Raw genomic sequence first — 144,179 nt, forward strand, 5'->3', positions numbered from 1 at the left:
CAGTTGTGCCATACTTTTTCCATTTTTGAATGATGGATTGAACAGTGCTTCTTGAGATGTTCAGAGCTTGGGTATTTTTTTATAACCTAACCCTGCTTTAAACTTCTCCAGAACTTTATCCCTGACCTGTCTGGTGAGTTCTTTGGTCTTCATGATGCTGTTTGTTCTTCAGTGTTCTCTAACAAACCACTGAGGCCTTCACAGAACAAGTGTATTTATGCTGAGAGTAAATTACACACAGTAGGACTCTATTAACTAATTAGACGACTTCTGAAGGCAATTGATTGCACTGGATTGTATTTAGAGGTATCAGAGTACAGGGGGCTGAATACTAATGCACACCACATTTTTCAGATTTTTATTTGTTTAAAATTTTGAAGACCATTTATCATTTTTGTTTCACTTCACAATTATGTGCTACTCTGTGTTGGTCTATCACATAAAATCTCAATAAAAATCTTTTAAGTTCGTGGTTGTAAGGTGGAAAAATGTGAAAAAGTTCAAGGGGTATGAATACTTTTTCAAGGCACTGTATTTATTGATGTGGTGATGTTTTCACGAATGGTATTTTTTTTAACACCTATGGAAGGAGTTTCCAGTGTCAACACTTCAAGACAGAGGACTTGACACGACAAGCGGCAATTTTCAAGAGAATTTAATACGTCGGAATGACTGATGTGATAACGGGAAATGATTTCATGTATGTTCAGCAACAATTATAGGAAACTATAAATGGATAAAATGTACACTACATCAATTTACTTATTTTCCATAACTCTGTAGCCTTGTAAGACTTTGTCTCCTTGTAATTTGATGAGTCTTGCTTGCTGCTTTGACCCCCCCGCAAAAAAAAATCAATCAATGAACAAACAAACAAACAAACAAACAAACAAAAATAAATAAATCCATTAATCAAAAATGGATGTATGAATAAACAAAAACACAATTATCCTTCCCTCATGGATGGATAAACAAACAAACAAACAAACAAACAAACAAACAAACAAACAAACAAACAAGCAACTAAATAAATAACATTTATCATCTCCTCAAACACAAACAAACCTCAATTTGAACTGTGTTTTTGTCAGTATGACGAAAGAGTTTACAAACAGAGAATGTGGCAGATGTATAAACCGTAAACATTATATTCTGCTTCCTGTGTGTGTGTGTGTGTGTGTGTGTGTGGTGTTTAAAAGACAATAACCCTTGAGCCAGGTCTGATATCGATTGCAACATTTATTTTGATTGTGATAAATGCTCATAAATGCTCATACTGTATCGTATTCAAGTGCTGATTAACAGTTTCCATGTCTTTTACTCAAATCAGTTTGATGCTAATCAGTATTTTTCCCCATCAACACAATGCTTATATGATTTTTTTCCTTTTCTTCTTTTTCCCAGAAATAACAGAGAAAGGTTTGTCTGTTTCCAATCACTGTTCATTTAGCTCAATGCAGACTGGCGGAAATCAGTGGGAAAAAGAAAAATAAATAAACAGTGTTAAAATAAAGGCTCGTCTGTCCACTCGGGTTTACAGCAAATATTTGTTTAAAGGTCTGGAAATATGCAGCATATAAAAATGTTGCTTATATGTTCATAAAAATGTTCAGAAGGCACTTTACTAGGTTAGAGAAAAATCACAGTTGGGGAGACTGCTGATCGAGAAATGACTGTCTGCATAGCATGAACCGAAGGGTCGTGCCGCTACAGCATCTTCCAAACCCTCCGTAATATCCTTACAAAAATTCTTTCTTGCTGTGTGTCAACATTAGAAACATATGCTATATACATATTTTCTGTGCAATTGTCTCTGGGCAGCATACAGTCCGATAAACTTCAGACTGCACACGAAGGGTTTGTCCACTTAGCTGGATGAGGTCCATCCTCCCATGTGCAAGACAATAGCGCCGTCTGGACGGGACAGCCTTGCCTGACCAGTGATGCTGGAGTATCTGTGTCTAGTAGAGCCGTATAGTCTCTTTTTAATGACTGTGTGTCAGTGCTACCTGGCCTTCAGGCTCTGTAACACGCTGTAAACGTCCTGCTCTCTGCTCAGACCCTCAAACAGAGGCAGCAAGTCCAGCAGTTCTGTATCTGTCATGTCATCAAACCATGACTGCACTGGGACCTAAAACAAACACAAGAGTCAGGATAAAACTTTAAGGATGTAAGGAATGGGAGACCAACAAAACCTTCTACTGCTACTACAAACTACACCACTGTAGAATAATTTATACGGTGAAACTTTCTGTCAGGAGACATTTGTATGTTTATGGAAGAAGTCTCCAGTGTCAGTGCTTTTTTAGCAGTAGGTTTTCCACTACATGAAAATCTTCAGGATAAAGAACTTTGATTTTTCCGTAACATGACAAAGCTTGAGTTTTTTTTTTTAACTTCAAGATAAAAGAGAAGAGACAGTGGTGAGGAAACGATTGTTTATAGCTGCTGGAATGCAAGTCATAACAGGAACTAACTTGTTTCATGGACGTTCCATGACGTTAAATATAATTATAAAATGGTTAAAATGTGTGATGCTAAAAAATTAATTAAAATAGGTACTGTACACAAATGTTTTTGAGCTGTAAACTAAAAATGATATGATTGCACTGTGATAAAACACATCAATGTGGTGTTGATATTGAATTTATTCCCTTTTTTTTTTTTTTTTTTAAATTGGCATTCCGTGGGTTGAAAACGGCCCACCATCATCTACTGTTTAAAATCATCCCAAACCTTCAAGGCTGATGCTGACATGAAGTCAATTGTTTGGAACTGAACTACATCATGAAATTGATATAAAAAATGTTAACGCCCCTTTAATCAGAGGTGGGCGGCCCACTTGCCTGAACCCCATGCTTGAGTAAGACAGCCAGCACTCATTTTTAAATATATGCTCATAGAGACCAGTCTTGTAGTCGAGTCACTAAACCTCGAGTCCGAGTCCAGTCTTGAGTCCCCAGTGTTCAAGTCCGAGTCACATCCAAGTCATTTAAAAAAAAAACTGAGTCAAGTCCACTATTGAGCCGAGTTGAGTCCAAGACTCCAACTGCACCATTTGACGGTGGCTGTTTTAGCACCATTAACATTAGTTTGTTCCTGAACATGATGTATAAACAGATGAATGTGCATTCGCTTTGTCAGGGAGTGTGAAGTATTCTGTCAGAGATGGTTGGGAGAAGGATGCAAGCGCAGAAGGTGTGTTTATTAATACAAGTGAAGATGGATAAACAGTCCAGAACGGCAGGCAAAATCGTAAAACGGTGAAACAGGCAATAGGTCGAGTGAGGCACAAACAGGCTATTGTAGACTCGGCAGAATCAAAGACGAGAAACAGGAAATCAGCAAGCAGGAAACCAAACAAGGAAATAAGGCTCAGTAATGCATCAGCAACGCAACTCAATACTTCGCAAAGTAAGTGTGCTTTCACAGTTTTTATACAGGTGCGCTGATTGCGCCTTAATCCTGTGCAGGTGCAAGTTGTTTACGGTGCGTGCGCGAGAGTCCGCTTGGCGTGCACGCTGTCTGGAGTGCGTCTGAGTGTCTATCTGATGCACGCGCCAAGGTGCACAGGTGTGACAATCTTGCACGACATTAGTACAAAATGAACGTAGATATAAATATCTTATGCCAAATTATTATGGCATGTTACAAAAAATAAAGAAAAAATCTGAGTCCTCGTTTCCAACTTACAAGTCTGAATGCAGTTAATACATGAGTCCGAGTCCAAGTCATCAGTGCTCGAGTCCAAGTTGAGTCACGAGTCCTTAAAATTAGGGCGCGAGTTGGACTCGAGTACTACAAGCCTGATAGAGACACAAATTCACATATCCCTCCCCCACTTCACCTCCTCCTCCCCACTCCCTTCATAGCCTCTTGCTCACTTTTTGGCAGTTTTCACAAAACTATGCAGTGGATGGAGTTAGACTCAGAGCCGGGGAAAAAGTACACTTTAATAAATTGAAATTGTTGGAAAATCCCTGTGGTATAAGAGGAATAAAACACTTCTGGACATGCTGTTATTGGAAAATAATCAGCGTCAAGATATTAACTTTAACTTCGCTTTGCACTGCGCTACGTCACACCATCCCGTCGTCAATTATTTTCATATATAACATATACGTAATATATGGTAACAGCAAGACCTGTTGTATGTTATTCCTGACCAAACAGTTACATTTGTATGGTTATATGGATTGAGTATATAGCTAGTCAAGTACTCTTACTCAAATCATCTTTACTTTATAAAGCTCAGACTCTCACAGCACCTGTATATTCTTCTGTGCAAAAGCACTGAAGAGTGAGAGCGACCTTGACATGGCCTTCACACACCCTGCTGTGATTTATAAATAATAAACCCTCAAAATTACTTCATGTTCCTCCACTAAGCTACAGCGCTGTCAATGGTTCTCGATTATGTGATGAAGGCTGTGTGGGTGGGTGAGTGAAAGATCTTCACTGGGAGTGAGAGTTTGGAGGCATCAGGAGATTTAAATACCGACTTAAAGATTCTGAAAGTCTGAATGTACTTATTCCATCATTTACTATAAAATAATACTGAATCAGTTTATACTTGTTATTTAAAGCGAAATGGTCTTTCAATTTCATAAAATCGGTGAAATTTAGTTCCCTCTGAAACGTGGTCGTTGTGATGTGTTTATTTCTGTAATATCTCACAAAATATCAGGCCATTCTGTGGCTGGGAAATTATTTCATTTGAGGGGATTCCCTCAATACCTTGTGCGAACAGGGAAAGCCCACCACGTGATGCATGATGTAGTATCTTGAATTGGGTCATGGTGAAGCAGGAAAAAACAGCGGAGAATTTAGGGCCATGTGGCTCGAAATTCATTAATTATCCTATTAAATAAAAACGAATAAAACTGGAAGTCTGTGATTCGAACTCAGTAGCTTTCGGTCCACTAAACAGAAATAACTGGGTGTCGGGGAAAATTCGTTTTATGACCTAAACTTGAAAAATCTGAAAGGCAGTCTAGCTTTAAGAAAGTATTATTTAATACTGGTATTCATATGAAGTATATTAAAGGTCTTTGGATGAGACTTTAAACAGCAACAAATGCAGATATTGCAAAATAAATAAAAGTTTCTTAAAATCACAAAATAATGATCTTATATTTATGCCAGACTATTTTGCATACATCAAATCAGGATCCGAGTATTTTAGTCTCATCTATGTGTAGATTTTTATTTAGATTTTTACATAATTATTTTCATAATTTTATTTATATTATTTATTTTATTTAAAAAGGAATTATTACTTCCAAAAAAAGGTAACTATTATTTTTTTCATTTATTTTTTTTTACTGAGAAATAAAATATGACAAATCCCAGTCCCAGGTGTTTTTTGGACTGCACTCATTGAATACAGATGATCTGTCTGGTTGTGAGGATTCAGGCTGATACGTACAGCGTTCTCCGGGTGGAAGATGTACGAGGCGGGCGAGTTGTCCACTATGATCACTTTGCTGAGTTGTCGGCCCAGCCGGCTGAGGTCTTTAACGTAGTTCCCTCGGTGGAACACGCAGGATTCCCTGAAGAGGCGCGCACGAAACACACCCCACTGATCAAGCAGATCTGCCACAGGGTCAGCATACTGCGCACGCGTGCAAAAACACACACACACACACACACTTAGCAACAAGTGACTGGTTTTTAAAGAAACCTTGTAGTTAATACACACAAAAACCACAATACTTAAAATACCAAAATTAGGCAAATTGAATTTGTTTTTATGGTAATGTGTCCCATTTCTTATGCTACCTGCACTCCATATAATAAAACCTGCTGTCTATAATATGCTTCCACACAGTACTTTTTCTTGGTCAAATCAGATCAGTGCCATCTCTAATTTGAATAACTTTGTATTTAACATGCATTCTATGCTCACTAATATGAACTATGTTCACTAAAATTATTGGCACCCCTCAGCCCACCAAACTCATTATGTCTCAAACTCGGGAATTCACCCTGAGGAGAATTAATTGCACTAAGAAATATTTTAGACTTGTTTTCACATCGCATCAAGCCAAATACTGTACCATAAACGACATTCTTTTAATCAGACCACTTTATGAAGTGCTTATTTCAAAAGACTTATGTGAGAAAACTAGAAAGGACATTTAAAGGCAGATTTCTGGTTGTAAACATGTAAATACCACACAGGTTCAAAGTTTGCTTTTGCGACAAGTGATTTTTTTTTTGCACAATTTTTTCATATCCAGCCAAAGAGAGTGAAATCCGAGTCATATTTTCCGAATCAGTTTGGTGCTTAACGTAACAAATAGTTGAATTCTTATGTGCATCACTAGTAGCAAAGAAATCACACCGACTACATTCTTTATTTTGTATGACCTCTCCTGAGGGGTGGGTGTGTGTGTGTGTGTGTGTGTGTGTGTGTGTGTGTGTGTGTTAATGACTAATGTCTAACCTTAGCTAAGCTGGCTGTGAAGAGCACACATTCGAACAGTTCACCCATCTTCTGCAGAAACTCGTCCACATGAGGTCTCTTTAACACATAGACCTGCAACACAACCAGAACATTCAACACAACCGCTGTTCAGCAACGCACCGCTGTTTTACCTTTCAGCCTCATACACTCCGATACTCTTCTTTCCTCTTGTGTACAAGATGTTTAGTCACTGCAACCCAGTACAAGTAATCAAGAACAGGCCGACCCCGATACACAGAGCCTATCCTGGATTACTTGAACCAGGTAACAGCCATAAACATGACCCTGATGAGACGTGGTGCAGGAGGTGGTACTGGTGCAGTGCTCTTCACTCTTATTAAATTCTCATTTTCAAGGCAGACTGACCGAAAGCAAACTGTCTGAATCTGCCGACACTTCTTTATAACGCCTCTTCTTCTTCCTCCTACGTGCTAGTCCATTCGATATACAGTAAAGTAAATCCAACAGCAGTATAGAAATCAAAACTTTAAAATAGCACATATACTCATAGTACATGTTTGTCTTAATATGATTAATAACAACAACCCAGTGTACTACAGCAGCAGCTACAATTATGGATACCTTAACAATATTTTGGCTATTGCAAAAGTAGAAAAGACTTCCAATACGCAAATTGTACAACCCCGATTCCAAAAAAGTTGGGACAAAGTACAAATTGTAAATAAAAACGGAATGCAATGATGTGGAAGTTTCAAAATTCCATATTTTATTCAGAATAGAACATAGATGACATATCACATGTTTAAACTGAGAAAATGTATCATTTAAAGAGAAAAATTAGGTGATTTTAAATTTGATGACAACAACACATCTCAAAAAAGTTGGGACAAGGCCATGTTTACCACTGTGAGACATCCCCTTTTCTCTTTACAACAGTCTGTAAACGTCTGGGGACTGAGGAGACAAGTTGCTCAAGTTTAGGGATAGGAATGTTAACCCATTCTTGTCTAATGTAGGATTCTAGTTGCTCAACTGTCTTAGGTCTTTTTTGTCGTATCTTCCGTTTTATGATGCGCCAAATGTTTTCTATGGGTGAAAGATCTGGACTGCAGGCTGCCCAGTTCAGTACCCGGACCCTTCTTCTATGCAGCCATGATGCTGTAATTGATGCAGTATGTGGTTTGGCATTGTCATGTTGGAAAATGCAAGGTCTTCCCTGAAAGAGACGTCATCTGGATGGGAGCATATGTTGCTCTAGAACCTGGATATACCTTTCAGCATTGATGGTGTCTTTCCAGATGTGTAAGCTGCCCATGCCACACGCACTAATGCAACCCCATACCATCAGAGATGCAGGCTTCTGAACTGAGCGCTGATAACAACTTGGGTCGTCCTTCTCCTCTTTAGTCCGAATGACACGGCGTCCCTGATTTCCATAAAGAACTTCAAATTTTGATTCATCTGACCACAGAACAGTTTTCCACTTTGCCACAGTCCATTTTAAATGAGCCTTGGCCCAGAGAAGACGTCTGCGCTTCTGGATCATGTTTAGATACGGCTTCTTCTTTGAACTATAGAGTTTTAGCTGGCAACGGCGGATGGCACGGTGAATTGTGTTCACAGATATTATGCACTGTAGATGATGATATGCTCAAACTCTTTGCAATTTTACACTGTCGAACTCCTTTCTGATATTGCTCCACTATTTGTCAGTGCAGAATTAGGGGGATTGGTGATCCTCTTCCCATCTTTACTTCTGAGAGCCGCTGCCACTCCAAGATGCTCTTTTTATACCCAGTCATGTTAATGACCTATTGCCAATTGACCTAATGAGTTGCAATTTGGTCCTCCAGCTGTTCCTTTTTTGTACCTTTAACTTTTCCAGCCTCTTATTGCCCCTGTCCCAACTTTTTTGAGATGTGTTGCTGTCATGAAATTTCAAATGAGCCAATATTTGGCATGACATTTCAGAATGTCTCACTTTCAACATTTGATATGTTGTCTATGTTCAATTGTGAATACAATATCAGTTTTTGAGATTTGTAAATTATTGCATTCCGTTTTTATTTACAATTTGTACTTTGTCCCAACTTTTTTGGAATCGGGGTTGTACATGAATAATTACTGAAACTTCCACTGGAAAAAAAAAATGAGTTGATTCCCGATTACTTAGCGTATCAGATCACATGACACCGTTCCACAATTCTCGACATCCAGATTTATTTAAAAAAAAAATTATAATAATAATCAGTATGTGGTATTAACAAACCATAGCTTTTATTTAAAATTTGTTTTACACAGACTTATATTTAGTACAAAATATCTTTTATATAAATATATGGATGTCAGTGTTTACATAAATGAGGAAGTAATTCTAATGTTTGTAAATAAATGAACTGATAATGTTGAACCTGCGTCAGAAAATCTTTTTGTTCCACTCTCTACCCACTTGAAGTATTTTCGTAGATCACATTTTATTAATCATTCGTTGTTGTTTGCATTAATTTCTAGTTTCGTAGTTTACCAATAAATGTCAACAGGCAACTGACATCATAACCACATGAAAATCCAGGTCAAAGGTCGCATGTCATCCCTCGAACCAAAACTTTATTTTTACACGTGAAAATATAAAATGTCGACTGATATTGTAATATATGCTAGATATTTACAAACAAACTGCAAAAATATATTTCTGAATGGAATAGAAAAATCTGAATATTTCAAGCATGTAATTTTTTTAATATACTAGGAATTTAATTCTGGTTTAATTCTATTTATTGCAGTAGGATTCCAAATACTCTATAAACATTCCATTCTGTTATGAATCAGAAAAAAAAGTATTATAAAATCACAGCACTTTTTTATTTTTTTTTAAAAAGTACTTCATCTACTTCAACAATGTTACACAAAGATCGATCCATAACAGTTGTAAACGTCACTTATGCCATGTACACACGTAGCTGGGTATTTTTAAAACTGAACATTTTCCCCCCCTCCGTTTATAAAAATGTTTTATCCACACCACCTCGTCTTCGAAAAAAATCCCTTCCACACATAACCGAACATCTGCGTTTTCAATCACATTCATAAGCATTCCAAACCTGTAGATGGCTATTTCCCCAAATCCTACCCCCTAATCACATCGCCTGTGCTCTTGGAGCAGTAGTTGGGCTCCTAAAATTAAACATGTAAATAGCACCTGCACAATAATTAACGCTTTCAAGGCACTACTCCGATCCATTACTCTTTAGCTAGCCGCACACTACACCGATTTTCAGCGTACCGAGCCAACTGAAGTCGCGAGTCAGGCGTAAAGACTAGTTTTTGATGGTCCCGACTCATCTCACAGCCGATTCAAAAAACTAATCGGGAGCCAGACTGATCGGCGAGAGTCGCTAGCAATAGCCAATCATATCTTTCGCATATAACACGTGACATCATTAAACACAATTTCTAGCGCGAGAAATACGTGTTGGTAGCACCTAATGCAGGTATATACTGTAATTCCATAGACTGAAGCTTTATCCATAGACACAGTGGGCTGGAAAGCCACTCTGCTCAAGTTGTGTGGCTGAATTCCAAATCGCTTTAACTCCCCTATATAAGTGCACTATTTAAGGTTGGAAATAATAGCTCATGCAGCCTAGATAGTGCGCTACGTATTCCATGTTGTGTCATTTGTAATTCAGCCTGTAGCATCTTCAAGTGTTGGATTTAACAGTAACTATATCCAATAGCCAATCACAAAGCTATTAAGTTGTCACGTGTCGCTTCAATCGCGACTGCACTCGTCAACAGTCGGGGGATATGTGCGTGCCCTGTCGGGAGTCGGCTCTGAAATGGGTCGGTTCGGTACCGCGTGGATCGCCGTGGTGTGCGGCTAGCTTAAGTCCATGCTTAATCTGGCTTCTGCAGTAAACAAAGGTCGCACGTTTGACGTCAGGGCAGATTTGTTGTAATTTTTTTGGCGCAGATTGTGACATTCTAAAACGCAAACCTCCGGTTATCTCTGTCCACACGAAAAGGCATACACGGAGTTTTCAAAAATCTTCACTTTGCCCGGAGTTTTTTTAAATATTCGTTTTTGATGTGTTTTCATGTGGATGACAGGCCAAAACGTAGAAAAATATCTTCGATTTAGCAGATACCCGGCTACGTGTGGACGGGGTCTTAATTCCACAGGGTGTCGATAATGGTGGACACCGGTGAAGATGATCACTATTATCGACACCTCACGTGACTTCTCAACCGCGCGTTTAGATACAAAATGGCGACTGTCAAATGAAAGAGTGAGAAACAAAGTAGGTTTCGACAAGGAGATCATGAAATATCTGTAAATTTGATCAGTAAGAACATGTCCATGATCTTTCCACCATGCTTAGCTGCGATGATAATGTCCGGGTTTTTCTCAAATTGCTGATCATGCTAAAAAATTTCCATCTCAAGTAACGAGCTGTGTCATCAGACGAAAAGATCAAAGGGCAAGGCGGGTCTTCCGGTTGATTAGTTAACCAATAATAACTGTTGTAACTGAAACTCACCTTGGTAAAATTGTTTTTTATTGGTAAATCTGAAAAGGTGTCGATAATTATGGACTGTCGATAATTGTAGCCGCTGCTCTAGTAAATAGTATAGCAAACTATTAGCAAAGATGTTAGTAACCACAACATTGTACATTTAAACCATTTGAAATATTTAATGTAGAAACAATTGTTTCAAGCATTTTTTTTTAATGGTAAAGGATATTCATTCAAATGCCAGGACGCAGAAATATGTAATATATGCTAATTTAAATGCCACATCCTCTCCGAGATCCTTAGTCTAGTCAGCTAGTTAACTGTTAGCTAGTAAGCTAGCTCATATTTGTCATATATGAACATGAGACTTGATTTAATAGCCATATTCTAAGCAATTTATTTATTAATAGCCCAACCTAAATAAGATATACATACCACCAAAATCATCACCAATGTTAGCTAGCTAGATTAGCTTATAGGTTCTGTGCCTAAAGCCTGGACTGGAGGAGTACCATGGACTTCACATTTTGTAGTTGAATCGGGTAATTTATCATAAGGAAGTATTTCACATGCTGGTTTTTACTTCTGAACATTACTAGGTTTAATGTTATTATTCAAAATGAAGCACTAATTCAATTCTCGAATTCAGTTCAGTACCATGTAAAGGCACCTTCAGGTACTCTATACGACACTGCATTACAATCAATAACCACAGGATCATTCTTGACATTTTCTGGTGTCCGCACTGATACACTCCACATTACCTGATGGACTGTTCCATCGATTTCCACAGGAACGATGAAATCTGCATTGCTGATGGGCTGCACAGGGAGAACACAGAGGTTCAGATTAAAATCACGAACCGAACAAGCAGAGAAGCAGACATCACCGTAACGACATCCTGAAACACTGGGTCTATATTAGATTATGTTTGCACGTTGTATGCCGTTAATGACGGTTATGTTAAAACCATGCACAAATGCCGGGTGCGATTTGTCAAAAAACCAGAAGGGGGGATGTTTTTTTTTTTAATCATGAAACGTCACAAAATTAAAGGTAACAATAGGCTAACAGCTCAATAACATCCGATGATATCAAATGAATAACACTAAATGAAAACGAACACTAAACCAGAGATAGTAAATTCATCTTCCTATCTCTCTGACTAAATACACGAACACTAACACACAACAAAGTTCGCATTGCTTGTCGCGTTGCTGTGATGTTTCTCTCCCTCCGGATTAAATGGACAGTGACTCGAAAATCACTAAAATACATGAATACTAAATGAACAGTTTGCTCTGATGGCGCAGTTCATGTGGCCTTTTCTGCTTTCCCGTCGGTGCGCTATCCACTGCGTTTCGCCCTTCTTTAATCCACATTTCTGCGAATTTCTCAGCAGGGAAGGAACGCACGTCTGGCCCACTGACAGCGAGGAAAAGAAGGCTGTTCAGTGTGGATACATTCATTCTGTTGCGCTCATCAGTAAGGATGTAATTCATGGCGCTAAATCCACGTTCACACTCTGGATATTGTTATTATCTACAGTGTATCTATTTGCTGGGGACGTTCGTGAACATCAAAGCTGACACTTCGGGTCATTTTGAAAGTGAGTGCAATGTAGACCATAGAAAACTGTGTCACAACATGCCTGTCATGTCAACTTTTTTTTTGGTTTGTTTGTTTTATTGACGGGGTTGTCCCCGAGGATTTTTTTCAGCAGAGATAAAAACCAGAGGGGGGGGATGATCCCCACCATCCCCCCCAGCAAATCGCACCCAGCACAAATGACAACCGACATGAGTCGGTACACACAGTTCGAATATTAGTATCGTATCAAAATGGAAAATGCATGCAAAATTATAACATGTAAACATCTATAAACAGCACCATTGATGTATGGAATCGAATAATTTTAGTGTCGAGTAACCTGTTTCACACGACATTTCACACTGCAGTGAAACTTGTGAAAGTGATGTAATTACGAGAGAGGATTTTAAGTTTGGGTGTGCAAGGGGCCACATTAGTAGAGATAGTGCTCAGTGTGATGCTCGCTCAGGCTTCGTGCAAATATGGTCAAACTACAACAACAACAACAACATGTGAGATGACACAATGTCCAGTAGGGGGCATATGCGCTCCACACAGCAAGGACTTTCTGAAATTTCACCTTCCAAGAAATTACAGCCTAAAAACAGGACGTTCCTCATTTCTGGATGTTGTTTGCCAATCATCAAATCGCAAGTTTGTGTCAAGGATTGGCTTAAACTATCCTGCAAAAAATATGCTGTATATATCAGCAGTATTTTTAAATTGAATGACGATCACGAAGCCAAGAAGCTCTGGCTAGTCAATCATTCAGCCTGTGACTGACTACAATACAAAAACAGTCAGTCAAGTATTTTTGGATTATTTCTGACATTTGGTCAACTGCACTGGCTGAACACGCGCTCCAATTAATCCATTTTCTTACAGGCTTCTCCATAATCTCTGCATTGATTTCTCTCTCAACTGCATGTTGCAGTTTCATTTGACCTTCAAGTGAACAGGCACAAAATCAACTCAATATGTGGCCCTCAACAGGCAATTAGTCAGCAAGACCAGACCCCATCTTGCACACTTCAGCTGATGAAAAAAAAAAAACAACCCAAAAAAACATGGTTTTTGTGGGGACATGGGTGTGTATATATATTAAATATGCCCTCACGTGGCTGTGCATTACAGTACGCCTCAGGGACACGCCCTTGGGTACAGTCCTCTGTATTCTTTCATGTAGTGTGTGTGGGTGGCAGAATGGGTGTATTTGTACATGTGGTGTGTGTGTGTGAGGGCGCGAGTAAGCATGTGTGCGCGCACAAAGGCATGCATCCCTTTTCTCCTTCCCTTTCTCTGGGCCTCTCTCTTTTAGCCAGCGCCTCCCTTCTCTTTCCTCAGCAACAAGACGGGCTGCCAGGCGGACATTTTAAAGGACACATTACTGTTCGGGAAAGAACTTTACTTTCACTCACATTCTCTCAATAGTCAGGATAAACAGTACTACTGAACAGCACATCTGTGTGGCCGTCTGTATAATGTGTTTCAGTGAGGCGTGTGTGCGTGCGTGTGGGTGTTTATATGCATCTGCATGGATGTGAATATTTGTGTGCATGCTTGAACTCAAACATGAGACACTTGTGCCTACTTCTTGCTTTCAGCCAAGTAAGTGCAGACATACAGTATGTAGCTCTCTCTCTCTCTCACACTTGTACTACATACCGGCCAATTTAATAGAAACACCTGTAAATCTGCTCATGCACTTATCCAATCAGCCAATCATGTGACAGCAGTGCAAAGCATGAAATCATGCTGATACAGGTCAACAGCTTCAGTTCGTTTATATATACACATATATACACACACGGGCGGCACGGTGGTGTAGTGGTTAGCGCTGCCGCCTCACAGTAAGAAGGTCCGGGTTCGAGCCCCGTGGCCGGCGAGGGCCTTTCTGTGCGGAGTTTGCATGTTCTCCCCGTGTCCGCGTGGGTTTCCTCCGGGTGCTCCGGTTTCCCCCACAGTCCAAAGACATGCAGGTTAGGTTAACTGGTGACTCTAAATTGACCGTAGGTGTGAATGTGAGTGTGAATGGTTGTCTGTGTCTATGTGTCAGCCCTGTGATGACCTGGCGACTTGTCCAGGGTGTACCCCGCCTTTCACCCGTAGTCAGCTGGGATAGGCTCCAGCTTGCCTGCGACCCTGTACAGGATAAAGCGGCTAGAGATAATGAGATGAGATGAGATGAGATGAGATACACACACACACACACACACACACATATACGTATGTATGTGTAATAAATAGGTCACTGGGGTGAGCAGGTGCGTCCTGAGGGGAACCTTTTTTAAAGCCCCAGACTAGCAGTAAATCTCAGCAGAGGATTTCATTCAGCTGGGAGTTTTAATCCCAAGCTGAGCGCTAAACACACACCATCTTCTGCGGCTGAGCCTCAGAGCACTCTATGGATTACGAGTGATTGTGAAATACTTTACTGTAGCTCGGTGATGAGCTCATAGCTTGCATTCCATATCAAATACATCTGAGTACAAGAGTTTGCATCCCCCATGTTTCCTGGGTGATGCAAAGAGAAATGGATCTTTGTTTTACAATTTATAATACATAATAAATCCCTGAGATTTATCTTTCTCCATATCTATTTTGTGATATTAGGGAATTCATTTGACTTTTTTTTTTTTTAATTATTATTACCATCCAAGAATACACTGTGGTTGTATTTTTGTTATTTATGATCATGAAGGAATGTTAAAGTGCACTAAAGTTCTTAGTTTAAAAAAAAAAAAAAAGCTATTTTGTCCTGAGGGGATACAAACTTCTGCACTTGATTTGCTGTAATGCATGGTTTTGTAATAATGTGTGATCAGCGATTATGATGATGGTCAAAAAAGATTATGCAAGCTCCTTGTGGAAGAACATTTTGTATTGTTGGTTGTGTAGAGTCCTTTCATAACATAACATTCAGAAGGAACTGAAGGCAACGTAAAAAAAAAAAAAAAAAACGCATAATGTGGTTAAACAGAAAAGTATGGCCAAACTGGAATGACACCAGGAGTGGACTGACAAACTGGTTAGTATCGTAGTATCTCAGTACTACAGAGAGTTATGACTGTTAGAGCTGTTATAGCCCAAAGAAAATAAATAAAAATAAAAAAATAAAAATGCAAACTAGCCTACTGTCTTTAGCTAGCCATCTACAATAGAATGGACGGAACAAAAATCACCACATCTGGTCGCTTCTGATGAGTGTATTTTTATCACCTTATTTGGGCGATTACCTCCGTAGATATCGTTCTATCATTTCTGCATTTTATTCATCACTTTGCTGAAAGCATTCAAACAAATCTAACAAAACAAATATCTCATTCGTGAGACCTCGAACCAGATTAAAACAGCAACAACAACTACACAGCTCCGTGACGATACAACTAGACACAAACAGTATCGGCTGACAATCATCAATCAATCATCGATGATTCACTTACTTCCCACCGGATTAGAGAACAAATAAATGTCAGACCTGTTCTACAAGAAAAATATTAAAACAGCATAATTCCTTGGCTTTTAATCAAACTTGGATGTCTTTCGTGGATAAAATGAAGGTCATAACAACAACAAATGTTTCCTAACTCTTTTTAAAAAAGTCGTCACATTCTGGTCACCTTGCGGCCACTTCGTATTACTCATCAAATCTGAGCTGGCTGTTTAGGGTAAAAAGGATTAAATGTGAAATATTTAGAAGCAATACTGATCCATGATGAGGTAAAGAAGGTGTGGTGTACCTTAAAGGAGCTGTGGACCAGGGTCTCGTCGAGGTCGATCACCACACAGTTCTTGCCGTAGTCCGTGATGCTGATTTCAGGTAGGAGGTATTTGGCTGGAGACTGAGGAGGGGAAACGGAGCATACAGGACCCAGAGGACAGCGTAATGAAAAGGACAAGAAGACAGAAGAGGAGAAAGAAAAAAAAACAAATGTGATTTGTGGGCAAGAAGGAATCAGAGTTAGTGTCATTACTGTAGGAGATCTGAGTGCAGTTCAAATTGAAGGCTGTCTGCCGTACAAACCATGACAGCTTTATAGCTTTAATTTCAGGCCCAGGTCGCTCGTGACATTGGCCTGCTGTTACCTGCTGTGATTTTTTTCCTGTGGCTCGTGTTAAAAAAAGGAGGAGCTCCTGAGGCTCTCGGGTACGGGCTAATCAAGAGGATTATGATAATAGCGTTCCCCCAATGTTTGCCTCCTTTGCCAAGTCATGGTGATTAAGCACAATCTGGATGTATAATTAAGAAGGATAGTGGACATGGGAGTGTGTGTGTGTGTGTGTGTGTGTGTGTGTGTGTGTGTGTGTGTGTGTGAGAGAGACATGACACCTAGCACTAATGTGAGGATGTCCTCTGGTATGAAAAGCACACAGATGGCTTCACCTGAGGGGGTGAACACACACACACACACACACACACACACACACGTTCTCTCAGTCTAATAGCAGGGATGGAAAGTAACGAACTACGTGTACTCTCCTTACAGAACTTTACTACGTGGTTCTCTGCACAGGTAGATTTTTGAGTATAATTCAAAAATCATACACGAGTTGTTTTTGTTGTCGTTTTTTAATAAAATACTCAACCACACTTCACTACATTTTTTTTAAATCAACAATCCAGAGATTAAAAAAAAAAGTATAAGACAATGGGCCTCATTTCATCATTGATATACAGTAAGTTGTTTGCGTAAGACTAACTGAACTAAAAAAAAATTTCCACCACAACGTTTTGCAAATGTTTCGGAACGGCTGGTTTTCTTCCTACTCACGTGTGCCTTTTTAATCACCAGTAAACTGCATTCCTTACACAGCTCATTTGCATTTAGTGACACCTGCAAAACTCCATAAAAGGTAAAGTGCACAAATTGCTCATTTCGTGATCCAAGCTATCAGGGTCAAGTCTGTAAAACCGAAGTGGATGTTATTTTGACCAGCCCTCTGGTTATGCAGCGCCGTTTCTTTTGCCATAACTGAATGATCAGTTTAATTCATCTTAATTTATAGGTTTGTGTTGCTTGCTTCCTTTCTTTTTTTATTAATTTTATTTTACAGCATTAACATAAAGCACGATTTTCACAAAAAAATGTACTTTATGGTGTTTTTAGTCCTGGACCATGAACTAGTATGAGGATGTGTTTCTGATAGAGACTCCAAAGCTCTTCTATAAGTTGAAGGACTTTTCACTAAATATTGTCAATGTAATTTAAAAAAAAAAAAAAAAAAGAAAGAAATTTAAACTCAATGGGATATTCCATATGTAAGAGTGCAGTAATTCATGCAAATTATGTAATCTGAAGCTGCTCAGTGTGAAGTTTATATTAGTGAGTCTTATTATGCATAAATTCACACTCTCAGGAGCACGAGTAGGATACGAACGATTTTCCGAACTTACAGGATTTTCACGAACACAAAATGCCTCGTGTAAACACTTGTACGAATTATTTACGTATAAATATGTTTGTGCCAAGTTTGATAAATGATAAATTATTTAAGTTGTTCAGTTTCAGGTCCCAATCAAAATACAGCAGAAATACAGTCCTGCGGAACGTCGACACCAAGTCAAGCTCCAAATGGTTAGTAGTAGCGACGTCCGAGACAGGAGAGACAGGTAAGCATCCCTCACCCAATTTATCTTTAGTATTAAAAAGGTAAAGTTTTGTGCAAGTCTCAGCGTTATACGGCTCGACATACAAACTAGTAAAACACGTGCAGGTGAGCGATTAGCAGATCTCATCTCATCTCATTATCTCTAGCCGCTTTATCCTGTTCTACAGGGTCGCGGGCAAGCTGGAGCCTATCCCAGCTGACTACGGGCGAAAGGCGGGGTACACCCTGGACAAGTCACCAGGTCATCACAGGGCTGACACATAGACACAGACAACCATTCACACTCACATTCACACCTACGGTCAATTTAGAGTCACCAGTTAACCTAACCTGCATGTCTTTGGACTGTGGGGGAAACCGGAGCACCCGGAGGAAACCCACGCGGACACGGGGAGAACATGCAAACTCCGCACAGAAAGGCCCTCGCCGGCCACGGGGCTCGAACCCGGACCTTCTTGCTGTGAGGCGACAGCGCTAACCACTACACCACCGTGCCGCCCCGATTAGCAGATATACATCACAAATATTTTCAGATTTGCTGGATCAACAGGTAGATGTGTTGTTTTTTTTTTTTTAAAGCCATTAGTTAAGGAATTTCTTGAGTAGCTTTTCACCATTTGATTTTTTAACATTTTCAGGATTAGTTCTATTCATTAAATTCATTACTACTAGCAGCATTTTTACTCCAACAGTGAGCCCAATGTACACTACCGTTCAAAAGTTTGGGGTCACCCAGACAATTTTGTGTTTTCCATGAAAAGTCACACTTTTATTTCCCACCATAAGTTGTAAAATGAATAGAAAATATAGTCAAGACATTTTTCTGGCCATTTTGAGCATTTAATCGACCCCACAAATGTGATGCTCCAGAAACTCAATCTGCTCAAAGGAAGGTCAGTTTTATAGCTTCTCTAAAGAGCTCAACTGTTTTCAGCTGTGCTAACATGATTGTACAAGGGTTTTCTAATCATCCATTAGCCTTCTGAGGCAATGAGCAAACACATTGTACCATTAGAACACTGGAGTGAGAGTTGCTGGAAATGGGCCTCTATACACCTATGGAGATATTGCACCAAAAACCACACATTTGCAGCTAGAATAGTCATTTAGCACATTAGCAATGTATAGAGTGCATTTCTGATTAGTTTAAAGTGATCTTCATTGAAAAGAACAGTGCTTTTCTTTCAAAAATAAGGACATTTCAAAGTGACCCCAAACTTTTGAACGGTAGTGTATACAGTTATGATTGCATTATTGTGTACATTGTATAGAGACGTTGCAGCCCTTTATGCAGTATGTGGGTATTATGGGAGATGCCTGACGTGTGGCTCTGCGTGTCTCTATTTGTATACAGAAGTACATCATGGTGTGTAAGAAGCAAAGGCAATGAAGGACGAACTGCGTGCTGTGTGATGTATCGGTGCCAGCGATGCTGACCATGGGGGGTCCTTATTCACCACATTCAGTAATTAGCATACCAGTTTTAGCTTAGGACATGTGAAAGCCTGATAGCTACACCAAATGTATTTATATCAAATGCTGTCAACACTCCTGGATCAATCAGGAATCCCAATCAATTCACTCTTATCCTGCGTCTACGAAGTTCTCCGAGTGAACACCATTGTTTCTATGACTTTTTAAATCCTCTAAGATTGAAAAACCTTGTGATTAGGTTACAACCGGTTTCATCTTCACATATCCGTAAATCTAACATTTAGCATCGAACGCACCTGAGCCTTCTTATCCCTGTAACTAAACTCCGCGTGACCTTGGCATTTACTGCAGCACCAGTAAACAGACGTGCATTAAAGCGTTCGCCTAAACGATGTTAATATGACGTTTATCCGGTCGTGTTTTCCCTTGCACATTCCGTACAGAATACAGATGGAGGATTGCATAAATAGCAGGCAATTGTCCTTATTTGATAGCAAACTGCTACATCATTATTTTGTCAAGCATCATTAGCTATAACTACAAAATATGACAAACATCTGTTTGGCATTTATCTCTTGTTAGTACATAAGCGCTTAGTTTCTTTTTCCTTGGGCAAGAGAGTGATTTGAGGAAATCTGCTGTCCAAATTCCTTTTCATTTCTGCATTACAAAAAGCAGAGATCATGCAAATCAAACCAATAACATGGCTTCAACAGGATGGCAGACGAAAAACAAATGAAGAGTAAAACAAAGCTGAGCTGCTGCTTAGACTCGAGATGTGAGAATAGAGTATGAGATACGTAATTAATGTATACCCAAAGAAAAGCCCCAAAACACTGTGCTGCTTATATGATTGGTCAGAGAAATGAAATTCTCAAGATTTAGTATTCCGCTCTTCTCATCTTTTATAATAACTGATTATTATTTCTACGACATTTATAGCCTGGAAACAGAGCTTCTTTAAATTTTCGATGCGCCAGAAGGGTTCCTCATTCACCAGAGACGCTTTCAGGACATCCCCCCACCCCTCCCCCATGGTGACGAATTTTAAAATGAATTACAAGCTAAAATTATAAACTAACAGTGCGTTTTAAGGTTAAATCATAGAATAAGACAGAGTGATCTCTTTTTTTGAGACAAGGGGAAGAAGAAAAGGTCACTCGTGTCACTTGTAGTTTGCCTCTTGCCATTGCTTGTTTTTTAGTTCCGAGGAGAAACAGCAGTAGGTTCTAAAGCGAACCCAAGTTAAAATAATGCATGCGTTACAGGTGATTTTTGAAAATCAGGTGAATCTGGATTCACCTCGGTGATTCTAGATTGACCTAGGTGAATTAGGAGTTAGGGTTGGGTAATCTAGTGGAATCACAGGCGATTGCTCTAAGACAACGAGGGAGGCTCAGCCTCCTCTAAAAATGACGAACATCGTGTAGGATGAATTGCGCTAGGCTTATGTTATAGCCGACCTTATAACATTGCTATTTCAGATCCAGAATCATAGAAATATATGTGCTCAACCCAACTACAGTGCGAAATCATTCCGTTATAACTTTCCCCAGTTCGCCTAATGTGTGCGTGAGTTTTTCCCCCTCGTGACAGCGCGATGCAGCCCAGCCTCAGTGGACTTCAATGGCATTTGGGAGCTATGCGCTTTTCAATCTCAAAATGCAAAACGATTATTGGACAAATACTGCGAAAACGCCCGCCCACGGAGTCTCACGGACTCCCAGCCTCAGTGGACTTCAATGGCATTTGGGAGCTATGCGCTTTTCAATCTCAAAATGCAAGACGGTTATTGGACAAATACTGCGAAAATGCCCGCCTACGGACTCCGAGCCTCACAGTGGGAGGGACATGGCAGTTTCCGTGAGGAGACTGGTGATTGGTGAAAGCGGCCGGATATTTTCTTTGATTGACAGCTCGTTTCAAATATAGACAGGCAGCGGTGAATCTCAGTTCAGTCCCATGCGGATTCGCAAGTGCTGTGGTGTATTGTAAGAGATCAGCTTACATTTCGATTTCATTCATTACATACGGTTTCTACCAGCTTTTTTAGTTTGTATATATTTTCATTGTAAATAAAGTGTAAATATAGTGTTGTCAAGTTTGCTATCTTAGTTCCAGAAATTTCGTTTATTTGAGTGACTGAACTTGAACTTGAGGGGGCTAGTCAGCTAGCAAGAAAGCTGCGCACGGATGCCAAGCACTGCTGATTTAATTTTGGCGAAGCCATTTGCCAGTCTTCCTTTCAAGGAAAAAAATTAAAATTAAAGAGCAGGGTAGACCAACGCCTCAAATTGACTTGGTGAAAAAGGTAGGGAATAATACTCGTTCCTTTCAGCTCTCCTGGTACGAGAAAGTGAATTGGCTAACAGCAAGTGACCCACATCAACAATAGTAAATAGGCTACTTTAGTAATATGTCATGGATGGACCAAAAATATAGAATCTATTTAAAATGTTTATGCTGAGTATATTATATTGGAATATACATTTTTTCTGGATATGAATTAAACACAGCTACAATTTGGAAAACATTTTTAAACAAAAACACAGCCGAGAACATTTCACACTACAGACCTGGATTAAAAGTGAAGGGTTATCAAAATTGTCAATAAAACATTTCTCAGTCAAAATAAGTAAAATATAGGGAAAGTGTCATTGAATGAAATGTGTGGCACCCAGCTCTATGTTTGGCTCCCCAAGGTCAGTGCTTGTGCCTATTCCAGAACACTCTGCTGTTACTGCTGAGGTTCCTGACAAAGAGCTGCTTTCAATAATGATCAATTTTTAAACAAACATGCCACAATTTTAAAATATAAAATGTTAAAATATACCCCTCCCCCCCAACACCACCATCATGTATATTGGACAGTAGGCTAATGGGCCAAAAGAACCTGTTATTTCACAGTTTGTGACCCTGCCAACAATCAGCCAGATCAGAGGCAAGAGTATGGGCAAAATTGATGTGTTTTCTTTTAAAATCTGGAAATATCGTAACCGACCAGCCTCCCCTGTTTGAAAGACTACCAGCCGCCACTGAGTGGAATGTTTAATTTCTTTGCTGTAACTGAATTGTCTGTGGTGTAGTGTTGGACTTCAAAGCAGAAGGTCCTGAGTTCGATTCCCATCAAAGACAGTAAAAGTGGAGGGGGAAAAAAAAGCAAATAAAAAAAAATGCAGGTATATAAATGTAATTCTGGGTAGAGCGGTATTAGAGGATGTAAGATATAAAGTGGCTGGAATGAGTGAGAAATGAGGAAAAGTGAATAGAGATAGAGAGTGGTTGTTGAAGTGTTTTAATTCTTTTATGAACCCCCTAAAAATCCAAGGCCCTTTTTTTTAAATGAGTCCCCCCCCCCCCAAAAAAAAAAAAATCCCTTTTAAGAATGTCGTTCTAATTCACCCAGATAAATCTAGAATCACCTGATCTTAAAAAAAAAAAAAACACACACACACCTGCCACACATGCATTAGTCTGCAAGCTGGCTGTCCCGATTTACACTGCAGGCTAGACTTTGTACTTGGCTGAATAGGAGATTCGCAGTGATCTCTGCCATGTACGGTATATGATTCCTAGCTATATTCTTCTTTGTAATCCCTCTAGATACATTTAATAAGAAGTTTTACTGTATATGACAGGATAAGATGAAAGCACATGCTTCGAACAAACAATTAATGGCAATTTGGAACAAATAGAAACTAAAGTTGTGAAAGAAAGGTCGGACTGCACCACACCCAGCACAGGAATAGGAGTCAGAGGAATCGTCAAGCCAGTCGTTTGGATTTGTCACTTTACCACCTTATATGTCTCATCTCATCTCATTATCTGTAGCCGCTTTATCCTGTTCTACAGGGTCGCAGGCAAGCTGGAGCCTATCCCAGCTGACTACGGGCGAAAGGCGGGGTACACCCTGGACAAGTCGCCAGGTCATCACAGGGCTGACACAGAGACGCAGACAACCATTCACACTCACATTCACACCTACGGTCAATTTAGAGTCACCAGTTAACCTAACCTGCATGTCTTTGGACTGTGGGGGAAACCGGAGCACCCGGAGGAAACCCACGCGGACACAGGGAGAACATGCAAACTCCGCACAGAAAGGCCCTCGCCAGCCACGGGGCTTGAACCCGGACCTTCTTGCTGTGAGGCAACAGCGCTAACCACTACACCACCGTGCCGCCCCACCTTATATGTAATTTATGCAAAATTTAGAATGACAGGTCACTTAGTCACTTGCTAGTGCACACCTTAAATTGCCATGGTATATCCGGCTAAAGGTGCTGGGTAGATGTTTGGGTATGCTAAATGAAAAATAAATATCTGATAAGAACATAAAAATCTTCTACTAGGAAGAACACTAACGGGCTCCCAAGTGGTGCAACAGAAAAGCATTTGCCAATATGTGCATTTGGCAAACTCTCTCTCTCTCCTGTCAATCACAGTAACACCTGCCATTCATGGGCGTCTGTGAGCTCATGTATGTGGAAGAGGGCAGAGAGCGCTTTCCAATGAGTGTCTTACGCTGCATCGTGCAGCAGTTTGAAAAGATGGAAAGAAGCAAGTGTTAACCTTCAGACTTCTTGGTTGGTAGCTGCCATATGACAATATTAAAACATTTAAACAAAAGCTATTTGGGAAACTGGATTTTTAACCATTAAGTGATTATCTATAGATGGGAAATATCGATTTATTGATTTGATACCAGGCAGCACAGTGGTGTAGTCGTTAGCACTGTCGCTTCACAGCAAGAAGGTTCTGGGTTCGAGCCCAGTGGCCGGCGAGGGCCTTCTGTGCGGAGTTTGCATGTTCTCCCCGTGTCCGCGTGGGTTTCCTCCGGGTGCTCCGGTTTCCCCCACAGTCCAAAGACATGCAGGTTAGGTTAACTGGTGGCTCTAAATTGAGCGTAGGTGTGAATGTGAGTATGAATGGTTGTCTGTGTCTATGTGTCAGCCCTGTGATGACCTGGTGACTTGTCCAGGGTGTACCCCGCCTCTCGCCCGTAGTCAGCTGGGATAGGCTCCAGCTTGCCTGAGACCCTGTACAGGATAAAGCGGCTACAGATAATGGATGGATGGATTTGATACCAATTTAAGCAAGACTCTATCGACTCATTTCTCTGCTGCACGGCTCAAGATGTAATCCCGTTTATATAATAAGGTTGCGAGATTCATTTCAATTTCATTTCACCAGCAATAAAATAGAAAACAACTTCATTTTATGTTCCAGCAGCTTGAAAAAAAAATGCACTGACCATGCAATAGAACAGACATGGAGAATTTCCAAGAACTACATTTTCTAGTAAAGCAGCTCAGCCACTGCAAGCGATTTGGCTCCCATCAACATGCACACCAACTTTTCCTCCTGTTACAGGGCACCGTTACTTTTGTCAATGGAATGATTTGTCTTATCTGCCTAAATTTATAGATTTGCTCTGGATTGCCTTCTTTTAAGGTCATTAATATGAAGCTTCATTAAAAAAAAAAAATCATTAAGTTCCTATGTGCAACTGAAATAACTGAGTGATTTAACGTTTACATTAATGAGATTCTTGATATGTAATTCCTTGTACACAGACTCACTCAAACACGTTTAGCTCTTTACCCCTTAAAGCAGTTGCTACAGCCACCCTTGTATATGTATATACTGTTCACCCTGAGAACATATTTACAAGAAAAAAAGTCTAAAGACAAGGTTTTGACAAGGCATCATATGTTGTCATTATGGGATATACACGGGGTTGTCATATGTCGTCATTAAGGGGTAAAGAGTTAAGAAGTTATTAGACTTTCACGAATACCCCGTTTCTCATGCAAATACTCCTGTGAACATTTTACGAATCAAATTTGATGAATGAGGCGCGTTGTGTGTTCAGGTCTCAAACGAATTGTCTTGAAAGGTGTCAATAATTCTGGAGTTAGGAGCATGATGTCACTAGAAACTAGGGTTTCTCATGTCATAATAACTAATTAAAAATGCAGAGAATGGGTTCGGAATAGATTGGCATGTGATGAAGAAATGATTAAAAAAGGTGTAGGACAGACACAAAAAGCAAAGCTTCACATCAGACGCAGGCACAAGGAGGCAGGCATAGTGAGTAAGATATCCATACACTGGGGATAGGGATAACCTGGACCTGATCACACTGAGAAACAAAAAAAGAGAGAGAGAGAGAGAGAGAGAGAGAGAGAGAGAGAAAACATCAACATAAACACTTGGAGAATGTAAGCATTAAGCTGCTTATACTGTAGCTACAGCTAGGCCATGAACAGGCGCCCTGTACTGGAGTGTAAACTGATTCCCTCTGTTTCAAGGTTCACCAAGTTCGCATGAATTTATGCGCTCCTTTTAAAGAGAAGGTGGTCTGAAACAAGGTTAGCTCAGAGCGTGTGCACTTGTAAATTGGTGGGACATTCCGCTGCAGAACGCGAGGCTTTTGGGAGTAAACACCACTCGGTAACGTGATCTCACTCGCGCCCATTTATAGCCGTGTGTACCTGCCTTGGCAGCATACGTGCATGTTTGTGGAGGACTTGGTAGCGTACCCTGCGTGTGTGTGTGTGTGTGTGTGTGTGTGTGTGTAGTGGGACAGAAGAGAAGAGGGAAGGATACACACACACACACACACACACACAAAAAAAAAAAAAGTAAGGGGGCACTGAGCAATCCATCATCTGAGACACAAGGGCCATTTTATGGGGACTAGAGAAGTGGAAGAGTGTGTGTGTGTGTGTGTGTGTGTGTGTGTGTGTGTGTGTGTGTGTAAGGGTGCGTGTGTGGGCGGATATTGAAGAATGTGTGTGTGGGGAAGCATGCCCATCATTTCTGAAGCTGGATGGTAAACATCAGGGTGAGTTCACTGGGTTCGGAACAGCTGGAACACTTTGCGGTGAGGATGGAGAGGCTGAGCGCACGGAGTGTACACAAGCGAGGGGTGAGGCGAGACGACAAACAAATCTTTAGCTGAGACGGTGGTAATAAAACCCTTTTTTTCCCTTTTTTTTTTAAAATAGATCCGATGGTCTGGTGGTCAATTAAACACTTTTTTTTTTAATAGATCCAATGCATGCATTAAGCACAAACACACATACGTAAGTGTTTACCTTAGGAGAGCCGCTGTTCTCCGCGGCAGGTGGAGGCAGTGAACACGTCTTGTTGTTCTGAAGTGGCGGGTCCACATTGTAGTTGCGGAAGCAGCAGAAGAAAGGGCTGAAGATGCTCCTGCTCCTGTGTTTCTTTAAGCTGCTGTTCGATTGCGAGACTGCAACGAAGAAAAACAATCACTGCAACATCTGTACATTCACCTTCTCTGCCCTGTAGCTCAGAACACTGTTGCCTCACATCTATCTTGCTTACTCGAAGGAGGTCGGAGCAAAGAGAGGGGGAGAAAAAAAAAAAACTGGAAAAGTTGTCTGTTAGTCAGAGCGGCTGCCACAGAGGGCAAACAGGACCTCCTGTATTAACATATACACAACACGTTTCCATGGCATCCATGTTACCTTTGCCCCATTCACTCGTATGCGTTCGGTCTGAGCTCCGGCTCATACATGCATGTCATTATTCAACAGTAATGTGTTCGGAGAAAAAAGTAGTTACGCAACTCGCGGAGAAGCAAAAAATAAATAAATAAATAAATAAAATGACTACTCCCCAAACCCTCCTCTAAAATGGACACTGTGCAGATACAGCTGATACATAGCAAAAAAAAAAAAATTAATATATACATTTTTTCTGCAATGTAATTTTTTTAAACAGTACATTACATTACTAAAACATTTGCCAGAGTGACAGTTATGTCAAACTGTAGTGTATGTCATAAATTTGGATTTTTGCCCATGTACTGTCTGTGTTTTGAATTCCGCAGGCTAGATTTGCTTTTAAAACACAATACAAAATGACTGATCTTCAAAAATCAGAGATTTGAATACAAATCTCAAATTCAAATATCATAAATATAGATCTTACGTAAATTCAGCCAAAACCAGCATTCCCAGAGTAAAGGCTTTCTGAGCAGCAGACCTCTGAATTTAGCCAATCGCAGTAATCTGTCATGATCAGAGACGTGAGGTGATGTGAACACGCATGGAGTAGAGTTAAGTGCAGGATTTAAAACAAAAACAAACAAACAAAAAAACCCCGTTGTACTGAAATTCCGATTAAGAAGCTAACATTTACTCACAATCTAATCTTAGCATAGCTGAACTAGCTACAACACTAATTAAATAGCTGCGCTGGGCAAATACCAAGCATCAAATGTTTCACATCAGTGTAGAAAACTAGCTTTTTCAGTAGAATATAAAATTTTGCCTCATATTTGGACTAATGTATATAAAATCAATTTTAGAGATTGAAATTTTCGAGTTTTGAATTTTAGACATTTGAATTTAGCCCCATGATGGATTGGCGACCTGCCCAGGGTGTATCCCACCTCTTGGTTGATCATGATGCATAAAAGGTACAGATAATGAATGGATGGATGGATGGACAGATGGATACTGTAGAATTCTTTGAGATTTTAATTTATTAAATTTTGTATTTTTTTGATGTTTGAATTTTTCAGATTTGATTATTTGTTTTTAGTTTTGAATGTTTAAGAATTTAATTTTTGCTACTTGAATTGGGGTTTTGAATTTTTGAGACTTGAAATTTTTTTTTTAAATTTGAATTTTGGAGATTTGAACTTAGTTTTTAATTTTTTGACATTTGAATTTTTGAGATTTGAATTTATTTTAGTTTTGAATGTTTAAGAATTTTAATTTTTTGACATCTGAATTGGGGTTTTAGATTTTTGCGATTTCTATTTATTTATTTTTTTCGATTTGATTTTTTAAGTTTTGAATGTTTAGGAATGTAATTTTTGATATTTGAATTGAGGTTCTGAATTTTTGAGATTTGGATTTAGGTTTTTGATAAACAACAAAACATAACCCATAATTTCGAATTCTATATTTTTAAAGGCAAATCTTAACCCTAAGGGCGGCACGGTGGTGTAGTGGTTAGCGCTGTCGCCTCACAGCAAGAAGGTCCGGGGTTCGAGCCCCGGGGCCGGCGAGGGCCTTTCTGTGTGGAGTTTGCATGTTCTTCCCGTGTCCGCGTGGGTTTCCTCCGGGTGCTCCGGTTTCCCCCACAGTCCAAAGACATGCAGGTTAGGTTAACTGGTGACTCTAAATTGACCGTAGGTGTGAATGTGAGTGTGAATGGTTGTCTGTGTCTATGTGTCAGCCCTGTGATGACCTGGCGACTTGTCCAGGGTGTACCCCGCCTTTCGCCCGTAGTCAGCTGGGATAGGCTCCAGCTTGCCTGCGACCCTGTAGAAGGATAAAGCGGCTACAGATAATGAGATGAGATGAGATGAGATCTTAACCCTAGCAAATTAAAAAAAAAAAAAAAACAATGGCAAAATGTAAAATGTATAAAATTCACCGGGGGGAAACCAACCTTTATTTAAATGCAATGTACACTGTCATTAATGTACATAACGACATTCAAATTTGAAAAAAAAGCCTCATTTATATTCAGTTGACTTGCTTTGTCAGTTTCTAAGCGCCATAGTGACGTTTCATGCATTTTTGCACTTTAATAAAATATCCATTGCCCAAAAATATTTTAAAATGTGGAGCAAGCTGATGTCAACAGCACCTAATCCACATTTCCCAACTCAACATGAGTCATCTCCCAGTCGGCAAAAATCTCCACATCCTTCCATCTGACAGCATAAATCACGTTATCATCATCTACAGGAAAAATATTATGCAATGATTCCCAGGATGAAATAAGTGCATTTCTAATTACTCTGCCACATATTACAGTGGAGGGTGTGAGCAGGGCGAAATGTCGGAAATACTTCCATTACTGCGTTATGCCGTTTCACTGCAGACTGTCAGAGAAAAAGAGGAGATAGTAATATGGGGACTGCTCTGTATGTATTGACACATTGTGAGAGAATCAATAACAAAGTGATGTTTTTTCTCATGCATCAGCATTAATAACTGTTTCATTACTTTTTTTTTGTTACAATAAAGCTGCTTTTAGATATTTTGTGTGTTAGAAAGCTGCCTGCTTTTGCCGAGTTGAACAGACTGCTGCATGAGAACATCTTGGTAAAGTACTCATGAACACACTTAAGGGCTTTAAGGGCTAATGTGGTATATTTTCCCATCATTACAGACAGACAGAGACAGACAAACAGAGCAATTCACAGACCAAGAGACAGACTGACATATTGGAAGACAGACAGACTGACAACCAAATTAGCTGAATGACAGATAGGTCAACAGACAACCAGACAGACAGACTGAAAGACAGACAGACAAACAAATAGACTATTAGACAGGCTGACAGACAAACTGTAAGACAGACATACTAATTTGTTTTTGTCTACAATGTATGATACAAAAAAAAAAACCCACCAAAACACTAAGACGTTAATGTAGAATTATCAGAAATCACAGACAGACAGATCTGCAGACAGACAGGCAGGCCAGCAGACAGACGAATGGACAGACAGAGGTGGAACTGACAGATCAATAGACAGGTAGATGAGCAGACTGAAAAACAATCTGACAGACAGACAAAAAAATAGAAAGAAACTCACGTCTATTATAAATATTGGACAGATGTGACAACATACTTTCACTGTAACGCCACTTAGAAACACTGGCTTGCTCATCAAAAGAGCCATGTTTCAGCACAGTTTTATGGCCATGTCATATTATACGCCAGAACCAGCTGCCAGATCCAATATCATTAAAATTAGGGAAATACTGCAAAATTTCTCATCTTTAAACCTTTTTTGGAATATTTTAAATTCCATTTCGTCCTGGTAGTCGTACACCATACCAAACACATATGGCTTGAGGACACTTTCCCAGATGTCAGTCATGACCTTTAAAATTTAATTCCGATATTCCTCTTTTTCTCAGCCAACCATCCAAACGACTACAACACAGGCTTTCACCACATTCAGCTACACGCAGAGGGTTGAGTTCACTTCCTGCGGATTGTGTTACAGATTGTGTTGACAACCAAACACTCGATGGCCAGTCGATAACAAGGTCAGGTTTTAATGAGACACAAGTAATCAACTCATTACCTGCACCGCTATCCAGGTTTATAAAATACAGACTTTTACAAGGTGCTTGCATATTTATGATAACTTCATTGATTTTGTTATTACAGCACAGATCAGAAGCATTGCTATGAATAGTATAGTTCCAATAGTTATGAATCAGTAATAGTTTTCATATCTAGGGTTTTTTATATATATTACACACACTTTTTTTTTTTTAAATGTGAGCATTTTTTTAAGAGTTGGAAAGTTTTTGCTTATTTGAGAAAAGAAGAAGAAGGTCAACAATAAAGGAGTATTCTTTACCTATTTGCACAGTGCTGCATATAATAATGCATTAATGGAAGCAGATCCTCTATTCAAACACAATTATCCAGACCTGGTTCCAAAGCTACACATTGAAGCATAATGAAATCTCATCAAGTCAACTGAATCACTCAATAAAGGATGCTTTTCCAAAGCTGATATACTGCAATCAAGCCCTAATATCGGACAGCTTAGAGCAGCTTTCCACAGAATTACATGTAAAACAAGCCACTGAAGTTGGGAAAAATGCCAAGCTGCTTCAAATACCTCTAACCTGCTTCTCTGAACATGACCTGTATCAGGCTCTGGCTTTAAACTGGCTATATCCTTCAACCAGAAGAAGCGTTTTGATGTAAAAAGATGACTTTTGAGCAAGTACATCGCAGAGTTGCAGGTCATGCGCTGTGGTGTACATGAATTTCCAAACTCCAAACCTCCGCTTCAATGTTCCGAGACCTCACCCTATCAATCATTTGTCCAAATACTGGTCACATGGTTGCTTGCATCAGTCAGTGCGTTTACATGCACATAGAGAAAGTCGAATTTCTGCCGTTGCTCGACTGAAATCGAAGTTCTAAATGCCATGGAAACACCTTAGCTCGGCTGAAATCGAACCGAACTGGATTTCTCGTAATCGAGCTACGCGACCTAGATTATGCGATTTTAGCCGAGCTACTTAGTGCATGTATACCCTATCGAGCTACGTAGTCGAGCTACTTACTTCAGCACTGCCCCTTCCGGAAGTGACGAGTGACGAGACCACAAGCGGGAAACACAACAGCCTCGGTCGTCATGACAACGAATCATGACAACGGCATGAATCTTTTCTTTTTGTGGCATTGTTTGCACTGTTAAAATTTAGCTCACTTACTGTATCACCAAATACATCTGCACAGCTGTTGCATAGCTGTGAATTGTGTACATAAACAAGTCATTGTATTTGTGTGTGTGTGTGTGTGTGTGTGTGTGTATATATATGTCCAACATCTGAAGAATGTCAATAAAAACAAAACAATTGAACTTTGTGTGTTTATTGACATAAGTTAAATTGTAAACAAAAAATAATAATTTTTGTAAGCAAAAAATGGACTTTAGAAAAATATACAACTGTGCAAAATAAGTTGTCTTACAAAACAGTGGTCTGCGCAGGACAGTTTGTAGCCATACAGTCTGTTAGAGCAAGCCTAACAGCTTGAGCACGGAACTTGTGAACACGGAACTGCCGGTGTTGCCAGATTGGGCGGTTTTAAGTGCATTTTGGCGGATTTGAACATGTTTTGGGCTGGAAAACGTCAGCAGTATCTGGCAACACTGCGATAACTTTGTTTATACTCTTGAATACCTCTTCTTCATGACGACAACTGGAAGTGTACCAACACGATGGGGCGTGTAGCGCCACCTGTGGCTCGGGTGCACAATGTACCTCACACAATAGCTCGATTTCCTTGTGTGCATGTAGGATTGGATTTCTCTGGCACCCCTGCTGGGACCCTTAGCTCGATTACCGACAGTAGCTCGATTTGGAGGTGCATGTAAACGCACGGACTGCTGTTTTATTCCCAGTTTGTGCGTTTGCTAGTTGTTTTAGAAGTAGCAGCATTAACACTGCAACCAAATCTGAGACAAGCTCGATAATCAAAATAACCCATGCACTGGTTTGAAGGTCTTGGCTGTAAACACTATCTTGATAAGGGTCAGGGTGGATCACAGGAAGACTGTGCATGAGATGGGAATGAATTGTTAATGGGACGCAGGACGCAGGGCGTCCCCCTCTACCCACACCTAAAGTTGCCAATTCACCATTTGGAGAGGAAACTGGAGAACCCAGAAGAAACCCAGACCAACCCATGTTGAGCTCAGGATCAAACCAGAGACTCTGGTGCTTGTATTATTATGCACGTTAAGCCTAGGTCACAACCGGACGTACGATTTTTTTGGCCATGCGATTTTTGGCGTTTCCCAAATCGCTGCATTTTTTTTTTTTTGTTCGTGGAGAAAGACGCACATTGGCCTTAAGTTTGTCTTGCAACCTGAAAAAAACATAAGCGCCCATAGAGTTTGTTGGACATGACAAAGAACCTCTGCGGCCGGTCTACGGCTCGAAAATCAGCACGTCACACGCGCGCCCTCCGTGCGTTTCTTGCGTTTTTTGCATGTAGACCGGCCATAGGAGCACGTACGGCCGGTTGTGACCGAGGCTTTAAGAAAATGAGAAACTCAATTAATCTAAAAACAGCATAATACATTCGCAGAGTAACGTACAGATCTACTTTTGAGACATTCAGTTCTTTTACCAGTTTTTTTTTTTTTTTTTGAGAAGCTCAAAAAAGCACAGCATTGTGATATTTGTGGAATTTGACTATATAGCATCTGAAGCTGCTTTAGAAATGAAAACATTATGAGCTCCAGATTTTTGGACAATGTTTAGACCGTTATTTTTTGGCACGCTGGCTCTGGCTTATTTATCTTACATCTTGGACATTAGCCATAGTTCATACTGCATTTTACTTGCCCAACCTCTATCTCGTCTTCCAAAATGAAGAAATCTGTACAGTGCTGTTCTCCTGCTCCGAAACTGATATTTAATACTAAATGAGTGTATGGAAGTGGGAGGGAACGAGGAGGAAGGAGGCGGGGAGCAGAGCAGCCAGTGTGGAAAAGCTTCGTCTGAAGCCTGCCTCCTAACCACAGCATACAAACCGTGCTTTCTCCTTGTCACAAACAACATTGCAGAGAGTTTGAGGCTGCCAGACACACACACACACACACACACACACACACACACACACGCGCGCCTAAAAACATATTCTCTGGCTGCCCACAGGAATGCATCTGGAGTCAGCCTGCATGGCGATGCCATTCTCCGCTCCCTGTCTAATCTAGAAGATTATGCCTCATTGCTAAATGTTAAACTGCAACGTTTTCCATTAAAGCCGCACGCCGCTGAACAAACAAGTTAACGCAGTAGTAACAGCAACACTGGCAACATGGAGTTGTTTATCAAGTGAAACACACATTGACATTTTGCATGTTGTTGAGTAGCTACGTACTTTTATCTAAAGTGAGGCCAAATCCAATTTAAGCACAAAGTGCTACAAGAGACCAAGAGTTTTTAACTTGACAATGAAGTGCAAGACAGTTGCAGAAAAATGCAAGGAGAGCTATTAAGCCTAATGGAAGTGCTAATGCTAAGAAGTGACACACTGGTCACAAACTAGTCACTTCAAACTACAAAAAGATATAAATCTTGCAAGTCCAAGAAAATGAACTTCAATAATAATCAATCAATCAGAAATGCAAATAATGAACAGACTTATGAATAACTGTAAGGACCATGTCATTAATCACCTCTCTCTGTAATACCTTTGCAAATGAGTGCACAACAAGATCAACTGTGAGCTACCGCTCACTTACATATCCCCCTGCTCTCACTTATATCAGAATGCAAGCAATCGAAGGAATAGGACACTTATTATGAATGTTGACGTCAACAAATAATGAACCCTGAAACAAGTAAGTAAAGAGCAGTGTCTCTCCCCAGGGATTTCAAACAGCACCCTGGTAAACTGTCATTTTGAAATAGCATTTTGCTTCTTGAATTAGCGTGAAAATCCATGCTACATGTTTCGTAAATACATTCAGTCGGTAAACAGGAAGTCGATGTGCGACAGACCTGAAAACGGTATACACGGTATAGAACCCCAAGCTGAAGCTTGGTACCAAATACCAAGCAGTTGTGATTTGTAGTTGCTGAGAAAAGTATGACGAAAATTTTGTAAATCCACCCTATATGTTTCGTAAATACATTCAGTAAGTAAACAGGAAGTTGATGTGTGACAGACCTGAAAATGGTATACACGGTATAGAACCCCAAGCTGAAGTTTGGTACCACGTACCAAGTGGCTATGATTTGTGATTGCTGAGAAAAAGGGTGTTTCAGACAGACAGAGATACTGACGGACAGAGGTAAACCAGTATCCCCCCCCCCGGAGCGGGGGTATAACTAAATATATAGAGTGTTAATTATATCAATGACAGATGTAAGCGAATATGAATACATTATTTGGAGCGAACAAATAATGCATTCGAAACAAATACAATTAAAGATTCAAGTATTAGTAGCACTTTTGCCAGAAAGGTCCATGAGGTACCCTCTGATTTTCTCCCTAATTTAGTCATGGCAAATTCCCATCCACCAGACGATTCTCCCCTATCATACAACAGCTACCAACCAGGGGATGTTAGGGCTATGACGCCGGCCAACAGCATCTTTTTGAACTAGGGGCGGTGTAACACACCCAAAGAAAAGCGCTATCCATCCCCTTCCGTATGCATGAACTCATAGGTGCCCATGATTGACTCGTGTTGCTGTAGTTAACAGGGGGGCAGCACGGTGGTGTACTGATTAGCACTCTCACCTCACAGCAAGAAGGTTCTGGGTTCAAGCCCAGTGGCTGACGGGGGCCTTTCTGCATGGAGTTTGCATGTTCTCCCCGTGCCTGCATGGGTTTCCTCCGGGTGCTCCAGTTTCCCCCATAGTCCAAAGTGGTTAGCTTAACTGGCTACTCTAAATTATTCATGTGAAGGGTTGAGAGGAGAAAACCTCTATAATAATCCAGTAGAAGACAATGGGAAATCACTACTATAAATGTTCCCTAGAAACTCTGATGGATGTCAGAGCTGGACCTGCCATCAGGCAGAACGCTCTTGAGCTCCTGGCTACGGATGGCTGTGGCATCATTGGGATTCAAACTAGCGATCTCCGGATGACAGGGCGAATGCTTTTCTGTTGCCTCGTTCAGGAGCCCTGTCCACGGGGCATCTAATTGAGACTAGGACGAGGAACTCACAGGCACGTGAGCGGTCAGATATAAAGCTGGTGAGACAAAGTCCCCATTCATTAACATGAACAAATGGCAGTGCATGATGCATTTACAACATCCTTAGTAACTGCCTGGCCAGGGTCATGCTGGTTTAAATTAGGCTACAACCTGGTTTATTCTATCCACTTTCAATGGATATGAGCAATCGCATGTTCTGATTGGCTACTCTAGTACTAGGCTGTCAGCTCATATACCATGGGTAGAGAAAAACAAAATGGCGGCACGTGTTGCAGAACCAACCGAGGACAAAATAAAAGACTCTACTCAAAAACAAAGCCCCAAAAATACAAAAACAGCAACAAAATATGGAATAAAAGTATTTGATAGTAAGAATATATCTTTTTTAGTTTTTCAATAATAATAATAATTTATTATTATTATTATTATTATTATTATTATTATTATTATAGCATTTTTCACAAATTCCTACTGTCATTTCATGGGTTTGTTTACATTCTAAGCTGAAATGATTTTGTCAGACGTTTTGTATAAAGTTTTTATTTATCAAATTTGCAAAAAATACAAATAAAAATGCTCCGTTTCTCAAAATCCAGTGAACATGGATAGAATAAAACAGTTATTCCACTCAATCTCGTCGTACATATACTTATAGTCAAGTCGGTGCGACACGTCTCGTCGGCTATCAGCTCATGTATGACTTGATTTCGTGGAATAACTGTTAATTACATTTTGAGAAATAGAACCAAACTATTACTTCATTCAGAATATTGAACTAACCAATTTGTTGAAAGATGTGGGAGGTTGAAGAACTGTGAAAACCAGAATCGACACACCATGCTGACAGCGCTGTCATTTCCGCCTCATATTTGTATTTCCAGTGTTTCCAGGGAGATTGATTTTATATACAGTGCATACAGTGGTGCTTGAAAGTTTGTGAACCCTTTAGAATTTTCTATATTTCTGCGTAAATATGACCTAAAACATCATCAGATTTTCACACAAGTCCTAAAAGTAGATAAAGAGAACCCAGTTAAACAAATGAGACAAAAATATTATACTTGGTCATTTATTTATTGAGGAAAATGATCCAATATTACATATCTGTCAGTGGCAAAAGTATGTAGACCTTTGCTTTCAGTATCTGGTGTGACCCCCTTGTGCAGCAATAACTGCAACTAAATGTTTACGGTAACTGTTGATCAGTCCTGCACACCGGCTTGGAGGGATTTTAGCCCATTCCTCTGTACAGAACAGCTTCAACTCTGAGATGCTGGTGGGTTTCCTCACATGAACTGCTCACTTCAGGTCCTTCCACAACATTTCGATTAGATTAAGGTCAGGATTTTGACTTGGCCATTCCAAACATTAGCTTTATTCTTCTTTAACCATTCTTTGGTAGAACGACTTGTGTGCTTAGGGTCGTTGTCTTGCTGCGTGACCCACCTTCTCTTGAGATTCAGTTCATGGACAGATGTCCTGACATTTTCCTTTAGAATCCGCTGGTATAATTCAGAATTCATTGTTCCATCAATGACGGCAAGCCGTCCTGGCCCAGATGCAGCAAAACAGGCCCAAACCATGATACTACCACCACCATGTTTCACAGATAAGATAAGGTTCTTCTGCTGGAATGCAGTGTTTTCCTTTCTCCAAACATAACGCTTCTCATTTAAACCAAAAAGTTCTATTTTGGTCTCATCCATCCAAAAAACATTTTTCCAATAGCCTTCTGGCTTGTCCACATGATCTTTAGCAAACTGCAGATGAGCAGCAATGTTCTTTTTAGAGAGCAGCGGCTTTCTCCTTGCAACCCTGCCATGCACACCATTGTTGTTCAGTGTTCTCCTGATGGTGGACTCATGAACATTAACATTAGCCAATGTGAGAAAGGCCTTCAGTTGCTTAGAAGTTACCCTGGGGTCCTTTGTGACCTCGCTGACTATTACACGCCTTGCTCTTGGAGTGATCTTTGTTGGTCGACCACTCCTGGGGAGGGTAACAATGGTCTTAAATTTCTTCCACTTGTACACAATCTGTCTGACTGTGGATTGGTGGAGTCCAAACTCTTTAGAGATGGTTCTGTAACCTTTTCCAACCTGATGAGCATCAACAACGCTTTTTCTGAGGTCCTCAGAAATCTCCTTTGTTCATGCGATACACTTCCACAAACGTGTTGTGAAGATCAGACTTTGATAGATCCCTGTTCTTTAAATAAAACAGGGTGCCGACTCACACCTGATTGTCATCCCATTGATTGAAAACACCTGACTCTAATTTCACCTTCAAATTAACTGCTAATCCGAGAGGTTCACATACTTTTGCCACTCACAGATATGTAATATTGGATCATTTTCCTCAATAAATAAATGACCAAGTATAATATTTTTGCCTCATTTGTTTAACTGGGTTCTCTTTATCTACTTTTAGGACTTGTGAGAAAATCTGATGATGTTTTAGGTCATATTTATGCAGAAATATAGAAAATTCTAAAGGGTTCACAAACTTTCAAACACCACTGTATGTGTATATAACACCCACTTTGGGTTTAAATCAAGACTCTAGATACAGACATGAATATTTGGAGCTCTAAAGAAATATCTGGGTAACCCTTTACTCAGAGACACTGGGTCAACGTGTAGGGAAATGGCATTGTGTTACACCTTTAGTATCAAGTGCTCTCAAATCTAAAGGTCAAATCTATTAGTTTGTCCCTCCAGGGGAACTCTTAAAGGTTTTATGTAGAACCCTATACCAGAGTGTTTCCTTGTCAGGAATGGTTTCCAACTAGAAGCCTTTTAAAGACTCTTAACTCTACAAAAACCTGCTGGAGAACCCTGAAAGAATCCTACAAATGTACAGCCTTGACTTGCCAAAGTGGACATCAGGTATCATGAATCATCTGTGACTGAGTGTCGTACTTTTGTAACGTCGTATTTTTCTGGGCTGTGTCCCACACAATTACTGTATATAAGGGTGGAAGCTAAAGTCTTCTGATTGGCTGTTCAGAGAAGTAAAGTTTGAAGTGCCACTTCTTAAGATCACATCAGGAACAGAAACATAGGGATGATTCCAAGGGCCTTAAGTACCTTTGGAAATGGGACAGAAGTTCTCATCTCATTATCTCTAGCCGCTTTATCCTGTCCTACAGGGTCGCAGGCAAGCTGGAGCCTATCCCAGCTGACTACGGGCAAAAGGCGGGGTACACCCTGGACAAGTCACCAGGTCATCACAGGGCTGACACATAGACACGGACAACCATTCACACTCACATTCACACCTACGGTCAATTTAGAGTCACCAGTTAACCTAACCTGCATGTCTTTGGACTGTGGGGGAAACCGGAGTACCTGGAGGAAACCCACGCGGACACGGGGAGAACATGCAAACTCCACACAGAAAAGCCCTCGCCGGCCACGGGGCTCGAACCCGGACCTTCTTGCTGTGAGGTGACAGCGCTAACCACTACACCACCGTGCCGCTGGGACAGAAGTTGTTAAGAATTTTTTTTTTTTGCCTGCAATTAATGGCTGAGCAGGACAAGCGTTCCAATAGTGTAGAAATGGAAAAACTACCGAGAAGAGTTTGTTTGGCTACATCCCAAACCACAAAAGTATGGCACTAAAGACAATGATGCTGGTTTAAGAGTAATTTAGGACAGAAGGATGTGATTTAGGGTACTGGCTTTGTCTTTCTGCCAAATTGGACATCTGTATGGACAGTTATTTCCTTTTCACATGGTACTGATTCTGGTATGTGTGTGTCGTTTTGACCAAATATTCAGTATGTGATTTGAGACCTTGGAAGGGTTGGTTTTTTTTTTTGCAAATCCAGATTACTGCCCCCTTTTGGTGTGGAGAGTTATTTCCTTTTCAAGCAACCATACAACACCTTGCACAAGATAATTATTTAAAATTTGTTGATGAGTACAGACTGCCGCCCCTTCCTGGTGTCGAGATTTCTTCTTTCTTGCACAGACACCGAACATATGTGCATGTCAAGCATCAGCTGCTGTAACTGCAGCGTGTGCAAAAGCAGCGAGGATGTGATTCTTATTCAGTGCTAGTTCTTTAAAATCAGCTTGACATGTTGAAGTGTTGTGTGTTATGGCATTTCTTGAAGGCTGGAAATGAAATGAATTGGTGGAGTGAAGGAAGCTGGGCAATTTATTTCCATCAATTCATACCACAGTGGAGAAGCAGAGCTACTATAGACCACCACTATGGCGAGAGAAAACACTGCGCAGCTATTAGAAAGACATGTTGAAAATGTGTTAACAAGCTACACTTGGCTGACAGTTACATATTAATGACCAAGAAAAACATCATGTTATTTCTGAGTTTTCTTTCTTTTTTTTTTTCAGTCCCAGTAGTTTGATGGAAACATTTAAACGTGTCATGTTCACGAAAGGGAACGTTTCCCACACTGTGGAACGCTGAGGTGATGCAATGATGGGCTGTCACATGCATGGACGGGGCCTCTCTGAGGGCCAGAAAGAGAGGAAACGCAGGAAATTCTCCACATTCCTGACAGGAAGAGATAATAAGCTTCCGAGCAACAGTGGAGGAAAAACAGCCATCAGAAACGAAGCAGGGCTTCTGAGACAGGAGTAACTGTGCGTTCATGGACAATTGCGTGGACGCAAACAGAGATTGAGAGACAGGTGAAGGGACAAGAATTGTAGGAGAAACAGAAAGAGAGGCAGAGAAATGCTAGGTGGTGCTAAAGGTGTGAGGAAAAGTGCAGGCTCTGCTGCAATTCCGATGGGAACACCACTGGTCCTGTGTAAACACCAGCAGAGCTTAATGCTAAGAAGGTCATCTACTGCATCAGAGCTGAGGCTGTACAGTAAACGCTCGCAAATCAGTCTTCCATGTTTAGATAAGCCTGTTGCAAACACCAGGAGGTATGGGGGGGGAACAATCCCCAAACTCCTTAGCCTTCCTAACAAGCCAGTCCAAAAGCTATGCTAATTAAATTTTACCAAAATTAATTTGATTGCACATCCACTTGAAAGACCATTTTATGCCCTCAAGACTGATATACTGTAATCGGTTATAATGACCGCATTGCTTCATTCTAACATATTCCACGATATATGAGAAAACACCGAGCAGCTGACACATTAGTGAATGGCGTAAGGTAGAAAATATCACCGAATTGAGCCAGCTGTCTTTCATTTCATGTCCCTTGTTTATCATTTTCATGCTAGAATATATATTTCCCTGCATCGCGATGTCGAGGAAGCACTTGTCTGAAGCACATTTATCAGCAGAAGAGCTCTGGAGATAACACTTTTGGCTTTAATAGCATGCAGCATGACATTAATCGAGAGCATGGAGACGTTTTCTTGTCTCAACAGAGCTTCACAAACAAGGCAACCGGGGCGTTTCACACGCTCGCAATAACATCTGAGTGGAGACAAGCGAGACGCAAACCTATAATTCAACATTCCAGCTTCACCGCTGCGTGCGTGAACCTTCACTTTAATAACAGCGTCAAGAGGAAAGGAAAGGTTTCGGGCACAACATTGGGGTGCCAGTTTATTAGGTATTGGGATGTTAAAATCTAATTCCTGTGAAAATAGTGAGACGCTGAAATTAAAGTTCGTGGCATGCTTCAACAAAAAACAAGGGGGAAAAAAGTGTAAGATTTGTCATATTATTACTACTATAGTGATATTATTTTATTACTATTATTACTATTGATATATTACGCTCTTAAATAAATCAAATTGTTTATTATTATTATTATTATTATTATTATTATTTATCTAGCTTTTTAAACAACTTCCTTATATCATTTTATGCATCTGTCTATAGAGTGCAAGTCCATCCCACTTTTCTATATAAAGCAGCAGACTGACAGTCTCAGGTTCGAAGCAGTTTGTATCAGGAGCATGATGTTACATAAGCATCTTAGCATTATTTCCATTTGCTTCATACATGTCAACTCAAAGAAGTCTGGAGGCTGAACACGAGTGCAGCCATAAACACACTGCGAGCTCAATGGATAGATGGAGCCTGTATCTTTCTTTTCATTCTTTGCTAGTGTACAGAGATCTTGGCGCCCCAAGGCCACACAACCACAGCTCCAGAGTGTGGCAGGATGAAAGATGGGCACGACGGGATTGAGTGCCGAGAGTTCGGCCAACAACGATGTGAGAGAAGTGACTAGCGAGGCTTGTTATGCAACACAGCAGCAACAGCGGCCCACATTGTTTGGAGGGGAGGAGGTTTGCAGAGCGAATGGAGAAAGAAAGAGAGAGAGGGAGGATGAACAGATAATAGAAAGGGACTAGCAGAAGATCCAGCACATACAGTTTAAAGCAAATAAATGTCACACACAATTAGTCTTGCTCTGGATTCACTTTTACATTAGCATAGGTGAAATCCAGGCATAACCTCCTGAAGTAAAATGTGTTGATTAGAATTTAGAAACGATTTCAACAAGTAGGAATGCACTGCTGGAAAAAAAAAAAAAAAACACACCCACACTGCCAACAATTTCATTTATCAGTAACAGTACAGTTTAATTCTATAAAACACTAAAAGGTAAAGTAAAAAATATATATTTCCCAAAAGCACCACATTCAGCTGTTTTATCATTAATTTAGTTCCAACGTACTGTTATTAATTAGTATTAATACAGACGTGATTATAGAAAGTCATGCACACTGATTAGTCGAGAAATTCAGACTATTTCTCGATCATCACCTCGAGCGACTCGGCAAAATGGTGGCCGATAGCTTCGTCACCGTACGTGAGGAAGAATTACAAATGAAAGAAAATGCTGTTCCTAAAAGCACTAAAGATGCTACGAAGTTTGGTCTAAAACTATTCAAAGGTAAGGTGGAATTGTGATTTATTTTATCGATTTCAAAACAAAGTATTTTATATGACTCGGCGTAGATGAGCGATACAAGTCTGTGCTGCACCTTTATTACATTTGCATGGCACTTCTGAAGTTTGAAATATATTTTTGTTAATACGATTTTTAAAAATAACCACCTGTGTATTTACACAAACAGTTATCCGCCTCAGGCTCAGTGAATATCAGTGAATAATAAACTCAACTTCATCTCTGTTATTATTCACTGTTGTTCTTTAGTAATATGAGCTACATGAGCTTATAGTTAAATTATTATTATTTTTACATTTCAGATTTCTGTTCGCATTTTGATTTTGATTCAGGACCTGGTTTGTTGAATCACACAGAACAGATCAATGTGAACTTGAGGAAATATTTACACTATGTCGGAACACTAAAACACGAAGAGTAACATGAAAGAACAAGTTGCAACACGGCTGAAACCTTACAGCCCCCATCAGCCAAGTCACAACTTAACAGCATTACACAGTACTACAACTTTTAAGCACGCAGTAAATAGGGTGCACTGTTAAAACACCATTATTTTTTTCACGGTGCTGTTTTCATCAAATCCTGCGCTCTGATTGGCTGGCGAGCGGGTCCGTATCCTACGGTACGGACCCCAGTTACGGACCTCTGGCGACTCGCTCGTTCACAACAACAACAAACATAGTAGCAATTTTTGTCAACGTTTATCTTTTTTTATAAAGATTTATTTATAAGATTATTATCAAAAATCTTCTACATTTTTGCCGGCATTTCTCAGCATAATAGCATTAATTTTACATCATGGATAGCGATAACGACAGTGTTCACAGCGAAAGCGAGTTTTACTACCCTGAGGAAGAAGAAATTAAAGAAAACATTTCAGGAGAAAGCTAAAAACCTGTAACTTGCTAACGCCGAGCAAAAACATGGCTGAATCCTGAATGACTCAATTTTGTATAAATAGGGGACTACATAGGTGGCAAAATGTAGTTTTTCCCCTGCCATGGAAGTGCACTTGTATACCGAGGAGGAAGCAATTTGCTTTACAGCCGTGAATGAGGATTCAAAATGGCAGCTTGCCTCGGCTCAGTTTTCCCTTTCGGGCGCTCTCATTTTCTGTTAGAATTTGGTAAAGAAAAAAATAAATATATTATTTACCAGCTTAAGGTCGGTCCGTATGGTGAAATACCATGACCTCGGCCTTGAATACTGACCTCGGCCCAGATGGCCTCGCTCATTACTTTCAAGACCTCGGTCACGTTATTTCACGATACGGACTTCCCAGCTGGTAAATAACATTATATATTACTCAGACATCCATAATAAAAGAGCCAGGCTATGAATGGTTTGTTGAGCCAAAAAGCTAATTAAATGACCCAGGACTGCAATGACAACTGTTGGAGTATGTTATTTTACTCCTACTTACTGCATTTTACTAACAATTCACTTATAATACAGTTTCCTTTGCCTTCCATGATCCAATTTGCGTTTTCGATCCCTCTCTCTATTCTCACTCTTGTCAAAACATCTCTCGTGTGTAACTGTCCACAAATATAACTACAGTGCCTTGAAAAAGTATTCATACCCCTTGAACTTTTTCACATTTTTCCACCTTACAACCACAAACTTAAAAGTTTTTTTATTGAGATTTTATGTGATAGACCAACACAGAGTAGCACATGATTGTGAAGTGAAATGAAAATGATAAATGGTCTTCAAAATTTTAAACAAATAAAAATCTGAAAAATGCAGTGTGCATTAGTATTCAGCCCCCTGTCCTCTGATACCTCTAAATACAATCCAGTGCAATCAATTGCCTTCAGAAGTCGTCTAATTAGTTAATAGAGTCCTACTGTGTGTAATTTACTCTCAGCATAAATGCACTTGTTCTGTGAAGGCCTCAGTGGTTTGTTAGAGAACACTGAAGAACAAACAGCATCATGAAGACCAAAGAACTCACCAGACAGGTCAGGGATAAAGTCCTGGAGAAGTTTAAAGCAGGGTTAGGTTATAAAAAAATATCCCAAGCTCTGAACATCTCAAGAAGCACTGTTCAATCCATCATTCAAAAATGGAAAAAAGTATGGCACAACTGCAAACCTACCAAGACATGGCCGTCCACCTAAACTGACAGAGCGAGCAAGGAGAGCACTGGTCAGAGAAGCAGCCAAGAGGCCCATGATCACTCTGGAGGAGCTGCAGAAATCCACAGCTCAGGTGGGAGAATCTGTGCACAGGACAACTATAAGTCGTACACGCCACAAATCTGGCCTTTTTGGAAGAGTGGCAAGAAGAAAGCCATTGTTGAAAGACAGGCATAAGAAGCCATGTAGGGGACACAGCAAACATGTGGAAGAAGGTGCTTTGGTCAGATGAGACCAAAGTTGAACTTTTTGGCCTAAATGCAAAGCACTATGTGTGACGGAAAACTAACACTGCTCATCACCCTGCACACACCATCCCCACTGTGAAACATGGTGGTGGCAGCATCATGCTATGGGGATGCTTTTCTTCAGCAGGGACAGGGAAGCTGGTCAGAGTTGATGGGAAGATGGATGGAGCTAAATACAGGGCAATCCTGGAAGAAAACCTGTTGGAGGCTGCAAAAGACTTGAGACTGGGAAGGAGATTCACCTTCCAGCAAGACAATGACCCTAAACATACAGCCAGAGCTACAATGGAATGGTTTAGATCAGAGAATATTCATGTGTTAGAATGGCCCAGTCAAAGTCCAGACCTAAATCCCATTGAGCATCTGTGGCAAGACTTGAAAATTGCTGTTCACAGACGCTCTCCATCCAATCTGGCTGAGCTTGAGCTATTTTGCAAAGAAGAATGGGCAAAAATTTCAGTGTCTAGATGTGCAAAGCTGGTAGAGACATACCACAAAAGACTTGCAGCTGTAATCGCAGCAAAAGGTGGCTCTACAAAGTATTGACGCAGGGGGGCTGAATACTAATGCACATCACATTTTTCAGATTTTTATTTGTTTAAAATTTTGAAGACCATTTATCATTTTCATTTCACTTCACAATTATGTGCTACTCTGTGTTGGTCTATCACACAAAATCTCAATAAAAAAACTTTTAAGTTCGTGGTTGTAAGGTGGAAAAATGTGAAAAAGTTCAAGGGGTATGAATACTTTTGCAAGGCCCTGTATACATTGAAATATAACCACATTGTACCTTCTCTACTTTGAATATAGGGTGTATTGTGTGTAGAGCACATTTATCCTGGCTCATTCCTGTACTGGTTACACATGACGAATGGATTAAAAATGTACTCATATTTAAATGTAATAAGTCTAAAAGGTTGGAATAAGCAGCTATGTATAGTTGGAGGGAAAATACTGATTCAAATGTCTGGCAGGAGCTCAGCGCTGGCACGTGTGCTTTTTTTTTTTTATAAAGCATTTAAAAAAAAAAAAAATACAGGCTCCAGGCAATAAGAAAATGCTGATATATTTCTGGGGTAAAACTATTGGCCCTTTTCCACTACCGTTTTTCAGCTCACTTCAGCTCGCTTCAGCCCGACACGGCTCACGTTTCGACTACCAAAAACCAGCACGACTCAGCTCGCTTCAGTCCTGCTTAGCCCCTAAAACTCGCACCGTTTTGGAGTGGGGCTGAAGCGAGCCAAACTGAGCCGAGTGGGGCTGGGGGCGTGAGCAGACACTCCCCTGTGCACTGATTGGTGAGGAGGAGTGTCCTCACATGCCCACACACGCCCCGCGAGCACGCTGGGATCTGTAAACACCGCAAACCCGGAAGAAGAAGAATTACGAATTACGAGAATTTCTGAAGCCTTATGCGCCTCGCCTCATCTATACGCTCTTGCCAGTATCTGTTGGCGTTGTCGGTAACAACAAGCCACAGCACCAAGACCAGCAACACTAACGACTCCATGTCCTCCATGCTTATTGTTTACTATCCGGGTCGTGAGACTACCGCTTAAAAGCTCACTGATGTCACTGTTTGCGCTGCTTAACGACATCACGTGACGTCCACCCACTTTCGCTAACTCCACCCAATGTGTCCACCCGCTTCCAGCCAGCACGGTTCAGCGCGGTTGTAGTCGAAATGCAACTCCAACAGCCCCGCTCAGCCCGACTCAGCCCAACTCAGCACGGCACGGCTCAGCCCGACTCAGCCGCGTTTGTAGTGGAAAAGCGGCATATGGCTACAACATATATCATCATCAGTATCCTATACAGATATGCCACTATCTTACCATTAATTCTAAAGATGTAGGATACTTAATTTTTTTTAAAGTTATTAAAAGCTACTTGCAGAAGAAATACACATTCAAAGAGAATTTCGTCGTACGAAACTCTCAAACTGCATAATGCACTCTAAACAGTACACCTGTATAATAACTACTAACGTTAGCGAATAGTGTAATGATGTACTATTTAACGTACGATTTAAAATTTAGCATGAGACACAGTTCAAGTATTCACGAGCTGATTGTTTAATATTAAAGAGAATAAACTTTTTTTAAAGTCATTGTGTAAGCTCATTCTGCTATGTTAACAATATGTAGATATATTAAATTTGTTGATATTTGTGATAAATGGGCTGAACGCGCTAGAATATGGTAAAAAGTAACAGATGCAGCGCTGTCACTACCCACTATGTCTTCAGTAGTGTATTTAATTTTACACAGAAATACATGCCTATGTGCGCTTATGTTATTATGTATACAGTATACATCATGTGTCAATGATTTAAAAAGTAAAATACGTGCCAAATCTTTGATAAAATCACATCAGCCTAAATATCAATTTAATTAATTTGCCACCAATATGCACACAGGGCATTTTATCCTGCAATTAGGTTAAGCACGATAGAAGAACTCTCTTCACATCTTCATGGTAAATATACACTACCGTTCAAAAGTTTGGGGTCACCCAGACAATTTTGTGTTTTCCATGAAAAGTCACACTTTTATTTACCACCATAAGTTGTAAAATGAATAGAAAATATAGTCAAGACATTTTTCTGGCCATTTTGAGCATTTAATCGACCCTACAAATGTGATGCTCCAGAAACTCAATCTGCTCAAAGGAAGGTCAGTTTTATAGCTTCTCTAAAGAGCTCAACTGTTTTCAGCTGTGCTAACATGATTGTACAAGGGTTTTCTAATCATCCATTAGCCTTCTGAGGCAATGAGCAAACACATTGTACCATTAGAACACTGGAGTGAGAGTTGCTGGAAATGGGCCTCTATACACCTATGGAGATATTGCACCAAAAACCAGACATTTGCAGCTAGATTTTCAAAGCGACCCCAAACTTTTGAATGGTAGTGTACTGTATGTTACACCATCTAAAAAAAAAACAAACAAAAAATGTAGGGCTATACTAGAAACGCCTCTGCAAACACCTTGTCTGGAATTGTATAGCTGCAGGTTGATAAATTACAGAGTACTTACTGTATGTCAAGTGGCACACATGGTCTTACTATGAGAACAGAGTGTTATTATAATAGTGTTTCCACCAGATGGTCTGGCAATATATGATGCGATAACAAACTGCACTTTTTGTCACCATTTCCATTGCCAAGAGAGCCAAACCGACCAAGTACTTGGGCTGGTACACTGTCAGAATTAGGAATACAGTAGGAGCTCATTCCTATCCCCCAAGATACAATGTACACTACTGTACCCCCAAGGGCTCATTATTGGACTTCAAGGTAAATGTGTACCCTTGTCGGGACAAAAAGATACCTACATCTTCCCAAGCAGTGTATCAAGGGTACAAATAAGTACCTTAGCAGGTACTGCTCCAGTGACAAGCCGTTGTACCTGTAAAAGGTACAATAAATGGAGGATATTACACGGTTGTGCAAGGATATGAAGTTTATCTTTTGAGTGGTGAACATATTCATGAGTGAGTGAAGCGAACAAGTGAAAATATTTTCAACACGAGAAGATAAACTTCATATCTTTGCGCCACCGTGTAATGTTCTTTATACAGGGTGTTTCAAAAAATTTTGATATCATTTCACAATCTAATAACTTTGCCGATTCTTGTTCAACTGACCTCAAATTTTAACAGCATGTGTAGAAACAGGTCAAAATTTGATGTTTAATGTTTTTTTGTTTTTATCTATTTAGGTATAGAAATGTGAAAAGGCGTTCTGTGTGTTAGAGTGCCGTGTCTCAGGCGGTGCGCATATTGAAAATTTGTGAAATTGTTCATGGAATCCACATACCTTTGAATTTCTCATTCAAATTTTGAGCAATAAATCTTATATTGCTCAACATTAAGCCTGTTCAGTTTCATTTGCCTGGACTATGTAGTTTCTGGGACATTTACCTCTCAATTTTTTTTGTGAAACACCCTGTCTTTTTATATATAAAATGTGCAAGCTACTCAAAAGAATCTTAATTTTAAATCCGATTCGCCATTTTCACAACGCACGTCCAGTCAGTGGGGAAACACTGTGAGCGACGTCAACGGAGTGAAATATGTCACTCAGATCCGTGATGTATTTTGTATGAAAAATGTGAGTTTTTCAACACGAGAAGATAAACTTCATATCTTCAAGCCAACATTTGGTTTTCTTTTTATTATATCGACACATTCACAAACAGAAAGTACCCAAATTCATCAAAACAATTCATTGATATCCTCACGAGTGACATATAGAGGGCTACTGCATGACGTCACCGCGCCGCGAGATTTTGTTAGGCGCCATATTGGAAGACCAAGTACATGCACTCACAATATAAAACAAAGTACGAGCGAGAGTAAAGTGACACGATGGATGATAATTCGGGTTATGTGAGTACATTACCAGCTGCAGAAAGGGCACGGTATGTGGAGAAACTGGCTGTGATTGATGGGTTTGACCCATATGATAAGACTCGCAGCAAGGGAGAATGGAAACATAAGGAGGACCGGACACCAATTCTGCCATCTGTTTGCTACCCAGACATTGTAAACTATTTGTTGTTTACACCCAGTGCCTACACTGCTGATGACTTGAAGGCCTACAAAGGGCTACAGGCTTACAATTATGTTGTTAGTGGCTTGGTTCGTGATATTACAGCTGTTATTAAGAATAACCCACACATAGTTATGGCCAAGGTAATCTTGTTGATATTTATCTTTTAATAATATATCTTTTCAGTTGAAAAATTAATACTTTTTGTTACTATTAAGGTATCCATAATTTAGGTTAATTTATCCAAATTATACATATGTATTTATGATATATGCCTACACAACAACTATGCTTTATTTATATAATAAGAGGGAGAGCAAGCCCCAAACCATCCTAAATTATTATTATTATTATTATTATTATTATTATTATTAAATTGTAGAAGTCTGGGAGGCTTGCTCCTCATACAGTTATCAACTTGAGGCCAATTTAGCATGTTTTAAATCTGAATTTCTTGCGTTTGCTTACCTCAAAGTGTCCACAGATCATGCACAGACTTATCCATTATATCCACAGTTTTTTGCCAAGTCTCACACAGGTTTCTTTCAAGTCTACTGTTGGGCCAATAAATCATAAATAAAACAGCTCAGATTTGTTTGTTTAAGTCGTTTGCCACTTCACTTTATTCTCGTGGGTTCACATACTGTATTGGTGCCGTTATTTCCCCCTAATCACGAGTTTGTTGGTCTTCCAAAATGGCGCAGGGTCTGTTTACTTCCGGTTTCGGGTGACGTCAGTGAAATCCCTCTATAGAGATTTGTCACGGTTTTCATTCTCCATGTCTTGGACTAGGGCTGGGCGATATGAGAAAAAATTATATCACGATATATTTTTTCAAAATTTTCGATAACGATATATATCACGATATAAATCAAATCACCATTTTTGTATTTTCTTTAATTTTCTGCTCAAAATATGAACATTACAAATTAGTAGTTCCTTCCTAATTAACAAAAATAGCTTAACAAGCCTTCAAGTTTCACAGAACCAAAACAAACTGGATGCACATTCTTTTGTTCTTTTTGTTCAAATGAATAAACTGAAACTGAAAAATAAAAACTATATACCATTGTTAATCATTTGTGCAAATTCTAGCAGCTTTCAAATAAACATAAAAGACATATTGACGTGTAAACCTTATGCTGCAAGGAGAAAAAAAGTGCAATCCTGTACGTCAGTGTGTTTAAGGTTTTGTGTAACACTTTGTTGTATGTCCGATTTTAAATATCCAAAATACCTCCACACAACCGAAGATCTCTGGCCCTTCTTTTCAACGATGTCCTCCAGGGCAGTGCTCTGACTTTCCTGTTCAGAACTCCGGTCAGTCGGCTTCTCGCTCATTTTTATAATCGCTTTGTTTCACGCTTTGTTGGAGAAATGCCGCGCTCCTGCAAACTTCACCACAGCCATGCTGTGCGTTGCTGCTACACGCGTGTGTGTTTTTGTGTGTGCACGCAACCTAACTTGACGTGGCTCTCTTTCAACTGATTGGTTACGTGCGGTACTGTTTAGTTATGATTGGCTATTCGCGTGTCTGTCAAAACTTCGGATGAAGTAATTTTATTGAAGGCGTAGGCTTATCGTAGGCATATCGTACGTGTCTAATTTCTAATCGTAGAGATTTTATATCGTGAATAACATCGTAATCGTAAAATCGCCCAGCCCTATCTTAGACGTAGCTCGTCTGAAAAATACGAGTGGTGTATTTCCCAGTAAAACAGTGGTGTCCGTATAATATTGTACTTTATTTACTGAGAGCGTACAGGCTCTAGATCCAGGACAAAGGAACCAAAATGAAGTAGTTACGGAAGATGAATGAATGAATAATGGGCACTACATTAGTCGACTACTTGCCAACATCCACCAACCTGAAGACAATTACTCCTGCTTTTATGGGTGCTGTTATGTGATGTGACATAGACACAGGTACTCAACCAGAATACGGATAGCTCTGGATTCAGATTAGCAACTGCACTGTGTCGTGCCATGAAAACTAATTTGAGACACTCTGAGAGGCATGAAGGTCAGATCTGAGAAGATGAACAGAATAGTATTTAGTGTGGGATGTAGCCCAAGTGTTATAAGAATAAAATAACTTTACCGTGCACATCAATGTGATGTGTCGCTGTGTGACAGTTACTGGGTACCGGATGAAAGAGCAAAACATGTTTTAAAAAAAATCCCCATATTATGGTTTTATAAACTGCACACAGTTTACAGAACAGACTCATCAGCTAAAATTCCCACTCCACAACATGCAAAGAACTCCATCAAATTTCATGGATTATGTTATTTGATGGGATATAGACAGGTACTCGGGCAGTTCTGGATTGGGATTAGTAACTGTAATGGTGTTATGAGATAGAGAGCACTGCATGAGAAGTAAAGGCCAGAAGTAGAGCGTGAAGATCCTTTTCTCAGTCAAAAGAGCATCCGAGTGGAACGGACACACCATATCAGGTTTACTGGGCTCATTCTGGCTTATGCTTTCAATAACATTGTACGCATCTTACATTCTGACTGATTCTTGGAGCCAACATGTAGTTTAGACTGACAACAGGTGAAGCAGGGAATTCAGTGAAGCATCTCTGAACCACACACACACTTTTTGTCCCACTTTTTGACTCCCTGGAGACACGCTCACCATTAAACAGAGTTCACCCAAAACTCTAAAGATTACGCCTATGTCCCCATGGAGCAAGCCATTTTAAAAAATGTGTTAAAGGGACAATACTGACTCTTACACACAAGACAAAAATACATCAATATTCAGAGGTGATTAGGAATTATACCTAGCACTGAAATGTCTAATCTGATTGGTCAGAAGATGCTGGTTAACAACGTTAAAGGTAACTATAAACTGTTAAAAAAAAAACAGCACAATGTGTTTTCAGCAATAAATTAAAATTACAATCATTGACAAACTGATGTGGTATAAGAGGAAAAAATGTTCAGAATATGCTGTTATAGGAAAATAATCCACTTTGGGGTCATAACATTGACACCACTTTGCATCCACTAGTGTGCCATCACATCACTAGTTGTTGATTATTTTCCTATAATAGCATACCCACAGGGCGGCACGGTGGTGTAGTGGTTAGCGCTGTCGCCTCACAGCAAGAAGGTCCTGGGTTCGAGCCCCGGGGCCGGCGAGGGCCTTTCTGTGTGGAGTTTGCATGTTCTCCCCGTGTCCGCGTGGGTTTCCTCCGAGTGCTCCGGTTTTCCCCACAGTCCAAAGACATGCAGGTTAGGTTAACTGGTGACTCTAAATTGACCGTAGGTGTGAATGTGAGTGCGAATGGTTGTCTGTGTCTATGTGTCAGCCCTGTGATGACCTGGCGACTTGTCCAGGGTGTACCCCGCCTTTTGCCCGTAGTCAGCTGGGATAGGCTCCAGCTTGCCTGCGACCCTGTAGAAGGATAAAGCGGCTAGAGATAATGAGATGAGATGAGATGAGCATACCCACCCCCTAAGTGTTATTCCTTACTTACTCCATCATGATAAAAGTAGCTGAATAGACTTGCGTTTTCATTACTGAGACATTTGAAAACAACCTGAATTACTAAATATCCTTCACAGACATGACCTGAAATCAGGTATATAAACGAGAAACAATTCAGAAACATCTTCAGGATTGATTAACAAATCTGTTAGAATTAGAAAAAAAAAAATGGTTCCTCAAGGTTTCCCTGGCTGGTTAAGACTTCTACAGGACCATTTCTAAAAGGAAATCCCTTTGTTATCAGCTTCCTGATGAGATTTTAAGAGTCTCCACAGATGCCCCTTTTCTACCAAAGCAGTTCCAGGGCTGGTTCGGGGCCAGTGCTTAGTTTGGAACCGGGTTTTCTGTTTCCACTGACAAAGAACTGGCTCTGGGGCCAGAAAAACCGGTTCCAGGCTAGCACCAACTCTCTGCTGGGCCAGAGGAAAGAACCACTTACGTCAGCGGGGGGGCAGAGTTGTTAAGACCAACAACAATAACAAGACCGCGAAAGATCGCCATTTTTAAGCGACGAGAAGCAGCAGCTGTACAAACGCGAAGTCATCCATTATTATTGTTGTTGTTGCTGCTGCTTCTTCAGTGTTGTTTTTGCTTCGATATTCGCGCCAAGGTTTGTGCAAACGTAGCGACGTAACTGACGTATACAGCGACGTAATGACGTGGCTCCCCTTAGCACCGTGAGCTATGGAAAAGCAAACTGGTTCTCAGCTGGCTCGCAAGTTGAACGAGTTGTGAACCAGCACCGGCCCCGAACCAGCCCTGGAACTGATTTGGTGGACAAGGGGTAAGAGAGACAAACTGAAGAAAGCGTTACGGTGCTAGATGGAAGAGCGTAGTCAAGACTTACTACTACAAAACATCCAAAATAAACTGAATTATTTAAAATTCTTCATAGGCGAAACATAGAATTATGTACACAATTATGATCCAGTCTCATCTGTAGATGTCTCCTCAGTTCAGCTGTCCACAGAGAGAACTTCGCTACACCTCCAGTCAGTCAGCCTCCAGCCTTGTACACACTGACAGGGTTATTGATCTGTTTTGACAGTCTCCCGTTCGCCGGCCACTCAATTAATCCTCAGCTGCAGGAGAGAGTGGTTGTTCCTGGTGAGCGTTGCCATTAAATACAAGTTAAGAACCGTATTGTGAGAAATTAAACACAGGGAGCAGGGAATTGGGGCTGGAATCCCAGAGGCACAGCCGTAATGATGTGCAGCCTCTGGGCCGAAACTCATCCAATCGGCTTGATCATGGTCCTACAGAGCTGGAGGAACATCCAATACCTCTGCCTGGACTGCTAACATATTGGTTCATGTAGGCAAAACCCTCATGCTAAAATGTACGAGTTTAAAACTGGTTTTTAAAGAGGACATCATTTCCAAATAACTTTCAATAGGATTTAGAGCTAGGCTTTGACTGGGCCATTCCAAAACATTGATCTCCTTCTTCTGAAGCCAATCCATTGTTGTGCTTTGGATTGTTATCCTGCTAGAATGTGAAATTTGTCTTCATCTTCAACTGACTAGCAGAAGCCTGCAGGTTTGTGCCAAAATAGACTGGTATTCAAAGCTATCCATGATTCCCTCTACCCTGACTAGAAGCCCAGTCCCAGCTGAAGAGAAGCATCCCTATAGCGTGATGCTGCCACCACCCATGCTTCACTCTGGGAATGGTGTTCTTTGGATTATAAGCTGTCTAGTTTTTGCACCAAACACATCTTTTAGGATTACGCTCAAAAGGTTCTACCTTGATCTAATCAGACCAGAACACATTTTGTCACATGATTTGGGGTGATTTAGACAGGCTTGGATGTTGTTTTTGTGAGAAAGGACTTCTGTCGAGCCTGCTTACCCCATAGCATAGACAGATGAAGAATATGAGAGGGTGTTGTCACATGCGGGGGTGACCTGTACTTGGCAGATATTCCCGCAGCTCCTTTTTACATTGCCGTAGGTCTTTTGGCAACATTTTCTTCTTGTCATTTTATCAATTTTAGAGGCACATCCTGTTCTTGGTAATGTCACGCTGACATTTCCTCCACTTGTTGATGATGGCCTTCTCGGTGTTCCAGGTACAGTTAATGTTAGGGAAATTGTTTTTGCGCCACTCTCCGGATCATTCCCTTTCGACAATGAGATCCCGCACAGGCTTTTCAAGCTCAGTGTGGACCATGGATTCAGAAGTTGGATTAAACCTAGACGCTGTCAAGAAAATCCTGATCTATATTTGAGGTTCATCAGAAATCACTTATTTGATGATAGGTGTATGATAATCACTTTCAAACATGTGTTTGAATGTGATTGGTTAATTCTGAACATGGTCACATACCCCACTATAAAAGAGTATGCACACTTGTGCAACCAGGTTATTGTTTAAAAAAAAAAATCCCCCCAACATTATTTGTTTGTCATTTGATTTTTGTTGCAATAAACACATTAAAGGTGGTAAAGGGCATGATTTATTATCTCGGTTTCTTTCTCTCTTTTTTTGCAGACTTTTTAAATCCTCTGTCGATAACCCTGAAAATGGGGGGAATGAAATGACAAAAATACATTGCTGTGATACATGATATACGATATGATACACAGATTTAATTTCTGGCATTTTAATTTCTGGACACAAAAGCACCTGCAAATGATGGAAATTGCCTCAGGTCGTTATGTAATTTAGGATGAGATGATGGGTTGTATTATCAGTTAATATCAAGGAGTTTTAAATCTGTTCAACTGTCCCTCATTCAAAATTCACATGATTGACTGACTTATTGGGTCTTTTTTTTTATATATATATATATATATATATATATATATATATATATATATATATATATATATATATATTGTTGAATGGGGCGGCACAGTGGTGTAGTGGTTAGCGCTGTTGCCTCACAGCAAGAAGGTCCGGGTTCGAGCCCCGTGGCCGGCGAGGGCCTTTCTGTGTGGAGTTTACATGTTCTCCCCATGTCCGCGTGGGTTTTCTCTGGGTGCTCCAGTTTCCCCCACAGTCCAAAGACATGCAGGTTAGGTTAACTGGTGACTCTAAGGCCCTGTCCACACGGCAACGGATTCAGGTGACTCCGATACAATTGCTTATCGTTTAGGCCTGGCATCCACACGGCACCGGCGTTTTGGGTGCCCAAAACGCAATCTTTTTGAGAACGGGTTCCAGAGTGGAAAGATCTGGCAACGTTGCCGTTGTGAAGTCGTCTGGATGAGTAGAACGGATTTGTTTACGATGACGTCACAACCACATGACTGTGAGTGCTTCACGCCGGGTAGAAGCGTAACGAACTCGATGCGAGTTGTCAACAAATCCTATAACTTGGTTCATGAAACGCGCTTACAAAATATTTTCACTGTGAATATTCATTGTGTAATGGTGCAAAGTGAGAGAGAGAGAGAGAGAGAGAGAGAGAGAGAGAGAGAGAGACTCTGCCCTTAGGGCAGAGTCAATCCCGCCAGCAAAAATAGGGAAAAAAAAGGAGCGATCTCACCTCTTCAGATGTTGATTTAAGTCCTACAATACATTCCTCAAAAAGGGCGTAGAAGAACAAATTAATCCATCAACGTGTAGCATTCAATTTATTCCGGACCATTAAAGACGCCGCTTTCCGCATAGAATCATACGTCATCCTCGCCGCCATATTGGATAGGTCAAAGCGGAGAATAAAGATTAGCTGCGTTTAACTGTACCAACAGGTTTGACGTCCAAACGAGATCACATGGGATTACCTTTCACAGGTGAGACTGGAAAAATACTTTTCATTGTATTTGGTCATTATAATGTAATTTTACAAACAGATTTTCCTGACGGGCGGCACGGTGGTGTAGTGGTTAGCGCTGTCGCCTCACAGCAAGAAGGTCCGGGTTCGAGCCCCGTGGCCGGCGAGGGCCTTTCTGTGTGGAGTTTGCATGTTCTCCCCGTGTCCGCGTGGGTTTCCTCCGGGTGCTCCGGTTTCCCCCACAGTCCAAAGACATGCAGGTTAGGTTAACTGGTGACTCTAAATTGACCGTAGGTGTGAATGTGAGTGTGAATGGTTGTCTGTGTCTATGTGTCAGCCCTGTGATGACCTGGCGACTTGTCCAGGGTGTACCCCGCCTTTCGCCCGTAGTCAGCTGGGATAGGCTCCAGCTCGCCCGCAACCCTGTAGAACAGGATAAAGCGGCTAGAGATAATGAGATGAGATGAGATTTTCCTGACTTTGTGGCTAATATGAAGTCTCGCGCATAATAGTTTATGCGCATGCGTCCTTACTTCTTCTATTGTTCTGGTGTCTCCGAAAGGACCGTCTTACAACACCCCTAGAGGTGTGGCATGTGTATTGCATCGTTTTCAGCAAGCGTTGCGTTACCATATGGACCTGATATTTTACTGATCGTTGCCCATTTGGACGCGATATATTTTTAAATAACATCTCGTTGCCGTTGTCGTGTGGATGTAGCCTAAATTGACCGTAGGTGCCGTTGTCGTGTGGATGTAGCCTAAATTGACCGTAGGTGTGAATGTGAGTGTGAATGGTTGTCTGTGTCTGTGTGTCAGCCCTGTGATGACCTGGCAACTTGTCCAGGGTGTACCCCACCTTTCGCCTGTAGTCAGCTGGGATAGGCTCCAGCTTGCCTGCAACCCTGTAGAACAGGATAAAGCGGCTACAGATAATGAGATGAGATGAGATATTGTTGAATGATAATTTGTTGTAGCAAGCGTTACACTCCAATGTTAAAATCCGGAATTCTTATACAAACTGTGTAAAGGTTGTCAGGTATGAAGAGGTTTGCGTGTTGTCTTACGAATGTCTACAGGGTATAGAAAATGAGTGTGAAAGATTTAGAGGGTTTTGTGCCTCATCTCAGCAAATGGACATTTAAGCACAATCATTTGCAGCTGTATGGCCATACAAGCCTACACACACTTACACACCTACACAAGGGTGCTTTTAAAAGTGACTATGCATCATTACTTTTGCTCTGAGCAGACACAGGAGGAGATCACGCACTCCATTTGGCCTTGGCTGATTGGACTGAAAACTGAGGGATTGTGTTTTCCATGAGCACTAAATCAGTGAGCACATGAAATACTACACACCCACTGTGTACTCTCTAATTGACTTCTTTACACTCACTGCCTAAGAGGTAACAAGTAGCATTCGCTCACTCTCAGCCCACTGGATATGTTGGATGGGTCCTCAGAAATAACTGCCTTAAACTTCTGACACCCCAATAGCTAGTTGGGAAGCAGCTGTGGGACCAAAAGGTTGCTGGTTTGATTCCCTGGATCGGCAGGAATGCCTGAAGTGCCCTTGAGCAAGGCACCCAACTCCCAACTGCTCCGGGGATAAGATATGGATTTGGATAAGAGTGTCTGCTAAATGTCTGTAATGTAGTTGACGCATTCTCACACTGTTGACCATTTGTTAGTTTGTTTAGTTCATACTGTATAATGTGTCAGATGCACCGATTCAGGGTCTCCAATGAAGGGGGCGTGGCTGATGTGCCTGTCAGCCGTACTGAAAAAGACATTGTTTCTGTGCCTGTCAGTTCTGAAGGAAAGAGGCGTGGCTATTTTGTCTGTCAGTCATACTGGATGAGGCAGGGCCTTTGTACCTGTCAGTTACATTGAAGGAGGTGTGGCTTTTGTGCCTGTCAGTCATACTGAAGAACGCATGGCCTTCGAGTCTGTCAGTTTCAGTAAAGGAGGCATGGTTGCTGTCAAGAGTGCACAATATCTTCCTAATCTGTAATAGAACTAAAACAAATGGAGAAATTTAAACTCTGGAAAACTCTTTTTACTAGGGCTGTAACGATACACCCAACTCACGATTCGATTCGTATCGCGATTTTTGACCCACGATTCGATACGCCCATGATTTTTTTTAAATGTTTTTTTAAAGTAGTACATTTGACTTATTAACATTTACTTACTTACATTAACTATTTAATAACAAATAATTCAGACCACTGCAGAGAATGAGTAATATGTATGCAAAAATGAACAAATGTATATCCAAAGATTGTTTTATTTCTCAAAATAATACTGTTGAGCCGGAAGCTCTGTTTTTTTCGGTTCTGAAAAAGTCATTTTTCCAAATCGTGTAAATCCGTTAAGATTTTTTTTTTGGGGGGGGTGGCTCTCACTGTCTCACTCTCATAGGGCCAATGATTTTCTGTGATCGCGGAAAACAGATGGAAATTACGGAATTTTTATGGTGAAACATTGCTCGCGTGTCAAAATGTAACTGCCGCAGAAGGCTTCCGCCCAAGCAGACATGCCTTCAGTGTTGCCAAATATTGCTAACGTTTTCCACCCCAAAATATGTTCAAAACCAGCCAAAAAGCACCTAAACCTGCCCAATCTGGCAACACTGCATGCCTTTCCGGTCAAGTGATTGTGATTGGCTTGTGGCACACCTAGCCAGCCAATGAGCTGCTTGTTTACAGATTCGCTCCCCGCGTCGCAACCAGAATGGCGACCGCTTAAAAGAAATGAATGCTCTGCCAGTGGCGAGTGTGGACGTTGCGTGACTCGCAGAAGATTGTCGCAGGTCGGCGAAAAAACGACTTACTAATAGATATAAAAAAATAAAAGTAATTTAAGTAAGTTTAAAATGTAATTTAAATAAAAAGTAAAGTATTCATAAATTGAAGTTTGGAAGCGCCTCTGTTTTTGGGCTGAGGAGAAGTTTGAAAGGGTGTACCGTGATTCTGCCTTCTTGTATCGCGATACAGATCGTGGCTCTGCGTATCGCGATTTCGATTTCGATACGCATATCGTTACAGCCCTACTTTTTACCATTCTGAATCACATTATAATATACACACCTTGCATCTCATGCTGTATGACTCGTTCGCTGTAATACATTGGACAGTTTTTCATGCACCCATGGTATTGGAATGAGGGATGCACACCATTCATTTGTCGGTAAGTATGCTGATTGTTCAGTGCAAAAACACATGTACAGTCAGTCGAATGGTAGCCGACACTGTAAGACATCAATTAGACCACTGTGTCCACAACAGCTCAATTCCCAATGTACCCTGGCAACTTTACAGAACATCGACCTGACAGCTGCCTTTCCCAATGAAGACAAATGATATTGCTGGCTCTATGGAAACGCTCTGAAACAAATCAGTCAGTGCTTCAAAACAACAAACAAACAAACAACCCCCCCCCCCCCCCCCCCCCCCAAAAAAAAAAACAACAACCTTGAACTTCAATTTGGTCAACATCTAATGAGAACTGGTGGAGGCAGGGGGAGTGAAATGAGAAAATGGGACAAGGGGGGGGGAGAACAAAAACAGCCACTGTCTATTGTGTTATTTATAAAACGAGATAAATTATGCACAAAAAAAAAAAAACTACCCCATTTGTGATCATTATGTTTAGGAAATGAATCTATATTGTAACATGAATGCAGGCAGCTGGACTTAAGGAAAATACTATTGAAGAGATTTCCGTTGTGAAATCTGATTCAGCAGGATGTACCAGGCTGGTTCTAACAGGCGGTCAGAGTGCACCAAGTCAGGATAAACATCCCAGCTCAGCCATGTAGTAATCTGGTTAGAGTAAACGGCTCATCCAGTGATACTGGAATGATTAAAAGATATTTGCACAAAGTCATCCAGTTTGGCTGTAACATGATACAAAGCCAGCCATACTGCACTACTTTTCACGACTGATTATATTTCGTCCCATTGGGATATAAAACTTAAGCCTGCTTTCACACTTGGCATTTTTCCCCCCGCTTTCTGACTTGGTGGGGGCTGCATCGTGGAAAAACACGATGGAAAAAGTACTTTGTTACTCCAACATTGTAATATACACTCTTCAGCCACTTTAATACGAACACCTGTACCTGAAACCTTGCATCCATTCACGCTCCTATCCAACCAGCCAACAGTCTCCACACAGAATGGTGCGAAAAACAAAAAACATCACCATTTTCTGCCATGTCTAAGGGTTATAGTTAAATCTGCCTCGGAGGGCGAGTCAGAAGACACGTTACGACGACATGTCCTTAATGTGTCAGATGTTATTCAACCTAACAATAGTAGAATAAAATTAGCAAAATGGAGTTTCACAAGTGAACATTATACAGCTCGTCTGTTTTTGCTTGTCACACAAGGCAACAATTATACAGCAAATAAAGCAGAACCAAACCATTTTACAACATGAAGACTTGAAAATAAACAGGATATTAACAGGATATCATCGCATCTTGTCCTCCGCTCAGATCCATATATATATCATCATCATATATCTCCCTGGAGCACTTGTTCGAAAAACCCTGAGCGATGACTTCCCGATGTTAACCTCATTAAACCCCATCCATAATGCATGCAGAGAAAATCTATAAACACTCACACGGGGAGGTGTTTAAATACACGGCTCGGCTCTCGTAGTCATGCCGGTGTTCCCAACGAAACTGATATGGCTCTGAAAATAGCCTTGTGCGGTTCTGAAATGTTTAGGGATTGAAAAGCCAGGGTTCGAGAGGATTAGGATCGTTATGGTGTAAGAGCCAATGCATCAGATTTCACACTGTAAGATCGAGCAGTGTGTCTGAGATATGACCAATGTTGTATACTCAGAGGGAATGGAGTTCGGATTAAACTTCTCGACATAGGTCTACCTTCTGTTCCAGTTTTGGACACACCCAAACTTTGGTGTTTGCACTTTGATGACTGTGATCATAAGAATTAGCCAAAAACTAAGTTTGCACATTGGTATATTTACCATATTAGTATTAGACTACTTCTACGCTTCTCTTCAAGTCGTCAAAGGATTCTGATTAGAGTAATGTTATCGTCATGGTGGATAAATCTTAGTCATGTGTCAGCCATTTTGCTTATGATGTCTTTCAAAAGGTGGACAACAGCCAGGTACGGATGGGTAACAAATTAAACAAACCAGATGAGTGGTTTTCTACACCTCTGGAAACGAGTTCCTTGTGTCATTTGAAGCATCATTGCTTTGCACATTTCTTTTTTCCTTCAAATGTATGCATGAAAGGCAGGTCAGGTCACTAGCTACTCTACACAGAAAACGTCAATATAGTGATTAGAATTCACTGAAAAACTGTATTAGGACCATATGTCATCGAGGTACCATGTTCTACCTTGGTGCAAGGGTGTTGCCTTTATTTCTTGTACCATTCATAGGCATACGTATATCTTTCAGCTGAAAACAAACATTGATACAGTACAGTGTACTTTTAAAACAGGGTTCATAAAGATTTGAATGTGCACTGTTACCCCTTTTCCACCAAATCAGTTCCAGGGCTGGTTCGGGGCCGGTGCTGGTTCACAACTCGTTCAACTTGCGAGCCAGCTGAGAACCAGTTTGCTTTTCCATAGTTCGCGGTACTAAGGGGAGCCACGTCATTACATCGCTGTATACGTCAGTTACGTCGCTGTATACGTCAGTTACGTCGCTACGTTTGCATAAACTTTGGTGCGAATATCGAAGCAAAAACAACACGGATGAAGCAGCAGCAACAACAACAACAACAATAATAATGGATGACTTCGCGTTTGTACAGCTGCGGCTTCTCGTTGCTTAAAAATGGCGATCTTTCGCGGTCTTGTTATTGTTGTTGGTCTTAACAACTCCGCCCCCCTGCTGATGTAAGCAGTTCTTTCCTCTGACCCAGCAGAGAGTTGGTGCTAGCCTGGAACCGGTTTTTCTGGCCCCAGAGCCAGTTCTTTGTCAGTGGAAACAGAAAACCCGGTTCCAAACTAAGCACTGGCCCCGAACCAGCCCTGGAACTGCTTTGGTGGAAAAGGGGTATGTGTGTACCTTTCTTGGTTTAGGTTTCATAACTAAGGTTATGAAAGGTGTATGCACTGTAAAGTGTATTCCATAAAGTTAAATTGGTGAATAAACTATTAAAGCTGAGACTGTTTTTCAGCTAAGGGTAGAGGTTATTTCAGGGCCAGAAACATGCAAACAGAAGCCTGAAAGAAAGAAACTAGCCTGGTACATAGCACTTCATTACTATGAATCAATCGTTACTGGGAATCACACCTCTAAAGTGATTTGATTATTACAGGTCTAATTAGACTTACAAATCATTGACCGTACCTTTAAATTGCAAATGCTGACGCAGGCGATATATCTCATTCTGGAACAGTAATGAAACACCAGACAGGATCATCAAAGCTTGTTCATTTTTATCAACAATCTCATTAAAAATTTTGGCAGGCAATTATCACAACTGATACTATATATAACCCCGGAGGCCCCTTTACTCCGATTAATTAGGGCAGCTGTATTCAGCTTGGCCTCATCGTGTTTTTGTGCGTGTGTGTGTGTGTGTTTGTGTGTGTGTGTGTATAGTGTCCAGTACACAGCAACTGTAACATGATCCTGCATGAGCACTGATTCAAGATCTGCAGTTCAGGATCACTGAGCCATCAAAAGTCAAGGACAAAAGTCAAACGTAGACTTGGTTTGTACTGCAAGTTAGTATGTTGTTTTTTTAAAAAAAAAGAAAGAAAAAAAGATGAAGCTCCCACAAAACAAAATCAAATTGTTTCATCAGTACAAGTGAGTTCAAACATAATGGTATGTCGGATTGGTTTTAGAGTACGAAAACAAGACGTGACGGGCAACAACAAAGGTGTGTTTCTCTCTCTCTCTCACACACACACACACACACACACACACACACACACACACACACACAGAGGAATGAGCTCTGCTTTGTCACATGGCTCTCTGTTCATGGTTGGGGAATCCTCTAATCCGTCTTTTTGTTCATCCACTGGACACACACTGAGACTCAGAGGTCAGATCATGTTCCCAGGCTCCCCTGTCCTCCGCTATACACTCATGCCATGTGCGCTGCCATCTGTCTGAACTCCTTATAGCAAAGGAATCTCTTTCTAATATAATATGTTTTTTCTTTGCTCATCATAGATCATGGGTACAGATGTAAAGGCAAAAAGACACAAAAGAGGGTATAAAGTGAAGTTGTGTTAAACTCTGAGATAATATAAATGTGAATCTTGTTGTGTACTACCTCTCTGCTTCCAGATACTGAGTTTCACCAGGCACTGGTGTCTCAGCGGTTAAACTACTGTGCAAGTGGCTTACATCATCAATCAGCATGTTCCGGGCCTGAGCAGAAAACAAACTTGCATAAACAGAGTCATTTTTCAAAATAAGCTTGAGGTAATAAATATATTTTGCTATAATCATTACTGCATGTGTAGCTGTCCTGTGCGATTCATGTAATCCTACAGTATCCTCCTGTTTGTGGCTTTTAGGCAAGCGTCACAGCAGCACTCACACTCGTAAAATTTTCCAACACAGCCAGAATTTCTTCGTCAGCTGTCTTTAAGCAAAGCTTAATATCCGTCCACAGCTCCCTGCCCACATCTAGCACGCTAAAAAGAGTTCTTTGGTTTGTCCTATAAACTGTACAGAGGGTCGTCAACTGCATTTTAGTGTAATGCATGTAATGCAGTTGCACTGTTTGAACACCAGGTGTTATCTGCGCAACCTCATCTCATTCTCATTATCTGTAGCCGCTTTATCCTTCTACAGGGTCACAGGCAAGCTGGAGCCTATCCCAGCTGACTACGGGCGAAAGGCGGGGTACACCCTGGACAAGTCGCCAGGTCATCACAGGGCTGACACATAGACACAGACAACCATTCACACTCACATTCACACCTACGCTCAATTTAGAGTCACCAGTTAACCTAACCTGCATGTCTTTGGACTGTGGGGGAAACCGGAGCACCCGGAGGAAACCCACACGGACACGGGGAGAACATGCAAACTCCGCACAGAAAGGCCCTCGCCGGCCCCAGGGCTCGAACCCAGGACCTTCTTGCTGTGAGGCAACAGCGCTAACCACTACACCACCGTGCCGCCATCTGCGCAACCCATAGTTAAATTATACAGAGACACATGATCACATCCATTAGCAGAGAGACAATAAGATCTGCACTTGTGAAGTCTGATAGCCCAATAGCTCGGAATTGCGATGACCAACATGCCTTATGCGTTATACAGTTAGACGGCCACACTGTAATGGTTAAAAAGAGCTCTTCGCAAGATTTCAGTACCAGAGGCAGCAAAAAGCTGCCACTTTAGCCGACTTTGGAGCTCTATTTCCGACGCCAAGCTCATCATGTTTCATTCGATCATTTTCAAATCTCCCAGGTCAAACATTCTTTATTAAGTCAAAATTTCTGGTAGAATTTATACATTTATTTATTTACTTTTAAGATATTATGTAGTACATTTTGTTTACAATATCAAATCTCTGTAGCAATTTGATGCAGATAAAACTGCACGCTGTTTTGCATTCTTTATTATACAGAAATTAAATTAAAAAGTCTTTTTGGTGATATTTCTTCAGTCAAATTTTGTTCAAAATATCCTGTGAATTGAATCGAGGATGTCAACTGCTCATCCAGAACTTAAAGGCCCAGTCCCACAATACCAATAACTACAACTATAACGATAACTATAAATAAATCGGTCTCCTGCAGTTTATGTGGTTGGTGATCACACCAGACTGATAATGATCCCTATAGCCCAAGCCTGGGTTTATCCGTAACGGTGAGATTGCTTCTGGAGCGATTTTTCCAGACCTGGACCTGAGCCGATAAAACATCTGACCAATCAGGTAATTGTTTACATGTGACGTTGTCTGAGCACATGCTATTTTTCCCGGGTATCATTGTGCATCCTTGTTGCATCATGAAGTCATGGAATATGGATTCACGGGGAAAAAAAAAAAAATACAAAGCATGGATCTTTTATTCACAGATATGATTTTCCATGAGATATCAATAGTAAATTAATAAACATATAAATGCAGGTAAGATATTTTGATTATGAACTTTGGCAGTCCAAACACTTAATTGCTTTAGACTTCTTTATTTTTTTTTAATCCGTGATGCATCATCTGTATGAAATCTGTAACCAATCTGTAATATACTGAAATGTCCGTGACCAATCCGTAAATTATTAGCGCCCATATCCACTCCATATTTTGTATCCTTTTTTCATTATATATTTCCATAGCCCGTGACCTATCCGTATTTTGTCAACCACTGGAGTGTATACAGGAGTTGTTTTGAAGTCCAAGCTGTACAGCATGACCCGGAATAATGTGCCACTACTTGGAAAAAACTTCCATGACTATTCCTAAGTTGCATGCGTTTATTTCCCTGAGTGACAGGACCAAGCGATATTATGGCCCTTTTCCACTACCCTTTTTCAGCTCACTTCAGCTCGCTTCAGCTCACTTCAGCCCGACACGGCTCGCGTTTCGACTACCAAAAACCAGCACGACTCAGCTCGTTTCAGCCCTGCTTAGCCCCTAAAACTCGCACCGTTTTGGAGTGGGGCTGAAGCGAGCCAAACCGTGCCGACTGAGGTTGGGGGCGTGAGCAGACACTCCCCTGTGCACTGATTGGTGAGGAGGAGTGTCCTCACATGCCCACACACGCCCCGCGAGCGCGCTGGGATCTGTAAACACCGCAAACCCGGAAGAAGAATAATTACGAATTACGAGAATTTCTGAAGCCTTATGCGCCTCGCCTCATCTATACGCTCTTGCCAGTATCTGTCCGCGTTGTCGGTGACAACAAGCCACAGCACCAAGACCAGCAACACTAACGACTCCATGTCCTCCATGTTTATTGTTTACTATTCGGGTCGTGAGACTACCGCTTAAAAGCTCACTGAATCAGTGACATACAGAGCATCGTGGACGAGTTCGCGGAGCGCAAGGCTCGCCGTATGCCCTTCAAATAATGCGCGCAGTAGGCTATTGATGTTTTATTATGAGCCATGTACAGTATGTCGCCTAATGTTTTTTTGTTTCTGAGTTACATGTTCGTTTGAAGGACTTAATGTACAAAATAACATAGTTGCACCCCGTAGTGTTGAAATTGGTAAACACAGTGCATTCAGTGAGGTTTGCACCGCCCTCCTTTTATTTCTGACTCTTCCTGTCAGCGTTGCAACCTCTGAGCGCTCATTCGTATGCCCTTCAAATAATGTGCACAGTATAGGCTATTGATGTTTTATTATGAGCCATGTACAGTATCCTAATGTTTTTTGTTTCTGAGTTACATGTTCGTTTGAAGGACTTGATGTACTAAATAACATAGTTGCACCCGGTAGTGTTGAAATTGGTAAACACCGCAGTTGCGGACATTTTGTAGCCTAAAATGATGTTATGATAAGCTTTAATAAAGGGTCCGGTCATTTGCCCCGCCCCCGGCCCGGCTCTGACTTGTTCCGCCACTGTCACTGATGTCACTGTTTGCGCTGCTTAACGGCATCACATGACGTCCACCCACTTTCGCTAACTCCACCCAATGTGTCCACCCACTTCCAGCCAGCACGGTTCAGCGCGGTTGTAGTCGAAATGCAACTCCAACAGCCCCGCTCAGCTCGACTCAGCTCGACTCGGCACGGCACGGCTCAGCCGCGTTTGTAGTGGAAAAGCGGCATTATAGTCGGGATTATAGGTGTGGTGTGACTGCTCCAGACTAGAACTAAATTCAAGCAGAGGTATAGTCATACAGTAGCTGTAGTTATAGGTACAGAGATAGTTATCGGTGTAGTGGGACCCGGCCCTTACAAGAAAGAAATTTTTTGAAATGATGTTCTACAGAGAACTCAAGAAACGGAGGATTTGAGTTGAATGTTTTCAGAACCATCCAAAGAACCAAAAAGAGCCTTTTGTTAGTCTAGAGTGTAGCCTATAAACTGGATGTTAATAAATATTGAAGTATGGCCCTGGATGGGACACCAATCCATTGCAAAGAAAGAAAGCACAACTTTATTCATCACACACTTGTGAAATTTCCTCTCTGCATTTAACCCATCTGAAGGAGTGAACACACACGTGAGCAATGAGCACACACACATACCCAGAGCAGTGGGCAGCCATGCTAGCAGTGCCCGGGGAGCAGTTGGGAGTTAAGCGCCTCGCTCAAGGGCACTTCAGCCCAAGGCCGTCCCATATTAACCTAACCGCATGTCTTTAGACTGTGGGGGAAACCCATGCAGACACGGGGAGAACATGCAAACTCCACACAGAAAGGCCCTTGCCGGCTGCTGGGTTTGAACCCAGAACCTTCTTGCTGTGAGGCGACCGTGTTAACCACTACACCACACCACACCACCGTGCTGCCCACGGTGTGTAGCATGCACACACACACACACACCCCTCAGGCTCAAGTTGGCATACACTGTAAGAAATTTCAACTTAGAAATGAAAGTTCACCTGCTGCCTTAAGTGAGTAAACTCAACTTGAAGATAACCTTATCACCTACAGACAGAGTTAAATCAATGTTGACAATTAAAAAAAAAAAACCCAAACCCCCCACACAAGTCTTCAAGGCAATGGATTACTTTCAGTTTAATTTTGGGTTGTTTTACAATCAGGGGACAAAGTTTGTGTCACAGGGGTCCAAAATTCAAATCGATTCAAACTGGTTCTTGTACCAGTTTTTAAGTGAAGGACAAGTTAAAGAACAGATTTCAGGTAATTTTTTGACATATGTGTATGGTAGTTTTGTGTAATCTGCTATAAGATAAAGAAGATTAAGTGTAGCTTTAAGCAGGGCTGGGAGAAACAAATGAAGTGATTCTCGGAGAGGACATTTTTTTTGACAATTCAGAATCCACTACTTCCATAGTGCTTTTAAATATAAGGCTGTAAGCTTTGTGTTAGTTGTCTCTAATATTTATGTCCCAATATCTTGACCACATTTTAGGATGAAAATAATAAATTTTAGATATGTTATTTTATATTGGAAAAATTAGCTGTCTCGGAGAGGACATTTTTTTTGACACAGTTACATACTAATTTAATTTGATCAAAATAGTCTGAAAACTTACTGGCATTCAACATTAAAACTTAACTATGTTTCCAATGATATGGAACCAAATATTTGTTTTATGGTATAAAGAATGATTTAAGTGCATCCCTTTTGGAGCTACCTGTGGTCAAAAAAGCACTTTTTCTAAATGACACGAGTAATTTTGCTAAATATGACATACATTGCCATCTCATCTCATCTCATTATCTCTAGCCGCTTTATCCTGTTCTGCAGGGTCGCAGGCAAGCTGGAGCCTATCCCAGCTGACTACGGGTGAAAGGCGGGGTACACCCTGGACAAGTCGCCAGGTCATCACAGGGCTGACACATAGACACAGACAACCATTCACACTCACATTCACACCTACGCTCAATTTAGAGTCACCAGTTAACCTAACCTGCATGTCTTTGGACTGTGGGGGAAACCGGAGCACCCGGAGGAAACCCACGCGGACACAGGGAGAACATGCAAACTCCACACAGAAAGGCCCTCGTCGGCCACGGGGCTCGAACCCGGACCTTCTTGCTGTGAGGCGACAGCGCTAACCACTACACCACCGTGCCGCCCTATATATTGCCATACATTCACCAAAAATAACATTATCACCAAATTTTTTTTTTGCATGGTAAATAGAGCTATCACAGGGCTACAATAAACAACCAAGTTTATTTAGTCAAGCCTTTTGATACTGAAGATAAGTGTTAAATGTGATTTTTAGCTTGTGTACCCTGATTGTAAAACAACCCTTTTTGAAAACTTGAGTTCAATATCCAAAACTTATGACAATTGGAGTTAAAGAGAAGAAATACCTTTACATCACTTATGAATGGAGATATCTATCTATTTATTTATTTATTTATTTATTTTTCCAGTGACAATCTAACAAATGGGATGTATTTTGTGAAACCAGAACATGGAGCTACCTTGTGCATCACAACAACAACAACAATAGATTTCATCCCAAACATGGACATTATATAAAATCTATCCATTAATATCAAATTTCAAGATTTGATTAAAAAAAAAAACCCAAACCCCCCACACAAGTCTTCAAGGCAATGGATTACTTTCAGTTTAATTTTGGGTTGTTTTACAATCAGGGGACAAAGTTTGTGTCACAGGGGTCCAAAATTCAAATCAATTCAAACTGGTTCTTGTACCAGTTTTTAAGTGAAGGACAAGTTAAAGAACAGATTTCAGGTAATTTTTTGACATGTGTGTATGGTAGTTTTGTGTAATCTCCTATAAGATAAAGAAGATTAAGTGTAGCTTTAAGCAGGGCTGGGAGAAACAAATGAAGTGATTCTCGGACAGGACATTTTTTTTGACAATTCAGAATTCACTTATGAATGGAGATATTTATTTATTTATTTTTCCAGTGACAATCTACCAAATGGGATGTATTTTGTGAAACCAGAACATGGAGCTACCTTGTGCATCACAACAACAACAACAACAACAATAGATTTCATCCCAAACATGGACATTATATAAAATCTATCCATTAATATCAAATTTCAAGATTTAAATTCCCTCCTTTGCATTATAACAACATAAAAGTCAAATCTAATTAATATTTAAAGACTCTGGGTAGAATTTAATTGCAGTGGAGCCTTGAGCCGAGCCTGACGCAGTAATGAAGAGCTAATGATCTAGTAATATTACAGGTTCGTTTACACCTGTTTGTTTATTTGTGATTAGAGATGCTGTTTAAGCTGCTGCTGCTGCTGCTGTCCTTTAGATAAAACTGTAAAAGTCGCGCGCGTTAATTCGGCTCTAATGCTTTCAGTGTGAACGTGAATGGCGCGCGCACTAATTAGAACCAGGATGCAACAGTGTTGAGTCGCGAGCTCTCTTATAAACAAACCCAGCATCAACAAACAGCACCAGCAGTGTGTGTGTGAACACCTCTCACCTTTTTCTTGACTCGAAGAAATGATTTCGTCCTCCTTTGGATTTGCTACCTGGGTAATGATGGACGTGTTGTCCATGGAAACGGGATTGTTTTCTTGTTATTTCAAGAACTAGTCCTCGCTTTAGAGTCGCCTGCCTGCTTCAGTGGACCATGCAGCAGCTAGCCCTGCCTGCTAGCGAGCTAGCAACACTGTCCCGATGTGAAACACACACACACACACACTGCTGCTGCTATGTGTGTGTGCCACTCTCTCACATCAAAGTCCACTGTGCATTGATGCAAAAGGAGAAAAAAATGATGCAAAAATATATTCTCTAATCCAAATCAGTAACATCTCAGCTCTATATAATAAAATAACAAAGAAAATAAAATAACAGTCGCATTTGTTGGGGTGCAGTACCAGCTTCTCACTGAAGATGGCGCCAAACATTTGTTTACTGTTCGGCTTATTTGCAAATTGCTACACTGATCAACATGTCAGACTTTTTTTTTTTAATAAGCACGTTTCTACCAGTGAAATCAGATAATATATAATAATAATAATAATAATGAAAACATATCACATAATTATGATTTATCTAATTATCATCACGATCGTGAGATGGTGTAGTGGTTAGCGCTGTCGCCTCATAGCAAGAAGGTCCGGGTTCGAGCCTAGCAGCTGACAGGGGCCTTTCTGTGCAGAGTTTACATGCTCTGCGCATGGGTTTCCTCCGGGTGCTCCGGTTTCCCCCACAGTCCAAAGACATGCAGGTTAGGTTAACTGGTGACTCTAAATTGAGCGTAGGTGTGAATGTGAGTGTGAATGGTTGTCTGTGTCTATGTGTCAGCCCTGTGATGACCTGGTGACTTGTCCAGGGTGTACCCCGCCTTTCGCCCGTAGTCAGCTGGGATAGGCTCCAGCTTGCCTGCGACCCTGTAGAACAGGATAAAGCGGCTAGAGATAATGAGATGAGATGAGATGAGATGAGATGAGAGATAATGAGAACATATCACATAATTATGATTTATCTAATTATCATCACAATCGTGAGATGTGTAGTGGTTAGCGCTGTCGCCTCACAGCAAGAAGGTCCGGGTTCGAGCCCAGCAGCCGACAGGGGCCTTTCTGTGCAGAGTTTGCATGTGGTCCACGTGGGTTTCCCCCACAGTCCAAAGACATGCAGGTTAGGTTAACTGGTGACTCTAAATTGACCGTAGGTGTGAATGTGGATCATGAGATAATTTATGGGGATACTAAAACCATTATCCTCCTGAGAACCAACCCATAGACCTGTGTCCTCTGTAGTTGACATTGGTTTTACGAGCACACCCTCTTACTCTTTCAAAATATTCACTTGAATCCTGGTGTGTTGTAAAGAGTACATCCTGAGCTTTCCAATGATATAGCATGTGACTAGGAGGGTTGCTGGGAAATTCCTAGTAAGGAAATCACAACAAAAGAGAAATTCAGAGAGAGACATTTTCTTCTTGGTTCCTAGAAGGATATTATTTCATTATTAATGGATATAAAGTTATGAGAATATTATTATTATTATTATTATTATTATTATTATTATTATTATGAGAACTGGGCGGCACGGTGGTGTAGTGGTTAGCGCTGTCGTCTCACAGCAAGAAGGTTCTGGGTTCGTGGCCGGCGAGGGCCTTTCTGTGCGGAGTTTGCATGTTCTCCCCGTGTCCGCGTGGGTTTCCTCCGGGTGCTCCGGTTTCCCCCACAGTCCAAAGACATGCAGGTTAGGTTAACTGGTGACTCTAAATTGACTGTAGGTGTGAATGTGAGTGTGAATGGTTGTCTGTGTCTATGTGTTAGCCCTGTGATGACCTGGCAACTTGTCCAGGGTGTACCCCGTCTTTTGCCCGTAGTCAGCTGGGATAGGCTCCAGCTTGCCTGCGACCCTGCAGAACAGGATAAAGCAGCTAGAGATAATAATAATGAGATCATGAGATAATTTATGGGATACTAAAACAATTCTCATATCCTCCTGAGAACCAACCCATAGACCTGTGTCCTCTGTAGTTGACATTGGTTTTATGTGCACACCCTCTTACTCTTTCAAGCTATTCACTTGAATCCTGGTGTGTTGTAAAGAGTACATCCTGAGATTTCCAATGATATAGCATGTGACTAGGAGGGTTGCTGGGAAATTCCTAGTAAGGACATCACAACAAAAGAGAAATTGAGAGACACGTTTTTTTCTTGGTTCCCAGAAGGATATTATTTCATTATTAATGGATATAAATTTATGAGAATATTATTATTATTATTATTATGAGAACTTCAGTCATATTTATGAGAAACCTCATTATTGGGAAAACAGGCTTTCGTGCATGAACATATTTTGTCAGTAGTTGCGTTTTTGTCTGCGGCACGGTGGTGTAGTAGCACTGTAGTAGCACTGTCGCCTCACAGCAAGAAGGTCCTGGGTTCGAGCCCAGCAGCCAACAGGGGCATTTCTGTGTGGAGTTTGCATGCTCTCCGCGTGGGTTTCCTCCGGGTGCTCCGGTTTCCCCCACAGTCCAAAGGCATGCAGGTTAGGCTAATTGGTGGCTCTAAATTGACCGTAGGTGTGAGTGTGAATGGTTGTCTGTGTCTATGTGTCGGTCCTGTGATGACCTGGCGACTTGTCCAGGGTGTACCCCGCCTTTCGCCCGTAGTCAGCTGGGATAGGCTCCAGCTTGCCTCCAACCCTGTAGGACAAGATAAGCGGCTACAGATAATGGATGGATTGTGGTTTTGTCGCCCCCTCGTGGAATAACAGAGTAGCACTTTTTTAAATCTTTCAGTTCGATTAGTTCAAGGTATTATTTTAGCTCGAAATATAATTATGTCAGGGTGGCACGGTGATGTAGTGGTTAGCACTGTCACCTCACAGCAAGAAGGTCCTGGGTTCGAGCCCAGCAGCTGGCAAGGGCCTTTCTGTGTGGAGTTTGCATGTTCTCCCCGTGTCCGCATGGGCTTCCTCTGGGTGCTCTGGTTTCCCCCACAGTCCAAAGACATGCAGGTTAGGTTAATTGGTGGCTCTAAATTGACCGTACTGTAGGTGTGAATGGTTGTTTGTCTATGTGTCAGCCTTGCGATAATCTGGTGACTTGTCCAGGGTGTACCCCACCTCTTGCCCATAGTCAGCTTGGATAGGCTCCAGCTTGCCTGCAACCTTGTAGAATAGGATAAGCAACTACAGATGGATGGATAATTATGTCAGACTGTAATCTAAATCTTGAAATTCTTTATAAGTAAATGCTAATTTGCCTTTTTACTACAAGAATCTATTTATTACAAAAAGCCAACATCACCTATATGTTCCCCACAAATAATGTTAGTGTCCTTTTTCTGCACTATTTTCTAGCCAAACTACAGGATAAAATAGTTCTTGTCTTCATATCTGTTTAATACAGAAATATAAGTTTGAAAAGGTTTCAACTAAATTATAAATTAAGTTACAAAAACTGCTGCCTTTTAGGTGTACATCTCAGCATGCTGTTTCCAATTATCAATTGTGTAACTTTTTTTTTTTATAAGATAGGAGGAAACTGGAGAACCCTGAGGAAACCCACCCAGACACTGGGAGAGCATATAAAATGCCACACAAAAAGTAACCCAAGCCCAGGATCAAACAGGACCCTAGAGACAATGCTACCTGCTGTACAACCATACCACCCCATTAATATATATATATATATATATATATATATATATATATGCAGGGGCGGCACGGTGGTGTAGTGGTTAGCGCTGTCGCCTCACAGCAAGAAGGTCCTGGGTTCGAGCCCCGGGGCCGGCGAGGGCCTCTCTGTGTGGAGTTTGCATGTTCTCCCCGTGTCCGCGTGGGTTTCCTCCGGGTGCTCCGGTTTCCCCCACAGTCCAAAGACATGCAGGTTAGGTTAACTGGTGACTCTAAATTGAGCGTAGGTGTGAATGTGAGTGTGAATGGTTGTCTGTGTCTATGTGTCAGCCCTGTGATGACCTGGCGACTTGTCCAGGGTGTACCCCGCCTTTCGCCCGTAGTCAGCTGGGATAGGCTCCAGCTTGCCTGCGACCCTGTAGAACAGGATAAAGCGGCTAGAGATAATGAGATGAGATGAGATGAGATATATATATGCTTATCCTGTTCTACAGGGTCACAGACAAGCTGGAGCCTATCCCAGCTGACTATGGGCAAGAGGCAGGGTAAACCCTGGACAAGTCACCAGGTTATCACAGGGCTGACACAGAGACAAACAACCATTCACACCTACAGTCAATTTAGAGCCACCAGTTAGCCTAACCTGCATGTCTTTGGACTGTGGGGGAAACCAGAGCACCCAAAGGAAACCCACACAGACACAGGGAGAACATGCAAACTCCACACAGAAAGGCCCTCGCCGGCTGCTGGGCTCGAGCCCCAGGACCTTCTTGCTGTGAGGCAACAGTGCTAACCACTACACCACCGTGTGTGTGTGTATATAAATTTTTCTTGATTTTATTTTTTTAAAGATGTACTAGTCTATTATTTACATTCATATTTATGGTTAGTGATAGCATTCAACACCAAAAAGTATCTGTCAAAGCAGTGACTGGATAGTATTGTACTGAACATTGAACAGCTTCATGAGGTTATATATTTAGATATATTTCATAATATATTTCATAACTGCATTAGGTTTTATGAGCTATCTCTTTAGTACTGCTTCTCCAGTCTGGTCCCTTTAGCTCTTTATTCATGCTTACACTAGAGAGCTTCTATTGCTCCGAAGCTGAATCATGATGAACTCCAGCATCCTGTGATTATGGAGAGTTATTGAATTTCTTGTTAAGCAAATATGCCTCAAGAAAAGGCATCCTGATAAAATATCACCCAGCATGCTGAAATACACCGTCTGTTACTGTGCAGGCTGTGAGGTGAGCACTTCAATCTTTTATGGGCTCAACGAGTAAATCAACATGATTTATTATGTTCTTTGTATTTCATTTGACACTTCGACTGTTAACAGAATTACAGAGCTTTTCTCTTATATTGTCCAGTCACAACTCTGGGCTCAGTGGATTCAGTCTGAGCCCAAGGTGGTGTTCTCATGACCTTTTACTTATGATTTTTTTTTCTTTCACATTTTTGTGGACTTCACCTCACCTGGATTTATATTACATTTATCTTAAAATTTGACCATAGAACTATCTTTACAGGCATTCTGCTCCATTATCCATAAAGTAAATAATAAGTATTAAATGTGGCCAAAATGCAAATATGCATAAAAGATTATTTTTTTGGCTATCCCAAATCCTTACTGGCTATTTAAGTGTGTTTTTTAATAGTTTGTGCAGAACTACAGCATTTTAGGGGGTTTAAGTGGAATAGTACCTGAATGTTTTATGAAGGTGGTCTCAAACTTTAACAAGCAACTGAGGACTAACCCCCACCAGGACTAATTTAATCTTATTGTGCTCGTCTCCTATGAGGGATTCAAGCAGATTCATTGTATTGAAATGCATGTGGCTTTATAACCATAATATTGAACACAAATAGGGCGAATTCCATATATTGTGGTCTAAAAACAAACACAAATATGTTGTATTGTATTGTAGGCGGCACGGTGGTGTAGTGGTTAGCGCTGTCGCCTCACAGCAAGAAGGTCCGGGTTCGAGCCCCGTGGCCGGTGAGGGCCTTTCTGTGCGGAGTTTGTATGTTCTCCCCGTGTCCGCGTGGGTTTCCTCCGGGTGCTCCGGTTTCCCCCACAGTCCAAAGACATGCAGGTTAGGTTAACTGGTGGCTCTAAATTGACCGTAGGTGTGAATGTGAGTGTGAATGGTTGTCTGTGTCTGTGTGTCAGCCCTGTGATGACCTGGCGACTTGTTCAGGGTGTACCACACCTTTCGCCCGTAGTCAGCTGGGATAGGCTCCAGCTTGCCTGCGACCCTGTAGAACAGGATAAAGTGGCTAGAGATGATGAGATGAGATGTTGTATTGTTTTGTGGCTCATCATGGATCAGTTAGAGAATAACCAACCGTGGACCAATGACAAAATGTTTTTAGGAAACTAAATGTGAACTGAATGCTTCACATGGCCATGTTTATGTAGTTAGCACTGCAGATTCATTGAACATGAGCAGTTGAAGGTTCGAAAAAACATGGCATGGTCTTTTTCCAATCTTCAACTGTCTACTTTCAGTGAGTCTGTACCCATGGTAGCCTCAGATTCTTGTTCTTGGGTAACAGGAGGGGATCCTGGTGTTATCTTCTGCTGTTGGAGCTCATCTGCCTCAATGTTCAACATGTTGGGTGTTCTGAGATGCTTTTCTGCTCATCATGGTTGTAAAGAGTGCTTATTTGAGTTACCAGAGCCTTTGATCTGGCACCAACAACCATGCTATGGTCAGAATCACAGAGATCACATTTTTTTTTCTCATTCTGGTGTTTGATGTGAACAGTGACTGAAGCTCTTGATCTGAATCTGCATGATTTTATGCAGTTTATGCTGCTACCACCTGATTGCCTGATTGCAGGATAGTTGCATGAATGTGTAGGTTTTCCTAATAAAGTGGCCAGTGTTTATTGGCAGTTATTATATGCTTATGTCTCCACCTTGTGGAGCTGTGTGGAATTAATCTTTATTCCCATTTACTTAGACAAGCTTTATTGTCATTCAGTATGCAACAAGTGTACACCGAACGAAATTTCGTTGCAGTTTGGCTCAGCACAGAAATAAATATGAAGTGCATTAAATTAAATTATGCAGCAGCAAAAATATTATAAAGTGCAATAGTATAAAGTGACCTATGGAATTAGGAATGTTCAAATTATAAATAGAAGTTAGAGTTTGGGTTTGGAGTTCAGCAGTCTGGTGACCTGGGGGAAGAAGCTGTTCCAGAAGCTGGTGGTCCTGCACCCAATGCTGCGGAACCTCTTTCCAGAGGCCAGAGGGGAGAACAGTCTATAGTGAGGGTGTGAAGGGTCACTGATGATGTTTCTGGCTCGAGACATGCAACGCCTTGGTGCAATGTCCTGAATGGAGGGAAGAGAAGAAAATCCCAATGATTTTCTCTGCTGTCCTCACCACTCTCCTCATGTTCTTCCAGTCAGAGGCACTGCAGCCTCCACACCACACAGAGATGCAGCTGGTCAGAACGCTCTCTATGGTGCTTCTGTAGAATGTAGTGAGGATGGGCGGGGGCAGGTGGGCTCTTCTCATCCTACGCAGGAAGTGCAGACACTGCTGTGCCTTCTTGACCAGTGACGCGGTGTTGTCTGTGATGTGCACCCCCAGGAACTTGGGGCTATTGACCACCTCCACGGCCGTGTTGTTGATGAGAAGTGGAGCATGGCTGGATTGGTTTTTCCTGAAGTCAACAATGATCTCTTTAGTATTGTCCACGTTCAGGATCAGGTGAGGACAAATGTGCATATTTATAATGCAAATAGTTTACATTTGCATATAGTAGACCTTACCTATGTAGAAAGAAGAAGAAAAAAAATGGCCTATTTAGAAATATATATGGGCGGCACGGTGGTGTAGTGGTTAGCGCTGTCGCCTCACAGCAAGAAGGTCCGGGTTCGAGCCCCGTGGCCGGTGAGGGCCTTTCTGTGTGGAGTTTGCATGTTCTCCCCGTGTCCGCGTGGGTTTCCTCCAGGTGCTCCGGTTTCCCCCACAGTCCAAAGACATGCAGGTTAGGTTAACTGGTGACTCTAAATTGACCGTAGGTGTGAATGTGAGTGTGAATGGTTGTCTGTGTCTATGTGTCAGCCCTGTGATGACCTGGCGACTTGTCCAGGGTGTACCCCGCCTTTCGCCCGTAGTCAGCTGGGATAGGCTCCAGCTTGCCTGCGACCCTGTAGAAGGATAAAGCGGCTAGAGATAATGAATGAATGAATAGTTTACATTTGCATATAGTAGACCTTACCTATGTAGAAAGAAGAAGAAAAAATGGCCTATTTAGAAATATATATGGGTGGCACGGTGGTGTAGTGGTTAGCGCTGTCGCCTCACAGCAAGAGGGTCCAGGTTCGAGCCCCGTGGCCGGCGAGGGCCTTTCTGTGCGGAGTTTGCATGTTCTCCCTGTGTCCACGTGGGTTTCCTCTGGGTGCTCCGGTTTCCCCCACAGTCCAAAGACATGCAGGTTAGGTTAACTGGTGACTCTAAATTGACCGTAGGTGTGAATGTGAGTGTGAATGGTTGTCTGTGTCTATGTGTCAGCCCTGTGATGACCTGGCGACTTGTCCAGGGTGTACCCCGCCTTTTGCCTGTAGTCAGTTGGGATAGGCTCCAGCTTGCCTGCGACCCTGTAGAACAGGATAAGCGGCTAGAGATAATGAGATGAGATGAGATGAGATATACATACCGTATCTATAGGGTCGCAGGCAAGCTGGAGCCTATCCCAGCTGACTACGGGCGAAAGGCGGGGTACACCCTGGACAAGTCGCCAGGTCATCACAGGGCTGACACATAGACACAGACAACCATTCACATTCACACCTACGCTCAATTTAGAGCCACCAGTTAACCTAACCTGCATGTCTTTGGACTGTGGGGGAAACCGGAGCGCCCGGAGGAAGCCCACGCGGACACGGGGAGAACATGCAAACTCCGCACAGGGGGGCCCTCGCCGGCCACGGGGCTCGAACCCGGACCTTCTTGCTGTGAGGCGACAGCGCTAACCACTACACCACCGTGCCGCCCTATATAGCCTATTATTTACATTATTTACATATGCGTAATTAGTTTCCTTTGTGTTTTAGGCTAATGTAAACCTAATGCGAATGAAATATTGTTCAATATGAGTGAGTTTTGAAAATTAATTGATAATTTTGTTTATATTAGCCTTAAGATTAATAGCAATAGTTTTGGGCCTATTTATGTGTAATAAAGGCCGAATCCCAAATGTCTGCCTCCTCCCTAACCACATTAACAACACAGTGTATGAAATAATGGCTTCTGTCTCCTGCTTAGTGCGCGTCAGTCCCAAGCCGTTACCATGGCAGATTCAACACAAGTCGAGAGAACGCGAGGTAATACTTCCGGCTTGTTGCCATAGTAACAGAACACTTAACAGAGAGTCAGTGTTTATATTGCACGTATTCTTCTCTTACTTCTTCGAGAAAGTCTGTCTCGTGTGATTTTTTTTTTGTTAATGTTGTTGTAGGATTGAAACGATGAGCCAGCGACAAGTTTTACAAGGTGAGAAAGTATTTTAGAGCTTTTATAATGATCATTTAATGTAATAATATAATTAGTTCATGCTGTCACAGCGGTTTCACCCTCCCTGACAACCGTCGTCAAGGAAGAACTCAGAGGACAAACAGTAGCGGTTTTCGGTTGGGCAAAATGATCGGATAGGAATAAACAAAGATTTTACTGCTTACCTTCAGTTCTTGCTGAAAAAAAAAAAAACCGGCGATAAACGTGATTACATCACATATGTAGAGAAAATTTGATATATTTCTGTGATGTTAGCCTGGGTTGTTTCCTTCATAAAGTCCAGCTGGTTTGTTCTGAGTATGATGCAGTCAAAACTACTGTGAAACAAAAACTCTATTTAGACTCTTTTTACCCAAAACATTGACTTCTCGTTCGTGAATTTCCGCAATATACATGCCTTAATTACTCTGATATAAAATGATTGCTGCAGAGTCGTATAAGATTAACATTTTTCAAGTAAACATCACTCCAGAGGTCTTCTCTACGGATGTGACGTTAACTGTAGATTACTGTTGTGCTTTATGAGACTTTGAGTTATTATTATTATTATAGTAAAACTCAGAATCAGAACCAAGTTTATGACCAAGCAGGTTCTCACATACAAGGGCTTTGCTTTGGTGTTTGGTGCATGAACAATTTAAATTTAAAAACAGAGACAAAAGTAAAAGTATAAATAGAATAAAAATATGAAGAAATATGAAATTTTCAGTTCCAGAATAATAAACATAAAAAATGCAATAAAAAGTCACAGAATGAAGATGGCGTGACGTCATGAAATGTGCAGACAGCAATCCAGACAGGAAGTGGGTTAATCTAAGGCATAGGGAGGGAGAGTGGGCGGAGTCTCGGACTTTATTAATGAGGCCAACTGCATTGGGGGAAAAAGACAAAGTAAAATATGTCCAGAAATAGGCTGACTAATATTATGCTTGGGTTACTGTATTCTTCTAATAGGAAATACTACATATATTTGACGATATTCAAGATAGTTTCACTTGTCCGTCCGTGCGTCCGTCTGTCCCGAAACCTTGTGAACACGATATCTCAAAGGCCAATGAAAGGAATTTCACCAAACGTTCACCATTTGTGCGGTTTGGGACAAACATGAACTGATTAGATTTTGAGGTTAAAAGCGGTCACAGGTCAAGATTACTGTGAGGTCAAATGTCCATCCCCAAACTTTGTGAACACCATATCTCAAAGACTAATGAAAGGAATTTCACCAAACTTTCACCATTTGTGCACTTTGGGACAAGGATGAAATGATTAGATTTTGAGATCAAAAGGTCTAAGGTCAAGGTCACTGTGAGGTCAAATGTCTGTCCGAAAACCTTGTGAACACAATATCTCCAAGGCAAATTAAAGGAATTTCACCAAACTTTCACCATTTGCGTGCTTTGGGACAAACATGAACTGATTAGATTTTGAGGTTAAAGGGTCACAGGTCAAGATTACTGTGAGGTCAAATGTCCATCCCCAAATCACAACTTAATAAGGCGTGTAGTCTACCAGGTGGAGGCATCCCCATCGACGCCGCTGGCGTCGAGTTCTATCTAGTTTTTTTTTTTTTTACAGTGTAGCCTGTCTTTAATAAAACATCTAAACACATTCAATCTGTATAGCCCCAGTTATTGTCCCCTACACTTTCACAAATGAAGGGATCAGACTGGAAATGTGCACCTGGTGTACAGTCTCTGTACAAATTCAAAACCTGCATTAACTCTTTCTACTACATGAAACAAGCATTTTACCAAACTCCATAAACTGTATTAGTCATTATATGTAGGTTGTTTAGACATTTTATATATCTCATATATATATATATATATATATATATATATATATATATATATATATATATATATATATATATATATATGAACTCCTTTTAAAGTACAAGTTTTTTATTCCTGTAAATTAGTGTGTGTATATATACATTTTTTCCTTTGTGGGAAGGGTTGTCAATTGGGACGAGAGTCCTCTTTCCTTTTCCAGTCACAAAAAATTTATTTTTTGTTTCATAGTATTTTTTCTGTTTGATTTTTGTTTGTGTATATAGATAATCTTTTTGGTCTGTAACATTTTGCAATTGTGACAACTAAACTAAACCTTTAATTCGGAGTGGTCCCTATGTTCCCATTATGTACTGTAAAGTATTTTCCAAAATTTTCAACACTTGACATCTTTTAGTTTTTCAGCAGTACCAGAAAGAAAGGATGATATTTGTGCAAACAGTTGCAGAGCTTGCAGCAAGACCTCAGAATATTGAAACACTTCAAAATGCAGGTAAGTCATCTTATCAATCTTTTGCATGTTGTTTGAAATTGGAGGTTAATAATAATAATAATAATAATAATAATAATAATAATAATAATAATTATTATTATTATTATTATTATTATTATTATTATCAACTTCATCTTGGTTATTATTCACTGATATTCACCTCGCCTTCAGCGAATAATTGTTAAATAATCTCTTATGTGTAATCTTGTGTAATATGTAATGTTATAGCTCAAAATTTGAGTCAAATTCCTTGTATGCCCTGGTTTACATTGCTAATAAAGCTCAATTCTGATTTGTTCTGATTCTGATATGACACATTTTCAAATTTTCCATTTAAAAAATTGTTTTATTCCAGTGGCGGCTGGTAGTCTTTCAAACAGGGGAGGCTGGTCGGTTACGATATTTCCAGATTTTAAAAGAAAAAAGAAAAAACACATCAATTTTGCCCATACTCTTGCCTCTGATCTGGCTGATTGTTGGCAGGGTCACAAACTGTGAAATAACAGGTTCTTTTGGCCCATTAGCCTACTGTCCAATATACATGATGGTGGTGTTGGGGGGGTATATTTTAACATTTTATATTTTAAAATTGTGGCATGTGGCATGTTGTTTAAAAATTGATCATTATTGAAAGCAGCTCTTTGTCAGGAACCTCAGCAGTAACAGCAGAGTGTTCTGGAATAGGCACAAGCACTGACCTTGGGGAGCCAAACATAGAGCTGGGTGCCACACATTTCATTCAATGACACTTTCCCTATATTTTACTTATTTTGACTGAGAAATGTTTTATTGACAATTTTGATAACCCTTCACTTTTAATCCAGGTCTGTAGTGTGAAATGTTCTCGGCTGTGTTTTTGTTTAAAAATGTTTTCCAAATTGTAGCTGTGTTTAATTCATATCCAGAAAAATATATATTCCAATATAATATACTCAGCATAAACATTTTAAATAGATTCTATATTTTTGGTCCATCCATGACATATTACTAAAGTAGCCTATTTACTATTGTTGATGTGGGTCACTTGCTGTTAGCCAATTCACTTTCTCGTACCAGGAGAGCTGAAAGGAACGAGTATTATTCCCTACCTTTTTCACCAAGTCAATTTGAGGCGTTGCTCTACCCTGCTCTTTAATTTTAATTTTTTCCTCGAAAGGAAGACTGGCAAATGGCTTCACCAAAATTAAATCAGCAATGCTTGGCATCCGTGCGCAGCTTTCTTGCTAGCTGACTAGCCCCTCAAGTTCAAGTTCAGTTACTCAAATAAATGAAATTTCTGGAACTAAGATAGCAAACTTGACAACACTATATTTACACTTTATTTACAATGAAAATATATACAAACTAAAAAAGCTGGTAGAAACCGTATGTAATGAATGAAATCGAAATGTAAGCTGATCTCTTACAATACACCACAGCACTTGCGAATCCGCATGGGACTGAACTGAAATTCACCGCTGCCTGTCTATATTTGAAATGAGCTGTCAATCAAAGAAAATATCCGGCCGCTTTCACCAATCACCAGTCTCCTCGCGGAAACTGCCATGTCCCTCCCACTGTGAGGCTGGGAGTCCGTGGGGCGGGCGTTTTCACAGTATTTGTCCAATAACCGTCTTGCATTTTGAGATTGAAAAGCGCATAGCTCCCAAATGCCATTGAAGTCCACTGAGGCTGGGAGTCCATGGGAGTCCGTGGGCGGGCGTTTTCGCAGTATTTGTCCAATAATCGTCATGCATTTTGATATTGAAAAGCGCAGAGCTCCCAAATGCCATTGAAGTCCACTGAGGCTGGGCTGCATCGCGTTGTCACGAGGGGGAAAAACTCACGCACACATTCGGCGAACTGGGGAAAGTTATAACGGAATGATTTCGCACTGTAGTTGGGTTGAGCACATATATTTCTATGATTCTGGATCTGAAATAGCAATGTTATAAGGTCAGCTATAACATAAGCCTAGCGCAATTCATCCTACACGATGTTCGTCATTTTTAGAGGAGGCTGAGCCTCCGTCATTGTCTTAGAGCAATCGCCTGTGTTTTATTCATTAGAACAGATGTGTTGTGAAAACATCGTTGGCATTGCTAACTGGACAGTTTTATTTTTCTTACATGCAGTATATTCTCTCTCTCTCTCTCTCTCTCTCTCTCTCTTTCTCTCGTTTCAGGTGTGATATCCCTCCTGAGGCCTCTCCTCATGGATGCAGTCCCGACTATCCAACATTCGGCCGCTCTGGCTCTTGGAAGACTCGCCGGCGAAAATTATGAGCTTGCAGAGGCTGTGGTGAAAGGAGATATTCTGTCTCCGCTTGTCTACTCACTGGCCAAACAGAACGTAAGACTTCAGGCCAGCATTATAGCTCATATTTTAAAACAATAGTTACACTGGTGGGGAGCTGGGACTGTACCTGTTATTGCTGTAGACCTCAAAGTTGCCTTGGTACAGTTGTACAGATCATCATACTATAGACATGATGAAATAGCCCAATAGATAGGGTCCTATGAAACCTCCTCCATTTCACATGGCAGAAAAAATGGCTGAGACATAAAATACAAACTTCATGGTAAAGGTAAAGAGAGTTCAACTTTGTTCTACTCCTCAGGGAATTTTCCTTAGTACCAAGATACTGAAATATTGGTGACAAAATTTGTATAAATTATGTACTCTAATGTTTGCTGATACTCTCAGCACAAGGGGTTCTCGGTTTGTCCCTTTGAAGGAGTCTTTAAAGGATTTCTGTAGGATCCTTCATCCCTACTTTATAAAAGAGTATAACTTTTAGAAAGCTAGGACTCTTATCTGCATGTATTATATACCGGTACATTTATTTTCCTTTTTTTTAACTGAATGAAAAATTACCCTTTTTTTTTTACAATTTTCAGTTTACCTTTAAAGCTGCAGTTTGTAATATTTAAAAGTGATGTTGGGTCTACAACAGAAAAGAAAAACAGTTCATTAAGGGTTCTTTGGGTGGGTAAGGGTTCTGGCTCTCTAAAAGGCCCTACTGGGAAACCCCTGTATTAACAGTTTCCCCTAAGAGACAAACTACATAAAGAACCCCTTGGTGATGCTAGACTGAACATTTGTTAAGAGTTCTTCTACAACAGTTCGTTCCGGTCCACTACTTTAATTGGTTCTGTGGCATTCCAAGAGTGCATAACACATAACGACTTCACTGTGTATATCTCTCTGCTTGTCTGTGTCATGCATGTAAAATTCCACTTCCTAGTTCGAAACAGTTTCTACAGCAGTGATAAGTGACCTCATCAGTGGACATGGCAACATAACTTTTGACTTAAAATATGAAAGCTTGTCAGATGAAGATGCAAATGAAGAAGGGATGCTAATTTTACTAGAAGCACCTTTAACCCGAATGTACAAATCAGTGTGAGCTCGCTAGCCAACTGGCTATAAGTGAGTGTGGGTTCTTCAGGATCTATTTCGACTAGCAGAGCAAAAATAAACAGAACATTTGGCCGTATCGTGTCCAAAATATCACTTAATTTCTCATTTACAGAACTGTTGTATAAAACTGATATCACTTTTGCAGTCGTGCTATTGTACTGAATATCAGCACAGCTGTGATCAGCTACATGCTATGTGCTGATATTCAGTACAACAGCACTCCCTCTCATATGATATTGCATAAATAATAACAATCACATAACTAGATCCAACTACTGTTTACATTTTTTTTCTGGCCCAGAAATTAGCCCTGCTCAGAACTTGAACTATAATTACCTTTTTTCCTTAAAAGGGGACTTGGTATTCATTGGTAAAATGTTTAAAGGGCAGAGGAAGGCTCATCACAGTTTTACTTGTAGTTTAAATTTACCTTACGGATGGAAGAGGTCACTGAAATTACAAACTGCTTCTTTAATTTTCCTGACATCATATCAGAGCAACCAAATTGGAAAATCCATCAGTTTCAGAGAAGTGGCATTTTAAAAGGGCTTTAAGCAAATGATATTTGCTTGAATTTTCAACACAATTAATACTTTAATTCATTGGTAGCTGTTATTTGCATATGTGCTCTTATATTCCACTGTAACTGTAAATGTGTTTCACAGCGCTTCTATAAGAAGGCAGTGGCATTTGTTCTCCGTGCCGTGGCAAAGCACTCACCCGAGTTGGCACAAGCCGTGGTAGACTGTGATGCCCTCGACGCTCTCGTTAGCAGCCTGGAAGAGTTCGATCCTGGAGTGAAAGAGGCGGCTGCATGGGCACTGGGTTACATCTCTCACCACAATAACTGTAAGTCTGGAGATTTTAAAGCAACACCTCCTACTTCATACCGTAATTAGCTTTGAAGACATCAAGGTCTGTACTTTGGTACTTTCAGAAGGTTTTGTAGGTTTTTTTTTTTTTTTTTGGCACATATACAGTATATGGGCGTTTATGCAAAGCAAGAGACCCTTGGGGATAAAAGCTGCTTCTTATCTGTTTTAGTTAAGAAGCAGACACTCAAAGTTTATATGCACAATTCATTAATAATTACTGTAATTAACTAATTAATGAAAGAATAAAATCTGTAATGATATTTGCACTCATCTTGAATCCTAAATAACAGAAGAATGCACTTTTTCTGATGTTTTCTATAATGTAGCATTGGCTCAGGCGGTGGTGGACGCAGGCGCTGTTCCTCTGCTTGTTCTCTGCCTCCAGGAGCCCAAGATTGCCCTGAAAAGGATCTCCGCTTCGACACTAAGCGACATCTCTAAACACTCGCCAGAGCTTGCACAAACTGTAGTGGATGCTGGAGCCATTGCACACCTGGCGCAGATGATCTTGTACCCAGACACCAAACTGAAGGTCAGAGTAACAGCCTAATCTGTCATGTTTGACCAGATTTTTCAACATGGCACAATTTCACTAAGTAACATTTTTAAAATGATATTTACATTAGAGAGACTGTATTTTGACATCCACCTGTCCACACATACCAGGGAGACATTATATAGCTCATAGGTTCAGTGAATATAAGATGTATTCTCTGTAGTAAATTATATCACAGCACTGTTGAATTCTCAGTTCTGATTATTATTATTTTTTTGTAACATGCTTGTTTTAATATGTTTTTGTTTCCATGGTAACAGCTCATTTACAGGAACTTGGATGGCAGATGCTCCAAATCCTTAAGCTTAAGAAATGGATAAACTTATTTTTAAAAATGTGTTGTTATTTCGTAAAGAAAATACTTAATAATTTAATATTTGATATGGTGAAACTGCCCTGTGATGACCTGGCGACTTGTCCAGGGTGTACCCCGCCTTTCGCCCGTAGTCAGCTGGGATAGGCTCCAGCTTGCCTGCGACCCTGTAGAACAGGATAAAGTGGCTAGAGATAATGAGATGAGATATGGTGAAACTTTCTGTAAGGAGACATTTCTTTGATAATTATAGAAGGAGTCTCCAATCTCAGTGATTTTTAATGGTCAGCAAGTTTTTCACCATGGATGATTATCATCCTATCATCAAATATCCCAACGTGTTTGGGTTTTTTTTCTGACATAACTATTTCAGTTCTATTGCTAATGATTGATTTTATTAATATTTTATTTTTCTATGTAGAAGCATGTGCTCTCAGCTCTTGGCCAAATATCCAAACACTCTGTGGATCTGGCAGAGATGGTGGTGGAGGCTGAGATCTTCCCTGCTGTACTGACCTGCCTTAAAGACCCAGAGGAGGATGTGAGGAAGAACGTCAGCACCTTGATGCGAGAGATCACAAAACACACCCCTGAGGTACCTACAGTAACATGTTCTTTAAAGCATTTTCTAGTAGACTACATTAAGAGTGAGCAACCGGAGAACACATGGCAATTAACATGTCCATTGTATTATCCAGGTTTTTTTAACAGGATTCCTGCATTTGTCTTCGATATTTGAGATGTTTCTTCACTAAAGGCTGTGTGTGTGTGTATTTGTTTTTCCCTCCAGTTATCCCAGATTATTGTGAATGCCGGAGGTGTTCCAGCTGTGATTGAGTGTCTAAGGAACTCCAGAGGGCATGTGCGATTACCTGGTATCATGATGCTCGGCTATGTGGCTGCACACACAGAGAACCTCGCCATGGTTGTTATTGTATCTAAGGTTTGCCACTATAAGATTCAGATACTTACACTGACTCATGAGTACAGTGGTGCTTGAAAGTTTGTGAACCCTTTAGAATTTTCTATATTTCTGCATAAATATGACCTAAAACATCATCAGATTTTCACACAATTCCTAAAAGTAGATAAAGAGAACCCAGGTAAACAAATGAGACAAAAATATTATACTTGGTCACTTATTTATTGAGGAAAATGATCCAATATTCCATATCTGTGAGTGGCAAAAGTATGTGAACCTTTGCTTTCAGTATCTGGTGTGACCCCCTTGTGCAGCAATAACTGCAACGTATAACTAAACGTTTGCGGTAACTGTTGATCAGTCCTGCACACCGGCTTGGAGGAATTTTAGCCCATTCCTCCGTACAGAACAGCTTCAACTCTGGGATGTTGGTGGGTTTCCTCACATGAACTGCTCGCTTCAGGTCCTTCCACAATATTTCCATTGGATTAAGGTCAGGACTTTGACTTGGCCATTCCAAAACATTAACTTTATTCTTCTTTAACCATTCTTTGGTAGAATGACTTGTGTGCTTAGGGTCGTTGTCTTGCTGCATGACCCACCTTCTCTTGTGATTCAGTTCATGGACAGATGTCCTGACATTTTCCTTTAGAATTCGCTGGTATAATTCAGAATTCATTGTTCCATCAATGATGGCAAGCTGTCCTGGCCCAGATGCAGCAAAACAGGCCCAAACCATGATACTACCACCACCATGTTTCACAGATGGGATAAGGTTCTTATGCTGGAATGCAGTGTTTTCCTTTCTCCAAACATAACACTTCTCATTTAAACCAAAAACTTCTATTTTGGTCTCATCCGTCCACAAAACATTTTTCCAATAGCCTTCTGGCTTGTCCACGTGATCTTTAGCAAACTGCAGACGAGCAGCAATGTTCTTTTTGGAGAGCAGTGGCTTACTCCTTGCAACCCTGCCATGCACACCATTGTTGTTCAGTGTTCTCCTGATGGTGGACTCATGAACATTAACATTAGCCAATGTGAGAGAGGCCTTCAGTTGCTTAGAAGTTACCCTGGGGTCCTTTGTGACCTCACCGACTATTACACACCTTGCTCTTGGAGTGATCTTTGTTGGTCGACCACTCCTGGGGAGGGTAACAATGGTCTTGAATTTCCTCCATTTGTACACAATCTGTCTGACTGTGGATTGGTGGAGTCCAAACTCTTTAGAGATGGTTTTGTAACCTTTTCCAGCCTGATGAGCATCAGCAACACTTTTTCTGAGGTCCTCAGAAATCTCCTTCGTTCATGCCATGATACACTTCCGCAAACGTGTGTTGTGAAGATCAGACTTTGATAGATCCCTGTTCTTTAAATAAAACAGGGTGCCCACTCACACCTGATTGTCATCCCATTAATTGAAAACTCCTGACTCTAATTTCACCTTCAAATTAACAGCTAAGCCTAGAGGTTCACATACTTTTGCCACTCACAGATATGTAATATTGGATCATTTTCTTCAATAAATAAATGACCAAGTATAATATTTTTGTCTCATTTGTTTAACTGGGTTCTCTTTATCTACTTTTAGGATTTGTGTGAAAATCTGATGATGTTTTAGGTCATATTTATGCAGAAATATAGAAAATTCTAAAAGGTTCACAAACTTTCAAGCACCACTGTAGGTACATGGCACTTTGCTCTGTTAGGTATGGAGAAATGTGCATGAACTGGAGCAATCTGATGAATTATGGGTTGATTTTAAATGTTATTTGAACCACATACCTCTTATTATTGCTGGTATATGGGTCTCTTGCTATTCATGGAGATATGAGCCTGGTCTTGTATTACTGAAAATCATTGCCCAAGACTGTTACCAAGATGGCCACTGATTACACTTTACTTGAAGTACTTTACCTTTCTTTCTTTGCATTTACAAGTATGGCAGCATCCAGTCCTGCCACAGATCTAAGCAGTTAAAGTTTAAAGGTGTGGTTTAAATTTCAGCAATGGGATGTGAACTTGCAGCCTTATGATCACTAGTACAGAATCTTAACCAATGAGTCACCACTGATTACCAGTATTTACTAGATATTAGTATCCGTACTGAGTCATCAGACAAACCATTCACTTAATCTATAATAGTATCACTTATATTAAATTTGCTATTATAATTTGTCATAATTTATCATTGATGGCACTCAGGTTTCTCCTCTCTGCTCTTTCCACTGTTCACCTGAACTCTCTACTAGGGTGTACCACAGCTGGCTAGCTGTCTGGCGGAGGAGACGGAGGATCACGTAAAGACTGCGATAGCCTGGGCACTGGGGCAGATTGGCCATCACACACCTGAGCATGCAAAAGCCGTGGCCATGTCCAACGTGCTCCCCAAACTGCTGACTCTCTACCTGGGCAGGCAGAGCTCTGAGCACCTGCAAATCAAGGTACAGAGATTCACCAAAAATAGCAGAGTAACTCATAGGAATGGACTGTGATCTGATCCTGATTTAAATAAACTCTTGTTGACTTAGATCTGAAGGAAATATAGGGCCCTGGGAACATATAACTACATATAGCAACTTAGGATCCTATGAATTTAGGGCCCATGGAATATAAAACCTTCAGAATATATAGTAAGTTCAAGGGAACACAAGACTGATTACACGGGGCCCATGGAATATAGTCCCTAGTTATATAGAGCCCAGGGAGCATATCCACCTCTAAAAGTAGGGTTGTGGGAACAAACGGCATTAGGTATGTAGTCCTGAAGAATGTAGGGTCCTGTGTATATAATGCCTAGGAATATAATGCCTTGGGGATTCCCCAAACCAAAGACAACCATAGATACTTCAGAACACAGTTTCTGGTTGTAATACAAGCATAATCTCTCTCACTGTAGGCAAAGGCGGCTTTAAAAAGCATCCTTCAGAAGTGCACGTACCTTCCAGCACTGGAGTCGCTCCTCTATGAAGCTCCCAGTAATGTTCTTCAATACATCATCTGCCAGTTCAGCAAGGTCCACTGCATGTTCTTTACTAAACATCTAATGTTTCTAACTGAAGGCTGGCTGTGTGAGGGAATCATTGGTTTTGTGTCCTGCAGGTTCTTCCACATGACAATAAAGCACGGAGATTATTTGTAACTAGCGGAGGACTGAAGAAGGTGCAGGAAATTAAAGCTGAGCCTGGCTCCGAGCTGCAGGAGTACATCAACGCCATTAACAACTGCTACCCTGAGGAGATAGTCAGGTTTATATCTGTTCTTAAAGGACATTTCTTCATGGCAAAATGGAACAATCACCTTCTACTTTTGTGTATTATGATGTGTTTTTTCACTACTTAATCTTTAACAGATACTGCTCACCTGGATATTCAGAAACACTACTGGAAATGATCGACAACTATAAGCCTGTTGTAGAGGAAGCACCTCTCCATGATTAGCACTCTATACTGCTAATCTTTACTTTAGCTTTTGAGCAGAAGGGAAAGAAAAGATGAAGTTTGTGCAAATGGTTGCAGAGCTTGCAACAAGACCTCAGAATATTGAATCACTTCAAAATGCAGGTCAGTGATCTTATCAAGCTTTTGCATGTTGTGGGAAATTGAAGGTTAATAATAATAATAATAATAATAATAATAATAATAATAATAATAATAATTGACTGTATATACACAGTTCAAAAATGCTTTACAAATGACAATTATATAAAAACATAATGAATTAATGTAAAAGATGAGTTAATTAAAAACTAAAATGTCAGAATGTTAAAAGCTCAATCTTGACAAAGAGTTAATTTAAAACAAAATTAAATACATGAAATAAAAAAAAACAGTAAAGGGTAAAAGGAGGGGTGACTCCTTCCAGGCTGGAATTTAAAACAAGGTAATGGCCAAACTGGTTTAAGCTGACTTAAGGAATAGGAAGGCTATGGTACCCACTCTTTACAACTGTGGTGACTTGAAAAGCATCTCAGAACGCACATGTTGAATATTGAGGCAGAAAAAGCAGACGACCACATCAGCTTCCACTCTGGTCAGAACAGGAGACGGAGGCTACACTGGGCACAGACTCCCCAAAACTGGACAGCTGAAGATGGGGGGAAAAGACCAGGTGACATTTTTCTGACATTTTTCTCTGTGCAACATTTTTCTTTTTCTTTTTTTAGTGAAAGTGCAATGTTGTACATTATTATACATACAGGACACTTTTTTGATGGATTAAAAACATGTATTCTATTCCCTTCTAGTGGGTTTAATTAATCTGGGTTGATAGCATGCAATACTGTTAGCATATCACTTATCCTATGTGTATTACATCACTCTATCCAATGGAGAATGAGCATTGAATTTGGTTTATGATATTGCTTGGTTTTCAAGACAACATGATGTCACACATCGGAACTGATGTGAATATTCAATGAGAGTTTTCTGCTGTACATGCGCAGAAGCATTTACTTGTTTGCCAGTGGCACCCACAGTAAACTGTTGCAGTGAATTGAAAATGCCATAAAATACGTATTACACATAAAACCATGCTGGCGAGTGACAATTTGTAAACCCTGTTCTTAAGGTTTTGTAAAATATATAATTGTTCCATTGACTGTATGTATGTATAATAATAATGTTGGCTGGCTTTTTTCATAGTATATCAGATATATTCTATTCAGCTAGCATGATACTGAACAAGTTGAAGATGAGTTCAGTATCATGCTAGCTGAATGGAATATATCTGATATACCACTCAACGCCAGCCAATATTATTTAAGTATATAATATTGTCAGTAACAGCACTGAAAACCTGAGTTCAGAGCAGCCTCCAAAGATGGCCGCTCTGGACTACACTTCCCATGATTCACAGTGCCCCCGTCACCAGAGTTTTAACTACATCACCTGTCTCCTAATATCCTGCAATCACCTTCCCTTTATAAACTCAGCAGTCACAAACACACCTTGCGAATTATTGTTCTGTGTCCTGTACCTGACTATGCCGAGCCATTTGTTTTCCTGACTGACTTACTGTTAAAGACCACTGTTCTTGTTTTCTTTTCAAACTCATTTCCTTGTCTTCCCTGCTTAACCCTGTTTGCTGATTGATCGACCTCCGCCCGTTTCCTGACTACGATTTCTGCTTCACGATTTAGCTTCAGCTGCAGTTTGCACTGTACCCGCTCTCCCTGCATCTGCATCCATAAGTGCCTGCGCTCTGACAGGATACTTCACTGAACATGGATGCAACAGAGGAGGCCAAGCAGACTGCAATCCATGTGCAGGGGCATTTGTTAGGAGAGCACCAGCAGATGATCAGCGATCTCAACACCAGGATGTCGCAGCTCACTGCTGTAGTGTCACAGGCTGTCCTCACATGCCCCTCATCACCCGCTGGTGCATTCCAAAGCATTCCTCTGCCACAGAAATTTTCTGGGGAAGTTTCCAATTGTAAGGGATTCTTTCTTCAATGTTCCTCGTATTTTTCATCTCTCATGGGGCTCAACGACGAGCACAAGATCTCTCAGTTCATCAGTCTTCTTACTGCTAAAGCTCTCCAGTGGGCTAACATGGTATGGATGCATGGGGCGAACACACCACATATGATCATTTTCTGGAGCTGTTCACGAGGGTTTTTGCCCATCAACCTGAGGGAGTCGAAGTCGGAGAGAGTTTGTTGATGATCCAACAAGGAGAAAGGAGCATCATGGAGTATGCACTCGACTTCCACACCTTAGCCACTGGCAGCATCTGGAACGAGCCAGCCTTGAAAGCCATGTTTCGCCAGGGTTTGCATCCAGAGGTACTCGGTGAGCTAGTATGCCATGATGAGCATCTCTCTCTTGACTCTTATTGACCTGGCCATAGGACTAGATCATCTCATTAGAAAGTGACCCTCATTGAAACTACCTCCTGCTCTCTCTCTTAGTGTGAGCCCTGTAACTCCGATGGAGGTCTCACGTACACGATTACAATGATCAGAGAGAGAAGGCGAGAGGGTCTCAGCTTTTACTGTGGTCAAGCTGGCCACCTAAGCTCTAAGTGCCCTACTCAACCCCCATGAGTCCACCAGCCAAGCAGGACTACCAGCCCAATGAACCCGGTGAGTTCTGACACGTCTCATAACTCACAGTCCTTCCAAGTACCAGTGTTATTAAAGCTACCAGACTCAACCCATGTGCTCTCTGCTTTCATAGACTCAGAGGCAGAGGGAAACTTCATAAACAGTGCAATTGTTCAGAAGTACCATTTGACCACCCATGCACCTTTGAGACCAATCAAGCTCAAGGCCATCAACGGGGGACCCATGGGAGAGGGATTGGTTTCAACGCACACAACGCCCCTCGAGATTCAAGTAGGAGTGATTCATACAGAATACATATCCCTTCTCATCACTCCCACTTCACATCATGACCTAATCTTAGGTTACCCATGGCTCCAACTTCATGATCCTCTGATTTCCTGGCAACAACATGACATTCTTCAGTGGTCTCCTTCCTGTCTTTAGAACTGCATGAAACTTACCCAACTCACTCTCTTGTCTACTTCTGTGGAGAGCCCTCAGCCTGACTCCCTCAGCAATGTCCCAGCTTGCTACCTCGACCTAAAGGAGGTATTCAGCAAAGGGAGGGCCTGTGGTCTGCCTCCTCACTGTCCCTATGACTGCACTATCAACCTCCTCCCAGGTACTACTACTCCTCAAAATTGCATATACCCTTTGTCCCTACTGAACAATTGGCCATGGAGGAGTATGTACAAGAAGCCCTGCAGCAGGAGTACATCAGACCTTCAATGTCTCCAGCCTCAGCAGGGTTCTTTGTTGAGAAGAAAGGAGGTCTCTGGCCATGCATAGACTATCAGGGTCTGAACCAGATCATACTAAGGTATCCATATCCACTCCCACTGGTACCTTCAGCCTTAGAACAACTCAGATCTGCCAAGATATTCTTGAAACTAGACCTTTGCAGCGCCTACAACCTGGTCAGGATTCATGAGGGTGATGAGTGGAAGACCACCTTCAGCACCACCACAGGCCACTTTGAATACCTTGTCATGCCTTATGGCCTTTCTTGCACTCCCAGTGTCTTCCAGTGCCTCATCAATGACGTGCTCAGGGACATGTTGGGATGGTTCATTATGGCCTACATTGATGACATCTTGATCGACTCCCCAGATAAGAATATCCACCATGAGCACATCAGGTCAGTGCTTTCTCACTTGCTCTAGAATCACCTGTATGGTAAAGCCGAAAAGTGTGAGTTTCATGTCAGCCAGATCTTGTTCCTGGGATCAAGAGGGAGGTGAGCATGGAGCAAGCTAAGGTCACAGCCATGACACTGTGGCCCACTCCCACATCAGTTAAGGAGTTGCAGTGCTTTCTGGGGTTCACCAGTTTCTACCACCAATTCATCCGCAGGTTCAGCACCATCGCAGCTCCTCTCACTGCTCTCTTGAAAAATGGACCCTTTCACCTCCACTGGAATCTTTCAGCTGATCAAGCCTTCAACCAGTTGAAGATGACTTTCATTACAGCTCCCATACTTCAGCACCCAGATCCTTCCAAACCTTTCATTTGTGGAGGTGGATGCATCAGAAACAGGAGTAGGAGGAGTTCTATCTCAGCGCCTTAGTGAATGACCTAAATTGCACCCCATAGCATTCTACTCTAAGAAGCTCATGCCCACTGAGAGGAACTATGACATCGGTAATCGAGAGCTCTTTGCTGTCAAGCTGGCCCTAGAAGAGTGGAGGCACTGGTTAGAAGGCACAGCTCACCCATTCATGAGCTTGACTGATCACAAGAACTTAGAATACTTAAAAACAGTGAAACATCTGAACCCCCATCAGGCTAGATGGGCTCTGTTCTTCACACAATTTCAATTCACCATCTCCTATTGTCCTGGTTCCCAAAATACCAAGGCTGATGCTCTCTCCCGAATTCACTCATCCTCATCGCACTTGTCTGAACCTACTGCTATCCTGCCACCTGAATGCTTCCTGCAAGCCATAACCTGGGACGTTGACAGAGAGCTCAGACTGCTACAACCCACAAGCCCTTCTGAAAACTGCTCACCTGGACATTTGCATGTTCCACCCAAACTTAGAGGCAAACTCATCACCTGGGCACGCTCCTCTCCTGACACTGGACATCCCAGCAGCCATTGTACCTACCAGCTCCTCCAAAACAAGTATTGGTCGGAAAACATGATCTCAGACATTAATCATTATGTCTCCTTATGCTCTGCCTGTGCCCAAGCCAAGGCTCCCAGAGCTCCTGCCAGCAAACTATGTCCTCTCCCAGTACCCCAGTGGCCCTGGTCACACATCACTCTTGATTTCATCACCGACCTACCCCAGTCACAAGATAACACCGTCATCCTGGTCATCATTGATAGGTTTTCAAAGACACTCAGACTCATCCCACTACCTGGTCTTCCCACTGCATTTGAAACTGCCAAACTATTATTCACCCACATTTTCCGCTACTATGGTATCCCCGAAGAAATAGTCAATGACTGGGGCCCCCAGTTCACTTCTAGGTTATGGTCACTGTTGATCAGTCGTACACACCGGCTTGGAGGAATTTTAGCCCATTTCTCTGTATAGAACAGCTTCAACTCTGGAATGTTGGTGGGTTTCCTCACATGAACTGCTCGCTTCAGGTCCTTCCACAACATTTCCATTGGATTAAGGTCAAGACTTTGACTTGACCATTCCAAAACATTTACTTTATTCTTCTTTAACTGCTAATCCTAGAGGTTCACATACTTTTGCCACTCACAGATATGTAATATTGGATCATTTTCCTCAATAAATAAATGACCAAGTATAATATTTTTGTCTCATTTGTTTAACTGGGTTCTCTTTATCTACTTTTTGGACTTGTGTGAAAATCTGATGCTGTTTTAGGTCATATTTATGCAGAAATATAGAAAATTCTAAAGGGTTCACAAACTTTCAAGCACCACTGTATATACTGACAGATCATGTGACACTTAGATTGCACAGGTGGACTTTATTTCTCTAATTATGTGATTTCTGAAGGTAATTGGCTGCACCAGAACTTTTTAGGGGCTTCATAGCAAAGGGGGTGAATACATATCCACATGCCAATTTTCAGTTTTTTATTTACATTTTTTTTCTCATTTCACTTCACCAACTTAGACTATTTTGTGCAGATCCATTACATAAAATTCAGATATAAAAAACATTCAAATTACAGGTTGTAATGAAACAAAATAGGTAAAAAGCCAAGGGGGTGAATACTTTTGCAAGGCACTGTATATAAGCTCAGTAGTCACAAACACACCTTGCGAAGTATCATTCTGTGTCCTGTACCTGACTATACAGAGCTGTTTGTTTTCCTGACTGACTTCCTGTTAAAGACCGCTGTTCTCGTTTTCTCTTTGACCTCGTTTCCTCGTCTTCCCTGCTTAACCCTGTTTACTGATCGATCAACCTCCGCCCAATTCCTGACTACAATTTCTGCTTCACGATTTGGCTTCAACTGCAGTTTGCACCGTATCCACTCTCCTCTGCATCCGCAAGTGCCTGTGCTCTGACAAATATATAGTCTCTACTTTTGTTTAAAGCAATTGTGTGTTATATTACACGTCTTGTTTGTGTGCTTGTCTTCATTATCTTATACTATATTATTCTATCTACATTCACTGGACATGAGCAATCGCACACTCTGATTGGCTATCAGCTCGTATACCATGAGTAGAGAAAAATATCCTCGGTTGGTTTTGCTGAACCAACCAAGGATAAAATAAAAACTCTACTTGAAAATAAAACCCCAAAAAATACAACAGAAAGCAACAAAACATGGAATGAAAGTATATCATGGTAAAATCGTATCTTTATTTTTCAAGAATTATTATTATAGCATTATTCACAAATTGCTTCTGTCATTTCGCCAGTTTGTTTATATTCTAAGTGGAAATGATTTTGTCAGACATTGTGTATAAAGTCTGACATATTTTGTGTAAAATCATTTTCATTTGTATTAAAATTATTTAATTTTCTTGAATTTGCAAAAAATTAAAAAATGCTCTGTTTCTCAAAATTCAGTGAATGTGGATAGAATAAAACAATTATTCCACTCAATCTCATTGTACTTGGCTTATAATCAACTCAGTGCTACACGCCTCGTCAGCTGTCAGCTCATGTACAACTTAATTCCGTCAAACAACTGTTAAATATACGTCATATACTGTCATATACATAAAATGTATGTTATATTACAGGTATTTTCTGTGTACTTGTCTTCATTATCTATTTATAATATACTATATGATAATATTTATGTGTAATCTTGTGCAATATGTAATGCTGTAGCTCAAAATTTGAGTCAAATTCCTTGTATACAACCCCGATTCCAAAAAAGTTGGGACAAAGTACAAATTGTAAATAAAAACGGAATGCAATAATTTACAAATCTCAAAAACTGATATTATATTCACAATAGAACATAGACAACATATCAAATGTCGAAAGTGAGACATTTTGAAATTTCATGCCAAATATTGGCTCATGGGGCGGCACGGTGGTGTAGTGGTTAGCGCTGTCGCCTCACAGCAAGAAGGTCCGGGTTCGAGCCCCGCGGCCAGCGAGGGCCTTTCTGTGTGGAGTTTGCATGTTCTCCCCGTGTCCGCGTGGGTTTCCTCCGGGTGCTCCGGTTTCCCCCACAGTCCAAAGACATGCAGGTTAGGTTAACTGGTGACTCTAAATTGAGCGTAGGTGTGAATGTGAGTGTGAATGGTTGTCTGTGTCTATGTGTCAGCCCTGTGATGACCTGGCGACTTGTCCAGGGTGTACCCCGCCTTTTGCCCGTAGTCAGCTGGGATAGGCTCCAGCTTGCCTGCGACCCTGTAGAACAGGATAAAGCGGCTAGAGATAATGAGATGAGATGAGATATTGGCTCATTTGAAATTTCATGACAGCAACACATCTCAAAAAAGTTAGGACAGGGGCAATAAGAGGCTGGAAAAGTTAAAGGTACAAAAAAGGAACAGCTGGAGGACCAAATTGCAACTCATTAGGTCAATTGGCAATAGGTCATTAACATGACTGGGTATAAAAAGAGCATCTTGGAGTGGCAGCGGCTCTCAGAAGGAAAGATGGGAAGAGGATCACCAATCCCCCTAATTCTGCGCCGACAAATAGTGGAGCAATATCAGAAAGGAGTTCGACAGTGTAAAATTGCAAAGAGTTTGAGCATATCATCATCTACAGTGCATAATATCATCAAAAGATTCAGAGAATCTGGAAGAATCTCTGTGCGTAAGGGTCAAGGCCGGAAAACCATACTGGGTGCCCGTGATCTTCGGGCCCTTAGACGGCACTGCATCACATACAGGCATGCTTCTGTATTGGAAATCACAAAATGGGCTCAGGAATATTTCCAGAGAACATTATCTGTGAACACAATTCACCATGCCATCCGTTGTTGCCAGCTAAAACTCTATAGTTCAAAGAAGAAGCCATATCTAAACATGATCCAGAAGCTCAGACGTCTTCTCTGGGCCAAGGCTCATTTAAAATGGACTGTGGCAAAGTGGAAAACTGTTCTGTGGTCAGACGAATCAAAATTTGAAGTTCTTTATGGAAATCAGGGACGCCGTGTCATTCGGACTAAAGAGGAGAAGGACGACCCAAGTTGTTATCAGCGCTCAGTTCAGAAGCCTGCATCTCTGATGGTATGGGGTTGCATTAGTGTGTGTGGCATGGGCAGCTTACACATCTGGAAAGACACCATCAGTGCTGAAAGGTATATCCAGGTTCTAGAGCAACATATGCTCCCATCCAGACGACATCACTTTCAGGGAAGACCTTGCATTTTCCAACATGACAATGCCAAACCACATACTGCATCAATTACAGCATCATGGCTGCGTAGAAGAAGGGTCCGGGTACTGAACTGGCCAGGCTACAGTCCAGATCTTTCACCCATAGAAAATATTTGGCGCATCATAAAATGGAAGATAGGACAAAAAAGACCTAAGACAGTTGAGCAACTAGAATCCTACATTAGACAAGAATGGGTTAACATTCTTATCCCTAAACTTGAGCAACTTGTCTCCTCAGTCCCCAGACGTTTACAGACTGTTGTAAAGAGAAAAGGGGATGTCTCACAGTGGGAAACATGGCCTTGTCCCAACTTTTTTGAGATGTGTTGTTGTCATGAAATTTAAAATCACCTAATTTTTTCTCTTTAAATGATACATTTTCTCAGTTTAAACATTTGATATGTCATCTATGTTCTATTCTGAATAAAATACGGAATTTTGAAACTTCCACATCATTGCATTCCGTTTTTATTTACAATTTGTACTTTGTCCCAACTTTTTTGGAATTGGGGTTGTACTCTAGTTTACATGGCTAGCAAAGCTCAATTCTGATTCTCTCTGATATGACATTTTCAAATCTTCCATTTAAAAAATATTTATTATTTTACTCATTAGAGCAGATGTCTTGTGAAAACTGTTGACATTCCTGACTGGACAGTTTTCTTTTTCTTACATGCAGTTCTCTCTCTCTCTTTCTCTAGGTGTGCTGTCTCTCCTGAGGCCTCTCCTCTTGGATGCAGTCCTGAGTATCCAACTGCTCTGGCTCTTGGAAGACTCGGCAGCTACAACAATGCCCTCGCCGAGGCTGTAGTGAAGGGAGACATTCTGCCTCTGCTTGTCTACTCACTGGCCAATAAGGATGTAAGACTTCAGCCCAGCATTACAGCTCATATTTTAATACAATAGTTTACATGGCGGGTGGCACAGTAGTGTAGTGGTTAACATTGTCGCCTCACAGCAAGAAGGTCCTGGGTTCGAGCCCCAGTGGCTGACCGGGGCCTTTCTGTGTGGAGTTTGCATGTTCTCCCCATGTCTACATGGGTTTCCTCTGGGCGCTCCGGTTTCCCCCACAGTCCAAAGTCATGCAAGTTAGGTTAATTAGTGGCTCTAAATTGACCGTAGGTGTGAATGTCAGTGTGAATGGTTGTTTGTCTCTATGTGTCAGCCCTGCGATGACCTGGCGACTTGTTCAGGGTGTACCCCGCCTCTCACCCATAGTCAGCTGGGATAGGCTCCATCTTGCCTGCGACCCTGCAGAGGATAAGCAGCTACAGATAATGGATAGTTTACATGGCAGAACAAGTGGCTGTGCTGGAGGAACCTGATGAATTATGGGTTGATTTTAAATGCTATTTGAACTACATACCTCTTATTATTGTTGGTATATGGGTCTCTTGCTATTCATGGAGATATGAGCCTGGTCTTATATTACTGAAAATCATTGCCCAAGACTGTTACCAAATTAGCTGCTGATTACACTTTACTTGACGTACTTTACCTTTCTTTCTTTGCATTTGCAAGTATGGCAGCATCCAGCAGGGGTGGATCCAAGAAAATGGGAAGGGGGCATGAAGCCAGGGTGTCCGGGGGCTGCCAGAGACCCCCAGAAGCTCTGCAGTTTTTAAATGCCCGGAGATGCATTTTGAGCTGTCAGAGACATGTTGTAAATGAAATCTTTTAAAGAACATCGCCATATCAAAAATATGTTCTAAAAGTAGGAACATTCAAAACCATTTTATTAGTCACTGAAAATGATATTGTCAGAGTTGCAGGTATATGCATAGAACATTACCAACAATTACCAGTATTTACTAGATATTACCGGAGTTGTCAGGCAAATTATTTACTTAACCAGTACTTATCACTTCTATTAAATTTGTGATTATAATTTGTCATAATTTATCATTGATGGCACTGAGGTTTCTCTTCTCTGCTCTTTCCACTATTCACTTGAACTCTCCACTATGGTGTACCACAGCTGACTATTTGTCTGACAGACGAGACAGAGGATCTCAAAGACTGCAATAGCTTGGGCACTGGGAAAGATCGGCCATCACACACCTGAGTATGCAAGAGCTGTAGCCATGTCCAAAGTGCCCCCAAAACTGCTGACTCTCTACCTGGATACACAGAGCTCTGAGCACCTGCAAGTCAGAGATTCACCAAAAAATAGCAAAATAACTCCATCAAAGGAATGGACTGATCTGATCTTGATTTAAATACACTCTTGCTGACTTGGGCTCAAAGGAAATGTAGGGCCCTTGGAACATATAGCAACTTAGCGTCCTATGAATTTAGGACCTGTGGAATATAAAACCTTGGGAATATACAGTAAGTTCAAGGGAACACAAGACTGATTATATGGGGCCCATGGAATATAGTCCTTAGTTATATAGAGCCCAGGGAGCATATCCACCTCTAAATGTAGGGTTGTGGGAACAAAGGGCACCAAGTATGTAGTTTCTAGGAATATCAGGCCCTGGGTATGACCTCTTTAAGAACATAGGGTCCTAGGTATTTCCCAAACCAAAGCCAACCAAAGATGCTTCAGAACACATAGTTTCTGGTTGTAATACAACAAGCACTGCAAGCTCTCTCATTGTAGGCGAAGAAGGCTTTTAAAGAGCACCCTTCAGAAGCGTACGTACCGTATATCAAACTGTGCTAAGCAATCCTTGCCATACGAGGTTTTCATAAACTGGATGTTTGGGCTGTCATAGGAACAGCCAATTCTTATTATAGCACATGTACAGTAGCTTTACACTTGCTTTTTTCTTTTCTTTCCCTAACTGTGGGGGGGGCCACTTTTACACTCCCCTGACTTTTCTCTCCCCTTTTTGTTACAGACGGATGCGTTGGACAGAGGGCTGGGGGCTGTTTTGTCCCAGGAGGTGGAGGGGGAGGATCGCCCAGTACTGTATATCAGTAGGAAGCTGTCGGTGCGTGAGGGGCGCTACAGCACCATTGAGAAAGAGTGCCTGGCGATCAAGTGGGCGGTCCTCGCCCTCCGTTACTACCTTTCACCCTCTGTTCGGACCACGCGCCCTTCCAGTGGCTCCACCGCATGAAGGATGCCAACGCACGGATCACCCATTGGTATCTGGCACTCCAACCCTTTAATTTCAAGGTGATCCACAGGCCGGGGGCGCAGATGGTCGTGGCGGACTTCCTCTCCTGTCAAGGGGGGGGGGGGGAGTCGGCTGCAGGCCGGACAGCCGCCCGGCCTGAGTCGGGCGGTGGGGGTATGTGGCAGCGGGGGCGTGGTCAAGCGTCGGTCTGTGACTGGAGGGCGGAGTCAGGGAAGGTAAGTGGCAGAATCACTGCACCTGATGTTAATTAATGTGTTTGTGTGTCTTCCCCAGTGACCGCGCCCTATTTAAGGAGAGAGAGCGAGAGCAGAGGGAGCTGTCTCCCCAACCAGGCGACTGATGTGTGTGCGTGTGTCTGAGTGTCTGGGAGAGTGTAACGCTGAAAAGTGTCACAATAAAAAGTTTTGTGAACTCAGTTCTGGCCTGCCGTCCTTCTGTGCTCCACCCACCCATACGAACTGTCACACTGTTCTAGCTGCAAAGGGTGGACCGACGTCATATTGAACCCTATGGATTAGGAATGGGATGTCACTTAAGCTCATATGTGAGTCAAGGCAGGTGAGCGAATACTTTTGGCAATATAGTGTAGCTGGTACCATTGGCCTCAAGCTTCTGAACAACATTTTTCAAAAAGGGGCAAAATGTTATTCCAGAAAAGGAGATAAACCTCCACATCATCACTGTCTTCTTCGTCCTGCGCTTCAGCAAAGTGCAGATTTGTCTGGGACACTTGTCCCAAAGGCTGTTGAAGTATGCAGACCAGTTTTGCATGAGCCAAGAGAAGGCTGGATTGAGCGAAAGCCACCTTGTGACACACCATAGGATTTCTTGGAACTCTATGTCACAGAACTTGCAAAATTCTTTCAGTCACTCTAAAAAATGTTTTGGCTGATGCTGAGAAGTGGCTATACACTTTTAGAACCACATTCTCAACATCTGTGTTCAGATTGTCTAGCACACATTTGATTGTGTTATGCATAATATGGGCATGGCAGTTACCCTTAATAAGATTATTTTGTTTTTTTCTTCAAGATTGTGTAGATTGAATTGTGTATACCGCAGTTTACATTTGTGTTGTCAGCACTGAAAGCTGAAACTTGATCCAGTGACAATCGAAGTTTTTACCAAAGAGTGCAGTATGTAATTCACAATTCCTTCTGCAGATTCACTGGGCTTCTCTGTGAAATCAACCATTTTGTTCATCACTCCACTTTCAGGTGTAAAGAACTGCACTGCAAGCAGAAACATTTCCCTATTTCCCTTGTTTGAGGCAGCAGTTTGAACAGGAAAAGTGGGACATCTTTCTGATGTCAAAATTTTCACCCCATCCTCCACTGCCTTTGGTGCAAGGACATATTTAATGAATGCCTCTGATTTTGTTTTCCCACAAGAAATGTCCAAGTCTTGAAAGATTTTCTGGTTCAGTTTCTGTGCACAATCAGCACTGCTAAAGTTCAGGTTGTGCTTAACACTGTGATATACATACAGGCGTAAACTTTGCAGCACTTACCTGAAGAGGGGTCATGAATTAGATTAAAAATATGTATGGATTGGGTTATTAAATACAAGAAGATAGCTTGATCCTCCTCTCCCAAGTTAGAAAAAAAATGAATGTGTATCATGTTTATGGATTATTTAGATGTTATAAATTGCACATTGTCATATTCACATAATGTGTCATATTTATTAATTATAAACCACTGATGCGATGTCACTTGATATGAAATTTCACACAACGCACAGCTTGCCAGTCAGGAGCTCACCACTGAAATTAAACATCTTCACCTCACTTGTAAGTTTGATTTTACTTGATGGTATGTTATTCTCAGCACTCTGAAGACCAAGTGTAGACTATGAAATGACACGTACAAAAATATAGGACAAATTGCTTCCCGTACTAGAGTTGCGGCTACAATTATTGAAAGTCCACAATTATCAGATTTAGCAATAAAAAGCAAATTTACAAAGGCGAGTTTCAGTTACAACAATTATTATTGGTTAATTAATCAACTGGAAGACCCCCCTCGCCCTTTGATCTTGTTGTCTGACACAGTTCGTTAGAGATGGAGGTTTTTTTTTTTTTAGCACAATCAGCAATTTGAGGAAAACACGGACGTTATCATCGCAGCTAAGCATAGTGGAAAGATCATGGACATGATTTTACTTATCAAATTCACCGATATTTCATGATCTCATTGTCAGAACCTACAGTACTTTGTTTCTTACTCTTTCATTTGACACTCGCCATTTTGTATCTAAACGCGCGTTTGAGAAGTCACATGAGGTGTCAGTAATAGTGATCACTTTCACTGGTGTCCACCATTATCGACACCCTGTGGAATTAAGTGACATTTACAACTGTTATGTATGGATCTTTGTGTAACATTGTTGAAGTAGATGAAGTACTTTAAAAAAATAAAAGTGCTGTGATTTATAATAATTTTTTCTGATCCATAACAGAATGGAATGCTTATAGAGTATTTGGAATCCTATTGTAATAAATAGAATTAGACCAGAATTAAATTCCTAGCATATAAAAAATTACATGCTTGAAATATTGAGATTTTTCTATTCTATTCAGAATTTTTTTTTTTTTTTTGCAGTTTGTTGTAAATATCTACCACATATTACAATATTAGTAAACATTTAATATTTTCAGATGTAAAAATATAAAGTTTTGGTTCAAGGAATGACGTGACCTTTGACCTGGATTTTCATGCGCTTACAATGTCAATTCCGTGTTGCTAAACTACAACACTAGAAATTAATGCAAACAACAACAAATGATTAACAAAATGTGATCTACAAAAATACTGAGAAAGTGGAACAAAAAGATTTGCTGATGCAGGTTAAACATTATCAGTTCATTTGTTTATGTCACGCCCTTGGGCTCACCTAACACTCAGGACTCCACTTCCCACAATCCCCCTCACACACCTGTCACTACCACATGCACTCTGTCAGCCAACCCGGAGCCACTTCCTAGGAGTGGCTCCCCCAAGTTCTAATTATCATCACCCATACCTCTTTGTTTATATCTGTATTTATACCCCTCTGTTTGTTTTACCCTTTGCACAGTATTGCCTCCACATTTTCGTGAGCCTACTGAGCATTTCTATTTCTGATTGCATTCCTGTGTATGACCCTTTTTGCCTTCCGGTTTCTTCCTGTTTCGCCTAGCTCTTGTGTTTGCTTGTCTCTCCCGCTTCCCGGTTTCTCGATCCTTGCCTGTTTTTCGACTCTGATTTGCCTGGCCCTTGTGTTCATCTTGCCTGTGTTTTTCTGATTCCCGGTTCTTGGACTATTGCCCGTTTCCCGACTATGATTTGTCTAGCCCTCGTTACTGTGTTAAATTTCTTGGTATTGACCTAGCCTGGCTTTTGTATATTGTCTTCTCTCACTGTGTTCATTAAAGCATTGAGTTTATTTTTAATCCGTGAGCGTCTGGTTTGTCACAGCCGCATTACAGAATACTGTGCCGACATGCACATGGTGGATCACATGGAGCTACAGGTGGCGCTTAGCAGCCAAGGACAAATGCTTGGACAACATCACCAGCGTTTTGACTCCGTGACTCAGTCCATCCAGAATCTTGCGCAGCAGCAAGGGGAGCAGCAAAAACAATTAACGCAGATTGTTGAAAGCATGAAAGAAATTACTACCCAACTCCAATGACTCAGCCTCCCCGGCTCGCCTACAATCACTAACCAGGCTGCTCCCCCCACGGCAGGTTCCAGTCCGTTTGTTGTCAGCAAGCCGGATAAATTTGATGGCTCACCTAATCAGTGTAAGGGGTTTTTGTTACAATGTTCAATATTTTTTGCGAATTCCCCCCGAGCTCGGACAAGGCTCGTATTTCTTTTATGATTTCTCGCCTTATGGGCAAGACCTTATATTGGGTTACCGCAGCCTGGCCCATAGTCCAGTCCGACACTTACGACAATTTCATTAAAGAATTTAAAGCAGTTTTCAGTCACGCCAATGAGGGCCGCTCTCAAGGCGAATTACCCATTTATGTCAGGGTAATCGCTCAGTGTCTGACTATGCTTTGGAATTTTGCACTCTTGCGGCTGGGAGTGGTTGGAATGAGCCAGCGTTATTGGTGACATTTCACAACGGTTTGAACTCTGACATACTAGCGGAAATGGCATGCAAGGATGGCGGCCTTTCACTAGAGAAACTGGTTTCCCTAGCCATTTGCCTAGACCAACTGAAGCACGGGAGAGGTCTACATAAATCCCCTATGGTTCCAGCTGCTGCACTGACTCCTTGTCGCCTGTGCCCACCGCTGACCCGGACTCATAAGGAGCCAGAATCCCCTGAACCCATGCAGTGTGACTCATTCCGTTTGTCTGCGGATGAGAAGCAACAACGTCTCCATGAGGGGCTGTGTCTCTATTGTGGAGCTGAGGGTCACCTTCTACGTGACTGTCAAATCCACTGACGCAGTACTTTGGCACCGACCCCGCTCCACGCGCTAATGTGGTGAGTGCACCCACTAAGGGGTTGGTCTCCAAGTCCTTCCTCCTGCCTATGACAATCAACTGCCCTCAGTCTGTCTGTGTGTTTTCACCATTAATTGATTCCAGAGCTGAACCCATGCAGTGTGACTCATTCCGTTTGTCTGCGGATGAGAAGCAACAACGTCTCCATGAGGGGCTGTGTCTCTATTGTGGAGCTGAGGGTCACCTTCTACGTGACTGTCAAATCCACTGACGCAGTACTTTGGCACCGACCCCGCTCCACGCGCTAATGTGGTGAGTGCACCCACTAAGGGGTTGGTCTCCAAGTCCTTCCTCCTGCCTATGACAATCAACTGCCCTCAGTCTGTCTGTGTGTTTTCACCATTAATTGATTCCAGAGCTGAGGGGGACTTTATCCACGCCGAGCTGGTGGAGCAACTCCAGATTCCCGTGGAGCCACTGGAAATGCTACTGAGATTGACTGCCATCGAAGGAGATCCCATGGGAGAAGGACTTGTGAACCGGGTCATGAAACCCATTACTATGACTGTCAGTGCTTTGCATTCTGAAGAGATTCTGTTTTTTTGTACTGAATGCTTGTGAATATGCCATTATTTTAGGTTTGCCCTGGCTCAGAAAACATAACCCCGTCATCTCCTGGTCTGACAAAGAAATACTCTCGTGGTCCAGTTACTGTTATGATCATTGTCTCACGCTTCCCATAGCCCAGGTGTCATCTACGACTATAGAAAGCCCCAATGACAATGTCATAATTTCCGTGCCCCCCGAATACAGTGACCTGTTAGAAGTATTTAGTAAGAAAAGTGCTACCAAACTTCCCCCTCACAGAGAATATGACTGTTCCACTGAGTTACTAGATGATGCTTTCCCACCTAAATCTAGGATTTACCCACTTACTCAGGCAGAGGAGAGAGCTATGGAGGAGTACATTCAGGAGGCCTTACAACAGGGTTTCATCTGTCCTTCTACTTCCCCCACAGCTGCAGGGTTCTTTTTTTGTCAACAAGAAAGATGGGGGACTTAGGCCCTGCATTGACTATCATGGGTTAAATCAAATCACGAAACCTTATTCCTACCCGCTGCCCTTAGTCCCCATAGCGCTTGAACAACTTCGTGGAGCATTAATATTTACAAAACTCGACTTAAGAAGCGCATATAACCTAGTCCGTATAAAGGAAGGTGACGAATGGAAAACAGCATTTCTTACCACTAGGGGGCACTATGAGTATTTGGTAATGCCCTTCGGGTTGCGCAATGCCCCGTCCGTATTCCAGGCTTTCGTAAGCGATATACTCTGGGATATGCTTGGCAAATATGTCATTGCCTACATCGACAATATTTTGATCTACTCCCCTAATCTTGAAACTCATATTCGTCATGTCCATTCCGACCTTACGTGTCTGCTTGAGAATCAGCTGTATGTTAAAGGAGAGAAATGTGAGTTTCATCTCTCTTCTACTTCCTTCCTAGGTTATGTCATCAGTCCGGAAGGTGTCGTTATGGATGATCAGAAAGTGAAAGCCGTAACGAATTGGCCCATCCCTACGTCCATAAAGGAGCTCCAACGATTCCTTGGGTTTGCTAATTTCTACCGTCATTTCATTCGCAATTTCAGTAGTCCAGCAGCTCCCCTTACCACCTTATTGAAAGAACTGGCCAAGAGACTCTTGTGGAACCCCCGGGCGCAGGAGCCGTTCGAATCCCTCAAGGTGGCCTTCACCTCTGCCCCCATTCTGAAGCATCCTGATCCCACTCAGCCTTTTGTGGTGGAGGTGGATGCCTCCGAGGTAGGCACAGGGGCGGTGCTGTCCCAGTGCATAGGTGAACCCTGTAAACTACATTCTATTGCCTTCTACTCCCACAAACTGACCCCTGCCAAACGTAATTACAGTATCGGGGATAGAGAATTGCTGGCCATGAAACTAGCTTTCGAAGAATGGTGCCATTGGCTAGAGGGAGCTACGCATCCCTTCCTCATGTAAACAGATCATAAAAACCTAGAATATTTATGGTCAGCTAAACGGCTCAACCCCTGTCAGGCTCGGTGGTCTCTCTTCTTTTCCCAGTTTGATTTTTCCATCTCTTATCGCCCCGGATCCCGTAATACTAAAGCAGATGCTCTGTCTCGCATATATCCCAGTCCTGAATCCTCCCCAGAGGCAGTCAATGTACTACCCCCGTCAGTTGTAGTCGCCCCCATTAGATGGGAAATAGACAAAGAGATCGACCGAGAACTATCTGTCACTCCTGCTCCTGAATCTTGCCCCATATGAAGTAAATATGTACCCACTCAATGCAGGGATAAGCTGATTACATGGGCCCACTCCTCTCTGTCATCTGGCCATCCAGGAGAGACACACATGCACCAGTTATTGTCTGGCAGATATTGGTGGGAGAATATGCTATCAGATATCCATAGGTTTGTCTCCTCTTGCACCACCTGTTCTAAATGCAAAACACCCAAAACTCCCCCTGCCGGTAAACTCATGCCATTGCCTGTCCCTTCCTGTCCATGGTCACATGTAGCGGTAGACTTTGTCACTGACCTGCCCCCCTCACAGAAATACACGGTCATTCTGACCATTGTTGATAGGTTCTCATGTGGAGTTAGATTTATTCCCTTCGTTAGCCTACCCACCGCCTTTCAGACAGCTGAAACCCTTTTTAATTTTGTGTTCCATATGTTTGGTATCCCAGAGGGTATAGTGTCCGATCGAGGTCCCCAATTCACCTCGCAAGTATGGTCTGCTTTCTTTGAGAGGCTGGAAGTTAATGTCAGCCTCATCTCCGGTTACCATTCCCAGTCTAATGGTCAATGTGAGAGGGTTAACTAAGAACTGGGAAAGTTTTTGAGACTGTACTATCATGAGAACCAAGCCGACTGGTCCAACTATTTGCCCTGGGCCGAAATGGCCCAAAACTCATTAATTAGCTCTGCTACGGGTCTCACACCCTTTCAATGCATGCTGGGTTACCAACCCCCCCTTAATGCCATGGTCTGCCATGCCCTCTGACAACCCGGCCGTGGACAGTTGGATGCAACGGAGCAAGCAGGTCTGGGAACAGATCCACCAGCGGATCGAGGACGCCCTCCGCTGACACAAGAGGCTGGCGGATCATCATAGAGGGGACACCCCTACCTCCCTCCCTGGGGACCAAGTGTGGCTGTCGACCCAGGACTTCAGGTTTCCTGAGGGAGGTAGAAAATTATTACCCAAATACATAGGTCTGTTTAAAATTCTCCAGCGAATTAATGAAGTTACGTACAAATTGGATCTGCCGGTGCATTACCATGTTTCTAATTCTTTTCATGTATCTCTCTTGAAACCTGTTGTCTCAGGTCCATTGGACGAGGCCACACCTGATGTCATGCCCCCACCTCTGGTGGACATAGAAGGTACCCTGGTGTATGCTGTCCACCGGTTGCTGGACTCCAGAAGGAGAGGAGGGACTCTGCAGTACCTTGTGGACTGGGAGGGCTATGGGCCTGAGGAACATAGCTGGGTTCCCGCACAAGATATCCTGGATCCGGGGCTGGTGGAGGAGTTCCATCAGTGTCATCCAGAGAAGCCCGTGCCTCGGCCTAGGGGTTGTCCCAGGCCATGGGTCCAGCCCTCCCGGCAGTCTGTGCAGCAATGGTCCCAGAGGTCGTCCGCGGCGACGACACTCTGTCCAGCACCGTGGCAGTTCTGATGGCATGCTCAGGAGTGCTCCCGGCAGCGTGGTGGGTGGTCGCCGTTGTCACCCTCATCCCTCGGCCTCCTTGGGGGGGGGGGGGGGGGGTACTATCATGCTCCCGGGCTCACCTAACACTCAGGACCCCACTTCCCACAATCCCCCTCACACACCTGTCACTCCATCAGCCAACCCAGCGCCACTTCCTAGGAGTGGCTCCCCTGAGTTCTAATTATCATCACCTGTACCTCTTTGTTTATATCTGTATTTATACCCCTCTGTTTGTTTTACCCTTTGCACGGTATTGCCTCCACATTTTCGTGAGCCTACTGAGCATTTCTATTTCTGATTGCATTCCTGTGTATGACTCTTTTTGCTTTCCGGTTTTTTCCTGTTTTGCCTCACCCTTGTGTTTGTCTGCTCGTCTCTCTCGCTTCCCGGTTTCTCGATCCCTCCTGTTTTTTGACTCCAATTTGCCTGGCCCTTGTGTTCATCTTGCCTGTGTTTTTCTGATTCCCGGTTCTTGGACTATTGCCCGTTTCCCAACCACGATTTGTCTAGCCCTCGTTACTGTGTTAGATTTCTCAGTATTGACCTGGCCTGGCTTTTGTACATTGCCTTCTCTCACTGTCTTCATTAAAGCATTGAGTTTATTTTTAATCCGCAGATGTCTGGTTTGTCACAGCAGCGTTACAGTTTACAAACATTAGAATTACTTCCTCATTTACGTAAATACCGACATCCATATATTTAAGATATTTTGTGCTAAATATAAGTCTATGTAAAACAAATTTTAAATAAAAACTGTTTTGTTAATATCACATACCGATATACTGTATATATTTTTTAATAAATCATCTGGTTGTCAATAACTGTAGACGAAGGTGTCGATAATTGTAGAACAGTGTCGATAACTGTAGACAAAGGTGTCAATAACTGTGGAATGGTGTCAATAATTGTGGAACGGTGTCACATGATCTGATACGCTAAGTAATCAGGAATCAACTTGGTTTTTTCCAGTGGAAGTTTGAGTAATTATTCATGCACAATTTACGTATTGAAAGTCTTTTCTACTTTTGCAATGGCCAAAAGATCATTAAGGTGTTGATAATTGTAGCCACCGCTCTCATTTAATATTAATTATTATTAGTTTTTGTATTTTCCGCCTTATTTTTCTGTATTAATATGAGACGGGTGGCAATCCTGAGAGCGGTCGAGGCTTGGCTTTGGTCCCCGGGAGGATGTAAAGGACAGTGGCTGAAAGCTCAACTTCGGTCCGTGGCACTGCTCCTGTCGCTTTGCACAGCATGTGGAAACCATCTTGTTTTTCAAATCCCGCCTCCTGAGTGCAGATTGGCCAGGTGTGTCCCAGTCCCGTGCTAGGATTGGTAGATACGTATCTGGTTAAGACCCGCCTCCTGCTCGGATTTGATGTTTTGTGAAGTCGGTCAAATCACCGTGGTTAGCAACAGTCAACACACTGGTTGGAAACAGAAGCAAATCATATCAAATAGCTAGAGAGATATATAGATAATCACATCATCTGTGGAAAATAATTTTAATTTATATTTAAACGAGCCCCTTATCTTCAATTTATTTGCAGCAGAAAAGGGTGAAAATATTAAAGTAAAAACTCTGCCAAGCCCAGGGATTTTTTTCTGTTTCTTATCATTAGTATGTTTTTCATATTTTTTATAAACATATTATTAGTACATTTATTTAACATTACTGCTTTGTATTTTGAGGGCTTTAGATATTTAGATACTGATTTTCCCCTTGTTCTGTGTAACCGTTTTTCTACACATTTGTTTTTGCAAATCTCACCATATTTCTGTCTAGTTTAGTACAAATTAAATTAATTATTAATACAAGTTGCTTCCACGTATTTGGGTTAGTAATTAAATGACCGTTAGGTTATTAAAGCTGTACTGCCTTTCAGATTTTTCAAATTTAGGCCATAAAAAGAATTTTCCCCGACACTCAATTATTTTTGTTTAGTGGACCGAAATCTACTGAATTCGAATCACAGACTTCCAATTTTAGGTTTTTTTTTTTTAAATAGAACAATTAATGAATTGAGGGCCACGTGGTCCTAAATTCTCCACTATTTTCTTGCGTCACCATGACACAAAACGAGATAACGTTATGCATCATGGGGCTTTTCCCATTCACACAAGGCATTGTGGGATACAAATTTGAAACAGGAGAGAAAAACGGAGGACATGAGTGTGCAAATGAAACGTGGAACCCCAACTATAGTAACGAAAAGAGAGAAGAAAAGACGTTGCGCAGAAAACGAAACGCAGAAAACGAAACGCAGGACCAAACTAATGAATATCGGCGCTCAGTGAGCACCTCGGTGTGATCAGCTGTTCATTTAGTGACAGAATGATAGAACTGTCAGTGCACGGTCAAAGGTAAACCTGCACTTGCGCACATGGACTTCCTCTGTCTGCTTGACTGCACAAAGCGAGCGATTTCATGCACATTATTTGCTCGGGAATCACCTCAAATTAAATAACTTCCCAGCCACAGAATGGCCTGGGTTTTTTTTTTAAAGATATTACAGAAATAAACATACTGTATATCACAATGACCAAATTTCAGAGGGAACTAAATTTCACCGATTTTATGAAACCGAAAGGCTGCCTACTTTTAACTTTAGGTCACTGTGCTCAGGAAAATGTTGTCGAGACTTTAATATTAATTTGGAATTTATATTGAGTTTATTGGCCTCGGCAAAATATGACAAAATTATTTAGAAAGCTAGAGCCTTTAGCCAATACAAGCTATTCCAGAATTATTTGTACCCTTTAGGATATTGGATAAAAATATTAAATTATAAATGTTATCATTGAATTACTTATTTATACTTTATAATTTAATTAAAATGGTTTTTTTTACAAAAATGATAAGATTATAAAAAGGATTTTTTTTCTGATCTGGAACAGCATATGAGGGTTCACAAGCCTCCGAGCAACTGGAAATGATATTACTTTTGTGGACCCTGACCCACATGCTGTCTTCATCTCTGTGTAAACCAGAATTGTTCTGTCATGTTGTAATGTTCACTTTGTTTTCTTCTCTGTTATGTATATATTGCCTATGTATTTCCTATTTGGTCAAACAAACAAACAAATAAAATCTGCAGTAATCTTCCTGAATGTATCCATGATGATAAAACGTGTTGAATAATGTACATTATGATTAAAACGTAAACACCCTCACAAAAATCAACCATTCACACACTGACACACACATACACACATGCGTGGGCGTGCACACAGGCAGGGTTGCAACTCCTCACATCTCCTATGTGGCATGACTATTGAGAGGGCCATGAGAACACAACCTTGGGCTCAGACTGAATCCACTGAGCCCAGAGTTGTGACTGGACAATATAAGAGAAAAGCTCTGTAATTCTGTGTTGCAATCGTTTAGGGTGGGTGGAGCACAGAAGCACAGCAGGCCAGAACTGAGTTCCCAAACTCTTTATTATAGCTTTTCAGCTTTAAACTATTCATGCACACACACACAAGCCTCCTGGCTGGAGAGAGTCTCTCTCCTCTGCTCTCTCTCTCCTTTTTTCTAGGGCGTGGTCACTGGGGAAGACACACAAACACAGGTTAACTAACATCAGGTGTAGTGATTCTGCCACTTACCTTCCCTGACTCCGCCCTCTGTTCACAGACTGATGCTTGACCACGCCCCCGCTGCCACATACCCCCACCACCCGACTCAGGCCGGGGAGCCGTTCAGCCTGCAGCCAACTCCCCCCCCCGACAGGAGACGAAATTCGCCACGACCATCTGCGCCCCCGGTCTGTGGATCACATTGAACTTAAATGGCTGGAGTGCCAGATACCAACGGGTGATCCGTGCATTGGCATCCTTCATGCGGTGGAGCCACTGGAGGGGCACGTGGTCCGAACAGAGGGTGAAAGGGCATCCCAGTAGGTAGTAGCGGAGGGCGAGGACCGCCCACTTGACGGCAAGGCTCTCCTTCTCTATAGTGCTGTAGCAGCCTTCATGCACCGACAGCTTCCGGCTGATGTACAGCACTGGGTGGTCCTCGACCTCCTGGGACAGAACGGCCCCCAGCCCCCTGTCCGACGCATCTGTCTGCAAAACAAAGGGGAGAGTGAAGTCCGGGGAGTGTAATAGTGGCCCCCCACACAGTGCAGCCTTTACCTCAGAGAAAGCCCGCTGGCATTACTCCGTCCACTGGACCGGATCTGGTGCCCCCTTTTTAGTGAGATCAGTCAGTGGGCTGGTGATGTCCAAATAATTAGGTATAAACCTACGATAGTAGCCAGCCAGCCCCAGGAACTGTCTCACCCACTTTTTGGTCTTGGGGCTTGGCCAGGCCGCAACTGCTGCTGTCTTATTAATTTGGGGACGCACCTGCCCATTGCCCAAGTGGAAGCCCAGATACTGTACTTCCACCCGCCCAATCGCACACTTCTTCGGGTTGGCTGTGAGACCCGCTCACCTCAGCAACCTAAGGACGGCCCTCAGGTGTTGTAAATGCTGTGGCCAGTCATTACAATAAATAATAATGTCTGTGCCCAAGGTATGTGGCTGCATAGGTGGCATGGGGGCGGAGGACCCTATCCTTAAGCCTCTGGAACATAGCGGGCACCCCAAACAGCCCAAAAGGAAGTGTGACAAACTGGTGTAAGCCAAACGGTGTGGAATAGGCCATTTCCTCTCCGGATAATGGAGTCAAGGGGATCTGCCAATATCCCTTTGTCAAATCCAGTGTCAAATAAAAACGAGCCGTGCCTAGTCGATCAAGCAACTCGTCAATACGAGGCATTGGGTACGCATCGAATTTAGACACCGCGTTGACTTTTCTGTAGTCCACACAGAACCGGACCGACCCGTCGGCCTTGGGAACCCAGACCACTGGGCTGCTCCAGTCACTGTGGGGCTCCTTGATGATGCCCATGTCAAGCATGGCCTTGAGTTCTTCCCGAACCACCTTTTTTTTTGTGTTCAGGCAGTCTGTAAGGGTGGCTGTGCACTACCACCCCCGGGGGCGTCTCAATATGGTGTTCTATGAGGTGGGTGCGGCTGGGCAGGGGCGAGAATACATCAGAAAATTCTGCCTGCAACTATGGGACCTCTTGCACTGACAAAAGCAGGGGCTCGAGCCATTTATCCCAGTTATGTGCGTCCTCACTTACAATTTTTTTAATTATGTTTTTGAGGGTGTGATTAAATTGTTCGACTAAGCCATCCATTTGTGGGTGATAAATGCTGGTGCGGATCGGCTTGATTCCCAGTAACCCATACAGTTCGCACAGTGTGCGTGACATAAACGTAGTGCCTTGATCAGTCAGAATCTCTTTGGGGATTCCGACTTGGGAGATGATGCGGAAGAGCGCTTCCACAATACTACGTGCGGAGATATTGCGAAGCGGCACTGCTTCCGGATATCGCGTTGCATAGTCCACCAGAACTAAAATAAAGCGATACCCTCATGTTGACCGATCTAATGGCCTGACGAGATCCATCCCAATTCTTTCGAATGGGGTCTCAATTAATGGTAGAGGGCGCAAAGGCGCTTTTGGAATGGCCGCTGGATTTACTAACTGGCATTCGCGGCATGCTGTACACCACCTACGGACATCGCCGCGAATCCCTGACCAATAGAACCAGGCCATTATTCGGGCTAGTGTCTTATCCTGCCCTAAGTGTCCAGCCATGGGATTAAAGTGAGCCGCCTGGAATACCAATTCCCGGCGACTCTTTGGGATCAAAAGTTGTGTTATCGGCTCCTTTGTCTGAGTGTCCTGCGTCACTCGGTATAATCTATCCCTCATAATGGAGAAATAGGGGAAGGACGGGGTGGCGTTTGGCTGGAGCGTTTGACAATCGATTACTCTCACTTGGTCAAACGCATGCCGCAGAGACTTGTCTCGCGACTGCTCTAATAGAAAATCCGTGAGGGATTCCCCGAGAGAGGGAGGAGGAGCCAGCGGCTCCTCACTCTGACGCGGTGATGACATAGACGGCTCTGTGACAGCTGCTCCCGCCAATGCCACGCCGGGACCTCCCCCTGCTAAACTACGGCAGGACCCACTCTTCACTAAATGATTCATTAGCTCCCGAAATTATCAAGTGGGTAAGGCGAGGATTAACCGCTGCCTTTACTCTAAATTTCTCCCCTCGAAATAGAATGTTGACCGACACTAAAGGGTAGTTGTGAACATCCCCATGCACACACAACACCTTCACCAATTGTGCTCTCCCCAATGCCTCGTCTTGCACCAGGCTTTGGTGGATTGAGGTCTGATTACAATCGGAGTCCACCAAAGCCTGATATGTATCCCCTTGGATACTCACCAGTATGCGATACGCTCCGGCCCGATCAAGGGTGGTCCCTGGCACATCGGGGATCCGGCCCACCGTGCCCACCTCCATCACCGAGCACTGATGCTGGAGGTGCCCCGGCTCCCCGCAGCGCCAGCAAACTGGCCCAGGCTCTTTCTCTGCACCGGTTTTTCAGAGCTCACTCACCTGAGGGGGGGGAGACACAGAAGTGGAAGCAGGAAATGGTAGGGCACCGCGGGTGCAGCGGGCCGGCTGGGGTGCAGCTGGCCCCCGCCTCCGCGGTGGGGGGAATGGGGTGAGGACGAGAAACAGAAGGGGGGAGAGAGAGAGAAGAGAGGGGAGAAGAGGAGACATGCTGTCCTGCCATCGGAACAGCCGCCATATGGTCCTCCGCCAGCTCGATGGCCTGATCCAGCGATGCCAGGCGGTGGCACTGGACCCACTCTGCTGCTCCTTCTGGAAGTCAGGCGATGAACTGTTCCAGCTCCACCAGGTTGAGGATTCCCTCGGCATTGCGGTTGTCGGCCCTCAGCCACCGCTGGCAGGCGTCCCGAGTTGCTGGCCAAACGTGAACGGCCGGCCGACCTCCTCCAGGCGCAGTGCGCGGAAGCGCTGCCGTTGCTGCTCCGGGGTGCACCCTACGCATTGGAGGACGGCCCTGCGGAGGTCTGCGTAGGCCAGCCTGCTGTCAGCGGGGAGCTGTAGCGCAGCCAGCTGCGCCTCGCCCTGTTCCACCAGCCAACCCCATGCCTCTGCTGCCTGCTCAAACAGAGCGAGGAAGGCTTCGGGGTCATTGTGCAGACCCATCTTCGTTAGGGTGAGGTGGGGAGGGTCCGCGGCGGTGGTGATGGTGGACCCCGCCGACGCGAGCAGGTGCCGGAACGCCTGGCGGTCTTCCTGCTGCGCCAGCACCAGGGCTTCAAACCGTTCTTCCTGCTCCTTCCGGAGGGTGACCAGTGCCTGGTGCTGGCTCTGTTGGGCCGTGGTGAGGGCATGGACCAGGTCCTTGAAGGGGGAGGACTCCATGAGGCTGTTCTCTTCTGTACTCCGCATCCCGGGTTTCAGCACCACTGTTGCAGTCGTTTAGGGTGGGTGGAGCACAGAAGCACGGCAGGCCAGAACTGAGTTCCGAAACTCTTTATTATAGCTTTTCAGCTTTAAACTATTCATGCACACACACAAGCCTCCTGGCTGGAGAGAGTCTCTCTCCTCTGCCCTCTCTCTCCTTTTTTATAGGGCGTGGTCACTGGGGAAGACACACAAACACAGGTTAACTAACATCAGGTGTACTGATTCTGCCACTTACCTTCCCTGACTCCGCCCTCCGTTCACAGACCAATGCTTGACCACGCCCCCGCTGCCACATTCTGTTAACAGTCCAAGTGTAAAATGAAATACAGAGAACATAATAAATAATGTTGATTTACTCGTTGAGCCCATAAAAGATTGAAGTGCTCACCTCACAGCCTGCACAGTAACAGAGGGTGTATTTCAGCATGCTGGGTGATATTTTATCAGGATGCCTTTTCTTGAGGCATATTTGTTTAACAAGAAATTCAGTAACTCTCCATATTCACAGGATGCTGGAGTTCATCATGATTCAGCTTCAGAGCAACAGAAGCTCTCTAGTGTAAGCATGAATAAAAAGCAAAAGGGACCAGATTGGAGAAGCAGTACTAAAGAGATAGCTCATAAAACCTAATGCAGTTATGTAATACATTATGAAATATGGGCAGCAACGTGGTGTAGTGGTTAGCGCTGTTGCCTCACAGCAAGAAGGTCCGGGTTCGAGCCCCGTGGCCGCCGAGGGCCTTTCTGTGCAGAGTTTGCATGTTCTCCCCGTGTCTGCGTGTGGGTTTCCTCCGGGTGCTCCGGTTTCCCCCACAGTCCAAAGACATGCAGGTTAGGTTAACTGGTGACTCTAAATTGACCGTAGGTGTGAATGTGAGTGTGAATGGTTGTCTGTGTCTATGTCTCAGCCCTGTGATGACCTGGTGACTTGTCCAGGTTGTACCCCGCCTTTCACCCGTAGTCAGCTGGGATAGGCTCCAGCTTGCCTGTGACCCTGTAGAACAGGATAAAGCGGCTCGAGATAATGAGATGAGACGAGATTAGATTATGAAATATATCTGAATGTGGACACAACTAAAGAGATCATTGTTGACTTCAGGAAAAACCAACCCAGCCACGCTCCACTTCTCATCAACAACACGGCTGTGGAGGTGGTCAATAGCACCATGTTCCTGGGGGTGCACATCACAGACAACACCGCGTCACTGGTCAAGAAAAAACAGCAACGTCTGCACTTCCTGCGTAGGATGAGAAGAGCCCACCTGCCCCCGCTCATCCTCACTACATTCTACAGAAGCACCATAGAGAGCGTTCTGACCAGCTGCATCTCTGTGTGGTGTGGAGGCTGCAGTGCCTCTGACTGGAAGAGCATGAGGAGAGTGGTGAGGACAGCAGAGAAAATCATTGGGATTTTCTTCTCTTCCCTCCATTCAGGACATTGCACCAAGGCGTTGCATGTCTCGAGCCAGAAACATCATCAGTGACCCCTCACACCCTCACTATAGACTGTTCTCCCCTCTGGCCTCTGGAAAGAGGTTCTGCAGCATTCGGTGCAGGACCACCAGGTCACCAGACTGCTGAACTCCAAACTCAAACTCTAAACTTCTATTTATAACTTGAACATTCCTAATTCCACAGGTCACTTTATACTATTGCACTTTTATAATATTTTTGCTGCTGCATAATTTAATTTAATACACTTCATATTTATTTCTGTGCTGAGCCAAACTGCAATGAAATTTCATTCGGTGTACACTTGTTGCATACTGAATGACAATAAAGGTTGTCTAAGTTTAAGACTAAGTCTAAGTCTAAACAGAAGCTGTTCAATGTTCAGTACAACACTATACAGTAAATACTTTGATGGGTAATTTTCGATGTTGAATGCCACACTCTTGAAGTGCACTCTTGCACTTTATGTTGTCATATGGAGATTTGTAGTCCTGTGATGTTTAATGTAGTGCCATGGTCCTGGAGAAATGTTGTTTCGATTAACTGTGTACTGTACCAACTGTATATGGTTGAAATGACAATTTTTTAAAAAAAGCCTTGACCTTGACCTGTATATTGCTATAAAGTGGCCAGTGTTTATTCTGTTATTATATGATTATTGCCACCTTGTGGAGATGTGTGGAATTAATCTTTATTCCCATTTAACTGTACATAGTAGACCTCACCCATGAAGAAGAAGAAAATAATTTAGAATTTTTTTCAAGTTTTCTGTTTATTTATTTGTGTGTGTTTATACATACATATATAAATGCGCGCATATATATATATATATATATATATATATATATATATATATATATATATATATATGTGTGTGTGTGTGTGTGTGTGTGTGTGTGTGTGTGTGTGTGTGTTTTAGGCTAATGTAAACCCCTAAAATATTTCGTTAGCCTAGTAGCATAATTGCCTAAGTCATATTTGAATGTTTTCGGAAAACAAGAAAAAACACAATTTTTAGTAAGCACATTGGTATTTTTTTTATTGATTTGTAACAGTAAGTTCAACAAGATGTGTGAACAAGTTTGCAAAAAAAAAAGACACATCATCGATTGCATAACAAATAAAAGTGACTTAGGCAGAATGTGCCATGACTTAGGCAATTTTTCTCTTACATATAAATACAAACAAAACATAGAAAAGTAGTTTTACTTTCCTAAACATAACCAAGTTGTGTTACCTGTCTAACCTTAACCAAGTTGTTCTACACGTCTGACCTTAACCAAGTTGTTTGACTTGTTTAACCTTAACCAAAGTCCTACTCAGGTGCTCTGTGAACTCGTTTTCACACTGTCTATTGATGAGGGAGGTTGTCATAGTACTGTTGGACCACTCTTGGTAGTACTGGTTTCATTGCCTGCAAGTCATTGAATTTCCTGAGAGTAATTGGCAATTGGGCAGGAAAGAGTGGGACCCAGTGGAGCGGTTCTTCGGGGATGCTGAGTCGCTGAGGTAGGTCCTCCCAGTCAGACTCAAAATCCAACTTGTTCCAGATTCGAGCATCTGCCAAGTACTGGAGAGCCCGAAGGTCATGGACTGTGGGGTCGCCAACTTTTCTGCCTGGTCAAATGTTGGTGACATAGGCCCCAGATAACTTCATGAAGTCATCGTGGTATAGCTGGGTCACCTTGTATGGGGATGGATGCAAACGTGCAGTCTCAAAGATGATAATGTAATCACGTGGAGTGTGAATATCTTTGATGGTACACTGTTCAATGAGGCTATGCATGGAGTCACACTCCATTTGGGCGTCAAAAATGCCTCAGTCAAAGAGATGACTAAGGCAGATAGTGATTTTGGACTCTAAAACGCATTCTGATAGGCTGAGGACATAGGCAATAAGGCAGGGTGATGTAGCAGTGGTCGGAGAGTACTGTAAAGTTAGGCAGATATCACAATTTGGCCAAAAAATGACTTAGGCAATTATGCTATTAGGCTAACGATTTTTCAATATGAGTGAGTTATGAAAATTAATTGATAATTTTGTTTATATTAGCCTTAAGATTAATAGCAATAGTTTGGGGCCTATTTACACTACCGTTCAAAAGTTTGGGGTCACCCAGACAATTTTGTGTTTTCCATGAAAAGTCACACTTTTATTTACCACCATAAGTTGTAAAATGAATAGAAAATATAGTCAAGACATTTTTCTGGCCATTTTGAGCATTTAATCGATGCCACAAATGTGATGCTCCAGAAACTCAATCTGCTCAAAGGAAGGTCAGTTTTATAGCTTCTCTAAAGAGCTCAACTGTTTTCAGCTGTGCTAACATGATTGTACAAGGCAAGGCAAGGCAAGTTTATTTATATAGCACATTTCATACACAATGGCAGTTCAATGTGCTTTACAGAAGTAAAAACAAAAACAGTAAACAATAGAGAAATAAAATTACATAAAATAATTTTATCTTTATTCTAAAATAATTAATTAAAAGAATTAAAAGAAAATAAGAATTAAACAATAGTAGAAATAAAATATTAAAATGCCAAAAAGAAAAAGAAAAAGGAGAAAAAGAAAGAAAGAAGAAAAAAAAACTAGCAGAATAAAATAGAATAAAGTTAAAGTAAATTTAAAACATGCAGAGAAAGTAAAGATTATAAAAAATGTAAAAATATTAATTATTTAACAGAAAGCATCTGAAAACAGCTTGGTCTTTAACCTAGGTTTGAAGCTGCCAACAGCAGGAGCATTTTTAATGTCCTCTGGCAGTTGGTTCCATAGCTGTACTGCATAGTAGCTAAAAGCTGCTTCACCACACTTTGTTTTAACAACTGGTTTTAATAGTAAATTTTTCTGTTGCGATCTGGTAGATCTGATTGGGTTAGGCCGCTGCAACATATCAGAGAGGTAATTGGGCCCTGTACCATTTAGAGATTTGTACACCAGCAGCAATACTTTAAAGTCAATTCTGTAGCTTACTGGAAGCCAGTGAAGGGACCTTAGAATTGGAGTAATGTGCTCTGTTCTTTTTGTTCGTGTGAGAACCCTAGCCGCTGCATTTTGAACCAGCTGAAGTCGTTTGATGGTCTTTTTTGGCAGGCCTGTGAAAAGGCCATTGCAGTAATCAACCCTACTAGAGATGAAGGCATGTATTAGTTTTTCCAGATCATGTTTTGACATAAGTCCTCTTAGTTTGGAAATGTTTTTTAGGTGATAAAATGCCGTTTTAGTGATTGCTTTCATGTGACTGTCAAAGTTTAGCTCGCTGTCAATGAAAACACCAAGATTTTTAACCATTTCTTTAGTTTTAATCCCTTTTGTGTCAAGAATAGTGGTAATCCTGAGTCTTTCATCTTTTTTTCCAAATAGAATTACTTCTGTTTTATCTGTGTTCAGCTGAAGAAAATTTTGTGACATCCAGCTATTGATTTGATCGATACACTGGTAGAGACATTCAAGGGGGGCATAATCATTTGGTGATAGAGCAAAATAAATTTGGGTATCATCTGCATAGCAGTGATACAAAATTGAATTTTTATTGATAATTTGCCCAAGTGGGAGCATATAAAGGTTGAAAAGTAATGGTCCAAGAATCGACCCCTGGGGGACACCACAGGTCAAGGGCATTGACGTTGAGGAACAATTTCCCAGGGTAACAAAGAAGCTTCTATCTTTTAAGTATGATTTTAACCAATTGATAACTTTACCAGTCAATCCAACCCAGTGTTCAAGTCGATATAGCAGTATGTTGTGATCAACAGTATCAAAAGCTGCACTGAGGTCCAGTAATACCAGGACCGATGTTTTGCCTGCATCAGTATTAAGACGTATGTCATTTATAACTTTAATCAGCACTGTTTCAGTGCTATGATTGGCACGAAATCCTGACTGAAAATTATCAAAACGGCTGTTTGATATCAAGAAGGCAGTTAATTGATTGAAGACAATTTTTTCCAGGATTTTCCCGATGAATGGTAGATTTGATATTGGCCTGTAATTATTTAACACTGAAGGATCCAGATTATTTTTTTTAAGAAGGGGCTTTACAACAGCTTTTTTTAGGGACACAGGAACAACACCAGTCTCCAAGGATGTATTTATAATTTGAAGCACATCTGTAATTATAAGATGAAGAACAGACTTAAAAAAGTTGGTGGGCAGAATGTCCAGTTCAGATGTTGAGGAACTGAGATTTTGTACAGTTTTTTCAAGAGTCTCATAATCAATTAAACAAAATTCTGACATTGTGTTAAAGTTATCTATCTGTGTCATTGGTGATTGCAGTTTTTCAATTTTTTGCAACTGAGATATATTATGAGAAATATTCTGCCGTATTTTATCAATTTTACCTTTGAAGAAAGATGCAAACTCATTGCATTTATTAACTGAGAGAAGTTCAGGTGCTAATTGTGGTGGGGGATTAGTTAGCTTCTCTACTGTTGAAAATAGCACACGGGCATTGTTCATATTCCTGCTGATGATATTGGAGAAGAAAGACTGTCTTGCTTTACGAATTTCATAATTATAATTACAAAGCATCTCTTTATGGATTTGATAATGGATGTGAAGCTTAGATTTGCGCCATTTTCTTTCAGTCTTTCTACATTCTCTCTTTAGCAGTTTAACAGCCGGGTACTGCTTCCATGGTGCTTTCTGCTTATCATTGACTCTTTTTATTTTGAATGGAGCAATATCTCATCTCATCTCATTATCTCTAGCCGCTTTATCCTTCTACAGGGTCGCAGGCAAGCTGGAGCCTATCCCAGCTGACTACGGGCGAAAGGCGGGGTACACCCTGGACAAGTCGCCAGGTCATCGCAGGGCTGACACATAGACACAGACAACCTGAATGGAGCAATATCATCCATAATTTGGGTCATATTTAAATTTAAAAATTCCAGTAAATCATCTACAGAGTCTGACATTTTGGTTGAGTTCTGAGAGAGAGCTTGCTTAAAAAGAGCACATGTGTTGTCGTTTATGACTCTCCTGCCTATAGTCGTTGAGCTATTCTGAATGTGAGGAGACATAGAAACTTCAAAGAAAACACAGAAATGATCAGACAAGGCCAGGTCAACAACAGTATAAGAAACAGTAAGACCCTTTGTGATGACGAGGTCAAGAGTATGACCACGAGAGTGGGTCGGTCCCTGTACATGTTGTACTAGGTTAAAGTTATCAATAATTGCAAATAGTTCTTTGGCATAAATGTTATCAGTATTATCTACATGCAAGTTAAAATCCCCAGATATAATAAGACAATCAAACTCTAAGCAAATGACTGATAACAATTCACCAAACTCTTCAAGAAAGACTTTGGCTGAATGTCTCGGAGGCCTGTAAATAGTTAATAATAATATGTTAGGAGAGCATGTAACAAGTGCACATAAGTGTTCAAAGGACGTAAAATCACCAAGTGAGGATTGTTTACATTGAAAAGAGACTTTGAATATATTTGCGATCCCTCCACCTTTCCCTTGTCGGGTAACATTCAAAAAATTAAAATTTGGGGGAGCTGCTTCGATAAGGGTGGTAGCACTATTTGCTTGATCCAGCCAGGTTTCAGTTAGAAGCAAAAAATCAAGATTGTGTCTACAAATAAGATCATTAATTAAAAATGACTTGTTTAAAAGTGATCTAATGTTCAGAAGGGCTAGTTTTACAGTAATATTTGGTTGTGCACTCTGATATTGTTTTAAAACAGGAAGGAGATTAGATTGGTTCACCCCCAGGGTTAAATGTGCTCTATGTTTTCTGTTTCTTATCAACATAGGAATAGTGTCAACATCGGATCCCAGCTTTTTTCTACATCCATTTGCAGGGACCCAGAGTACATCAAACAAGACTTTCTAAATGTTCCATTTGGTTTGAGGGTGAAAGGACTGGAGATGACATGTATCTTTTGGATGGTGAAAAAGATTTGTAGCCAGCTGAAAGTCCTGGACGAACACAATTTTGATGAACTGGGTACACTGCTTGTCGCGACAAATTTGGGCTGGAAAAAGAGAGTGTAGCCATTGGGAGCAATTTTTTCATGCTATTTGGGAAATCCATCCGAGGAGAAGTGGAGTCGTCTGTCCTTGAATGTTGGGAGGCCTGCAAGTCAGATGTTTGTGTGTCCTTGATGACGACTTGCAAAGATGATTGTTTAGGCTTTGTAACTATGTCAGTCTGCGACATCTTATCAACTGTTTTCCTCGGTGCTGGCTGAGAAAAGATTGCAAGTTTGTAGTGGTCTGCTAAGACTTTGGCTCCAATCCAGCTGAGTTCAGTGCTATTTGGCTTGTAGAATTCTTTGCGATTCCAAAAAAGATTAAAATTGTCTATGAAATTCATACAAAAGGAAGAACAAGTTTTTCCAAGCCAGGTGTTAAGACTGAAGAGTTGAGAAAAAGCAAAACTTCCTCTCGCTGGGAGTGGGCCACTGATAAAAGATTGAATTCCAGTCTTATAGAGCTCAGAAAAAAGTTTTCTGAAATCATCTTGGACAAACAGCTGTTCTCTGAAAACATCATTTGCTCCCACATGTACAACGATACGCTTAATTGTTTTATGCTCGGACATGAGTTTCAAAATGCTGTCTTTGGTGTCAGAGATGGATGCATTTGGAAGACAACAAATAATCATCTCATAACCTTTTAATTGTCTTACAGTGGAATCACCAAGAACAAGGGTTGTGGGATCAGGTGGTGTTACGAGCTGCTTTTTGCCTCTTCTCACAGCTCTTCGATCTTGGTGCGATCTCTTTTTACTATGTGTTTGTCCACTTGACAAATCCTCTTCCACATCCCTGAGGCATTCAAATTTGTTCTGAAGCTTTATGGGCTGTGGATTTTCCATAGGATTGTAGATCCTATTGTAATTTGTAGAACGAGCTGGTGTTGAAGTAATTACTCTTCTGTTTTTGTTTTTGGGCTTAGCACCCATCATTTGCCAGTTTTCAGTACTCACATTTTGTACAGCTTGAGTTATGAATTCTTCCACTTGGTCTGCAATGTCCTCAGTCTGTCGGAGCGCAATCTCTGCATTCTCAGCCACTGTTTCTGTACTCCTTTCCTGAGATATCGCTTTTAATTCGTCCGTCTTTGGCAGAGCATTAATCTTTGATTCCAGAATAGAAATCCTCTGTTCTAATTCCATGCATTTTCTGCACGATTTTTTGCTTCCTGGCATTTAAAAAAAAAAAGTGGAAATTAAAATTAAATTAAAAGCTTATAAAGATGAAGAAAAGAGAAAAAAAGTGGAAATTCAATGAGAAAGTAAAGTATAGAAATAAAGATTAAGAAAGCAGGAGGGCAATTCCATGTAAATGTCAACCTCACCATGCAAAAATAAAGCAACATGTAATACATCAAAACCACTCCCAGAGATATCACCTAGGCCTGTATTTTACAGATGTGAATAAGTTGAACCAATTTGTAACCAATCTAATGTCACTGTCAGTCTTTCTTTCTTATAATGTAAAACCCAAGCTAAAATCAACTTTGATCATGTACAATTCTATATTATTCCCACAAGCCACAGAAATGTATGCTAAAATCCACAAAACAGCAAAACAATAGCCATCCTAAATATTATTTAAGAACTTTGATAGTTTTAGCTGATATTTAGAGAGTTTTTCAAAGGGTTATGGTGGTTAAATTGCTGATTTTCTAAACATATGCCATGTCTATTTCAGACGCGTCACATCCATAACGGAATTTCGTCACATCCATAACGCTGACTTTTCCTTCCAAAACTCTGCATGAAATACAAAATATTTTAAACCAAGATTTTTTTAATATTCACCTTGGACCCCTCTATCAAATGGATATCTCCATTTCGACATTAGGTTTACAATTTCACAGAGTTTGATAAAAATGTACAGTCACCCAAGAAAAGTGATACTTTTTCTGTCACATCCATAACACATCTTTTATTGGCATTTTCTGGCATGTCCGAGATGCACTATGGGAATTGTTCTTGTTCTATCACTTCTCCAGTATGGTACAGCCTTAAAATATGCAACACCTGTTTAAATACTGGGAGACAATAAAACATGCACTGGGTCATTTGTTGCCATTTTGAGTTCAAGTGTCACGTCCATAACGCTGGAATTGCTCAGGAGCAAAGCAAAGAAGCATCCTACTCGCTTGAGTAGGAGGAGCAGAAAAAAAAGGGTACAAGGGTTTTCTAATCATCCATTAGCCTTCTGAGGCAATGAGCAAACACATTGTACCATTAGAACACTGGAGTGAGAGTTGCTGGAAATGGGCCTCTATACACCTATGGAGATATTGCACCAAAAACCAGACATTTGCAGCTAGAATAGTCATTTACCACATTAGCAATGTATAGAGTGGATTTCTGATTAGTTTAAAGTGATCTTCATTGAAAAGAACAGTGCTTTTCTTTCAAAAATAAGGACATTTCAAAGTGACCCCAAACTTTTGACCGGTAGTGTATGTGTAATAAAGGCCGAATCCCAAATGTCTGCCTCCTCCCTAACCACATTAACAACACAGTGTATGAAATAATGGCTTCTGTCTCCTGCTTAGTGCGCGTCAGTCCCAAGACGTTACCATGGCAGATTCAACACAAGTCGAGAGAACGCGAGGTAATACTTCCGGCTTGTTGCCATAGTAACAGAACACTTAACAGAGAGTCAGTGTTTATATTGCACGTATTCTTCTCTTACTTCTTCGAGAAAGTCTGTCTCGTGTGATTTTTTTTTTTTGTTGTTGTTGTTAATGTTGTTGTAGGATTGAAACGATGAGCCAGCGACAAGTTTTACAAGGTGAGAAAGTATTTTAGAGCTTTTATAATGATCACATGTAATTTATAGTTAATGCAGTCATAGCTGATTAGAGATTATGATTGTGCATTGAGACTTGGACTTTTTTTAATTATTATTAGTATTATTATTATTATTATTATTATTATTAGTAGTAGTAGTATTATAAATGTACACTGAAAAAAAAACATCTTAGCGAGTTAAAATATCTTTGAATCGAATCAGAATCAGAACCAAGTTTATGACCAAGCAGGTTCTCACATACAAGGATTTGCTTTGGTGTTTGGTGCATGAACAATTTAAATTTAAAAACAGAGACAAAAGTAAAAATATAAATAGAATAAAAATATGAAGAAATACGAAATTTTCAGTTCCAGAATAATAAACATAAAAAGTGCAATAAAAAGTCACAGAATGAAGATGGCGTGACGTCATGAAATGTGCAGACAGCAATCCAGACAGGAAGTGGGTTAATCTAAGGCATAGGGAGGGAGAGTGGGCGGAGTCTCGGACTTTATTAATGAGGCCAACTGGATTGGGGGAAAAAGACAAAGTCAAATATGTCCAGAAATAGGCTGACTAATATTATGCTTGGGTTACTGTATTCTTCTAATAGGAAATACTACATACATTTGACGATATTCAAGATAGTTTCACTTGCTAAGATGTCTTTTTTTTTTTACAGTGTAGCCTGTCTTTAATAAAACATCTAAACACATTCAATCTGTATAGCCCCAGTTATTGTCCCCTACACTTTCACAAATGAAGGGATCAGACTGGAAATGTGCACCTGGTGTACAGTCTCTGTACAAATTCAAAACCTGCATTAACTCTTTCTACTACATGAAACAAGCATTTTACCAAACTCCATAAACTGTATTAGTCATTATATGTAGGTTGTTTAGACATTTTATATATCTCATTTATATATATGAACTCCTTTTAAAGTACAAGTTTTTTATTCCTGTAAATTAGTGTGTGTATATATACATTTTTTCCTTTGTGGGAAGGGTTGTCAATTGGGACGAGAGTCCTGTTTCCTTTTCCAGTCACAAAAAATTTATTTTTTGTTTCATAGTATTTTTTCTGTTTGATTTTTGTTTGTGTATATAGATAATCTTTTTGGTCTGTAACATTTTGCAATTGTGACAACTAAACTAAATCTTTAATTCGGAGTGGTCCCTAAGTTCCCATTATGTACTGTAAAGTATTTTCCAAAATTTTCAACACTTGACATCTTTTAGTTTTTCAGCAGTACCAGAAAGAAAGGATGATATTTGCGCAAACGGTTGCAGAGCTTGCAACAAGACCTCAGAATATTGAAACACTTCAAAATGCAGGTAAGTCATCTTATCAATCTTTTGCATGTTGTGGGAAATTGAAAATTAATAATAATAATAATAATAATAATCTGTATATAACACCTTTCATACAAAACACGGTTCAAAAATGCTTTACAAAATGACAATAATATAAAACATTAAAAAAGATGTAAAAGATGAGTTTAATTACAAACCAAAACATTCATCCATTATCTATAGCCACTTATCCTGTGCAGGGTTGCGGGCAAGCTGGAGCCTATCCCAGCTGACTACGGGCAAGAGGCGGGGTACACCCTGGACAAGTCGCCAGGTCATCACAGGGCTGACACATAGGCCAAGTTTACATTAGACCGTATCTGTCTCGTTTTCTTTGTGGATGCACTGTCCGTTTACATTAAAACGCCTGGAAACGCCGGGAAATGGGAATCCGCCAGGGTCCACGTATTCAATCCAGATCATGTCTGGTCCGGTGCTGTGTAAACATTGAGAATACGCGGATACGCTGTGCTGAGCTCTAGCTGGCGTCGTCATTGGACAACGTCACTGTGACATCCACCTTCCTGATTCGCTGGCGTTGGTCATGTGACGTGACTGCTGAAAAACGGCGCGGACTTCCGCCTTGTATCACCTTTCATTAAAGAGTATAAAAGTATGAAAATACTGCAAATACTGATGCAAATACTGCCCATTGTGTAGTTATGATTGTCTTTAGGCTTGCCATCCTTCCACTTGCAAGTGGTAAGTGACGCGCATGCCCGATATGCACTGAGATCACACACACAGCGGCTCAGTCCCGAATCACTGCTCGTGCACTTCACTCGCACACTCTGTGAGCTGCGCAGGGCCGGAGTGCGCTCCCTCCAGAGGGCACTCGCTGTTCAGGGCGGAGTGATTTGGAGCGCAGGATGCCTGCGGAGCCGAGCGTATCTGTGTATTGGCGTTGCTGTGTGCACGCGAATCGTGTATTGGCATTGCTGTGTGCACGCTAATCGTTTTAAAAAACGTTAATCTGATGATCCGCTGATACGGTCTAATGTAAACCCCACCATAGACACAGACAACCATTCACACATACATTCACACCTACAGTCAATTTAGAGCCATCAGTTAGCCTAACCTGCATGTCTTTGGACTGTGGGGAAAACCGGAGCACCCGGAGGAAACCCACACGGAAACGGGAAGAACATGCAAACTCCCTTGTCGGCCACTGGGCTCAAACCCAGAACCTTCTTGCTGTGAGGTGACAGTGCTAACCACTACACCACCGTGCCATCCCAAACCAAAACATTAGAATGTTAAAAGCTCAATCTTGATAAAGAGTTAATTTAAAACAAAATTAAATATGTGAAATAAAAAAAAACAGTAAAGGGTAAAAGGAGGGGTGACTCCTTCCAGGCTGGAATTTAAAACAAGGTAATGGCCAAACTGGTTTAAGCTGACTTAAGGAATAGGAAGGCTATGGTAGCCATAGAAAAAGCAGACGCCCACATCAGCTTCCACTCTGGTCAGAACAGGAGACTGAGGCTACACTGGGCACAGACTCCCCGAAACTAGACAGCTGAAAAAGACCAGGCAAAGTTTTTCTGACATTTTTCTTCTGTGCAGCATTTTTATTTTATTTTTTTTAGTGAAAGTGCAATGTTTTATATAATATATAGTCTTTACTTTTGTTTAAAGCAAATGTGTGTAATATTACAGGTGTTGTCTGTGTACTTGTCTTCATTATCTATTTATAATATACAACCCCGATTACAAAAAAGTTGGGACAAAATACAAATTGTAAATAAAAACGGAATGCAATGATGTGGAAGTTTCAAAATTCCATATTTTATTCAGAATAGAACATAGATGACATATCAAATGTTTAAACTGAGAAAATGTATCATTTAAAGAGAAAAATTAGGTGATTTTAAATTTCATGACAACACCACATCTCAAAAAAGTTGGGACAAGGCCATGTTTACCACTGTGAGACATCCCCTTTTCTCTTTACAACAGTCTGTAAACGTCTGGGGACTGAGGAGACAAGTTGCTCAAGTTTAGGGATAGGAATGTTAACCCATTCTTGTCTAATGTAGGATTCTAGTTGCTCAACTGTCTTAGGTCTTTTTTTGTCGTATCTTCCATTTTATGATGCGCCAAATGTTTTCTATGGGTGAAAGATCTGGACTGCAGGCTGGCCAGTTCAGTACCCGGACCCTTCTTCTATGCAGCCATGATGCTGTAATTGATGCAGTATGTGGTTTGGCATTGTCCTGTTGGAAAATGCAAGGTCTTCCCTGAAAGAGACGTTGTCTGGATGGGAGCATATGTTGCTCTAGAACCTGGATATACCTTTCAGCATTGATGGTGTCTTTCCAGATGTGTAAGCTGCCCATGCCACACGCACTAATGTAACCCCATACCATCAGAGATGCAGGTTTCTGAACTCAGCGCTGATAACAACTTGGGTCGTCCTTCTCCTCTTTAGTCCGAATGACACGGCGTCCCTGATTTCCATAAAGAACTTCAAATTTTGATTCGTCTGACCACAGAACAGTTTTCCACTTTGCCACAGTCCATTTTAAATGAGCCTTGGCCCAGAGAAGACGTCTGTGCTTCTGGATCATGTTTAGATACGGCTTCTTCTTTGAACTATAGAGTTTTAGCTGGCAACGGCGGATGGCACGGTGAATTGTGTTCACAGATAATGTTCTCTGGAAATATTCCTGAGCCCATTTTGGGATTTCCAATACAGAAGCATGCCTGTATGTGATGCAGTGCCGTCTAAGGGCCTGAAGATCATGGGCACCCAGTATGGTTTTCCGGTCTTGACCCTTACGCACAGAGATTCTTTCAGATTCTCTGAATCTTTTGATGATATTATGCACTGTAGATGATGATATGTTCAAACTCTTTGCAATTTTACACTGTCGAACTCCTTTCTGATATTGCTCCACTATTTGTCGGCGCAGAATTAGGGGGATTGGTGATCCTCTTCCCATCTTTACTTCTGAGAGCCGCTGGCACTCCAAGATGCTCTTTTTATACCCAGTCATGTTAATGACCTATTGCCAGTTGACCTAATGAGTTGCAATTTGGTCCTCCAGCTGTTCCTTTTTTGTACCTTTAACTTTTCCAGCCTCTTATTGCCCCTGTCCCAACTTTTTTGAGATGTGTTGCTGTCATGACATTTCAAATGAGCCAATATTTGGCATGAAATTTCAAAATGTTTCACTTTTGACATTTGATATGTTGTCTATGTTCTATTGTGAATACAATATCAGTTTTTGAGATTTGTAAATTATTGCATTCCGTTTTTATTTACAATTTGTACTTTGTCCTAACTTTTTTGGAATTGGGGTTGTACTATAATATACAATAATATATTATATGTAACCTTGTGTAATATGTAATGTTGTAGCTGAAAATTTGAGTCAAATTCCTTGTATACTCGAGTTTACATGGCTAATGAAGCTCAATTCTGATTCATTCTGATATGACATTTTCAAATTTTCCATTTAAAAATTGATTATTTATTCATTAGAACAAATGTATTGTGAAAACATTGTTAGCATTGCTGACTGGACAGTTTACTTTTTCTTCCATGCAGTATATTCTCTCTATTTATCCATCTCTAGGTGTGCTGTCCCTCCTGAGGCCTCTCCTCATGGATGCAGTACCGACTATCCAACATTCGGCTGCTCTGGCTCTTGGAAGACTCGCCAGCTACAACAATGACCTCGCCGAGGCTGTAGTGAATGGAGACATTCTGCCTCCGCTTGTCTACTCGCTGGCCAAACAGAACGTAAGACTTCAGCCCAGCATTATACCTCATATTTTAGTACAATAGATTCACTGGTGAGGAGCTGGGACGGTACCTGCTAATGCTGTAGACCTCAAAGTTGTCTTGGAACAGTTGTTCAGATCATCATACTACAGGCATAAAGAAATACAACCCCAATTCTAAAAAAAGTTGGGACACTGTGTAAAACATAAATAAAAAGAGATTGTGAAGGTTTGCAAATCATGGAAACACTATATTTCATTGAATGTAGTACAAAGACAATATATAAATTGTTGAAACTGAGAAATGTTATTGTTTTTTGAAAAAATATATGCTCATTTTGAATTTGATCTCAGCAACATGTTTCAGAAAAGTTGGGAGAGGGGCAACAAAAGACTGGAAAAAGTTATGTAATGCTAAAAAAAACTAATTTGCTTAATTGGCAACAGGTCAGTAACATGACTGGGTATAAAAAGAGCATCCCAGTGAGGCAGAGTCTCTCAGAAGTAAAGATGGGGAGGGGTTCACCGCTCTGTGAAAGACTGCGTGGGCAAATAGTGCAACAATTTAAGAATAACATTCCTCAATGTAAAATTGCAAAAAAATTCGGGAATCACATCATCTATAGTACATACCGTAATGTCATTAAAAGATTCAGAGAATCTGGAGAAATCTCTGTAGGCAAGAGACAAGGCTGAAAACTGACATTGGATGCCTGTGATTTTCAGGCTCTCAGGAGACACTGCATTAAAAGCAGACATATGTCTGTAGTGGAAATCACTGTTCAGGAACACTTCAGAAAACCATCGTCTGTGAAAACAGTTCATTACTGCATCTATAAATGCAAGTTAAAACCAGATATAAACAATATCTAGAAACACCACCAACCTTCTCTGGGCCTGAGCTCTTTTATGATGAACTGAGGTGAAGTAGAAAATTGTCCCGAGGTCTGACGAATCAAAAGTAGAAATTCTTTATAGAAATCATGGACACCATGTCCTCCAGGCTAAAGAGGAGAGGGACCATCCGGCTTGTTATCAGTGCACAGTTAAAAAGTCAGCATCTGTGATGGTATGAAGGTGCATTAGTGCACATGATATGGGTAGCTTGTACATCTGGGAAGGCATAATTAATGCTGAATGATATATAATACACATTTCAGAGCAACATACTGCTATCCAGACAAAATCTTTTTCAGGGAAGGCCTTCCTTCTTTCAGCAAGATAATGCCAAATTGCTTTCTGCACATATTAAAACTGCATGACTCCGTAGTAATAGAGTCTGGGTGCTAAACTGGCCTGCCTGTAGTCCAGACCTGTCTCCCATTGAAAACATTTTGTGCATTATGAAGCACAAATTATGACAAAGGAGATCCTGAACTGTTGAGCAACTGAAATTGTATATCAGGCAAGAATGGGACAGTATTTCTCTTTCAAAACTATAGCAATTGGTCTCCTCAGTTCCCAAACGTTTATAGAGTGTTGTTAAAAGTAGAGGTGATGCAACACAGTGGTAAACATGCCCCTGTCCCAACCTTTTTGAAACTTATTGCTGAAATCAAATTCAAAATGAGCATATATTTTCTCAGTTTCAACATTTCATATGTTGTCTTTGTACTATTTTCAATGAAATATTGGGTTTCCATGATTTGCAAATTATAGCATTCTGTTTTTATTTACAGTTTACACAGCATCCCAACCTTTTTGGAATTGGAGTTGTAATCCAGTAGATAGAGTCTTATAAAACCTCTTTAGTTCACATGGCAGAAAAAATAACAGTTTCCCCCGAGAGACAAACTAAAGAACCCCTTGGTGATGCTAGACTGAACATTTGTGAAGAGTACTTCTACAACAGTTGGTTCTGGTCCACTAATTTGAGGAAGATGAGGAAGGTGAACCCAAGGAAGGCTGAAGGACCCGACGGTGTGACGGGACGGGTGCTGAAAGACTGTGCAGATCAACTGGCTGGAGTCTTCACAAGGATTTTTAACCAGTCCCTGTCTCAGGCCATTGTCCCATCCTGCCTTAAGTCCTCAACCATTGTACCGCTGCCAAAAAAACCTAACATCAACACCCTGAATGACTACCGCCCAGTGGCACTTACACCTGTCATCATGAAGTGCTTTGAGAAACTGGTGTGGAGTCATATCCTTGCCTGCCTACCTGCCTGCTGAGCTGGACGCTCTTCAATTTGCTTATAAAGCAAAGAGATCCATGGAGGATGCTGTATTCACAGCACTTCATGCTGCACTGACCCACTTGGAGCAGCAGGGGAGCTACACCAGAATGCTCTTTGTGGACTTCAGCTCGGCGTTTAACACCATCCTTCCACAATGACTGGTGTCCAAGCTGGCGGACCTTGGGGTTCCACCACTCACCTGCAGCTGGATATTGGACTTTCTGTCAGGCCGCTCCCAGAGGGTCAGGCTGGGTTCCCACACCTCCACTGCTCTCAGCCTGAACACTGGCTTGCCACAGGGTTGTGTACTTAGCCCACTCCTTTACACCCTCTACACGTATGACTGTGCCTCCACCCACCTTAGCAACAAGATTGTAAAGTTCGCAGATGACACGACCGTGGTCGGACTCATCTCGGGAGAGAAGGGTGAGCTAGCATACAGGGACGAGGTGGAGCAGCTGTCAGAGTGGTGCAAAGTCAACAATCTGCTCCTCAGTACCACCAAAACAAAGGAGCTGGTTATTGACTTTAGGAAAAACAAAGCCGACATCCAGCCACTCATCATCAACGGGGCCTGTGTGGAGAGGGTCCCGGTGTTCAGATTTCTTGGCATTGAACTGGAGAACAACCTAACCTGGAGTGCCAACACCAAGGAGCTGCTGAAGAAGGCGCAGCAGAGACTGTACTTTCTGAGAATCCTCAGAAAGAACTGTCTCCTCCAAAATCTGCTCCAGGCCTTCTATCACTGCTCCATAGAGAGTGTGCTCATGTACGGACTGTGTGTATGGTAAGGCAGCTGCACATCCTCAGAGAAGAAGGCGCTCCACAGGGTTGTTAGGACAGCAGAGGAAACAACAGGCTGCCCCCTCGCCACCCTGGAACAGATTTACACCTCCAGATGCCGCAGGAAAGCAATGGACATTTCAAAAGACTTCACATCCCGGTCATTCAGTGCGTTTACATGCACATAGAGAAAATCGAATTTCTGCCGTAGCTCGACTGAAATCGAAGTTCTAAATGCCATGGAAACACCTTAGCTCGGCTGAAATCGAACCGAACTGGATTTCTCGTAATCGAGCTACGCAACCTAGATTATGCGATTGTAGCCGAGCTACTTAGTGCATGTAAACCCTATCGAGCTACGTATTCAAGCTACTTACTTCAGCACTGTCCCTTCCGGAAGTGATGAGTGACGAGACCACAAGTGGGAAACACAACAGCCTCGGTCGGCATGACAACAGTAGTAGTAGCGAGCAGCAGAAGAGGTCAGGAGGAACAAGGAGAACGAACGAACACGGAACTGATAACTTTGTTTATACTCTTGAATAGCTCTTCTTCATGACGACAACCGGAAGTGTATCAACACGATGGGGCGTGTAGCGCCACCTGTGGCTCGGGTGCACAATGTACCTCACACAATAACTCGATTTCCTTGTGTGCATGTAGGATTGGATTTCTCTGGCACCCCTGCTGGGACCCTTAGCTCGATTACTGACAGTAGCTCGATTTGGATGTGCATGTAAACGCACTGATGGTCTCTTCCAGCTTTTGCCATCAGGCAAGAGATACAGAGCAATGAAAACCAAGACAAATCGCCTAAAAAACAGTTTTTATCCCAAAGCAATCATAGCTTTAAACTCAAATGTGCAATAGAACTATTCTTGGCCAATGTGCAATTTGAATTTGTGCAATATATATATATATATATATATATATATATATATATATATATTTTTTTTTTTAAATTTATTTATTTATTTATTTATTTTTTTCTTATCAATGCAATCTGTGTACATACAGAACCAAAACAATTCTGTTTGTACTATTTTAAGTGCAATCCGTGTCCATACAGTAGATGTCTGTTTATATTCTGTTTATACCATTTTACCAGTGCAACTCTGTATACTTTACTATTTATTTTTATGCTTTATTTGTTCTCCCCCTTTTTTTCTTCCTTCTTTTTCCTTTTTTTCTTTCTATAACTCATAATGAGTCAACAGCACCTTCAATTTTGTTGTACCTTTGGAAAAGTGACAATGACAATAAAGACTTTCTTATCTTATCTTAATTGGTTCTGTGGCATTCCAAGAGTGCATAACACATAATGACTTCACTGTGTATATCTCTCTGCCTGTCTGTGTCATGCATGTAAAATTCCACTTCCTAGTTCGAAACAGTTTCTACAGTAGTGTTAGCGACATCATCAGTGGACATAGCAACATAACTTTTGACTTAAAATATGAAAGCTTGTCAAATGAAGAAGGGACACTAATTTTACTGGAAGCACCTTGAACACAAATGTACAGTGTGAGCTCGCTAGCCAACTGGCTATAAGTGAGTGTGGGTTCTTTGGGATCTATTTCCGCTAGCAAAGCAAAATTAAACAGAACATTTGGCCGTATTGTGTCCAAAATATCACTTAATTTCTCATTTATAGAACTGTTGTATAAAACTGATATCACATTTGCAGTCATGCTGTTGTACTGAATATCAGCACAGCTGTGATCAGCTACATGCTATGTGCTGATATTCAGTACAACAGCACTCCCTCTCATGTAATATTGTGTAAATAATAATGATCATATAACTAGATCCAACTATTGTTTATATATATATTTTTTTCTGGCCCAGAAATTGGCCCTGCTCAGAACTGGAACTAATTACCTTTTTTCCTGAAAAGGGAACTCATTATTCATTGGTAAAATGTTTAAAGGGCAGAGGAAGGCTCGTCACAGTTTTACTTGTAGTTTAAATTTACCTTACGGATGGAAGAGGTCACTGAAATTACAAACTGCTTCTTTAATTTTCCTGACATCATATCAGAGCAACCAAACTGGAAAATCCATCAGTTTCAGAGAAGTGGCATTTTAAAAGGGCTTTAAGCAAATGATATTTGCTTGAATTTTCAACACAGTTAATACTTTAATTCATTGGTAGCTGTTATTTGCGTATGTGCTCTTATATTCCACTGTAACTGTAAATGTGTTTCACAGCGCTTCTATAAGAAGGCAGCAGCGTTTGTTCTCCGTGCCGTGGCAAAGCACTCACCCGAGTTGGCACAAGCCGTAGTAGACTGTGGTGCCCTCGATGCTCTCGTTAGCTGCCTGGAGGAGTTCGATCCTGGAGTGAAAGAGGCGGCTGCATGGGCACTGGGTTACATCGCTCACCACAATAGCTGTAAGTCTGGAGATTTTAAAGCAACACCTCCTACCTCATAGCGTAACTAGCTTTGAAGACATGAAGATCTGTACTTTGGTAGTTTCAGAAGGTTTTGTAGGGTTTTTTGCACATATACAGTATATGGGCATTTATGCAAAGCAAGAGACCCTTGGGGATAAAAGCTGCTTCTCATCTGTTTTAGTTAAGAAGCAGACACTCAAAGTTTATATGCACAATTCATTAATAATTACTGTATATAAGATTTTTTTCCTAGAAGAGAATATTCATTTTGCATAAGTTTGTTCAATGAAAATGGTCAATTTCTATATAAATAGATGATACCATACAAAATAACAAACCTCTCAATTCTAATATTCACAAGAACTCGATAAAATGGAGGATTTATTCAGAGTAAGATCTCTGCTCTGTTTTTTAATATGAAGCCATTTTCAATTTTGGGAAAAATATGCAAGGAGACAACAAAAATGCTTTGTAAGATTTGAAGGCTGATCAAAAGCATAATAATATTTTGACAATATATACTGTATATTCTTTCAAATGACCTCTTTTGTTATGCGATGCTTTAATATGAAGTTAATTCACTGCCATTTTTCAAAAATACAAAAAAAGACTTCAGAAAAAAATGATTGATTATTCACTGATTAATCATTGATAATTAATTTATAATAAACGTATAATTTATTGAGGAAAATGATCCAAAATTACATATCTGTGAGTGACAAAAGTATGTGAACCTCTAGGATTAGCAGTTCATTTGAAGGTGAAATTAGAGTCAGGTGTTTTCAATCAATGGAAATGACAATCAGGTGTGAGTGGGCACCCTGTTTTATTTAAAGAACGGGGATCTATCAAAGTCTGATCTTCACAACACATGTTTGTGGAAGTGTATCATGGCACGAACAAAGGAGATTTCTGAGGACCTCAGAAAAAGTGTTGTTGATGCTCATCAGGCTGGAAAAGGTTACAAAACCATTTCTAAAGAGTTTGGACTCCACCAATCCACAGTCAGACAGATTGTGTACAAATGGAGGAAATTCAAGACCATTGTTACCCTCCCCAGGAGTGGTCGACCAACAAAGATCACTCCAAGAGCAAGGCGTGTAATAGTTGGCGAAGTCACAAAGGATCCCAGGGTAACTTCTAAGCAACTGAAGGCCTCGCTCACATTGGCTAATGTTAATGTTCATGAGTCCACCATCAGGAGAACGCTGAACAACAATGGTGTGCATGGCAGGGTTGCAAGGAGAAAGTCACTGCTCTCCAAAAAGAACACTGCTGCTCCTCTGCAGTTTGCTAAAGATCACGTGGACAAGCCAGAAGGCTATTGGAAAAATGTTTTTTGGACGGATGAGACCAAAATAGAACTTTTTGGTTTAAATGAGAAGCGTTATGTTTGGAGAAAGGAAAACACTGCATTCCAGCATAAGAACCTTATCCCATCTGTGAAACATAGTGGTGGTAGTATTATGGTTTGGGCCTGTTTTGCTGCATCTGGGCCAGGACGGCTTGCCATCATTGATGGAACAATGAATTCTGAATTATGCCAGCGAATTTTAAAGGAAAATGTCAGGACATCTGTCCATGAACTGAATCTCAAGAGAAGGTGGGTCATGCAGCAAGACAACGACCCTAAGCACACAAGTCGTTCTACCAAAGAACGGTTAAAGAAGAATAAAGTTAATGTTTGGAATGGCCAAGTCAAAGTCCTGACCTTAATCCAATGGAAATGTTGTGGAAGGACCTGAAGCGAGCAGTTCATGTGAGGAAACCCACCAACATTCCAGAGTTGAAGCTGTTCTGTACAGAGGAATGGGCTAAAATTCCTCCAAGCCGGTGTGCAGGACTGATCAACAGTTACTGGAAATGTTTAGTCGCAGTTATTGCTGCACAAGGGGGTCACACCAGATACTGAAAGCAAAGGTTAACATACTTTTGCCATTCACAGGTATGTAATATTGGATCATTTTCCTCAATAAATAAATTGCCAAGTATATTTTTGTCTCATTTGTTTAACTGGGTTCTCTTTATCTACTTTTAGGACTTGTGTGAAAATCTGATGATGTTTTAGGTCATATTATGTAGAAATATAGAAAATTCTAAAGGGTGCACAAACTTTCAAGCACCACTGTAATGATATTTGCACTACTCTTGAATCCTAAATAACAGAATAACACACTTTTCTGATGTTTTCTATAATGCAGCATTGGCTCAGGCGGTGGTGGACGCAGGCGCTGTTCCTCTGCTTGTTCTCTGCCTCCAGGAACCCGAGATTGCCCTGAAAAGGATCTCCGCTTCGACACTAAGCGACATCTCTAAACACTCGCCAGAGCTTGCACAAACTGTAGTGGACACTGGAGCCATTGCACACCTGGCACAGATGATCCTGAACTCGGACACCAAACTGAAGGTCAGAGTAACAGCCTAATCTATCATGCTTTGACCAGATTTTTCAACATGGCACAATTTCACTAAGTAACATTTTTAAAATGATATTTATATTATAGAGATTGTGTATTTTGACATCCACCTGTCCACACATACCAGGGAGACGTTATATAGCTAATAGGTTCAGTGAATATACAATGTATTCTCTATTGTAAATTATACCACAGCACTGCTGAATTCTCAATTCTGATTGATTCTGATCAAATTCCAGGTTTTTTTTTAAACGCGTTTGTTTTAATATGCTTTTGTTTCCATGGTAACAACTCATTTACAGGAACTTGGATGGCAGATGCTCCAAATCCTTAAGCTTAAGAAATGGATAAACTTATTTTTTAAAATGTGTTATTTCATAAAGAAAATACTTAATAATTTAATATTTGATACGGTGAAACTTTATGTAAGGAGATGTTTCTTTAACAATTATAGAAGGAGTCTCCCTTGTCAGTGATTTGTAATGGTCAGCAAGTTTTCCACCATGGATGATTATCATCCTATCATCAAATATCCCAATGTGTTTTTTTTTTTCTTGGCATAACTATAACAATTGTATTGCTACTGATTGATTTTAAAAAATGCTTTATTTCTTCAATGTAGAAGCATGTGCTCTCAGCTCTAGGCCAAATATCCAAACACTCTGTGGATCTGGCAGAGATGGTGGTGGAGGCTGAGATCTTCCCTGCTGTACTGACCTGCCTTAAAGACCCAGATGATTATGTGAAGAAGAACGTCAGCACCTTGATGCGAGAGATCACAAAACACACCCCTGAGGTACCTAACATGCTCTTTAAAGCATTTTCAAATAGACTACATTAAGCGCGAGCAACTGGAGAGCACATGGCAATTAACATGTCCATTGTATTATCCAGTTTTTTCAACAGGATTCCTACGTTTGTCTTCATGAGATGTTTCTTAACTCAAGGCCGTGTGTGTGTGTGTGTGTGTATTTGTTTTTCCCTCTAGTTATCCCAGATGATTGTGAATGCCGGAGGTGTTGCAGCTGTGATTGATCATTTACAGGACTCCAGAGGGAACGTGCGATTACCTGGTATCATGATGCTCGGCTATGTGGCTGCACACACAGAGAACCTCGCCATGGCTGTTATTGTATCTAAGGTTTGCCACTAGAAGATTCAGATACTTACACTAACTCATGAGTAGGTACATGGCACTTTGCTCTGTCAGGTATGGAGAAATGTGCATGTGCATGAACTGGAATAGCCTGATGAATTATGGGTTGCTTTTACATGTTATTTGAACTGTATACCTCTTATTATTGCTGGTATATGGGTCTTTTGCTATCCATGGAGATATGAGCCTGGTCTTGCTACCAAGATGGCCACTGATTACACTTTAGTTGAAGTACTTTACCTTTCTTTCTTTGCATTTACAAGTATGGCAGCATCCAGTCCAGCCACAGACCCAAGCAGTTAAAGTTTAAAGATCTTGCTTAAATACCAGCAATGGGATGTGAACATGCAGCCTTATGATCACTAATACAGAATCTTAACCAAGAATCCCCATTGATTACCATTATTTCTTCGATATTACCAGAATTATCAGGCAAACTACTTAATGAGTACTTATATCACTTCCATTAAATTTGCAATTATAATTTGTTGTAATTATATCAAGCCCTGCAATAACCTGGTGACTTGTCCAGGGTGTACCCTGCCTCTTGCCTATAGTCAGCTGGGATAGGCTCCAGCTTGCCTGTAACCCTGTACAGGATAAGCGGCTACAGATAATGGATGGATGTGATTACAGTGCCTTGCAAAAGTATTCACACCCCTTGAACTTTTTCACATTTTTCCACCTTACAACCACAAACTTAAATTTTTTTATTGAGATTTTATGTGATAGACCAACACAGACTAGCACATAATTGTGAAGTGAAATGAAAATGATAAATGGTCTTCAAAATTTTAAACAAAGAAAAATCTGAAAAATGTGGTGTGCATTAGTATTCAGCCCCCCTGCGTCAATACTTTGTAGAGCCACCTTTTGCTGCAATTACAGCTGCAAGTCTTTTGTGTCTCTACCACCTTTGCACATCTAGACACTGAAATTTTTGCCCATTCTTCTTTGCAAAATAGCTCAAACTCAGCCAGATTGGATGGAGAGCGTCTGTGAACAGCAATTTTCAAGTCTTGCCACAGATGCTCAATGGGAT

General features: G+C 41.4%; 3 protein-coding genes across 11 annotated transcripts in view; 2 read left to right on the forward strand and 1 right to left on the reverse strand.

The window, feature by feature from the left end:
* Nucleotides 1-1,209: 1,209 nt before the first annotated feature.
* ctdspla (CTD (carboxy-terminal domain, RNA polymerase II, polypeptide A) small phosphatase-like a) lies at nt 1,210-71,041 on the reverse strand. Of its 3 annotated transcripts, none has more exons than XM_060899896.1 (8): nt 70,878-71,041; nt 26,685-26,842; nt 25,694-25,726; nt 16,278-16,379; nt 11,712-11,768; nt 6,449-6,541; nt 5,429-5,614; nt 1,210-2,131 (listed from the first exon to the last, which is right to left on the reverse strand). In XM_060899896.1, exons 1-8 carry the CDS (start codon nt 70,951-70,953, stop codon nt 2,006-2,008), a joined length of 831 nt encoding a protein of 276 aa, XP_060755879.1. In that variant the 5' UTR covers nt 70,954-71,041; the 3' UTR covers nt 1,210-2,005. The 3 variants fall into 3 exon arrangements, with proteins under 3 accessions (XP_060755879.1, XP_060755880.1, XP_060755881.1); XM_060899897.1 differs by lacking the exon at nt 70,878-71,041 and adding an exon at nt 27,081-27,147; XM_060899898.1 differs by lacking the exon at nt 25,694-25,726 and having other exon boundaries at nt 1,211-2,131.
* On the forward strand, nt 26,340-103,742 carry LOC132867137 (sperm-associated antigen 6-like). 7 transcript variants are annotated; one of them, XM_060899893.1, is made up of 16 exons: nt 26,340-26,555; nt 64,139-64,276; nt 79,800-79,858; nt 79,993-80,027; nt 82,239-82,334; nt 84,499-84,665; nt 86,402-86,585; nt 86,938-87,143; nt 87,902-88,075; nt 88,271-88,423; nt 90,655-90,846; nt 91,302-91,418; nt 91,505-91,650; nt 91,755-91,965; nt 100,940-101,099; nt 103,601-103,742. In XM_060899893.1, exons 4-14 carry the CDS (start codon nt 80,003-80,005, stop codon nt 91,840-91,842), a joined length of 1,548 nt encoding a protein of 515 aa, XP_060755876.1. In that variant the 5' UTR covers nt 26,340-26,555; nt 64,139-64,276; nt 79,800-79,858; nt 79,993-80,002; the 3' UTR covers nt 91,843-91,965; nt 100,940-101,099; nt 103,601-103,742. The 7 variants fall into 7 exon arrangements, with proteins under 7 accessions (XP_060755876.1, XP_060755874.1, XP_060755875.1 ...); XM_060899891.1 differs by lacking the exon at nt 64,139-64,276 and adding an exon at nt 78,120-78,239; XM_060899892.1 differs by having other exon boundaries at nt 26,340-26,515.
* Nucleotides 103,743-128,864: 25,122 nt separating this feature from the next.
* The window catches only part of spag6 (sperm associated antigen 6), a 23,300-nt gene continuing 7,985 nt past the window's right edge, over nt 128,865-144,179 (forward strand). Inside the window, exons 1-8 of the mRNA XM_060900574.1 lie at nt 128,865-128,941; nt 129,087-129,121; nt 130,363-130,458; nt 134,061-134,227; nt 139,378-139,561; nt 141,766-141,971; nt 142,604-142,777; nt 142,970-143,122. Of these exons, the coding sequence (XP_060756557.1) occupies nt 129,097-129,121; nt 130,363-130,458; nt 134,061-134,227; nt 139,378-139,561; nt 141,766-141,971; nt 142,604-142,777; nt 142,970-143,122 (1,005 nt within the window). The 5' untranslated portion in view covers nt 128,865-128,941; nt 129,087-129,096. The remainder of the gene's footprint in view (nt 128,942-129,086; nt 129,122-130,362; nt 130,459-134,060; nt 134,228-139,377; nt 139,562-141,765; nt 141,972-142,603; nt 142,778-142,969; nt 143,123-144,179) is intronic.

The sequence above is a fragment of the Neoarius graeffei genome, chromosome 19 (assembly GCF_027579695.1).
Source record: "Neoarius graeffei isolate fNeoGra1 chromosome 19, fNeoGra1.pri, whole genome shotgun sequence".
NCBI lineage: Eukaryota > Metazoa > Chordata > Actinopteri > Siluriformes > Ariidae > Neoarius > Neoarius graeffei.

Excerpts from the sequence above, each read along its gene's own strand:
- LOC132867137 (XM_060899889.1), top strand. The coding sequence starts at position 26,417 with ATGGTAAACATCAGGGTGAGTTCACTGGGTTCGGAACAGCTGGAACAC. Across the intron at positions 26,516-79,799 it reads GGAGTGTACACAAGCGAGGG|TGCGCGTCAGTCCCAAGCCG; the intron begins GTGAGGCGAGAC and ends TCTCCTGCTTAG. Across the intron at positions 79,859-79,992 it reads ACAAGTCGAGAGAACGCGAG|GATTGAAACGATGAGCCAGC; the intron begins GTAATACTTCCG and ends ATGTTGTTGTAG.
- ctdspla (XM_060899896.1), bottom strand. The coding sequence starts at position 70,953 with ATGGACAACACGTCCATCATTACCCAGGTAGCAAATCCAAAGGAGGAC. Across the intron at positions 26,843-70,877 it reads TTCTTCGAGTCAAGAAAAAG|TCTCGCAATCGAACAGCAGC; the intron begins GTGAGAGGTGTT and ends TCTTCGTTGCAG. Across the intron at positions 6,542-11,711 it reads TCGATGGAACAGTCCATCAG|GTCTATGTGTTAAAGAGACC; the intron begins GTAATGTGGAGT and ends GTTGTGTTGCAG.